The sequence below is a fragment of the Pan troglodytes genome, chromosome 21, assembly GCF_028858775.2.
Source record: "Pan troglodytes isolate AG18354 chromosome 21, NHGRI_mPanTro3-v2.0_pri, whole genome shotgun sequence".
Lineage (NCBI taxonomy): Eukaryota > Metazoa > Chordata > Mammalia > Primates > Hominidae > Pan > Pan troglodytes.
Genome location: NC_072419.2, coordinates 24,600,528 through 24,744,706, shown reverse-complemented (window position 1 = coordinate 24,744,706; position 144,179 = coordinate 24,600,528). Strand labels below are relative to the sequence as shown.

Sequence of the window (144,179 nt, the reverse complement as noted above, 5' to 3'; positions counted from 1 at the left end):
CGTGAAGCAGCTACTGCCCCAGAAAGACTAAGGCTTCCAAAAGCCGGGAGAGAGGCCTGGAGCAGTTCCTTCCCTAGCACCCTCAGAGGGAGCACGGCTGTGCCAACACCTTGGGTTTTGGACTCCTGGCCTCCAGAACTGTGAGAAAACAAATTTCCATTGTTTTAGGCCACCCAGTTTGTTGTTTGATATTTTGTTATGGCAGCTCTAGAAAATGAATACAGCAGCAATGGACATAGGTTCACTGTAGTTTGTTGTAAAATTATTTTGAGAAGACAATTTTCAGGGTCTCTGAGGATTTCATAAAGGTTTTCTATTTCCCAAGCAAGTTCTCAGGAAACAGCCAGGGAGCCAGACACACATGCTTACAAATCTCAGCTTCACCATTTATTATCTACTTGACGTTGGGCAAGATCCTAAGTCTCTCTAGAGCATTCTTCATCCTTCAAAGAAGGCTATGAAACTCTCTTCCTAAGGCCATCTAAAGAGTGAATGAGGTCGTGTTTTTTAAATTGTTTATTGTGTGGCCTCACACATGGTGGCCCGTCAAGATGTTAGATTTCTTTCCTAACAAACATGAAAGAAGACCCTGCCCTGTAGCAGGCAAGCTGGGTGTTAGCTGAGAGTCTCCAACCTAATGTCTATTCAGCATAATAAATATTAATAAGTGCAGTAGACACTGCCAGGGCTCTGGCCAGACCCTTGCAGATCCCTTTAACTGTTTTGTCTGTACTCCCTTGAGTGTGCACCCCATGACTCACACCAGAGACTCTTCTTGGAAGTCTTTTCTCGGGCTACTGGAGCCACTTTTTCCACACTCAGGTTGCTAGAAGTGCCTGTGAGTTTATATCCTCTATCTGGGGCAGTCCATGGCCAAAGTCTGAAGGATGCAGGCGTGTGACAGCTCAGTTCCTTTGCCTGGAGTCAGGGAAACTCTGAGGCATAACTCACACTCCTGAGTTCCCCTGTGGGATCACGCTGGAGCCACAGGACTTTGCCTGAAAGCATACATTTGCTTTGCCCATCCCTACTTCCACATCAGCCTTCCTGTGAGCATGTCCTTAATGAGTAGCTTACATTCAACTCCGCAATTAAGAGTCTGCTTCTGGGGCACCTGACCCAAGGCAATAAGCTACTGAACATCTCCTGCTGAGATGCCACATGATATTGAAGTTCTGATGGTTAAAGCTAAAAAACCAACCTGACCAGACTGCATTCCAATCATTCACTATTTTAACAGCCATAATAATTATACTAGTAACCTCTCGTTCATGTGTCCAATACATGCATTACGTTCAATTCTAATCCTCATAATCAATGTATACATAGGTAGTTTTACCCTTGTAACAGTTTTTTTCAATGGCCACAAATTTTTTGATTCTCCTCCCATCAAGAGGTAAAGTGTAGGTCCCCTTCCCTTGAATCCCTTTACTTTTACAGAAATCTGCTCAATTTTGATAATGTGTCCCTCAGTTCCCAAGATGTGGCCATTCTAGGATATTCTTTCCCAAGTAAGGACATTCAGCCATGTGGGTTGGTTAACCTTAAATTGCATCTCTAATAGACAGTATATAGTTAGCTCTTACTTTTATAACTAGTTTGATAATCTCTGCCTTTTGACTAAAGTATTTAGTCCATTTATATTTGATGTGATTATTAATATAGTTTGAGTTGCTGCTATTTTGCTATTTGCTTTTTTTTGTTTCATTTGATTTTTGCTCCTCAGTATCCCCTTTTTCTTGCGTTCTTATGGTTTCATAAAATATTTGATTAAATTTAAAATTTAGAACCTCAGATTTTCTAGGCAATTGCTCAGGTCAGTGAGCTTCAAACCCGGGATTGTGAAAACAGTTTAATTTCTCTGATAGCATGTTTTCTCTACTATCCATGATGATGTTTATGAAGTCAATATCAGGCTGAATTATATTCAATTGTCAGGTAAATAAAATCTTTAGAAGTTATTAATTTGGAGTTTACTGAAACAGGAATTTATGATTCTTCACTATATAGAGATGTTTCCATATAATCTATGTAAAGGAGAAGTTACACAGCATAAAATAAAAAACTGGCTAAACCTTAGAGAAGCCAGCCTGCAGGCAAGAAGAAATTCAGTAAGAATGGGAATTATCACTCACCTCATTGGTACAATATTTTTGGGGCTTATAAGTGCTCCCTACAATCAGATGGCACATCTGTGAAACATCTGACTTGGGGAAAAACTGACAAAAATGTTTGCTGATATTTCTTTAACCTATTTGTTTTATATAAAGTAAACTAAACTTTATAGTCATGTCTCCCTGATCTGCTTGGATTTGTCTGCTCTGAAATTACTATATTTCTCTTTGTAATTAATAAACATTTTGGGGAACACACTTGAGTCTGAAAATATCCTGTTTTTCCTCAAACTTTTGCTGAATACTTTTAGAATTCATTGGTGAGTCCAACAATTATTACTGTGCTTTTCTCAGTGATTTTCTATTTTCCTCATTCCTTCTACACATATTAATTATAATTCTTCCATAAGCAAAAGCTGCCCTTTCTTCCTTATTTATTTATTTATTTATTTATTTACTGATTGGTATCTATTATATGGTGGCTGGGGCATTGCAAGCCTGTAAGTGTCTAACAAATATTAATTGATTTATATTTACAACCTTTGTTTCATTGCACAAAGTGTCACAGGCAAAAATTTAATTAATGTAGCTTGGCAATTGAAGACATGGGAAAGAAGACATGAAAAATAAGAGTAATTAACATTTGTTGGTTCCTGGCTATGTTCCCAGCAAGGTCCAATGAATGTCTATGAGATGGGGATAGACACATGGGCCCTCACAGGGAGGTTGTGAATATCAAATGGGAAAGTGCATATGAAAACTTTTTGAAAACTCTGAGTGGGGTAAATGCTCTGTCTTCAGTGGGGCCACCCAGAGCAGAGCCTCTCAAATAAATCAGATGCACAGGATAGACTGAGGGGATGCACTGAATGCACTCAGGAGAAACAGAGGGAGGGATGTTCTGTGTCTTCATTTCCTAACTTGCATTTTGAGGGAAAGTATCAAAAGTTATTATGCATTCAACAAACATTTTTTTTATTTTGTTTTGGCTTTTGGGTTTTTTTTTTAGACACAGAGTCTCTGTCTTTCAGGCTGGAATGCAGTGGTGCATTCATAGCTCATTGCAGCTTTGAATTCCTGGGCTCAAGCCATCCTCCCACCTTAGCCTCCTGAGTACGTGGGAGTACAGATGCACGCCACCACCACACCTGGCTAATTTTATTTATTTTTTTAACCACAAATAGATTTATTCCTCTAAAAACAGTATACCATCTTTCCAGTTTCAAAATGTTATTATCAATTGTCTGCAGATTACTTACTCTCGTTAAGCTGATTTTTTTAAAACCCAGAGCAGAGCAATTTACCAGTACCATCAGTATCATCATCAAGCAAGCTGCAAATCCATCCTTTGCCAGAACAAGGAAACACTGAAGACCAACTCAAGAGAATAATAGCTTCAAGTGTTTACCGAAGGGGTACTCGCATGTCACATGCATTTGTCACACATTCCAGGGCCTCATCGTCCTCTTTTTTTGTTTTTGTTTCTGTTTTTTTGTTTTTTGTTTTTGAGACAGAGTCTCACTCTGTCGCACAGGCTGGAGTGCAGTGGTACGATCTCGGCTCACTGCAACCTCTGCCTCAAGCGATTTTCCTGCCTCAGACTCCTGAGTAGCTGGGTTTACAGGCATGTGCCACCACACCTGGCTAATTTTTGTATTTTTCGTGGAGATGGAGTTTCACCATGTTGGCCAGGCTGGTCTCGAACTGCTAACCTCAAGTGATCCGCCCACCTCGGCCTCCCAAAGTGCTAGGTAATCACCCTCTTTTATAACATTGCTTAACTCCTAAACCAGTTTATTTTTATAGTCTGAAAACAAGAATCACCCACGTGCGATATTTCTTCAGAGCACGGTTGAAGATGGATCAAACATGGAGATCCTCCAGATCCCTGTTTTCAAATGGTATTTTACATTAGTACATGGAATATCCTTGGATATATTCTCTTATGTTCTAATGAGTTCGTGATTCCTTTTTGATGATGTCTTCAATTTCTTCTGAGACCTTTCCTGTACGGTCATTTGGTCCCACAGCTTTTAACTTCTTTTTGTACTCCAGTGGCAAACCATTTTCTTTTGCACCTATGCAAATAACCTTTTTATACTGTGGGGATGGGAAACACTCTTGTAATTTGTCATCAGATAATGTCGATAGGTTATTTCTCTTCTTGAGTTGAAACATTAACTTCCATGACAACATAAATTCCATCACTTCTTGCCTGCAGGTGGGCCATGTAGAAGAACACCACCGAGGGGTTTTGGAGGTGGATCTCTCAGTCAGCAGGTTGCTGTCGTAGGGGAAGCACAGAAAACTCTCCTCATCTGGGCCCGGATGTCCTTGCAGCCTGAGTTTGCCGTGTCCCACTAGATGCCTGCACGGGAGTCTGGAGCAGGGCTGTGAGGAGCCACCACAGAGCGCAGCACTGTGCCCGTGATCCTGGCCAGTGATGGCCACGCCACCACCTTGGGTTTTGGGCAATTTTAACATTTTTGTAGAGATGGGGCTCCACTATGTTGCCCATGCTGGTCTCAAACTCCTGGCCTCAAGTGATCCTCCCACCTTGACCTCTCAAAGTGGGGGGATTACAGGCGTGAGCCACTGTGTTCGGCCTCAACAATAATCTTTTTTTTTGAGACAGGTCTCACTCTGTGGCCCAGGCTGGAGTGCGATGGGTCCATCTGGGTTCACTGGAACCTCTGCCACCAATTCCATCTTGTCTTATGACTCCTTGTGGGCCCTGTCCAGGGCTGGGGTCAAGCTGGCCCCTTAGAGAGTCAGAGGAGCACACAGAGAGGGTGATGGAGAGTGACAGTCTGACACACGTGGCTATAGCACTCTGTGGGCCCCCTAAACTTTTTGTTTGCTCTAGAAATCAGCTACCTGATGTAATGATTTTTTTTTTTTGAGATAGAGTCTTGCTCTGTTGCCCAGGCTGGAGTGCAGTGGTGTGATCATAGCTCACTGCAGGCTTGATCTCCTGGGCTCAAGAGATCCTCCTGCCTTGGCCTCCTGAGTAGCTGGGACTACAGGTGCATGCCATCACATCTGGCCAATTATTTTTTACTTTTAGTAGAGATGATGTCTCGCTATGTTGTGCAGGCTGGTCTCCAATGACTGAGTTCAAGTAATCCCCCACTTCAGCCCCCCAAAGTGTTGGGATTATGGTGTGAGCCACCTCACCAGGCCATGATGTATCAATTTTTTAAAGCTCCATTAGGAATTGCAACTGAGCTACTGAAACAAAACATGTAGTGTATACATTACATGATAATTATCTGAAACCCAGTCTTTCTTAGGATCAAAAAGAACAGTTTATGGCATCATTTGGCTGATAAGTGCTTCTGTGATTCGATGGCTTGATAGCTAAATCCCTGGACAAATTACCACTTGTCAAGTTTCAAAAAGATAGTGGTAGTTGGCTCCTCAAGTACAGGAAGAACTTGGATGAGCTTTTTCTTCTGAACAAAAAGTTGGGTTTAGAGGTTCACTTGCTCTTCAGCATAATCAAGCTGACATGTGGACCCATAAGTTGATATTGAGTGCATTATATGAATTATAAGAAGTGTGCAAAATAAGTTGTAGAACTGAGTGCTTTGCCTACAAATATTCATAACACTACTGTGGGGTTTGAGCTTTCAGATATTTCTGGATTTTTCTAAGGTTTCTCATTGCATTCCTGTCATTAATAATGTAAAACAATGTCAGTATGGTGACTTTCCCCAGGTCAGGGCTTTGGAGACCAGCAAGATTTACATTCGATGTGAACGTTTGTGCTGCAAACTGTTGGCGACCACACACATGTACACATACACACTCCCATGCACACATGCGCACGCATATACACACTCACATTCGCCTGCCCCCGTGGCTCGGAATTTACCCAGAGAGGACGCATTTGCTTTATGTGAATATTTTAAGGTGGGGGGAATGACCACATTCTGTAGCCCTGCAGCCTGAAAACAGACTCCTGCTGAGGGAAGTTGGACTGCCAGGGGCAGGGAGAGTCTCTGTGATTGAGCAGCTGCTGGATGAAGTAAGTGTAACCAAAAGAGCAAGTTTCTCTGAGGAGCTCAGCCTGGTGCTTTGCCTCTGTCTCTTTCTGGTGAAAGTTTTGTTCAGTGCTGTGAAAATTACACTGCCCTTGAATGAAAAACTGTTTGGGAATGGAGTGAATGGCTAGTCAAAGGCTCCCTATTACCTGAGTGGGTCGGGGTGGTCATGAGGAGTGACTGCGAATCTGCTAGTGGGTTCATGGAGGGAAGAAAACATTCTGAAATTGAATGACAGTGATGGTTGCATGACTCCATAAATACACTTGAAACCATTGACTTCTACACTTAAAATGGGTAAACTTTATGGCTCATAAATTGTATCTCAGTAAAGCTATTGGAAAAAAAAGCTTTATGTTCATTGCCACAAGTTGCTAGTTTTCATAGCAAGAACAATAGGCACATGAGCCAAGTAACATGACTTAACCACTTGGGCCCATTTCAATTTTAAAAAGAGGCTTCTAATTTGTGAATCTGGATTAAAAAAAAACAAAAACAAAAAAATACGGTTGCTGTGCCTAGTTTAGAGCTTTTATAAATGATGATATTTTGTTAACTCAGGGCTTTACACTGTAGTGGGGCTCCCAAATCCATAGGCCTTGGGATGATAAGAAATGTTTTAATCGTGATCTGAACGGTTAAGGTCAGTACTAAGGAAGAGGAGCCCCAGGGTAATCCTTGTAGAAATATAACCATGAAATATACTGTCCCAGTCTTGGTCCCCTCCTGCCCCATGAACTTCTCTCCCACCCTTATGATTCCACTGTTCTCTTGGATTTTACTCTGAAAATCTAGGGTGGAATGTTCTGGAGTATGAGTTGTTCATGTTAACTGCTGTATTAGTCCTTTTTCACACTGCTGATAAAGACATACTCGAGCCTGGGTAATTTATAAAGGAAAGAAGTTTAACTGGGTCACAGTTCCACATGGGTGGGGAGGCTTCACAGTCATGGCAGAAGATGAAGGAGGAGCAAAGTCACGTCTTACATGGAGGCAGGCAAAGAGAGCGCTTGTGTAAGGGAACTCCTTTTTATAAAACCATCAGATCGCATGAGACTTATTCACTATCACAAGAACAGCATGGGAATGACCTGCCCTTGTGATTCAATTACCTCCCACCAGGTCCGTTCCATGACACATGGGAATTGTTAGAGCTACAATTCAAAATGAGATTTGGGTGGGGATATGGCCACAGAACCTCAACAGCTTATATCCTACTCACCACGTTGTTGAAATTGAAGTTTCTAGTGATATCTACCACAGGTACCTAGCTCTACTGCTTCCTGAATTCTTACCAAGACAGACACATTTGAGGTCTCCACTACAAGATAGACATAGAGAGGTAATGTTTGCTTGTGGAAAAGAGCTGCCCTTCCTTACTTCACTGGCAGTTTCAAATGTCAGATGAAGAAAATGCAACCCTCAGTCTACTTCTTGGAGGCTCAGCTGTGGATCTTTTTTTTTTTTTTGACGGAGTCTCACTCTGTCACCAGGCTGGGGTACAGTGGCGTGATCTCAGCTCACTGCAACCTGTGCCTCCTGGATTCAAGCAATTCTCCTGTCTCAGCCTCCCCAGTAGCTGGGACTACAGGCACTCGCCCCCACTCCCTCTAATTTTTGTATTTTTAGTAGAGACGGGGTTTCAGTGTGTTGGCCAGGGTGGTCTTGATCTCCTGACCTCGTGATCCACCCACCTTGGCCTCCCAAAGTGCTGGGATTATAGGTGTGAGCCACCACGCCTGGCTGCTCTGGATTATTTTATTAGGTAACTCAAGGTGTACTAGGAGAGAATGTACCTTAACCTACCATGATGCTTAGCTCTGAACAGGCAGTCTGGGCCGTTTCTACATCTACCAGGAATCTTCCAAATTCAAGTATCATGCAAGACCAGGGTGTGGCCACTGTACAAAGCCTGCTGTGGAAAGCCCAATGACAAGGCTGCTCAAATAAACAACTTCAGGTGTGACAATTCTGGTCTGGAGGCACAAGCGTTCTTTTGGGAAACTGTTTCACCTCGTGCCACGTCATAGTTGGGTGAGGTCATTTAAGGAGCCCAGTATGCCCTTGGATGTTTAGGGAAACCTGATGTCACAAATAAAAGTCCTTACAGAAATCAAGTCATTGAGGAAATCAGTTGAGACTGTTAAGTTTAAAGAGTGGAGGCTCTGCTTGAGGAGTAGGGAGGGACGGGGAAGGGACAGTCTTTGGCCTCAGGCTATCTTCTCATCAGGAGAAGGGGCAGTCTCTGGTCTCAGGCTGTCTCTTCACAGGGAGAAGGGACAGTGTGTTAATTCCTTAGGACAATTTGCTGTGGGAGAGATGAACAGAAGTGATCGGAAGTTATCAGGAGAAAGGTGACTTCTGAAGATGATCATTTGAATTTTTGCCAAAAGAAGGGGGAAGAGACTCTTATGTGGCAACAGAGAACAATTTGGAGGCAGGAGAAAGAAAAATTTGGCGGAAATAATCATGCCTTTATTTTCATATTGATTAAAGAGTGTGGGGTATTCTTTTAATACACCTAGGCAAGGAAGATGGGCTGGATCAGTGTTTCTCAGAGTTTAGTGTGCACACGAATCACTGCATCTTATTAAAGTACAGATTCCGATTCAGAAGGACTGGAGTAGGGCTGATACCCTGCATATCTAAAAAGCCCTCAGGTGATGACCACACTTTGAATAGTGAAGATCTGGAGATTGGCCTTACTACATATTGAGCTTTAAAAGAAAACTCAACATGGCCCTTGGTAAGGAACAGCCTCCTAATGCTATTGGACAAGGAGGATTTTTCCCGGTACTTGGCAAGTCAGTTATTAAAATAACAGTAAGGGCTTATTAAAATAACCGTAAGGGCTTATGCCTGTAATCCCAGCACTTTGGGAGGCCAAGGCAGGAGGTTCACGAGGTCAGAAGTTTGAGAGCAGCCTTGGCCAATATGGTGAAACCCCGACTCTACTAAAAATACAAAAATTACCTGGGTGTGGTGGTACGCGCCTGCAGTCCCAGGTACTCAGGAGACTGAGGCAGGAGAATCGCTTGAATCCAGGAGGCAGAGGTCGCAGTGAACTGAGACTGTGCCACTGCACTCCAGCCTGGGCAACAGAGCGAAACTCCGTCTCAACAAAAACAAACAAATAAAATAACAGTAAGGCTGATTGCCTAGAGATTAGTTGCTGGAGGAGAACCTCCTGCTACATATATATATATGTCAGGCCTCTGAGCCCAAGCTAAGCCATCATATCCCCAGTGACCTGCACGTATACATCCAGATGGCCTGAAGCAACTGAAGATCCACAGAAGTGAAAATAGCCTTAACTGACGACATTCCACCATTGTGATTTGTTTCCACCCCACCCTAACTGATCAATGTTCTTTATAATCTCCCCCACCCTTAAGAATGTACTTTGTGAGAGCCACCCCCTCCCCCAAAACATTGCTCTTAACTCCATCGCCTATCCTAAAACCTATAAGAACCAATGATAATCTCACCACCCTTTGCTGACTCTCTTTTCGGACTCAGCCCGCCTGCACCCAGGTGAAATAAATAGCCGCGTTGCTCACACAAAGCCTGTTTGGTGGTGTCTTCACATGGACACACGTGAGACTATATATATATATATGCTTCCTACTGCTACTGTGATAAATTGCCACAAACCTAAAGGCTTGACATTAACACAAATTCATTATCTCACAGTCCTGGAGGCCTGAAGTCCGAAATGGGGCTCAGTGAGCTCAAATCAAGGTGTGGTCAGGAAGGCTGCGCTCCTTCTGGAGACTGCAGGAAGGACTTTCCCTTTCCAGCCTCTGGAGGCTGCCTGCATTCCTCAGCTCCTGGCTGTCTTCCTCCATCTTCAAAGCCAGCAATGGCGGATGTAATCTTTCTGGGGCTGCCTCCCTCTTTCACTCTATAATGGGCCTTCTGATAACCCCAGCTAACCTCTGCATCTCAAGTCAGCTAACAAACTTAATACCTACTTGCCATCCATGTAATGTAACAGCCACAGGTGCTGGGGATCAGTACGTGAACATCTTTAGGGGGCATTATTTGCATATATAATAAAATATATAATATAATATAATACCCCTGCCCTCTTTTAACATAAATGGTAGTAAACCACATGCTGTTCTGAATCTTGTTCTTTTGGCTTAATACATAGTATAGGTGGTTCCAATTAAGTACATAAATACTGAGCTTTTTCCCCTTTACATTGAACTCATCAATACTCTTTTTTTTTTTTTTTTTTTTTTTTTGAGACGGAGTCTCTCTCTGTCGCCCAGGCTGGAGTGCAGTGGCGCGATCTCCTCTCACTGCAAGCTCCGCCTCCCGGGTTCACTCCATTCTCCTGCCTCAGCCTCCCGAGTAGCTGGGACTACAGGCACCCGCCACCACGCCCGGCTAATTTTTATATTTTTCGTAGCGACAGGGTTTCACCGTGTTAGCCAGGATGGTCTTCATCTCCTGACCTCGTGATCCGCCCACCTCGGCCTCCCAAAGTGCTGGGATTACAGGCGTGAGCCATCGCGCCCGGCCAAACTCATCAATACTTCTATTTGTTATGGTCTATTTCCCAGTAAACCTCAGCCTGCTAAGACCAGCTCTAGATTTAAATAATAATTGGATCTCATCATCGTGTCTCTGGCGCCTTCCTGAGTAATCTTCAACAGCAAGCTTGGTGAAAGTTGCTGGATGAAATGGCAGGCTTACCAGGGCCTGGCCCTGAGGCCAATACTTAATAACCCACTTCAAACAGGACTGTTTTGTGACTGTGCCCGGCTGCGTGGCAGGGAGGGATCAGGCATCAGGCAGCTTCTCTCTGTGTGGGCCTTGAATTCCCAGAGGGCCTGTCTGCTCTCGTCTTACCTGTCCCTACTCTTAAAGATCAGAAGCTCAAACCCATGCCGCCTCCTCCAAGCAAAGGACTACCAAAGACTGGGCCCACAGGGATCACCATGAAGGCCAAGGAAATCTGTGGGAGTCAACGGTGTTTTCACACAGAGAGGAGACTAGTCCAGGCATTTAAACACACAACATCCACAGAAACCATTTTTCCCCAGGTCAGGGCAGTTTGCATTAAAGGTACAGCACAGCCATGTGGATAGAGGCTTCAGAGAACTCAGGGCAGGGCAGGGGGCAGCACATGTATTCTAGAAAGGGCCAGACAGGGAATATTTTAGGCTTTGCGGGCCACGTGGTCATTATTGCTACTATTCAACTCTGCCACTGTAGCATGAAAGGAATCATAGATGATACATACACCAGTGGGTGTGGCTGTGTCCCAATAAAACTTTATTTACAAAAACAGGAGGCAGCAAAGTAAATTACAAAAATGGCCACAAACTTTTTCTCTTCTTTTTTTTGAGACAGAGTCTTGCCCTGTCACCCAGACTGGAGTGCACTGGCACCATCTTGGCTCACTGCAACCTCTGCCTCCCAGGTTCAAGAGGTTCTCGTACCTCAGCCTCCCAAGTAGCTGGGATTACAGGCACCCACCACCATGCCTGGCTAAATTTTGTATTTTTAGTAGAGACGGGGTTTCACCATCTTGGCCAGGCTGGTCCCAAACTTGCAACCTCAGGCGATCTGCCCTCCTCGGCCTCCCAAAGCCCAAAGTGCCGGGATTACACGTGTGAGCCAGAGCACCCGGCCACTTTGCTTTGTATTCGTGCCCTTCGCAGTGTGACTTTTCAGCTCCTCTCAAGATGTGGGGTCTTTTTTCCTACTCCTTAAATCTGGGCTGACCTTCTGACTTGTTCTGGCCAAAAGAATGTGGCAAAGTCATGTTGTGCCAGTTTTGAGGCAGACCTCCACAAGCCTTGGCCTTTCTATTGCCTTTCTCTCTGTTCCACCTGTCTCCCACTCTCAACACCACCTCCACCCCCCTACATGTAAATAAGCCCAGGCTAGCCTGTTGGAGGCTGAGAGACCACATAGATCAAAAATTCCCATCTCTCCAGCCAACAGCCAGCCAACTCCCAGAAGCCAAGGTGCCTCGCTGACCTGTAGCTGGCCACAGACACAAGAGGAAGAAGCCCAGCAGAAACCAGAAGGACTGCCCAGTTGAGCCTAGCCTCAGTTACTCACAGAACCACAAGCAAATAATAGGTGGTGATTTTGAACCACAAGGTTTTGGGGTGTTTTTATACAGAATTATTGTTGTAATAGAAAAGTGAAACAATGGGGTAATACAACTCTTAGACTTCACAGAGTTGTGGAGGAAATTAAATGAGATGGTCTTTGTAAAAGTGCTTAATTGGGTTCCTGAATGAGGCAGCTTTCCATAAGTGTTCATTATTATTCTTGGCCTGAGGCAGTGTGTCCCATGTGAAAAGCAAAACCATGATCTCAGCCAAATTAATTGTGCTGGAAATGGACTCCACTTGAGCATCCAATCAGCCACTTGTGGACCATATGTGGCCCCCCACTACAGAAGCCTGGGCCCTGCCTAAAACTTCTAACAAAACATTTTTTTTTTTTGAGACAGAGTCTCACTCTGTTGCCCAGGCTGGAGTGCAGTGGCATGATCTGGGCTCACTGTAACCTCCGCCTCCCAGGTTCAAGTGATTCTCCTGCCTCAGCCTCCTGAGTAGCTGGGACTACAGGCACCCGCCACCATGCCCAGCTAATTTTTGTATTTTTAGTAGAGATGGGGTTTCACCATGTTGGCCAGGCTGGTTTCGAACTCCTGACCTCAGGTAATCTGCCCGCCTCGGTCTCCCAAAATGCTGGGATTACACGCATGAGCCACCACTCCCAGCCCTAACAAAACCTTTTTAAAGATATATAATTACCAGACACTCATGAGTGAGATGAGAAGGGCTCTGTGAAGTTTGGTGAACATATAGTAATACTGGACTCACCTGCCAAATATGAGGGACCTACCAAAAGATAGCAGACAGGTTTCAATAGTCTCTTCACGTTCAAGGAGAAACTCGGTGTGCCCAGCTTCTTAGAAGATCTGCTGGCCCTCCAGAAAAATGCCAGGCTTGCGTGCACTGGACATAAGGTGTGAACAGCTGGAGACCAGCCTTAACAGCCACTGTGGAAGAGTGCTGAGCAGAATGGATCTTGGAGGATCTGTGGTGCTACTTGACTCTGATTAAAATTATACTTTCAGAAGTGATTCATGGATTTGGCACCAATACAACAGGTTATATGTGCAAGCATACTGTTTGCTGCTTTGTTTGTAGGCAAAAAACTGGAAACTGCCAGAGTATCAACCAATAAGGGATGGTTGAAGAAACTGTGAAACTTACACACATATAGAATACTATGCAGCTCTATTTAAAAGTAAATTAAATCTATGTCTTTTGGCCTGAAGGGATGTCTATGATGTATTGTGAAGAGAAAAATCGGCCAGATGCGGTAGCTCATGCCTGTAATCCCAGCACTTTGGGAGGCCAAGGTGGGCAGATTGCTTGAGGCCAGGAGTTCAAGACCAGCCTGGCCAAAATGGCGAAATCCCGTGTGTACTAAAAATACAAAAATTAGACAGGCATTGTGGTACAACCCTGTGATCCTAGCTACTCAGGAGGCTGAGGCAGGAGAATCACTTGAACCTAGGAGGTGGAGGTTGCAGTGAGCTGAGATCACGCCACTGCACTCCAGCCTGGATGACGGAGGAAGATTTAAAAAAAAAAAAAAGGAGAAAAATCAAGCTGCACAATAATTAATGCATAGAGAATGACTGCATTTTAATAAAACAACAAAATCCCATTTTAAGTGTGTAAGAATTCGTCTAGGTTTGTGTGGGTGTGGAGAAGGTGTGGAAGGAATTCATCTAGGTTCGTGTGGGTGTGGAGAAGGTGTGGAAGGAATTCGTCTAGGTTTGTGTGGGTGTGAAGATGTGGAAGGAATTGTCTAGGTTTGTGTGGGTGTGGAGAAGGTGTGGAAGGAATCGTCTAGGTCTGTGTGGGTGTGGAGAAGGTGTGGAAGGAATTCATCTAGGTTCGTGTGGGTGTGAGAAGGTGTGGAAGGAATTCGTCTAGGTTTGTGTGGGTGTGAGAAGGTGTGGAAGGAATTGTCTAGGTTTGTGTGGGTGTGGAGAAGCTGTGGAAGGAATTCATCTAGGTTTGTGTGGGTGTGAGAAGGTGTGGAAGGAATTCGTCTAGGTTTGTGTGGGTGTGAAGATGTGGAAGGAATTGTCTAGGTTTGTGTGGGTGTGGAGAAGGTGTGGAAGGAATTGTCTAGATTCGTGTGGGTGTGGAGAAGGTGTGGAAGGAATCGTCTAGGTTAGTGTGGGTGTGGGGAAGGTGTGGAAGGAATTCGTCTAGGTTTGTGTGGGTGTGAGAAGGTGTGGAAGGAATTGTCTAGGTTTGTGTGGGTGTGGAGAAGCTGTGGAAGGAATTCATCTAGGTTTGTGTGGGTGTGGAGAAGGTGTGGAAGGAATTCGTCTAGGTTTGTGTGGGTGTGAAGATGTGGAAGGAATTGTCTAGGTTTGTGTGGGTGTGGAGAAGGTGTGGAAGGAATTGTCTAGGTTCGTGTGGGTGTGGAGAAGGTGTGGAAGGAATCGTCTAGGTTAGTGTGGGTGTGGGGAAGGTGTGGAAGGAATTCGTCTAGGTTTGTGTGGGTGTGAAGGTGTGGAAGGAATCGTCTAGGTCTGTGTGGGTGTGGAGAAGGTGTGGAAGGAATCGTCTAGGTCTGTGTGGGTGTGGAGAAGGTGTGGAAGGAATCGTCTAGGTCTGTGTGGGTGTGGAGAAGGTGTGGAAGGAATTCGTCTAGGTTTGTGTGGGTGTGGAGAAGATGTGGAAGGAATCGTCTAGGTTTGTATGGGTGTGGAGAAGGTGTGGAAGGAATTTGTCTAGGTTTGTGTGGGTGTGGAGAAGGTGTGGAAGGAATTTGTCTAGGTTTGTGTGGGTGTGGAGAAGGTGTGGAAGGAATTGTCTAGGTTCGTGTGGGTGTGGAGAAGGTGTGGAAGGAATTCGTCTAGGTTTGTGTGGGTGTGGAGAAGGTGTGGAAGGAATTCGTCTAGGTTTGTGTGGGTGTGGAGAAGGTGTGGAAGGAATTGTCTAGGTTTGTATGGGTGTGGAGAAGGTGTGGAAGGAATCGTCTAGGTCTGTGTGGGTGTGGAGAAGGTGTGGAAGGAATTGTCTAGGTTCGTGTGGGTGTGGAGAAGGTGTGGAAGGAATTCGTCTAGGTTTGTGTGGGTGTGGAGAAGGTGTGGAAGGAATTGTCTAGGTTCGTGTGGGTGTGGAGAAGGTGTGGAAGGAATTCGTCTAGGTTTGTGTGGGTGTGGAGAAGGTGTGGAAGGAATTGTCTAGGTTCGTATGGGTGTGGAGAAGGTGTGGAAGGAATCGTCTAGGTCTGTGTGGGTGTGGAGAAGGTGTGGAAGGAATTGTCTAGGTTCGTGTGGGTGTGGAGAAGGTGTGGAAGGAATCGTCTAGGTCTGTGTGGGGGTGGAGAAGGTGTGGAAGGAATTGTCTAGGTTCGTGTGGGTGTGGAGAAGGTGTGGAAGGAATTCATCTAGGTTTGTGTGGGTGTGAAGGTGTGGAAGGAATTCATCTAGGTTTGTGTGGGTGTGAAGGTGTGGAAGGAATTCATCTAGGTTCGTGTGGGTGTGGAGAAGGTGTGGAAGGAATCGTATAGGTTCGTGTGGGTGTGAGAAGGTGTGGAAGGAATTGTTTAGGTTCGTGTGGGTGTGCAGAAGGTGTGGAAGGAATTGTCTAGGTTCGTGTGGGTGTGGAGAAGGTGTGGAAGGAATCGTGTAGGTTCGTGTGGGTGTGGAGAAGGTGTGGAAGGAATTCGTCTAGGTTCGTGTGGGTGTGGAGAAGGTGTGGAAGGAATTCGTCTAGGTTCGTGTGGGTGTGGAGAAGCTGTGGAAGGATACATGCCTGGAGGACTGGAATGGGGGGGGGTGATTAGCTTTTCCTTTCTGCTTATTTTTTATTTGGAAATAACTGCAAACACAGAAAAGTGGCAAAAATAAAAACAGTACAAAGAATACCTATATACCCTTTACTCAGATTGAGGTGCATTCCTTCCCTACCTACTCCTCTCCTCCTTCCCCCATTCCTTCCTCCATCCCTGTCTCTTTCACTCATAATTTCTGCCCTGCGTGTGTGCATACACACACACAAACACACACACGCGCGCGTGTGGGACAATGTCCCAGTTCCTGACCAAGGCCTTGTGTTTTTCCACTGTCTTGTGCCTCTACTATTGCTGTGGGAAAGCATTCTTCTGGTGCTGTTGTAGTGCTGCCATGAGACCAGAAGGAACATGTGTGAGGCAAACCTGAGCCCATCAGCACAAGAGCTAAACCCAGCAGCACACAGATTATGAGTCTTTTTTTTTTTTTCTGTTTTCTGTTTTTAAGACAGGTTCTCTCTCTGCCACTCAGGCTGGAGTGCAGTGGCATAATCACGGCTCACTGCAGCCTTGACCTCCTGGGCTCATGTGATCCTCCCACCTTAGCCTCTGAAGTAGCTGGGACTACAGGCACACACCACCATGCCAGGCTTTTTTTTTTTTTTTTTTTTTTGTAGCGATGGGGTTTCACCATGTTACCCAGGCTGGTCTCGAACTCCTGGGCTCAAGCAATCCACCCACCTCAGCCTCCCCAAGTGCTGGGATTACAGGCATAAGCCACCATGCCCAGCCACACACAGATTGAATTAGAGTGGCCCAACCAAATCCTGCCAACCTGTAGACACATGAGAAGGAAATACCAATTGTTGTAGACTGAGATGTTTGCATTTGTTTGTTATGGAGCAATGACTGACCAATACAGTTGCTAACACTTATAAAACACTTACTTTATAGAGTGCTGTAAGAATTTTGCTTATATTATCTAATTTGATATGCAACGATCCTTCTCACAGATGAGGAAATTGAGGCTAAGTCACTTGCACAAGGCCACACAGCTCATAAGCTAACAAGCTATGTGACTATGGGACACACTGCCTCTGGACATACGCTAGGTGAGACAATAATTGATGGTGGTTAAACCAGTTTGAGTTGGCATTTCTATTACTTGCAGCCTAAAGCATCCTACCTAATTCAGCTGTACAGCCTTCTTCCTACCTCACCCCTCCCTTCCTTATCTCTAGCCCTGGGGATTTTGATTACCCTGGGGAGAAGCCTTGCTTTGCCCAAACATTAATTTACACCTGGGCTCCTCCATGTAAACTCCAGTGGTTTAGATTTTTAGTGCACGAAAGCCAGTGAGTCTGGTCTTCTGTCTGTAGAAATTCAGGGAGGAAAAGGATAAGCACCAATATGATACCAAAGAAAAAGTGATTGTGAGAAAAAATGTAATCCAACACGGAGTCAGCTTCTACCTAAAAAAGACAAAGTGAGTCCTGCTTCATTCTGAGTAGGTCAGTTACCAAATGTTCAGACAGGCCTTCGGGCTTGGAGAAAGAAATACACTTCAGAAAGTGAAATGAGGGCCTGTCCAGCATTGGAGGCACAGTGTGCCTGGGGGTCAAGACCAGGGCTAAGCAAAGGCATAGGATCTAGGGGGTGAGGCGGATTAGATAAAGTGCACAAAGAGATTTCCATCCTTGATTAGTCCCGCACACCTATGGTTCTCAGTCTTGGCCATCTGTCAGGATCATCTGGTCTGGGAAGCTTTTAAAAACCCCTATGCCAGGGCTACACCCCAGACCAACTACATGAGATTCTCTGAGGAAGGAACCCAGGAACCTGGTGCTTTGTGCAGTGAAGGTGAAGAATTACACAGTTCCAGCCCCACACTGTTTGGGGTACTCTCTACTCCTGAGGATAACCACCATTGTTGTGTGCCCGCCAGTTACGAGGCGCCATGTATGTACTTCACATACCCCTCACAACAAAAGAAATATTTTTAACAAGTAGGGAAACTGAACCACAGGTAGCAAATACAGGATTCAAGCCCAAACAATCCAAAGGCCAAGTTTTTTACAGCCACACTCGTGGCTGTAATGCAAATAACCTGAGAATTAGAAGAGAAAATATAAATTTATATGAGATTCAAAAGGGAGCAGGGCTAAGTGGGAAGAAAGAGCAATCTGGTGTTGCTGACTGGAGGGAGCCCAGCGAAGGAAGCCAGGTTCCTGGGATGGTGACACCAGGCCTTCGTTGACTAATGGGAGCAGATGGAAGAGCGAATCAGGCTGTGCAACTGGAACAAAGGGCCTCCAGAGAAAGAGAACAGGTGACCAGTTTTTCCTTACAGTCCCTCCTCCTAGTGCTCAGAGATGAGCACTGGGGGTTGGTTGAGGTCCAGCCAAGGGACTAGAAGATACGACAAGACCTGCCTTTGGGTTGTTTTTTCTTGGTCTTGGTCTCTTCCTTCTCTTTCCCTCCCTCCCTCAACCTCCCCCCTCACTCTAATAATTCATGAAATAAGCTTCCGAGGCTTCCCCACAAATTCTCCAGATGCAGTCAGTCCCCTCAGACTCATGTGAGGATTACCACCAAAACTGTAGCAAGAACTTATTTAAGTAAATGAGAAACACCGAGATTCCCCTAAAATGTTCTAAAAGGTATGCAGTTGTATCTCATTGTTTCAATTTGCAGTTCTTTAAAGATGTGGTGTTGAGCATCTTTTCATATGCTTATTTGCCATATATATCTTCTTTGTTAAGTTTTAAGATTATTTGTATATTTTAAATAAGTCTATTACAATTAAATCTTTTAGTCTGTGGCTTGCCTTCTCATTTGTAATGAGAAGGCAAAATTTTTAATCTTAATGAAGTCCAATTATTTCTTTCATTAATCATACTTTTGGTGTTATATCTAAAAAGTCATCATCATACTCAAGGTCATCTAGATTTTCTCCTATGTAATCTTCTAGGACTTTCATAGCTTTGCATTTTACATTTAGATCTCTGATCCATTTTGAGTTAATTTTTATGAAAAGTATAGGACCTCAAGTTCTTTTAGCATCCTTTGTTGGAAAGACTATCTTTGCTCCATTGTATTGCCTTTGCTCCTTTGTCAAAGATCAGCTGACTATATTTATGTGGGTCTATTTCTGGGCTCACTATTCTGTTTCGTTAATCTATTTCTTTACTCTTTTGTCAATACCACTGCTTTGATTATTGTAACTTTATAGTAAGTTTTAAAGTTGGGTAGTGTCAGTCCTCTGACTTTGTTCTTCAAAACTAGCTATTCTGGGTTTTTTGCATCTCCATGTAAATTTTAGAACCAATTTGTCAATATAATACAAAAGAGCTTGCTGGCATCTTTACTGAAACTGCATTGATTCTGTACATCAAGTTGAGGAGAGGTGACATCTTGACAGTATCCATGAACATGGAATAGCTCCCATTTAGTAATTTGATTTCTTTCATTAGACTTTTATAGTTTTCCTCACATAGATCTTGTACATGTTTTGTTAGATTTGTACCTAAGTATTTCTTTTTCGGTACTAGTGTTAATGGTATTGTGTTTTTAATTTCAAATTCCACTTGTTCATTGCTGGTATATAAGAAAGTGACTGGCTTTTTTTTGTATTAACCTTGTATCCTACAACCTTGTTATAATCACTTTATTAGTTTCAGGAGTTTTGTTTTTTTCCTTTTTCTTTATTACTCACATTTTCAACATAAACAATCATAACATCTGCAAACAAAGACAGCATTATATCTTCCTTCACAGTCTGTATACCTTTCATTTTGTTAGATTTGTACCTAAGTATTTCATTTTAGGGGTTGCTAATATAAATAACATTGTGTTTTTTAAATTTCAAATTCCACTTGTTCATTACTAATATATAGGAAAGTGAATGACTTTTGCATACTAACTTTATATCCTGCAACCTTGCTATAATCACTTATTAATTCCAGGAGTTTTTTGTTTATTCTTTTGGATTTTCTATATAGGTAATCACGTCATCTGTAAACAAAGTTTTATTTTCTTATCTTATTGCATGAGCTAGGACTTCCAGTACAATATTGAAAAGAGTGGTGAAAGGAAGAGGACATCCTTGCCTTGTTCCTGATCTTAGTGTACAAACTTCTAGCTTTTCACCATTAGATATGATTTTAGCTGTAGAGTTTTTGTAGATGTTCTGTATCAAGTTAAGGAAATTCCCATCTATTCCTACTTTGCTGAGAGTTTTTATCATGCATGGGTATTGAAGTTTGTCAAATGCTTTTTATGCATGTATTGATATAATCATGTGATTTTCCTTCTTTGTTCTGTTGATATGATGAATTGCATTAACTGATTTTTGAATGCTGAACCAGCCTTACATTCCTGGATATATCACACTTGGTTGTCTTTTATAATTCTTTTTATACATTGTTGGATTCAATTTGCTAATATTTTGTTGAGAATTCCTGTACCTATGTTCATGAGAGATACTAATCTGTAGTTTTCTTGCAGTGTATTTGGTTTTGGTATTAGGGTAATGCTGACCTCAGGAATGAGTTAGGAAGTAGGCCCTCTGCTTCTATTTTCTGAGAGATAGATTGTAAAATAATTGCTATAATTTATTTCCTAAATGCTTGCTAGAATTCACCCGTAAACCCATCTGGGTGGGTGTTTATATTGTTGAGTTGTAAGAGTTCTCTATGTACTCTGGATATAAATACCTTATCAGATACGTGAATTTGAAAGGTTTTCTTCCAGTCTGCGGCTTGTCTTTTTACTTTGTTGATTATGTCTTTTGAAGTTGAATGCTTTTAATTTTTATTAAATATAATTTATCAATGTTTTATCATTTGTGCTTTTAGCATTATATCTAAGAAACCACTGACTAACCAAGATCATGAAAATTTACTCCTATGCTTTCTTCTGAGAGTTTTATAATATTAGTTCTTACATTTAGGCTTATGATGCATTTGGTGTTAATTTTTGTATGATGTGAAGTAGGCTGGTCGGGGGGGTGGAGTCCACATTTATTCATTTGGCATGTGGATATCTGGTTGTCCCAGAACCATTTTCTAAAAAGACTATTCCTTTCTCATTAATCAGCTGATTATAAGGGTTTATTTTTAGGCTCTTAATTCTATTCCATTGTTCTGTATGATCTGTCCTTATGCCATCACCACACTGCTTTGATCACTGTAGCGTTGTAGTTAAGTTTTGAAAATGAGAAGTGTGGCTAGGTGCAGTGGTGCATGCCTGTAATCACAGCACTTTGGGAGGCCAAGGAGGGCAGACGACCTGAGGTGAGGAGTTTGAGACCAGCCTGACCAACATGGTGAAACCCTGTCTCTACTAAAAATACAAAAAATCAGCCAGGCATGGTGGCGGGTGCCTGTAATCCCAGCTACCCAGGAGGCTGAGGTAGGAGAATAGCTTGAACTCAGGAGGTGGGGGTTGCAGTGAGCTGAGACCACACCACTGCAGTCCAGCCTGGACAATGGAATAAGACTCCATCTAAAAAAAAAAAAAGAGAGAAAATGAGAAGTGAAAGTTCTCCAACTTTGCTCTGAAAATTCATTTTGTACCTCGTAAGTCATCTATTCAATACTTTAAAACGTAGGAAATTGTAAATATAATAAATTGGGTTGAATTATAAATTTTTAAAAACTGTGTGTGCTAAAAAGTAAAGGTTCTGATTTCTAGGGTCCTGCTGACATCTCCTCAGAGTGCAGAAGTGTTGTGACACCAACTGGATTCAGCCATGTGGCCATGTTCCTGGGTACCTGAGCCCACACAGTGCACTATATCCTGGGAACAAACAGTCCAGCACATCAAGGAGGCTGCTCCCAGGACAGAGAGAGCAGAGGCATGCACTCCCCAGAGACTGAGAGCTGCCTGCCCAGGGCCATTGCCACTGGCAGAGACCCAGCTTGTCCAGCAATGGAGCTGCTGTATACCCATGTGCATGCACCATCTGAAAGCCAATGACAGACCTCCCCAGAGTCCACTGCTGCCATTGCTGGTACCCATGCCACTGTCATGGCTGGTACCCATGCCACTGTCATGGCTGGTACCCATGGCCCACCTGGCCCACTGCTGCCACTTCCCTGCTCATGTGCCTGAGGACTGGATCACCAGGGGCCCATGCTGCCATTGCCAGTGCTCACATGTTCCACCTAGGGACTAGCTTGACAGAGGACCCACTGCTGCCCCCACTAATGGCTGCCCCCTGGGGGTCCAAGGACAAGCCTACCAGGCCTGCTGCCACTGCCATCCATGTTCCCCACCACCTTGGGGCCTGAGGACTGACCCACCAGGGGCTCTACTGACCATGTGCCTTGCCCAAGGGCCTGAGGACCAGCCAGCCTAGCTACTGGTCACCCCAGTCCCCAGCAAAGTCTCACCACAACCTCACAAATTGTAGCCAAAGCCACTGAGGCATTCACAGATACCACTGGCATTGATATGGTCAAATAAATAATATGAAGACTACACTATGGTACCCACCCAGAACTAAAGGCAAAATACCTACCCACTGACACTACAGATACATCTACAGGAAAAAGTAATTCCCTATGAAAGCTACTCCATAAAATTGGAAGAAGCATCTGTTACATCAGATGTGCAGCTATCAACATAAAAACACAAGAAACATGAAAAAGCAAGGAAACACACCACCTCCAAACAGACACACACACACACACACACACAGAGACACACACACACAGACACACACACACACACAAATAATTATCTAGTAACAGAACACAAAGAAAAGAAAATTTATTAAATGCTTGAAAAGGATTTCAAAATAAAGATCTCAAGGAACACATGGAGATGCAAGAAAACACGGGCGACAAAACAAAGATATCAGAAAAGCAATTCACAATCTGAATGGGAAATTAAACAGACAGATATATACATATAAAAAGAAGCAAACATATATCCTGGAAATGAATAATTCAATAAATGAAATTAAAAAATATAAGATCTTCAAAAATGGACTAGATCAAGCTGAAGAAAGAATTTCTAAACTTGAAGACAAGTCTTTTGAAATAACCCAGTCAGTCAAAAAGAAAGAAAAGTAAAGGAAAAAAAAGAAATGTTAATGAAGAAAGCTTACATGACATATGAGAAAACATCAAGCAGACAAATACTTGAATTTTGGGAGTTCCAGAAGGAGAAGAAATGAGGAAAGGCAAAGAGAACCAATTTAATGAAATAGTCAAAAACTTCACAAGTCTTGGAAGAGACATAGACATTCAGACACAGGAAACTCAAAGATCCTCAAATAGATTCAACCCAAAAATATCCTCTCTCAGGCACATTACAGTGAAATTATCAAATGTCAAAGACAGAGAAAATGCTAAAAAAACAGCAACAAAAAAGCATCAAGTCACATATTAGCCCCTTCAGACTAACAGCAGATTTCTTAGCAGAAACATTACAGTCCAGGAGAGAATGGGATGATATATTCCATGTGCTAAAAGAAAAAACCTGCCAGCCATGGGTAATATACCCAGCAAAGCTATCCTTCAGAAATAAAGGAGTAGTAGTCTCCCACACAAGAAAAATGGAGGATATTCATCACCACTAGACCAATTCTACAAGGAATGCTTAAGGGAATCCTATATCTGGAAGTGAAAAGACAATACCTATCATCATAAAAACACATGGAAGTCCAAAATTTGCTGGTACAGCAGATACACAAGTGAAAGGAAATAAAAAAAGAATCAAACATGATTACTACAGAAAACCACCAAATCACAAAGATAAGCAACAAGAGAAGGAGAAAGGAACAAAGGATATACAAACCAATCAAAAAACAATTAACAAAATGACAGGAGTAAGTTCTCGCCTACTATCAACAATAACCTTGAAGACAAATGGCTTAAATTTCCCAATTAAAAAATATAGACTGCCTGGGCATGGTGGCTCATGCCTGTAATCTCAGCACTTTGGCAGGCAGAGGCAGGCGGATCACTTGAGGTCAGGAGTTTGAGACCAGCCTGACCAACATGGTGAAACCCCATCTCTACTAAAAATACAAAATTAGCTGGGCGAGGTGGCGCATGCCTGTAATCCCAGCTACTTGGGAGGCTGAGGCAGGAGAATCGCTTGAATGCAGGAGGCAGAGTTTACAGTGAGCTGAGATCGTGCCATTGCACTCCAGCCTGGGCAACAAGAGTGAAACTCCATCTCAAAAAAATAATAAATAAATAAATAAAATATATAGACTGGCTAAATGGATTTAAAAAAAAAAAGTCAAGACTCGGCTATATGCTGCCTACAAGAAACTCGCTTCACCTGAAAAGACACAAAGACTGAATGTGAAGGAATGGAAAGACATTCCACACAAATGGAAACCAAAAGCATGCAAGAGTAGCTATTCTTATATCAGACAAAACAAACTTTAAGTCAAAAACCATAAAAGGAGACAAAGAAGGCCATTATATAAATGATAAAGGGATCAATTCAGCAAGAGGATATAACAGTTATAAATATATATGCATCCAACACCAGAGAACCTAGAGATATAAAATAAATATTATTAGAGCTTAAGAGATAAGTTCCATTGGTCTGAAAATGCATTTTTGAGAAAATAAAAAGGAGAGATAGGCTCCAATACAATAATAGTTGGGGACTTCACCACCCTTCACTCAGTGGAGAGGTCATCTACAAAGAAAATCAACAAAGAAACTTCGGACTTACACTGCACTCTAAACCAAATGGACCTAACAGATATTTACAGAACATTTCATCTAACTGCTGTAGAACACACATTCTTCACTTCAGCATATGAAACTTTCTCCAGGATAGATCATATGTTAGGTCACAAAAACAAATTTCAACAAGCATGAGGAAACAGCGAACATACCCAAATTCAGGGACATTCTACAAATTAGCCAAGTACTCTTCAAAATGTCAATGTCAAAAAAGACTCAGGAACAGTTCCTGATTATAGATTAAAGCAGCATGGCCACTGAATGCAACACTGGATCTTGGATATTCTTTTGCCATAAAGGGCAGTAGTAGGACAATTAGTGAAATCTGAATTTGATCTATAGATTGGATAACAGCATATTAACACTGATTTCCCTGATTTTGATCATTGTACTGTGGTTAGGTAAGAACATTCCTTGCTTTTAGAAATACACACCAAAATATTAAGGGTAAAATGAGCATGATATCTGCAACTTACTTTTAACTTGTCCAGAAAAAAAAAGTGTCTGTGTGTATGAGTGAGTGTGCGTGTGTGAGAAAGAGAGGAGGGAGAGGCAAATGTATAAAATATTAACATTTACAGAACTGGGGTAAAGAGTATCTGGAAATTCTTTGTTCTCTTTTGCAACTTTTCCTTAAGCCTGATATTATGTCAAAATTTAAAATAAACATTTTAAAGTTGTTTGGTGAGTTGTTCCCTTTGTACCTTTATCCCAACTACCCAGCTGGCCCTAGAAAGTTTCTTCCTTGAGTCTGCATCTGTTTTTTGTTTTGTTTTGTTTTTTGGAGACACAGTCTCATTCTGTTGCCCAGGCTGGAGTACAGTGGCACAGTCTTGGCTCACTGCAACCTCCGCCTCCCTGGTTCAAATGATTCTCCTGCCTCAGCCTCCCAAGGAGGAGCTGGGATTACAGGCAACCACCACGCCTGGCAAATTTTTGTATTTTTAGTAGACATGGGGTTTCACCATGTTGGCCAAGCTGGTCTTGAACTCCTGACCTCTGGTGATCTGCCCATCTTGGCCTCCCAAAGTGCTGGGATTACAGGTGTGAGCCACCACGCCCGGCCTCGAGTCTGCATCTAAACAGGGCTAATTACTACTATTTGTCTCACATACCCCTTTGAAGATCTGATAAAGCTTCAGGCCCTCTCCCCAGAAATACATTCATACTCTCATGCTCATATACACTTGCCTTTGCATACAACCACCTCAGATTAAGAACCTTGACTTGGGAGACCAGCAATCAAATATCTAAACAAGAGGTTAGAGGTCCCACCAGCAAAGTGAATGGGAAGTATATGGCTGGGCTCTGAATCATGTGTCCCTATCCAGGGTTCAAGGGCCTCTTTGGCCTTGGATGATTTCCTCCTACATCTTACTCACTTCTGCAGACAAGGAGGGGGCTGGCTGAGAGGCCCATTCTAGCCTGGACTTAGATGCTATCTTCTGCTTACTGTCTGTGCATCCTTAGGGAGTTACTTAACCTCTGAAGCCTCAGTTTTCTCTTCATAAAATAGAGGCAATTACAGGACCACCTCATAGAGCTGCTGGAGAAAGAAGAGTTCAGAAATGACAGCTTCCGTTATTTTTGTATTTTTAGCACCTAATATTGTCTGCTTAATGCTTTGTGACCTTTGCTGTTTTTACCAAGCCCAGCCTAGCACTGGCTCTGCAAGAGCTGAGTAGTGTCTGCTCCTCAGTGGTAAGCAACTACTGTACTCAGAGGCATGAGGCCATAGCCTAAGGCTTAATCTCAAGGGCCCATGTTGCCAACAATCCTTGCTTCCTCAAGACCTTCTAAGATCAGGCTTTTTCTTTTTATCCCACTTGGAGTCTAATGTCCTTCACTGGACATATCTTTTCATTTAATTGAACCTTTAGCAATATTCAGTTTAACTGGAATACTAGACATTTTGGGCAAATGTGAACATATTAGTAGCACGTTTGCAACTGTCATTTATCTTCAACTCAAAATTCTCTTTCTCAAAATGAAACGAATTATAAAGTGTCAAAGTGAAAACAAGTGTGTCTTGAACTCCTTGATTATTCATTAAGAGGAAAAGAATGAAATTTCAGATTGATAGTGCACATTTGTGTGTGTGCTTGTGCGCACACTCTCTCTCTCTCTCTCTGGAGGCTCATAGAGTGTCCCAAACCATAAGCTAAAACTGCCCATCTTCTTAGGGTTTCAATTCTACCCAAAGCTTTGGAGTGAAAAAATCCATTTTAATATTAAAACAATCAGATATACTTAAAGAGCAGAATATAACATACCTGTAATTTTTTTTGTTTTTTTGAGACGGAGTCTCACTCTGCTGCCCAGGCTGGAGTGCAGTGGCACAATCTCGGCTCACTGCAACCTCCACCTGCCAGGTTCAAGCAATTCTCTTATCTCAGCCTCCCGAGTAGCTGCAATTACAGGCGTGCACCACCACGCCCAGCTAATTTTTGCATTTTTAGTCGGGACAGGGTTTCACCACGTTGGTCAGACTGGTCTGACTCTTGACATCAGGTGATCCTCCCTCCTCGGCATCCCAAAGTGCTGGGATTACAGGTGTGAGTCACAGCGCCCGGCCCATAGCTGCAATTTTTAACAATGAAACCTCAAAGGACGTGAGTTCTTGCCAGGTCATAGCTGGTGCCTCCTTCTGTGTTAGGGTTTTTGCAGGGCAAGGCTGGGAAGCACTGGTTTAACTCTCTGGGAAGGGGAGGAAAGTGGTAAGCTGTCCAGAGGACTTGTTCTCCAGAGGCAAGCCGTCACTGCTTTGGGGATCTTGGCAACTGAGCGTCTCTATGTGCCCAGGCCTCAGCCAAGTGCTGGGGAGGACAAAAGCTGCCTCAGCTCCCAGGGAGCCCAAAACCTGGTTAATGCAGACAACAGCACCTACTCCTGCACAGAAGAGCCATTGCAGACACTGACACAAGCTAGCATTTTAGCAAATAAAGGCATTATTATTTGCCGAGCAAAATATAATGTGGGGAGGCATCAGCACGTGGCCTCTCACGTAGTTCTCTAAATTTAATTTTTTATCTAACATTAAACTTCAATGGTTTCAAAAATTTTGTAACAGAATTTTGATCAAGTTGCTTCCATTTTTAAAGCTAGATCTGTCTTTAAAAACAAATAGCTGCCGGGCGTGATGGCTCACGCCTGTAATCCCAGCACTTTGGGAGGCTGAGGACAGAGGATCACGAGGTCAGGAGATCGAGACCATCCTGGCTAATACAGTGAAACCTGTCTCTACTAAAAATACAAAAAAATTAGCTGGGCGTGGTGGCGGGCACCTGTAGTCCCAGCTACTCGGGAGGCTGAGGCAGGAGAATGGAGTGAACCCAGGAGGCGGAGCTTGCAGTGAGCCGAGATTGCGCCACTGCACTCCAGCCTGGGCGACAGAGTGAGACTCCGTCTCAAAAAAAAAAAAAAAACCACACAGTAGGCTGGGCACGGTGGCTTATGCCTGTAATCCCAGCACTTTGGGAGGCCGAGGTGGGCTGATCACCTGAGGTCAGAAGTTTGAGACCAGCCATGGCCAACATGGCAAAACCCCATCTTTACTAAAAATACAAAAAATTAGGCCAGGTGCGGTGGCTGTCGCCTATAATCCCAGAACTTTGGGAGGCCAAGGCGGGTGGATAACGAGGTCAGGAGTTCGAGACCAGCCTGACCAGCATAGTGAAACCCCATCTCTACTAAAAATACAAAAAAAATTAGCCAAGCATGGTGGCAGGTGCCTGTAATCCCAGCTACTTGGGAGGCTGAGGCAGGAGAATTGCTTGAACCCAGGAGGTGGAGGTTGCAGTGAGCCGAGATCGTGCCACTGCACTCTAGCCCGGACAACAGTGCGAGACTCAGTCTCAAAAATAAAATAAAATAAAATAAAAAATTAGCCGGGTGTAGTGGCAGGCGCTTGTAATCCTAGCTACTTGGGAGGCTGAGGCAGAATTGCTTGAACCTCGGAGGCAGGGGTTACAGTGAGCTGAGATGGCGCCATTGCACTCCAGCCTGGGTGACAGATCGAGACACTCCCTCTCAAAAAAAAAAAAAAGAACACAGAATATTCCCTTATATTCCATTGCACTCCCTTCCATCTGTGGCCTAGCCGTGGCATTACTCTCTAACCATTAGCCCTACTTCACTATCTGTGCATCCTTGGGGAGTTTCTTTACCTCTCAAGCCTCCCTTTTCTCCTCATGAAATAGAGGCAATTACAGGACCACCTCATGGAGTTGCTGAGACAGTGGCTCTGAGAACGTCCTTTGGCTGTGACTGGATGGCAGAGGTGGCCAGTCAGCATTCTCCCTGAGTCATGGAGCACAAATAAAAGAGTATCTGTGCCACATACTGGACACTCCAGAGGGATGAACGCATCCACTTGGAGCTTAGTGAAGAAAATCATTTTCACATTCTTAGGAGAGATAAAGTAAAAAAATGTACTAAATATTGAATTTATATATCATTTTCAAATAAAATCTCTTCACATATTTTAATGAGAAACTTGATCTGGTTTTCATGGACATTTTAAAAATATCAGATATTACCCTTGAAATGGTTGCATACAATTCCTAATCACAAGTTTTTAACAATTCTCTCTTCTAGTTCCTGACTGTAACCAATGAGAAACATTGACAAACGTAGGTGATAAAATATTTAATCTTCCTGGCTGGGTGCGGAGGCTCACGCCTGTAATCTAGCATTTTGGGAGGCCGAGGTGGGTGGATTACCTGAGGTCGGGAGTTCGAGACCAGCCTGGCCAACATGGTGAACCCTGTCTCTACTAAAAATACAAAAAGATTAGCCGGGTGTGGTGGCATGCGCCTGTAATCCCAGCTACTCAGGAGGCTGAGGTACGAAAATCACTCGCACCTGGAGAAGGAGGCTGCAGTAAGATGGCACCACTGAACTCCAGACTGGGCGACAGAGTGAGATGCTGTCTCAAAAATAAATAAATAAATAAGTAAATTTAAAAAATTTTTTAGTTTTAACCTTCCTTTCTTTAAAATCTGAAAATTTCTAAGAGTTGAAATTAGAAGAGTCTTAGCAGTCCATCTTTTTTCTTTTTTTTTTATTGATCATTCTTGGGTGTTTCTCGCAGAGGGGGATTTGGCAGGGTCATAGGACAATAGTGGAGGGAAGGTCAGCAGATAAACAAGTGAACAAAGGTCTCTGGTTTTCCTAGGCAGAGGACCCTGCGGCCTTCCGCAGTGTTTGTGTCCCTGGGTACTTGAGATTAGGGAGTGGTGATGACTCTTAATGAGCATGCTGCCTTCAAGCATCTGTTTAACAAAGCACATCTTGCACCACCCTTAATCCATTTAACCCTGAGTGGACACAGCACATGTTTCAGAGAGCACAGGGTTGGGGGTAAGGTCATAGATCAACAGGATCCCAAGGCAGAAGAATTTTTCTTAGTACAGAACAAAATGAAAAGTCTCCCATGTCTACTTCTTTCTACACAGACACAGCAACCATCCGATTTCTCAATCTTTTCCCCACCTTTCCCCCTTTTCTATTCCACAAAACCGCCATTGTCATCATGGCCCGTTCTCAATGAGCTGTTGGGTACACCTCCCAGACGGGGTGGTGGCCGGGCAGAGGGGCTCCTCACTTCCCAGAAGGGGTGGCCGGGCAGAGGCGCCCCCCACCTCCCGGACGGGGCGGCTGGCTGGGCAGAGGAGCCCCCTACCTCCCTCCCGGACGGGGCGGCTGGCCGGGCGGGGACTGACCCCTCACCTCCCTCCCGGACGGGGCGGCTGCCGGGCAGAGACGCTCCTCACTTCCCAGACGGGGTCGCGGCCGGGCAGAGGCGCTCCTCACATCCCAGATGGGGCGGCGGGGCAGAGGCGCTCCCCACATCTCAGATGATGGGCGGCCGGGCAGAGATGCTCCTCACTTCCTAGATGGGATGGCGGCCGGGAAGAGGCGCTCCTCACTTCCTAGATGGGATGGCGGCCGGGAAGAGATGCTCCTCACTTCCCAGACTGGGCAGCCAGGCAGAGGGGCTCCTCACATCCCAGACGATGGGCAGCCAGGCAGAGACACTCCTCACTTCCCAGACGGGGTGGCAGCCGGGCAGAGGCTGCAATCTCGGCACTTTGGGAGGCCAAGGCAGGCGGCTGGGAGGTGGGGGTTGTAGTGAGCGGAGATCATGCCACTGCACTCCAGCCTGGGCACCGTTGAGCACTGAGTGAACGAGACTCCGTCTGCAATCCCGGCACCTCGGGAGGCCGAGGCTGGCAGATCACTCGCCGTTAGGAGCTGGAGACCAGCCTGGCCAACACAGCAAAACCCCGTCTCCACCAAAAAAATATGAAAACCAGTCAGGTGTGGCAGCGCGGGCCTGCAATCGCAGGCACTCGGCAGGCTGAGGCAGGAGAATCAGGCAGGGAGGTTGCAGTGAGCCGAGATGGCAGCAGTACAGTCCAGCTTCGGCTGGGCATCAGAGGGAGACTGTGGAAAGGAGGGAGAGGGAGACCGTGGGGAGAGGGAGGGGGGAGGGGGAGGGAGCAGCAGTCCATCTTTTTTCTAATGGACAAATGTAACGTTGATAATTGTGAAAATGTGAATGAAACATGAATTCAAAAGACATTTTTTCAAGTCATGTGTTTTTAAGTGGCAGGAAAGCTCTAAACTAGGGGTCTGAAACCCCCAGACCATGAACCAGTACTGGTCTGTGGCCTGTTAGGAACGGGGCTGCACAGCAGGAGGTGAGCAGAGGGCAAGTGAGCAAAGCTTCATCTGTATTTATAGCCGCTCCCCATCACTCGCATTATCACCTGAGCTCCACCTCCAGTCAGATCAGCAGTGGCATTAGATTCTCACAGGAATGTGAACCCTATTGTGGACTGCATATTTAAGGGATCCAGGTTGTGCACTCCTTATGAGAATTTAATGCCCTATGATCTGTCACTGTCTCCCATCACCCCAAGATGGGACCACCTAGCTGCAAAACAACAAGCTTAGGGCTCCCACTGATTCTACATTATGGTGACTTTTATAATTATTTCATTAGATATTTCAATGTAATAATAATAGAAATAAAGTGCACAATAAATGTAATGTGCTTGAATCATCCTGAAACCATTCCCCCCTCAACCCCAGTCCATGGAAAAATTGTCTTCCACAAAACTGGTCTCTGGTGCCAAAAAGGTTGGGGACCACTACTTTAAGCCACAGAATGTGTTCAGTAGAGTAGTCTCCCTGCAGCCAGCTTGGAAGCTACAAAAGCCACAGACAATCCAATGTGTGTGAGGCTGCAACCTGGGCCTCCCAGGGCCTCCAGAAAGCCTCCCTGACCTTCCTAGTCCGCCCCCACCAGCTACTCCTGGCAGCACAGGAACTCCTCGGGAGGCAGCTCCGTCCTTGCCCAGGCTCACACTGTGGGCCGCACGTGGTGAGCTCCAGGAGTTGCTCACGTCTGCTGCTTGTGGGACCACCAGGCAAGCTATCAGACCCCATTGTGCCCAGCCCTGAGGTGGCTGCATGCAGGAGCTGCTGGTTAGATTTCCAAAGTCATTATTAAAAGTTAAATTATATACATTAATTAAATCAATCATATTTAAAATCAATATTCAAAACGTACTAAATGTCAGCCAGGTGTAGTGGCTCATGCCTGTAATCCTAGCACTTTGTAAGGCTGAGGTGGGAGTATTGCTTGAGGCCAGGAGTTCAAGACCACCCTGGCCAACATAGCAAGACCCTATCTCTATAAGATACAAACAAACAAAACAACTTACTACATGACAATTAGATAATTGTCATGACTGCTTGTTACTATTACCTGTGCTTCTGAGGTAACTTCCATCTATTGTTTCTGTGTGACAGAAATACAATATAATGGTGGCTACTGTACACATCTTTCTACCTCTGGGTTTAGTGACATCACATTGGTAGCTTGAAAATTGGCCATAGAGCTGGGTGTGGTAGCTCACGCCTGTAATCCCAGCACTTGGGAAGGCCAAGGTGGGTGGATCACCTGAGTTCGGGAGATCCAGACCAGTCTGGCCAACGTGGTGAAATCCCATCTCTACTAAAAATACAAAAATTAGGCCGGGCGCGGTGGCTCACATCTGTAATCCCAGCACTTTGGGAGGCCGAGGTGGGTGGATCATGAGGTCAGGAGATCAAGGCCATCCTGACTAACACGGTGAAACCCCATCTCTACTAAAAATACAAAAAATTAGCCGGGAATGGGGCGGGCACCTGTAGTCCCAGCTACTCAGGAGGTTGAGGCAGGAGAATTGCATGAACCTGGGAAGTGGAGCTTGCAGTGAACCAAGACTGCACCACTGCACTCCAGCCTGGGCGGCAGTGCGAGACTCTGTCTCAAAAAAAAAAAAAACAAAAAAAAACCCAAAAATTAGCTGGGCGTGGTGGTCGTGGTGGGATTACACGCCTGTAATCCCAGCTACTTGGGAGGCTGAGGCAGGAGAATCACTTGAACCCAGGAGGCAGAGGTTGCAGTGAGCCGAGATTGTGCCATTGCACTCCACCCTGGGTGACGAGGGAAACTCTGTCTCAAAAAAAAGAAAAAGAAAAAGAAAATTGGCCATAGTAACAGTATTTCACCATGAAAATCAGCAAACACTACACATCAGGGGCTTGGTTTACTGCTCCCCCTCTCCCCACCTCACCCCCAGTCTGTGGTCATTTATCAGCACATTACTGACTGCATCCAATGGGGACAAACTCCTAGGAGCTCTGGCTCTCCCAAGGGCTGAGGGGATTCACATGTGATGCACCTGGAACCTGCTCTGCTGGACAGAATGTTGGGTCTTCTGAGTTTCCAGGTGGACTTCGTTACCATGCTTGGGCCAGTGGCCTTCCAGACCTATGCTCTGAGGTCACTTGCAATAAAATTCCACCTTATATGAGCAGCAAGGCTACAGAGGAAGGTTGAGCTGCCCTTCACACACGTGGGCTTGCCTGGAGCCATTCCATCTGTGACAGCACAAACTGTCCACCTTCCAGCCTCTTAACCTGAGCAGCCACCAGTCTTTTCCTTTAGCTCATAAAACTGAAATTTTACTACAGTCTTTGGTTACTTTTGTAGAGATTCTTCTGGCATGGGGTAACCTGTATATAATGTTGTAAGGTTCTAAGAGGCTAAGAGTTGCCTTTACCTATCCAGGCAAAGAGAAGGGGCTGGGTGCAATGAGAAACACTTATGATTTCTGATGAACAGAAAGATTCCATGCCTATATTTAAAAAGTGAAAAAAACAAGAGGCATTACTGAGGTCTCTCATCACATTGAACTCCTGGTACACACAGCTCATTTTCTCCCTCCTTCATCCAATGTGTGGAGTACTGGCTCTGTGCTGGGCACCACTCCAGGCACTGGGGGCAGTACCGAGCCAGACACACACAGACCCCCTAAACTACCCCCCACACCTCCCAGCCCCCTCCCCAAGGCTTAGCCAGAGCGGTGAAGGCTGAAGGCTGTGGTACCAGACTGCCTGGCTTTGAATTCAGGGTCCTCCATTTGTGATTTTCTTGACCTTGTTGTACCTATCACTACAAATGTGTGAGGTGGGTCTCATCAACCCTGTTTTACAGATGAGGAAGCTGAAGCATGACATTCACTAAGACTGTGAACTTGTTTCTCATAAATAACTGTAATACATTTCTCAGAGTCAAGTATGTACTAACAAACTCACAAGTATGTGAGTTAGGTATGTACTAATGAAGAGTCTCATGACCCCATGGCCATTCCCAGTTCTGAGGTACATTATGTTTTTACTGCAACTTCCCGCTGTTAGATACCTGGAGGATATCCTTAACCACACTGTGAAATGCAACCCCACATTGTGGGGTCAACCTGGATGCTTCTCCCCAGGGCTGTAGTGAATACACCAAGCCACTTGCAGGAGACAGTTCCAGGAAAGGTCCCAAGGCAATGTGGCTTTTAGGTGATGAAAACTTTATGTAAAATACGTTAACTGCCTTTAGAAAATTTAAAATTATGTTTCTGGTTCTTAACCATCCTGCTGTAAATAGAGCTCAACCTCCCTAGAACAAGACTGAGTAAATATGGACAATAATTAATCAGAATTACTGCACCCCCCTAGGGATCCCAAAGGCCCACCTGGCTACCCCAGGCCACCTCCCAAGGGGACAATCCAGACTCTCTCACGAACACACAACTGAAGGCAGAGTTCTTCAGCTTGTCAGAACTCATTCAGAACTCATTCTCACTTTTGTGGCATGAAAAAACAAGCCTTCCTCCTTACTCGATATTCTGAAACTTCACAGTAAATTTTGACTTTAATCCACGAAAACATGGCTCTTCCGCAACCCAGCCCCAAGCCTGGCACTGTGGAGATTCACTTCTAGAGGACTAGCTAAGGGTTTACTACAGGGCTAGCTCAGAAGGGCCAGAGAGAAAGGCAGATCAAAACCGACAGCTGCCCCACACACAGGGGCCATCAAGCCCACCCCTGGGAAATGGCCCTGCCCCAACACCCAAGCAGGGAATGGAGTGGGGCAGGGAGTCAGCTGTCCCCACCCTCCGCTAAAGAGACAAGCACAGGTCCACTCCTCACCTTGTCCAGTCAGTCCTGCCCCATGAAGGACACAACAAGGACGCAACAGACAACCCACATGTGAGACATGCCATGGGACAACTGATGTTGTCAGTGGCAGTGCAGTAATAGGGCGGAGGCACTCTGGATGAACAGGCGGTGGAGACAGGACAGTAAGTCACTTATGTGGACCCTGCTTGGCCGCTGATCCAACAAACCAACTGTAAAAGGAATTTCTGAAACAATTCAAAAGGTGTGACTACAGGTTGACTACTAGATAATTCCAAACGTGTTCATCTTGTTAGAGGACTGATAATGAACACTGAGATTATATAAGAAAATATCCTTATTTTTTAGAAATACCTATTTGAGTAAGTAGTGGTAAAATTATATGATATCTAGAATTTACCTTCAGATAGTTTAGCAAAAAAAAAAAAAAGGATAAATGAAGCAAATGAGATAGAATTTCAACAATTGTTGAATATGGGTGATGGGGTTTGTGGCATCATTCTCTTTGTGTGTGATTAAAATTTCTCAAAGGCCGGGTGTGGTGGCTCATGCCTATAATCCCAGCAATTTGGGAGGCCAAGATCACTTGAGCTCAGGAGTTCGAGACCAGCCTGGAAAACACGGTGAAACCCCATCTCTATCAAAAACACAAAAAAGTAGCGAGGTGTGGTCGCGTGTTCCTGTGGTCCCAGCTATTCAGGAGGCTGAGGCAGGAGAATCACTTGAACCTGGGAGGTGGAAGTTGCAGTGAGCTGAGATCGCGCCAGTGCCACTTCACTGCAGCCTGGGCGACAAAGTGAGACCCTGTCTCAAAATTTAAAAAAGAAAAAAGAAATGAAAAGGGTTTTTAAAATTTCTCAAAATTAAAAAAAAAAGTGAAACAGAGTCAGTAAAAGCAATCACAGCTTTCCTCAGCTCCTTGAAGTTACAGAGACAATTATTTGAGCCCCCACTTTGCAACAACAAATGCCTGACATTCACATACAACAATCACAAGCTGGTTTACAGATGTGGAAATGTTGTCTCCTCAATTTTACTTCGTGGTGTTACAATCCATTCTGTCAACAAAAACCTTCCAAAGAGGCAGAAAACTCTTGGGAGGCAGGGTGGGAGGTAAAGAAAAGGAAAGAAACAGATAAGACAGTGCTGCTACAGTTCCTCTCACAAATGAAATGGAGCCTCAACTGTTTCCCCAGATGACTGAACAGCTTCCAGATTGGCTTAATGTGGGAGCTCAACACATTCTCTCTCACACAAAGGAATTCGAGCTGGCTGCAAGTACAGCTTCTAGAACAGATGTTCTTAACTTGTGGTCGACAGATCCCTGATGCAAAATTGTAAATGTGCATGACAGTTTTCTAGAGAGTATTCAGCTTTCTTTGTATTCTCAAAGTGATCCATGTCCCAAAAAGTTAAGAACCACTGATCTTAATTAAAGAGGGTTTGAAAGCAAACTGACTAGATTGACGCTCTGGCCATGGGTTGTGCAAAGAAAGCTTTTTATTTGAGAACACCTAGATACTTTTGGAAATGTTCTTGTTGGATCACAAACAACCTGATTGACAGTCTATCGCCAACATCCACAAACACAGCAAACAGTCCAGTCCTGCAGACCACACAGGGTACATCTAGAGGGTTCTACTTGCATCACCCACACTTCCACTCCTGTGAAACAACTGTCTTGGGCATGAGAAGGGCCAGGATAGGCCAGGTGAATGGCAGGCTGCCCAACAACCCCAATCCCAAACCAACCTCCCAGGCCATGGGCCCAAGTCCCTGCAGGAAGATGCTAATAGGTACAACAGGTAGAACATGTAGAACATGTAGACACAAACATCTAGTTTATTTTTTCTGACTGTAACCAAAGTCAGCAAAAGAAACAACAAAACTTCAGTGCCCTAGAAATCCTCCTGGATTCAATGACAACACATCAATGGCCAGGCACAGGGTTGGATTCCTTTTATGAAATCACCTCATAATCTCTCATCATCCCAGGACAGTGCCTTTTGGGACTGCATGAATCTTTAATAGCTACACCACATTTTCTCATCCTTTAAGTTATGACAGACAGGTTATCTCTCTCCAAGAGCATCAGGTTAGATGCTCTTTCACTCTTACAAACTGTCAGGTGGAGGGAGAATCACGACATCGTTCATTTAACTGTGGAGTCTGGGATGCTGGCTGAAGGCATCTCCAGGAAGGACTGGAGGGCGATTTTGCTAAAGGGCTGCTCACTGCTCATTTCACTGCATGCCGCTTTTCTCACTTTGGTTGGGAGTTTGAAGGACCATGTAATCACAGAGAAGATTAGAGCTCCCTGTGAAATCAATCACTGCCTTTAGATCTCCACAAAGACCTGTTCTCCAATAGCACATGCGTTTCTCTGTGAGCTGTATTCGCATCAGCGCCGGAGCCTCAGAAAGAATGCGTGTTTACACTCTGTACTCTCCAATGGGTAATATTTATCATAGAAATCTAACACATATTCTTCAGTCTTGAATCCAAACTTCTGGTACAGTAGCATAGCGGGGTTGCTTGCTGAGACGTGAAGGGTTACGTCCTTGCCCATGCAGGTCTGCCAAAAGAGTGGAAAAATACAAGATAAAAATGGAAAGGCCTGAGGGAAAATGAGTAGGTAAAGAAACGCTTTTAAGTGTAGGCAGTTAGTTATGGAAACCGGAGAAATCAGAGACTGAGGCTGAGACATTGCAACACCTAGCAACAGCTGGAAACAGAATGACATTTTGCTGCTGATCAAAACATTCACAAGACCAAGGAAACTGATAGTATTCTGGGTGTTTTTTATTTTTCTTTGAAGCAAAGGGTCAATGGGGATATTGTTATTGTCAGCTTTATTATTTACAACTCAATTACCTTTAAATATGTCAAACATTTCAATACCTAACACTATGATAACCTTGAATAAATACAGAACAAAATAAGTTTTGCTTTTTAAAACTAGATGTTATCTTGTACCTCCCCAAAACCTGTAAAAATTCCTTTACTAGGCCTGCTAAATTACATGCACAAACATGAAATATTAAGAATGTAATTATAAAACCTGAGGCCCTTGTATAGACCTTCTGAATCCCAAAGTCCACCTTCTGTCTCTCTAAAACTGACAGAATTAGCTTCTTAGAACTGAGATTTCTACATTCAGCTTTGACCTAATCTTAGGGGAAAAGAGTAACAATCATTCTATCAACACAAGGCAAGTCCTTAGATTCTTTAATCAGCTACACAGAGTAAGGTGTCCCAAAAGTCCTATCATTTAAGAACTTACTTTTTAATAAAGAAGGCACTGAAATACTGAAGTTGATAGAGTCCTTGAGATTTATAACCCATGGTTCTCTCAGGCCTCTAAGAACTCCTCTGTTGACAGTCATCTGATAGCTACCTGCTTTCTCTGCTTATCTTCCATGTGTATCCATAGGCATTTTTAGGACAAGAGAGCACTTACCAGTATGCCAGGGACAAGAGCACTTTGTGAGTTTTTAAAGCAAATTTTGTGGGGTCATATTAGTGTTTGCTAGATTGCAAATAAATATACGTGATCTCACCGTGGCCATCATTGAGTGCCAGCGACTGTGCGCCACCTATGTTTGGGCCCTCAGGTGTATGGTCTGGCTGGAGGGGAAGGTGCCCACCTGCAAAGATGAACCACTCCTCCAGTGGCCTCGCAAACACTCAGCAGGGACTGACTCTGTACCAGCCCTCATGTTGGGCACCAAGGATACACACACACAAGGACAGAGTACTATTCCTGCCCTGTCTTCAGGCCCTTACCAGTGACAGATACGGCAGCAAATCCTCTAAGTGCTCTCCTAGGTTAAAAAGACACATACTGAGAGATCAACTCTTGGTTGGGATGGGGCAGAGAAAGGGAGTGTTGTAGAAATAACTGAGAAGCTCTCAAGAGAAAACCACCACCCAAAGTAGCACATATTAATTACTCAGTGAGTGATTTACATAGTCACTGCCTAAGGAGAGAAGGAAAGCAATTTCTAGGAAAATGGTTCCAAGGTTCCTGCCAACATTTGGGAATTATTAAGCAAGTTTCATTAAAAGTTGGAGAAACAACTTTTATCATCTTCATCTCCTCTTTAAAAGGAATCTTGCCTGCATAAACATATAATCCTCCATACCAAATGGTTTCTAAGTAAAAGTTGACTAAAAAAAATTCTAGGGGAAAAAAATCCTTGCATGTTTTTTGATGGTGATATATGGTGTATTTTCTTCAAAGGTGATACAAATATATTAAAGGATGAATTATAATTCAATACTAGAATCAAATCTTAGAAGGTTCATATCAGCCTTATACAGTGATAGTAAAATTAAAAACTATCAGCAAAAATAAAATATGTAGCTAGGCACAGTGGCTCATGCCCATAATCCCAGCACTCGGGAGGCTGAGGTGGAAGGATTGCTTGAACCAAGGAGTTCAAGCACAGACCAGGCAACACAGTGAGACCCTGTCCCTACAAAAAATCAGCCGGGCATGGCAGTGTGCACCTGTGGTCCTGGCTACCCAGAAGGCTGAGGCGGGAAAATCACTCGAGCCCAGGAGGTTGAGGCTGCAGTGAGCTATGATTGTGCAACTCCAGTCTGGGTGACAGAATGAGACCCTGTCTCAAAAAATATATACATATTCTTATTGATACAGTTGTGCTAAAATGTTTACAAATATTTAAAAAAATAAAAATAATAGTCCTACCCTCACTTCTCTGAGTTGCAAAGGTGATGATCCTAAGAGCAGTAGCTACTACTAATATGAATAGTCCACCCTAAAGCTCTTGCTTTTGGTATTTTCTCATTTTATTTATACACATGTTCACAAACTGGTTTCTATGAAACCTGAGTCTGAATAATAATCTTATTTTAGAGGGTCGGAGATTTTTGACTGTGTGCTTTGATAACCTCATGAATGCTGATGACTGGCTTTCTTCACTTGGTTTACAAGGAAACCATTCCATTGGGCCATGCCGGGAAGGGCTAGCTCAGCTTCATTCCTCCTCCAGGTTGTTCAGGGGAGCCCAGACACAGGTGATAAATCATAAACATAGACAACTTACCTGAATCAGATGATAGATCATGAAAGTTGCAATCCCTGCTCTTCTCCATTCAGGGTGGACGAACAGAAATGAAATGTAAGCTTCATTGTATTTCACGTCAGGAACCATGAAGCCAAAGGCAATGATGACTTTTTTATAAAGAACAACAACACTGAAGTCTGGGTACTGCAGACACTCAGACAGGTCAATGCCTAAAGAAAAGAAACCATCGGAGACTCAAACCACATGCCTTTGAGAATTAAGGAACACCAAGCTGTTCAGCATGTACATATAGCTACACCTGCGTGCTAAAAAAAAAAAAAAAACAAACACCAAAACTGGAGGTAACATAGAGACCACACATCCAGATCATAAAAATAAGAGTGAATTTTAGAAAATATTGAAATTACATAGTATTTCCTAAAAGAAGAGTGGCAGAATAGGGTAGGTAGCAGTGCACGGGTTCAGAATTGGACACAGCTGGCTTTGAACTCAGCCTCCTCTACCATGTGTGGCTTGGCACATTTCAAAATGTCTCAGAGACTCCGTTTCTGCAATATGTAAGATGAAGAGCATACCTAGACCTGACAGGGTTAAGTAAAGATCCCCCGAGCGTGTTCTATCACATCCTTTACCCCCCACACATATAATTTATAAGTTCTTCTGTACAAATTCTACCTTTCACAATAAATAAGTAAAATATGCTTCTGTGCATAATGTATGGAAGGCACCTAACATAAGGGCAGGAAGCAGGAGATGCTCCCAGAATGTTACTTTTGGCTCAGTATGACTCCCAAAAGAATGAGTGCAGCTCTGCCACCACATTCACAGTTATGTGATTATGTGACAATAAAGACGACACAGCTCTATCTTGATGAAATCGTATCTAACATCTGAAAGACATGTATTATTTCCTTTAGGTTTCAAGGCAGCATGGGAAAGCAGATCCACAAAGAATAGTTTATATTTAGCAATGCAAATGTGTTCCTTTTATTAATGACTTTGGTCTTCAGAGGCAATTTTGTTAAGGCTGATAAAATGACAAATTATATTGGGTTTACCCTTATTCTCACAGTCTGTGATCAGGGCATTTGGCTTTTAAAAAACACCTTCTGGCTGTACTAATACTCTCTAAGGAACAGCTAAATAAACAAAACATAAAGAATTATTAAGCCAAAAACAAAAGTGTCCAAACACGCCCAAGCTACCAGTCTGTGTATCTTTGATAGACATTACCTGGTATCTAAACATATGCAGAAGCAAAACAGGATGAATCTTTTACTCTGGAAACAGAGACAAACAGGGAAGAGAAACAAACAAAAACACTGTTTATTGCTGGCTTCTTCTAGATTTTAGGAAAGCAAGAGGTATTTGTATTTTAATATTTCCATGTTAGCAGAGACAAACTAAACGAAATCATAAATAAAAATCTTAAGGATATCACATAAACTAATTTTAAAAATTGCTAGAATGGACCGTACAGAAAAATGACCTGCCTGGTTTGGGAGGGGGAACATACCAGGCCAAAAAAACTCCTGACACATGGAGTTGATCGTTGGGATGTGATTTGGCCGCACGTAACAGTAATCGAGAGGTGCGTCGGGCTCCGGCGTCCAGTGAGGGTCGCTCCTGTGCAGGTGGGAACGAATCTGTGACAGGAGCTGCAGTTTGGGTGGCTTTGTTTCATAATCACGCCTCCGGTACCACAGAAGATAAACAAATTCAAGTCAAGAAAAATACCTGGTATTATTCCTAGCTTTTTGACTCATATAAACTCTTTGATCTGCTTGAAACTTTAAAGTAACCTGCACTGTTTTACACGAAGCTGGCTTGATTACAGCTATACTTTTATGTATGAAATCTAAAATCCACTCTGAACATTCATCAGGCCAAAGCCCTCTGTACCCACCAGGGACTGTGCTAGGTGCCTTCATGAACAGTGAGGAAACAGATACAGCATCAGATTCACCCCAAGGAGTCAGACATGAGGATGCATCTCCAGTGCCTTGGAGGCCAGAAGAGGGAACACTCAACTTTGTGGGGCATTTGGGGAACACCAGAGACACAGTGAGCTTGGAGCAGGCTCACAAACTGCTTCTCACTGTGCCTGCCCAGGAATGTGGTGCTGGCATGGAGGATCAGGGTGATCATGGAGCTGCAGGGCAATTGTAGTGCAATGAGTGCAATAATGTGCTCTCATTTACAGTGCCAGACACTGCTGGGTCCTCTCTAGCAAGCTCAGCTTCCATTTCATTGCCTGGACAATGACATTCATTATTGGAAACTGCTTCATATACATCCAGTCCAGATGGAGGCTCAACTGAGATGGCTTTCACATTTTTTCATTTCAGACTACTAAAAATATACAACTTTAGTATTTAAAATAACATAATGAGGGCCGGCCCCAGTGGCTCATGCCTGTAATCCCAGCACTTTGGGAGGCCAAGCTGGGCAGATCACTTGAGGTCAGGAGTTCAAGACCAGCTTGGCCAACACGGTGAAACCCTGTCTCTGCTAAAAATACAAAAATTAGCTGGGCTTGGTGGTGCATGCCTATAATCCCAGCTACTTGGGAGGCTGAGGCAAGAGAATTCCCTGAACCCCGGAGGCAGAGGTTACAGTGAGCCAAGATTGCACCACTGCACCCCAGCCTGGGTGACAGGGCAAGAGTCTGTCTCAAAAAAAAAATAATAATAATAAATAAAATAATGATTATGATCATCACAAAGCAATCTTTCAGTTAATTTATTTTTGCTTTTTAAGTTTCTTTCAAAGGACCATGTTCTCTGCAAAAAAGTAGAGTTGAAACAAGCAAAGGACAAAACTGGAGGTGAAGCACAGAACTCAGTCCTTGCCAATGTTGCTCACAGTTTGTGATCTTTATTCTCTCCAACAGGAGAACAGGGCACAGAAACCACAATCATTATCCCTCATGACACACCTGACATCACACCTCTAGTTCTCCATATACCTGATATAAGGTTTCAAGATCCGAGAGGTATAAGGGCTGACAATACTCTGGTCCACAGCCATATCTTCTGATCCCACCAAGCGATACAAAAACTTGGTGGTCTGGTGTCGAAATCCCTTCCTGGACGGCAAGGAAGTCTATGAGAAAGAAACACTGGTTATATAGAAATAATTACTCAGGCTGGGCACAGAGGCTCATGCCGGTAATCCCAACACTTTGGGAAGCTGAGGCAGGCGGATCACAAGGTCACAAGATCGAGATCATCCTGGCTAACACGGTAAAACCCTGTCTCTACTAAAAATACAAAAATTAGCCGGCCGTGGTGGCAGGTGCGCCTGTAGTCCCAGCTACTTGGGAGGCTGAGGCAGGAGAATGGCGTGAACCCAGGAGGCGGAGCTTGCAGTGAGCCGAGACTGCACCACTGCGCTCCAGCCTGGGCGATAGAGCGAGACTCCGTCTCAAAAAAAAAAAAAAAAAAAAAAAAGAAACAAAATTACTCTGAGGATTGGTTAATTTCCATATATAATTAGTATCATATTTTTATGTGTCAAAAAGTAGGTCTTTTTGTATTACTTATTTGGAAAGCTCAAACTTCAATACAAAGTTTATAGACACCTTTGCATAAAACTAGACACAAAAAACCCCAGCTGTTTAAAAGAAAAATAATAATTTTAAAATTTTGAAGTCATTTAAAAATTTTTTTTAACTCATTAGAGGGAGTGAGATGCAGGATTGAACACTGGATTTGCAGCTTCTCTAGGCTTCACTTTGTCTATATTATGCCTTCAACCCATTCACTAAATACTAACTAGTATCAAGTAGGTAACACACACGAGTCATATTATATGATCGCTCTGTTATCCAAAGAGCCACTGGGGCCAACTACTACTGTATATAGAATTTTTGAAATACATCTCTGATATGGTTTGGCTCTGTGTTCCCAGACAAACTTCATCTTGAATTGTACTCCCTTAATTCCTTTGTGTTGTGGGAGGGACCTGGTGGGAGATAATTTGAATCATGGGGGCGGTTTCCACCATACTGTTCTCATAGTAGTGAATAAGTCTCACAAGATCCGATGTTTTGTTTTTTTTAATCAGGGGTTTCTGCTTTTGCATCTTCCTCATTTGTTTCTTGCCACTGCCCACTAAGAAGTGCCTTTCACCTCCTGCCATGATTCTGAGGCCTACCCAGCCATGTGGAACTGTAAGTCCAATTAAACCTCCTTTTCTTCCCAGTCTTGGGTATGTCTTTATCAGTAGCATGAAGACAGACTAATATAATAAATTGGTACCAGGAGTGGGGTGTTGCTGAAAAGATATCTGAAAATGTGGAAATGACTTTGGAACTGGGTATTAGGCAGAGGCTGAAACAGTTTGGAGGGCTCATAAGAAGACAGGAAAATGTGGGGAAGTTTGGAACTTCCTAGAGATTTGTTGAATGGCTTTGACAAAAATGCTGATAGTGATATGAACAATAAGGTCCAGGCTGAGGTGGTCTCAGATGGAGATGAGGAATTTGTTGGGAATTGGAGCAAAGGTGACTCTTACTATGTTTTAGCAAAGAGACTGGTGGCATTTTGCCCTGCCCTAGAGATCTGTGGAACTCTGAATTTGAGATGATTTAGGGTATCTGGTGGAAGAAATTTCTAAGCAGCAGAGCATTCAAGAGGTGACTTGAAGGCCAGGCATGGTGGCTCATGCCTGTAATCCTAGCACTATGGGAGACGGAGGTGGGCAGATCACCTGAGGTTAGGAGTTCAAGACCAGCCTGGCCAACATGGTGAAACCCTGTCTCTACTAAAAATGCAAAAATTAGCCAGGCATAGTGGCACACACCTGTAATCCCAGCTACTTGGGAGGCTGAGGCAGGAGAATCACTTGAACCTAGGAGGTAGAGGTTGTAGTGAGCCAAGATCGCACCACTGCACTACAGCCTGGACAACAGAGCAAGACTCTATCTCAAAAAAAAACACAAAAAACAAAAAACAAAAGTGACTTGGGTGCTATTAAAAGCATTCCATTTTAAAAGGGAAACAGGACATAAAAGTTCAGAAAAGTTGCAGCCTGACAATGCAGTAGAAAAGAAAAACCTATTTTTTGAGGAGAAAGTCAAGCTGGCTGCAGAAATTTACATAAGTAACAAGGAGCCGAATGTTAATCCCCAAGACAATCTCCACGGCATGCCATAGGTATTCATGGCAGCCCCTCCCATCACAGACCTGGAAGCCTAGAAGGCAGCCTGGGGACTTGCCACCCTGTGCCCCAGCCGCTCCAGTCATTGCTAAAAGGGGCCAAGGTACAGCTCGGCCCATGGTTTCACAGGGTGCAAGCCCCAAACCTTGGCAGCTTCCACTTTGTGTTGAGCCTGAGGGTGCACAGAAGTCCAGAATTGAGGTTTGGGAACCTCCACCTAGATTTCAGAAGATGTATGGAAACACCTGGATGCCCAGGCAAAAGTTTGCTGTCAGGGCAGGGCCCTCATGGATAATCTCTGCTAGGGCAGTGCAGAGGGGAAATGTGGGGTCAGAGCCCCCACACAGAGTCCCTACTGGGGCAGTGCCTAGCTGTGAGAAGAGGGCCACCGTCCTCCAGACCCCAGAATGGCAGATCCACTGATAGCTTGCACTGTGCAACTGGAAAAGTTGGACACTCAATGCCAGCCCATGAAAGCAGCCAGGAGGGGGGCTATACCCTGCAAAGCCACAGGGGTGGAGCTGCCTAAGACTTTGGGAACCTACCTTTTGCATCAGTGTGACCTGGATGTAAGATAAGGAGTCAAAGGAGATCATTTTAGATCATTTAGAATTTGCCCTGCTGGAATTCAAGCTTGCATGGGCCCTGTAACCCCTTTGTTTTGGCCTATTTCTCCCATGTAGAACTGCTGTATTTACCCAATACCTGTACCCTCATTGTATCTAGGAAGTAACTAGCTTGCTTTTGATTTTACAGGCTCACAGATGGAAGGGACTTGCCTTGTCTCAGATGAGACTTGCGACTATGGACTTTTGGGTTAATGCTGAAATGAGTTAAGACTTTGGGGGACTGTTGGGAAGGCATGATTGGTTTTTTAGTGTGAGGGCATGAGATTTGGAGAGGCCAGGGGTGGAATGATATGGTTTGGCTCTGTGTCTCCACTCAAATCTCATCTTGAATTGTATTCCCATAATTCCCACATGGTGTGGGAGAGACCCAGTGGGAGATAATTTGAATCATGGGGGCGGTTTCCACCATACTGTTCTCATGGTAGTGAATAAGTCTCACGAGATCCGATGGTTTTATCAGGGGTTTCCACTTTTGCATCTTTCTCATTTTTCTCTTGCCACCACCATGTAAGAGTGGCTTTTGCCTCCCACCATGATTCTGAGGTCTCCCTAGCCAGGTGGGACTCTAAGTCCAATTAAACCTCTTTTTCTTCCCAATCTCAGGTATGTCTTTATCAGCAGCATGAAAACAAACTAATACAATCTCTTTTCCAGTGAACAAATTTGACAAAAATGGGAGTGATGTAGAATACCACTCCCGTGGATTCCCGTGGAATGCCGTGGAGATTGTCTTGGGGATTAACATTCGGCTCCTTGTTACTTATGTAAATTTCTGCAGCCAGCTTGACTTTCTCCTTAAAAAATAGGTTTTTCTTTTCTACTGCATTGTCAGGCTGCAACTTTTCTGAACTTTTATGTTCTGTTTCCCTTTTAAAATGGAATGCTTTCGAGGTGGGGGGGTCAGCCCCCCACCCGGCCAGCCGCCCCGTCCGGGAGGGAGGTGGGGGGATCAGCCCCCCGCCCGGCCAGCCGCCCTGTCCGGGAGGTGAGGGGCGCCTCTGCCCGGCCGCCCCTACCGGGAAGTGAGGAGCCCCTCAGCCCGGCCAGCCGCCCCCTCCGGGAGGGAGGTGGGGGGGTCAGCCCCCCGCCAGGCCAGCCGCCCCGTCGGGGAAGTGAGGGGCGCCTCTGCCCAGCCGCCCCTACTGGGAAGTGAGGAGCCCCTCTGCCTGGCCAGCCGCCCTGTCCGGGAGGGAGGTGGGGGGGTCAGCCCCCCGCCCGGCCAGCCGCCCCGTCTGGGAGGGAGGTGGGGGGGGTCAGCCCCCCGCCCGGCCAGCCGCCCCGTCCGGGAGGTGAGGGGCGCTTCTGCCCGGCCGCCCCTACTGGGAAGTGAGGAGCTCCTCTGCCCGGCCACCACCCCATCTGGGAGGTGTACTCAACAGCTCATTGAGAACGGGCCATGAAGACAATGGCGGTTTTGTGGAATAGAAAGGGGGGAAAGGTGGGGAAAAGATTGAGAAATCGGATGGTTGCTGTGTCTGTGTAGAAAGAGGTAGACACGGGAGACTTTTCATTTTGTTCTGTACTAAGAAAAATTCTTCTGCCTTGGGATCCTGTTGATCTGTGACCTTACCCCCAACCCTGTGCTCTCTGAAACATGTGCTGTATCCACTCAGGGTTGAATGGATTAAGGGCGGTGCAAGATGTGCTTTGTTAAACAGATGCTTGAAGGCAGCATGTTCGTTAAGAGTCATCACCACTCCTTAATCTCAAGTACCCAGGGACACAAACACTGCGGAAGGCCGCAGGGTCCTCTGCCTAGGAAAACCAGAGAACTTTGTTCACTTGTTTATCTGCTGACCTTCCCTCCACTATTGTCCTGTGACCCTGCCAAATCCCCCTCTGCGAGAAACACCCAAGAATGATCACTAAAAAAGAAAAAAAAAAAAAAAAAATGGAATGCTTTCAATAGCACCCAAGTCACTTTTTTGTTTTTTTTTTTTTGAGATAGAGTCTTGCTCTGTTGTCCAGGCTGGAGTGCAGTGGTGCGATCTTGGCTCACTACAACCTCTGCCTCCCAGGTTCAAGTGATTCTCCTGCCTCAGCCTCCCTAAAATAAATCTCAGTAGCAGAGAGGTCTTATCAGGGGTTCAATGAGGAAGAGGCCTCTGTTCCCTAGGAAGGTATCCTAACAGACTTGGTAGATTTTATGTGTTTCATTTCAAACCCCAAGAGCTGGACTGGAAATATGTTGTTCTTCAATGACTGCCGCTCCAGGGCTCTCAGTCATGTACTAACAGAACATGTACAATTAGGGCTTTATAGCAAAGAAATCAGATGGAAGATTAAAAGGCACATTTATAAAGTTGTTTGCGAAGGGTTGGATGATGTTTAAAAACTTGTTTTTGTAGAATCAGTTTGCTCTTAACCTAGAAAATAACTTTGTTAAAAGGAAAGAGCAAGATTCCTTCCATTATAATTTGCTTTCATACCTTCCCAAACTGGACACCAAAATTTTCAAAGGCCAACTTTGAATTCTTCCAAGGCTTAAAGTCAGTTTCAAGGTAAAACTGAAAAGTGTGGTATGTAATTTCTAAACACAGCCACTAACAATTCCTCCATCCCTACTAAGCGGCTCTTTGTATCAAAAGGCAGGATAAATTTCCCCACCCCCTGAAGCTGGGTGGACCTTGTGAATAGCTCTGACCAATCAGAAAGTAGCAGAAATAACTTTCTGGGACTTTTGAGTCTAGGTCTTAAGACAGCTGGTGGCTTGCTTCCACTTTCTTCCTCTTGGAGTCCAGCTAGACCAGTTAATAACTAGAGGCCACAGGGAGATGCACTCTGGAGGAAGAGAGGCTCTCCTGGTCATTCCAATTCCAAACTAGCTCTCAGGTTAATGCAGCACATGAGTGACCCCAGCCTTCAGCCCACTAAGTAAAGAACCACCCAACAGTGCCCAGTCAATCCACAGAATCAGAAAAAAGATACAGGGATCAAAAGCCACTAAGTTTTGGAGTGGTTTATAATGCAGCAACAGATAACTGTAACACCAGGCACTGAACTACTTACTGCACAGAATACTCTCATTATCTGGTTCATGTCTCAAGGTAAGTTCTGGGAAGCTCCATCAAAATTATACAGCTCCCTAACTTCTTCCCACTCTAGTGTAAACCACTCCCAATGCTGCCTGGATCCACTGCCTCCCATTGGTCTCTCTGCTCCCACTCTTACACCCATACTATCCACTCTCGACACAGAAGCCAGAGTCTTCTAAAAACATAAATTCACTTCCCTTGATCAAAACTCTGACATGGCTTCCTACCATATGTTCAGAATGCAGTTCAAACTCCTTACTTATGACCTGTAGGATCCTGCAGGATCTGGCCCCTGTCACCCCAGTAGCCTCATTAGCCACCAACCCGTTCCCTCTGCCATCACTAGGTTCCAGCCACATACACCAACCCAACTCCTGCCTCAAGGCCTGCGCCTGGGCCTTCCACCCTGACCCTTCATCACCCTGGCTCCTCCTTGTGGACTTAGTTCAAGTGCTGCCTCCTCAGAGAGGCCGTCCTGAACCCCCATAGAGCAGTGCTCCTGCCCGCTACTCCTCCCCAAGTTCACTCTGCATGATGTAACATCACTGTCCCCACGTTCACTCTGCATGATGTAATCTTATTTGCCTGGTGAGCTAGTTAATGTCCCTGCTCAAGGATGCCCCCTGCCTAAGGACAGGGACCTACTCTGTCTTAGTTCACAGCAGATTCCCTGCTAGAATAGCGCTTGGCACTTTTTTTTTTTTTTTTTTTTGAGACGAAGTCTCACTCTGTTGCCCAAGCTGGAATGCAGAGGTGTCATCTCAGCTCACTGCAACCTCCACCTCCCAGATTCAAGCGATTCTCCTGCCTCAGCCTCCTGAGTAGTGGGACTAAAGGCACGCGCCACCATGCCTGGCTAATTTTTGTATTTTTATTAGAGACGGGGTTTCATTATGTTGGCCAGGCTGGTCTTGAACTCCTGACATCATGATCTGCCCACCTCAGCCTCCCAAAGTGTGGGGATTACAGGGGTGAGCCACCATACCTGGCTTTTTTTTTTTTTTTTTTGAGACAGTCTCACTCAGTTGCCCACGCTGGAGTGCAGTGGCATGATCATGGCTCACTACAGCCTTGACCTCCTAGCTCAAGTGATCCTCTCACCTCAGCCTCCTGAGTAGCACATGTCACCACACCTGGCTAATTTTTGTATTTTTTTTGGTAGAGACGAGGTTTCCTCATGTTGCCCAGGCTGGTCTCAAACTCCTGAGCTCAAGTGATCTGCCTGCCTTGGCCTCCCAAAGTGCTGGGATTACAGGTTTGAGCCATGTTTCGGCTCTCGGTGTATGTTATGTACTTGACTTGCATTTGCTGAATGGTAAAGTGTGGGAAAAAAAGCATCCCAAGGTCAAATAAGTGAGAAAAAATGTTAAATGAGTTTCTTTATACTTCTAATTCTAAACAAAATGGAGAGCTAGGGGGGCTGCTTGGTCCCTTTCCAAGCCCAACTGAGAGATGCTACAGACATGAGAGGGAAGGCAAAACACAAGGCTGGGAGAAAGCCCGGGGAGGCGACAGGTGGCTGGGTACGAGTGAGGCAGCAGAGTAGAGAGGGCAGAAAAAGGCTCTGCCCCGCAGATGGGTCAGGGGCTGCTTGGTTAAGCCATCTCCTCCCCCGAGCACTTCTCTGGGAGAGGTAGATCGCTGCCAATCAACTTTGCCAGCCACGTATTGGCTGGAAGGGAACGCCAGAGCGGCACTAGAGCCTTCCTGGGTGAGGGTGGACACCACTCTGGGCAGCCCCTGAGCATCCCACAGTCCTAGGAAGCAACACCAGAGGGAGATCAAAAGCAGCACCTGGGCGAGAGGTCCTGGGAGGTTCCCTGAGAGAAGAGGGTGGCTGATTGTGGGAAAAAGAGAGGATGAGAAATGGTTTTGCCCAGAACCTCCCATTTTGCTAAACTTGCTGACAGGGTCAAAAGCTAGGAACCAGGCTTTTGCTCTCTTCCCTAGGTGTAAACTGCCAGCAAAGGTAGCTGAAAACACTAAGGGGGTATGAGCTCACGGGGAAAAAAAAAATCAAGACCCGTAAATAAAAAGTGCAAGAAAATTGCCGGGCGCGGTGGCTCATGCCTGTAATCCCAACACTCTGGGAGGCCGAGGTGGGTGGATCACCTGAGGTCAGGAGTTCGAGACCAGCCTGGCCAACATGATGAAACCCACATCTCTAATAAAAATACAAAAATTAGCTGGGTGTGGTGGCGGGCACCTGTAATCCCAGCTACTTCGGTGGCTGAGGCAGGAGAACTGCTTGAACCCAGGAGGCAGAGGTTGCAGTGAGCCGAGATCGCATCACTATACTCCAGCCTGGGCGATAACAGTAAAAATCCACCTCAAAAAAAAAAAAAAAAAAAAAAAGCAAGAAAACAAAAGGATAACAAACTAAACAAGCTATTACAGGAAAAGGCACACTTAATTTACCAAACAGACAAGAATTTTAAAGTATAATAGTCATCAAAGAAATGCAAATCAAAACTGCAATGAGATACTACACTTCATACTCAGTAGGATGGCTATAATAAAAAAGACAGACAACAACAATATGGCAAGGATGTGTGGAGAAATCAGAATCTTCATACCCTGCTTGGTGGGAATGTAAAACGGCACAGCCACTTTGGAAGACAGACTAGCAATTCTTCAAAAAGTTAAACATACAGTTACATTTGACCCAGCAATTCCACTCCTAGATCTACACTCAGAGAAACAAAAACGTGTGTCCACACAAAAACTTGTATACATATGTTCAAAGCAGTATTTATGTTCATAGTCAAAAGGTAGAAACAACCCAAAAGTCCATCAACTGATGAATGGATAAACCAAATGTGTTCTATCCATACAATGGAATATTAAGCCATATTTAGGAATACTAATATATGTTACAATATGGATGAATCTTGAAAACATTATGCTAAGTGAAAGAAAGTGTTCACCAAAGGCCACATATTATATGACTCCATTTATATGAAATGTCCAGAGTACATAAATCTACAGAGGCAGAAAGTCAATTCATGGGCAGTAGGAATAGGGAGTTTTGGGTAGTAACAGCTAAACGGTTCAAGGATTCTTTCTGGGTTAACAAAATGTTCTAAAATTGATTATGGTTCAACTTTGTGAATATATTAGGAACCCGTCAACTGTACACTTTAAATAGGTGAATTGTAAGGTATATGAACTGTATGTTAATAAAGCTGTTAAGGAAGAAAAAGCATAAGAAATAGCCTCCAACGTAATGGAGGAGCCTGGAAGCAGGAATGAGTAGTTATGAAGCATCTCTTATTCATTATCAGATATTAAACACATGATCACTGAAATAAAGCACTCAACAAATGATGTCAGGGACTGGTTAAGGATTTTGTTTAAAAAGCAAAAGAAAAGACAAAAAAAAAAAAGAAGTAATGGTGTTAACATCCATATTCAGAGTGCAGAAGAGGAAAAGATAAAGGAGGAACATATTTAAAGAAGCAATAATGGGGAATTTCCTAGATCACAGCAGCATATCCAAGGACTTCTGGTTTCCAATCTGGCAGGCAAGAAGCTTAGAAGTCATTCCTCCAGTCTAACAAGCAAACCACTGAACAAAGTGAAAAATCAAGAACTCTTGTAGATCCGTAAAAGACATGAGATAACAAGGCAAACCACTGCCCTCAAATTTGGAGAGAAAGAGAATCACAGCACACGGGAGCAGAGCCTCTGTGGGAACCAGCATCAAGGCAGGAAAGCCCTGAAGAACTGAAAATTGCTGAAGGCTCAATGCGGACAAGTCTAAGGATAAAAACTCCACTCCACAAGGTTCACCTCCAGAAGTTGGACCAGGTTCTCACAGTGAATATCAAAGAAAACTCCCCTCTTGATTCCAGATGGAGGAGGGGAAAAGGAACCATCTTAAAATAAAACACAGCATTGTGTTCTTAGTAACACCTGCCCTCAGGAGAAGTTATTTTTATCAGAGCCTAACCAATTGGGATTTAATCAGAGCCTAACTCACCTGGGGGAAGAGAAATACCTAACTTCACACCCTCTAGCCATCCTGTCCCAGCTGACCGGAGAGAAAACTGAGAAGCACTTTTAGTACACAGCCCGGAGCACAGGCTCAAAAAAGACTGAGAACTACTCACAGAGCTATAGAGGGCTTTCCCTGCCCACACCTCCCCCATTTCCAACAGCCTACTTATCACGGCTCCTCTTACCCAGAACATCATCTTTGGCTTTCAACAAAAAATTACAAGGTATAAAGGCAAAAAAACACAGCTTGAAGACACAGAACAAACATCAGAACCAGACTGAGATATGGCAAAGATGTTACAACTACTGGACTGGGAATTTAAAATATAGGCACACCTCAGAGACATTGCAGGATCAGTGCCAGACCACTGCAATAAAGTGAATGTCATAATAAAGCAAGCTGCACAAGTTTTTGGTGTCCCAGTGCATATAAAAATTATGTTTAAGGCTGGGTGTGGTGGCTCATGCCTGTAATACCAGCACATTGGGAGGCTGAAGTGGGAGGACTGCATGAGCCCAGGAAGTCAACTGACAGCTACAGTGAGCCATGATTGTGCCACTACACTCCAGCCTGGGTGACAGCGAGACACTGTCTCAAAAAAAAAAAAAAAAAAAAAAGTGGTCAGGCGTAGTGGCTCACACCTGTAATTCCAGCACTTTGGGAGGCCGAGGCGGGTGGATCACAAGGTCAGGAGTTCAAGACCAGCCTGGCCAATATGGTGAAATCCCATCTCTACTAAAAATACAAAAATTAGCTGGGCGTGGTGGCGCGCACCTTTAGTCCCAGCTACTCGGGAGGCTGAGGCAGAAGAATCGCTTGAACCCAGGAGGCGGAGGCTGCAGTGAGCCAAGATCGCACCACTGCACTCCAGCCTGGGTGACAGAGTGAGACTCTGTCTCAAATTAAAAAAAAAAAAAAGTTGACACTATATTGTTGTTGTGTGCAATAACAGCATTATGTCTAAGAAAAAAATGTGTGACTTAATTTTAAACACTTTATTGTTAAAAAATGCCAATGATCATCTGAGCCTTCAGTGAGTCAATCATTTTATTGGTAGAGGCTCTTGCCTCAATACTGATGGTTGCCAACTGATCAGGGTGGTGGTGGCTGCTGAAGGTTGGGATGGCTGGGGTAATTTCTTAAAATAAGACAACAGTGAAGCATGCCACATTGACCTGCTCTTCCTTTCACAAAAGATATTGGTTTTTTTGAGACAGAGTCTTGCCCTGTTGCCTAGGCTAGAGTGCAGGGGTATGATCTCAGCTAACCGAAACCTCCACCTCCGAGGTTCAAGCGATTCTCCTGCCTCAGCCTCCCAAGTAGCTGGGACTACAGGTGTACACCACCACGCCTGGCAATTTTTGTATTTTCAGTAAAGGCGGTGTTTCACTATGTTGGCCAGGCTGGTCTCAAACTCCTGACCTCACGTGATCCGCCCGCCTCGGCCTCCCAAAGTGCTGGGATTACAGGTGTGAGCCACTGTGCCTGGCCATGTGATGCTGTTTGACAGCATTTCACCCACAACATAACTTCTTTCAAAATCTGAGTCAAACTGTGCCACTAACTTATCAACTAAGTTTATGCAATATTCTAAATCTTTTGTTGTGAGATTTCAACAATGTTCATAGCATCTTTAGCAGGAGTAGATAGCATCTCAAAAAACCACTTTCTTTGCTCATCCATAAGAAACAACACTTATCCATTCAAGTTTTATCATGACATTTATCGGTCACATCTTCAGGCTCCACCTCTAATTCTAGTTCTCTTGCTCTTTCCACATCCACAGTGACTTCTTCCACTGAAGTCTTGAACCCCTCAAAAGTCATCCATGAGGCTTGGAATCAACTTCTTCCAAACTCCTGTAAATGTTGAAATTTTGATTCCTCCCATGAATCACAAATGTTCTTAATGGCATCTAGAATGGTGACTCCTTTCCAGAAGGTTTTCAATGTCTTTGCCCAGATCCATCAGAGGAATCACTATCTATGATAGCAATAGCCTTAAAAAGAGTCTTAAATGGTAAGACTTGAAAGTCAAAATTACTCCTTGATCCATGGGTTACAGAACAGATGTTGTTTTAGCAGGCATGAAAATAATACTAATCTTAAACCTCTCAATCAGAACTCTTGGGTGACCAGGCACATTGTCAATGAGCAGTAATTGTTTGAAAATAATCTTTTTCAGGCCGGGCGCGGTGGCTCACGCCTGTAATCCCAGCACTTTGGGAGGCCGAGGCGGGCGGACCACGAGGTCAGGAGATCGAGGCCCTCCTGGCTAACACGGTGAAATCCCGTCTCTACTAAAAAAAATACAAAAAATAAGCTGGGCATGGTGGCGGATGCCTGTAGTCCCAGCTACTCAGGAGGCTGAGGCAGGAGAATGGCATGAACCCAGGAGGTGGAGCTTGCAGTGAGCCGAGATTGCACCACTGCACTCCAGCCTGGGTGACAGAGCGAGACTCCGTCTCAAAAAAGAAAATAATCTTTTTCTCTGAGTAGTAGCTTTCAATAGTGGGCTTAGAATATTCAGTAAACCATGCTGTAAACAGATACGCTGTCATCCAAGCTTTGCTGCTATATTTATAGAGCACAGCCAGGGTAGATTCAGGATAATTTATAACGGCCCTAAGATTTTTGGAAGAGTAAATGATCACTGGCTCCAACTGAAAGTCACCAGTTGCATTAATCCCTAACAAGACAGTTGGCTTGTCCTTTGAAGCTCTGAAGCTAGGCACTGACTTCTCTCTAACTATGAAAGTCCTAGGTGGCATCTTCTTCAAATAGAAGGCTGTTTCATCTACAGTGAACATCTTGCTTAGCGTAGCCACTTCCATCAATGATCTTAGCTAGGTCTTCTAGATAACGTGTTGCTGCTTCTACATTAGCAAATGCTGCTTTAACTTGCACTCTTTTGTGTTATAGAGCTGCCTTCTTTCCTAAACCTCATGAACCACCCTCTGATAGCTTCCAACTTTTCTTCTGTAGCTTCCTCCCTTCTCCAAGCCTTTACAGAATTCAAGAGTTAAGGCCTTACTCTGGATTAGGCTTTGGCTTAAGGGAATACTGTGGCTGGTTTGATCTTCTATCCAGACCACTCAAACTTTCTCCATATCAGCAATAAGGCTACTTCGATTTTTTATCAGTTGTGCACTCACTGGAGTAGCACCTTTAATGACCTTCAAGAACTTTTCCTTTGCATTCACACCTTGGCTAATTGTTTGGCACAAGAGGCCTTGCTTTCAGCCTGTCTCTGCTTTTGAAATGCTTTCCTCACTAAACTTAATCATTTCTAGTTTTTTATTTAAAGTGAGAGAAGTATAACTCTTCCTTTTACTTGAACACTTAAAAGCCATTGTAGGGTTAACTGACCTAATTCCAATATTGTTGTCTCAGGGAACAGGGAGCCCCAAGGAGAGGGAGAAACATGAGGAACAGCTGGTTAGTGCAACAGTCAGAAAACACACATTTACCAATTAAGTTCATTGTCTCATATGGGTGTGGTTCATGGTGCTCCAAAACAATTGCGATACTAACATCAAAGATCACTGATCACAGACCACCATAAAAGATACAATAATAATGAAAAAGTTGGAAGTAATGCAAAAACTAGCAAAACGTGAGACACAGAGACAGAAAGTAAGCACACACTACTAGAAAAATGGTGCCAACAGACTTGCTCGACATAAGATTGTCACAAACCTTCCATTTGTACAAAATGCAGTATCTGTGAAGTGCAATACAACAATGTGAATAAAACAAGATATGCCTATAATATGTTTAATATGTTAAGGGCTTAATGGACAAAATACACAATATGCAAGAACAGATGGGCAATTAAAGAGATGAAAACTCTGAAAATGAATCAAAAAGAAATGCTGGAGATAAAAAACACTGTAACCAATATAAAGGTTGCCTTTGATGATGGGCTTATTTGTAGACTGGACATGGCTGAGTAAAGAATCTCTGAACTTGAGGATCTGTCAGTAAAAACTTCCAAAACTGAAAAGCAAAGACAAAAAAGATGAAAAAAAAGAACAAAACAGACTATCCGAGAACTGCGGAAAACTACAAAAGGTGTAATAAACACACAATGGGAATACCAGAAGACAGAAAGGAATAGAAGAAAAATTTGAAGCAATAATGACTGAGAATATCCCCAATTTAATGTCAGACACCAAACCACACATTCAGGAAGGTCAGCGAACACCAAGCAGAATAAATGCCAAGAAGCATATAAAATACCTCTGACCAAAAGAACAGAGTTGTCAAGTAAGACAAATGAGAACAAACACAATTTCTGTGTTTTGGATGTGCTGGAAAATAAAATAATAGAAAAAAGAAAACAAAGCTTTAAAAAGAGAAAATAAAAGACACTTAACATGCACTAATTAAAGATAAAAAACAGAGAAAATTCTGAAAGTTTTAGGAGATGGGAGAATAAAACAAGGAGGCCACTTAATTGATAAGAAACAAAAAAAAAATTTTTTTTTTTGAGAGTCTCACCCAATCACCCACGCTGGAGTGCAGTGGCATGATCTCAGCTCACTGTAACCTCTGCCTCCCTGGTTCAAGTGATTCTCGAGCCTCAGCCTCCCAAGCAGCTGGGATTATAGGCATGCGCCACCAGGCCTGGCTAATTTTTTTATTTTTAGTAGAGACGGGGTTTCACCATATTGTCCAGGCTGGTCTCAAATTTCTGGCCTCAAGTGATCTGCCTGCCTCGACCTCCCAAAGTGCTGGGATTACAGGCATGAGCCACTGAGCCCAGTCAAAAATTTCTATTTCTTATCAATACCGGGGTTCTCAGGAGTGACACTGTATGTAAGATGATAATGAAGTCATAATTTCAAAATATCAATGGAAAAAACTAAAATAACAATTTTATATGACTGCTATCATTTAAATGAAAAAGTGAAATGAAGATATTCTTAGTCGTGTAAGTTTTCAAAATTAACCTCAAAAAGCCCATATTTTTAAAGAACTGTTAGAGAAAGCAGTCCAGCAAGAAATTAATCTAGAAAGAAACAACAGGACGAGTGAATAATTTAGTAAAGATTTATGTCATTTAAATAAGCAATACAAAAGAAAAAAGAGATGAGTGCATGAAAATGTACTTTTTTGTTTGGGGGGACAACCACATGATATTAAAAAAAGAATAAGGAAAAATAAATGTATCTTAAGTTAGGACCTATATAAAGAATAAAAATAGAATGTATAACTTTCTTTATGGTACAGAATGAACATCACATAAACTATTTTCTCTGATCATAATACAACATTAGAAATCACATCAATTACCAAAACATAGCTTAAAATTCTCATATATCTGAAAACCAAAAAACAGAACTAAATAACCCTTGGGTTAAAGAGGAAATAATGAGAAAAATAACAAAATGCCAAGTACTGATTGGAAATAAAATCACAACATTTCAAAAGTCAAGAATCACAGCTAAAGCAGCACTTATTGAGAAATTTATAGCTACAAATACATTCAAAGAATAAATATAAAACAAGAGTATGGATTGAATAAACGCATTTACAGCCACTCCCTGTGTAAATACATTAAAATTTATTCCAAGTTAAGACTGGGTTAAAACACAAGCATATAAAGCTTTACTACTTCCCGAAATCCCACTAAAACTACAGAAGCTGACTTAATTAGAACAGTAACTGGTAAACAGATGGACAAATAGTAACTGATTTAACACCAAAATCCCAAAGTGGCTTTGGGTAAGCTAAATGAGAACTAACCCAATCTATACTACAGAACCCGCTAAAATCCAGGCAGCAGCCAGCAGATTCCTCTGGAACTGGGACCAAATGGGACAATAAAATAAGGAGCAGGCAAACACCATGTGGAAAGCAGTATGATCCCCAGATCCTTCCACTCCCTCTTGCTGGGTGGCTGCCCTCCCCCAGAAGCCAGGAGGTCTGATCTCTAGAGAACTAACAGGGGATCCAGCTGGAGGGCTGAGGTGTGAGTACCTGACAAGCTGAATGCTAAGGTCCCTCTTCCCCAACTTGGCAACCAGCATCCTGAGCCCAGAAGATTATTCCCCAGGGACTCTGACTAGATTCAAAGAAAAAACCTAAAGGAAGTGCAGTGGTCCTCAACAGAGGTCTCACCTAGACAATGTGGCTGTGTATGGAATTCCAGGTTCAACCTCACTTAATGAGAGTCTTTTCAGTATGTTGGTCTCAAATTTTACTTCCCATGCAGCTTTTCTCAGGAAGCCATTAAGAACAAGGGAATAAACCTATAACAAGGTAAAGATGGGCCACAGGAAACAGGAGATCAAATACAGAGGAGGGCAAAAGAATCTCCAGAGAGGGGAGATCCCAATACCACTGCTGAGTTTCACAACAAAGGGTGAACAAGTGTGACCCAAGGGGCAGACATAGTGTAGAAAGTAAAAAGTTTCCTCTTCAAAGTTTTCCTTCTTGTTAAAGAATAAATCATAAGTGTTAGAAATAATAGTTTCTTTTAAAGACTAACTTTCTTCAAGCCTCCTTGCCTTGTGCTAATAACTCTTTGTTAAGCCCTATCCTATGTAACCGTTGGACATGCTCACAGGCACGTTCCAGCCCACAGTCTATGCCCCTTCCTTATTTGGAAATGTTATTGCTTCCTTAAACCTTTTGTAAGCAACTTCTTTGTTCTTCCCTGCACTTACCTATTTAGGAAAGTTTTAGGCTATTAGCAAATTGGGTATCAGTTTAAGATTGTGAGGTCCCACTCCAGCCAGTGGATGCAGGACACAGCAGTAAGGACGACCCAAGTGCGTAAGGGATAAATATGTCTGCTTTTCCTGTGTTCAAGTGTGCTCTCACCTTTGTTCCATCTGCAACTGAGCACCCTTTCTACAGAAAGTAAAGATGGCCTTGCTGAGATACCTTTTGTCTCTGTGCTGACTTTTCTTCGCAGCACCGATTATCTATTTCTAACAATTTTGGTATTTCTAACACATATTGAGGCTATCATCCTTAAGTCCTTGCTGCCACTGACCATCTTTTAAACCTACGGCGTCGTGGCCCAGAATCTTATCTATGCTCAGCTTGTCTTCACCATGTATGGGTGAGCCTCCTGTACACCACCCATGCCCACCCCAAAGACCAGCTGATGATGCTCACTCCACAAATAACTGCTTTGACCTTCTGCAAGCTGGAAGCTGTCAGCTCAGGCAGGAAATACAGAGGATCCCACTTCCTCTGCCCAGATTTCTGCCGCATCTCTGGCATACATCACAGCCCTGGCTGATGCAATCACTATGGTGAGCCTCATGTTTCCCAGGACTCCCTAGTGACCTTGGCCAGTGACTACCTCAGAAGGGGTTCATGGAAGCCGAAGTCAGAACATCGCTCTAAGTATTAGTTTCCCAGGGCTGTAGGAACAAAGCACCACAAACTGGGTGGCTTAAAACAACAGGAATTTATTGTCTCACAGTTCTAGAGGCCAAATGTCAGAAGTCACAGTGTGGGCAGGGCTATGCTCTCTGGGGTACGCACTAGGGGAGAATTTGTTCTGTGCCCTTCTCTTAGCTCCTGGTGCTGCCGGCAATCCTTGGTGGTCTTGGCTAATTATATTTGCAAAGGGCCTATTTCCAGATAAGGCTGCATTCATAGGTACCAGGGTTGGGACTTCAACATATGCTTTAGGGGGACACAATTCAGTCCACAACAATGACCCAGAATGACTATTTAGCTTATCTTCTCCAGGAAACTTCATCTAATAGTGGCAATTTCCTTACACAGCTAGATTTATGCTTGCTACTCAGTATTTTTTTAAACGAAAAGTATATCGTTTAGAGACATACACATTTAAAAAGCAAAAGAATAATTAACACTGTAAGTCAAAGTGGCTTCCTCTGAGGGGAATAGAAAGTACACAGGAGACTTCTAAGGTGTTTACAACACTCTTTATCCAGGAGATGAATACATGGGCATTTATTTTACTAATATCTAAACTATACCATATTTCTATGCTGCCTTCTATCTGTATGACACATCTTACAATTTAAAAAATTAAGTATAGGGAGTAAACAGACAGGCCCACAAGAATAAGAACAAAGAACAGGTGAATATTGGCCAGGCGCAATGGCTCATGCCTGTAATCCCAGCACTTTGGGAGGCTGAGGCGATCACTCGAGCCCAAGAGTTCGAGACCAGTCTGGGCAAGATAGTAGGACCCTGTCTCTACTAAAAATAAAAATTAAAAAAAAAATTAGCTGAGTGTGGTAGTGTGTGCCTATAGTACCAGCTACTTGGGAAGCTGAGGTGGGAGAATTGCTTGAGCCTGAGAGTTCGGGGCTGCAATGAGCTGTGGTTGTGCCACTACATTCCAACCTGCGTGACAGAGAGAGACCACGTCTCAAAAAAAAAAAAAAAAAAGAACAAGTGAATAGATGACTAACAAAAGCATATGAACAAGCAGCAAATGACTTAACAGACCAAAGAAAGCCAATACCTAAGCCAGTGGTGAAGCTAAGCAGGGTGATTTACAAAACACAGCCTCAGGGAAGTGTAGTCACCTAAGGCATCAGGCTTAGAGCCTGGGGGGTATGACTATGGATTGAGAGGCTCTTTAAGAGGTTAAAGACTCCAATTATACCCCTATAGTAATTATACTGCCCACATCTAGGAAATGATCTTTCCCTCCACAGGCAGAAGACTGGAGAGGCTCAAGAGGCAGATTCTGGACACAGGAAGCCAAGGGTGGGAGTACTGTACTGAAGACAGGGACAGTCAGTTTACCTCCTAAACGATGGGCTCCTGGGCCCTCCCGACTTGGCTCCTGGTAGGCAGGCCAGTTAATACTGTGCTTCCCAGGAAAGATGGGAATTAGGAGAAAAAAGAAAAGAGGATCTATCTGGAGTAGGGATCTTGGTAAACTATAGCCCCCAGGCTAAATCCAGCCCACTGCCCATTTTAGTAGATAAAGTTTTACTGGAACACAGCCACACTCATTCACTATGGCTCTCCAATCACAACAGCAGAATTGAGAGGTTCCGAATGAGATTTTGTGGCCAGCAAAGCCTAAAATAATTACTATCTGGCAGAAATACTTATTTCTTTACAGATAAAGTTTGCCAACTTTTTATCTACAGGGTCCAATATCCAAATAATGGGGAGTTCTAAAATGAGAGAACAGAAAAAATAGAAGATAGGAAATCAAGACTTTTCCATACTCAGGAAAGAAAGTTCCAAATTGAAAGGGCCCACACACCACATGTCCAGCACAAGGAAAGACATAAGCCCTACATACGGCACATCACTGAATAATACCAGAACACCAGCAATGAAGAGCAGATCCCACTAGCTTCCAGAGAAGAGAGAAAAACATGCAGACTCCAAACAGGCAATTCACAAAGAAACAACCAGGAAATTTAACCTCACCTGTAACCAAAGAAATATAAATAAAAAACAAGATTTCACTTTACAGCCAGCCAATTAGCAAAACTTAAAGGCTGGTTAGTGTCAAGTGCTAGCAAAGATAAAGGGAATAAGGCCTCTTGTTCCTCCCAGTGGGAGAGTATATGCAGGTAGTTCTAAGTGGAATTAATTGTTCCCAGAAGCATCCACAAAATTTGGGTTCCACCGACCATCCTTTGAGCAACACTGATACCACACTGATCCCTTGGCTGCTATTTCTTCATGTTGTCCTACGCAGATGTCTACACACCTTTAGATCCTCTGCAACACAGTGTCAGAGACACCGTCATGGCCTCAACAAATCTGTCAAAGCTACGACACAAACCATGTATATCTACCCTCAGAGAGAGAGAGACAGAGAGACAGATGAAGAAAACTTATAGGTTATGTTTGAATGCCTAAAGGAAAAGAAAAACTCAGATGTATTCAGGTGTACTTATAATGAACAATTCTGAAAAATAAAGCCCAGCGATTTTTGTATTTTTTTCCCTTGCACTTTACTTTTCTCTTCCCAAATTACTCAGGATTTAAAAGGTCACAGCATAACCGTGTCCAATGCCTAGTGCTGCCTGCCCCACCTCCACTCCTGCCCCCACGGGCTTTACAGCAAGTGCTTGCATTCACCTGGTATCGGTCAAGGATTCTGAAGTCCTGACAGGTAGTTCTGTACGTGGCTTGTCCAGCTGGAAGTCTGGAAACTCCTCCTTCTTTGGCTCCATAAATCCCGTCAACTAACAAAAGAGCAGCATTAACAACTTGATCCAAGTCAAAAAGTGGTAATCCCCTATCCCTTTTCGCTTGTCTGACAATCAGTTTGCGTTTCAGTCTCCGAGCTTCCGGAGTCATGGCAACAGCACCGGGACAAGCTTCCAGCCTCTTGAGCAGCAGCTTTTCCTCGTAGATGCTCACGGGAGTATACTTGGGCTCTTTCGGCTTTGTGTCCTTCTCCAGCTGAGGCTTCCTCTTTTCTCTAGCCCTTGTTTGCAAAGATGTGTTTGAATCTGTGTCTTCACTGTCAATATCCATCCTGTCGGGTTTTTCCTCCTCACTCTCTACCTCCTGCTTTATCTGTTCAGGGCCTCTGACCTTCTTTCTGCCCCCAACCACTGGCCCAGAAGCTACTGACCCAGCAGGGGGTGGGACGTACTCCATCCCTGGGTCTATGACTCCATCGCCTTCCATCTCATCGTCATCTGTGCAGAGTACAAAACAGTGTCATCAAGACATAGGAAGGAAGAAATGCAGAGCACATAGCTCACGGGGTGAAAACTTGTACATTTATACCATGGCCCATACCCAAAATAAAAGAGCAATGCAAACAAACTCTTACCATGAAACAAGGCTTGTGGGGGCATCACATCTGGAATCAGATCTGCTTCTGAAAGCAAGCTAGGTGTGGCAGAATGAGAGGCAGGTGTACCAGGGGCAGAGAAATCCAGAGAAGGAGAAGGAGATGGGCTTGTCAGCGGGGTGCGGTCAGAGGAGCTTAAGGAGGAAAAGTCAATCACTTCGCCTTTTTCCAGAATCACATCTGGCCTGCGGCCTCGGCTTATGAATTTTACAGGGGTAGAAGATGTGCTCCTGTCAAGAAAGCCAGCGGCCTCCTTCTGGGCTCTTCTAATGTCTTTTGCTTCCTGAGTTCGAGACCTTTTCTCTTTTAATTCCATGGCAGATTCCACAGGATTCCGACTTGCTCGTTTTCTAAGTCCCTCAACAGTAATGATGGGATCTAAAGTTGGTTTTGAGGCTGCTAAGAAAGAATAAATACAGGCTGAGTATCCCTCATCTGAAATGCTTGGGCACAAGCATGTTTTGGATTTCAGATGTTTTCGGCTTTTGGAATATTTGCATTTTACTTATTGGCTGAGTATCCCAAACCCGGAAATACAAAATCTGAAATGCTGCAAATGAGCATTTCCTTTGAGCGTTATGTCAGTGCTGAAAAAGTTTCAGATTTTGGATTTTCAGATTTGGATTGCTCAACCCATATCTAAATTTTAAAATAACTACTCAACTTTAGTTTCTTTTGCTAATTTATTATTATGAGTAATATCATGTTCAATAAAGAGAAATGTTCAATGAATGCCCTAAACTAAAAAAGACTTAGATATCTCTTGAGAAAAAAGAAGTTATACTGCAAATTTAAACAAATAAATACTATCTTTCACCTACTGGAACTGGCAAACATTAAAAGTTTAGCCAGGCGTGGTGGTGCACGCCTCTTAATCCCAGAACTTTGGGAGGCTGAGGTGGGTGGATTTTGAGCCTGGGAGATAGTGGCTGCAGTGAGCCAAAAAAAAAGTTTGATAAAGCTCAGTAAATGTATGGGGAAATGGGCATTTTCATGGGCATTTCAATGAGTACTTTTTTTTTTTTTGAGACAGGGTCTTGCTCTGTCACCCAGGCTGGAATGTAGTGGTGTGATCTCGGCTCACTGCAACCTCCGCCTCCCGGGTTCGAGCAATTCTCCTGCCTCAGCCTCCCGAGAAGCTGGGATTACAGGCATGCGCCATCACGCCCGGCTGATTTTTGTATTTTTGTACAGATGGGGTTTCATCATGTTGGCCAGGCTGGTCTCGAACTCCTGACCTCAGATGATCCACCTGTCTCGGCCTCCCAAAGTACTGGGATTACAGGCATAAGCCACCATGCCCGGCCTTATTACAGTTTCTTGGAGGATAATTTGGCAATCCTGATTAAAATTTTGAATGAATATGCCCTTTGATGTAGAAATTCCAGGAATTTATCACATTTTCACATGTACACAAATTTGTAGAATTGTAGCACTGTTTAAAGTAACAAAAGGTCAGGCATGATGGCTCATGCCTGTAATCCCAGCACTTTTGGAAGGAGAGGCTGGAGGATCACTTGAGCCCAACAGTTCAAGACCAGCCCAGGAAACATAGCAAGACCCTATCTCTATTACTTTTAAAAAATGTTTTAATTAAAAAATAAATACATAAAATAACAACAAAAAGGTAGAAACAACCAAAATGTCCATCAACAGGAGAATGGTTTAACAAATTATCACATAATTATATAATGGATGTAATGAAATAAAATAGGGTAAATCTACATGTACTGTCATGGAAAGATGTCCAAGACATACTGGTAAGTGTGGCAAAAATGGAAAACTCATAATAGTACGAGTCCATGTTACTTTTTTAAAAAAGTAAGAAAATGCTTAAATCTGCAGAGATCTTTCTGAAAGTATTCACAAAAGACAACAGTGGTTACTCTGGGAAGTGAAATTGCAGGCAATAGGCAGGTGGGGGAACTTTCATACTTTACACCCTTAAGTACTATTTGATTTTCTTCCCAATCATATTTAAAAAATTTTAAAAGCTCATCAGCCTGATCCGGTGGCTCACCCTGTAATCCCAGCACTTTGTGAGGCCAAGGCAGGTGGATCGCCTGAGGTCAGGAGTTCGAGACCAGCCTGGCCAACATGGCAAAACCCTGTCTCTAATAAAAATACAAAAATATTAGCTGGGCATGGTGGCATGTTATTTGGGAGGCTGAGGCACGAGAATCATTTGAACCTAGGAGGCAGAGGTTGCAGTGAGCAAAGATTGCACCACTGCACTCCAGCCTGGGCAACAAAGCGAGACTGTACCTCAAATAAATAAACAAGCAAACAAATAAATATAAAAATTTAAAAGCTCATTAAAAGCTTTTTAGATTATAAAACCAGATCAATATGTGATAGTAAGAAGTCACTGTTAACATCTTTTTAAATATGAAAATGGCATTATGGTCAGGCTGCAAAAAGGAAAGAATCCTGATCTCTTAGAGATACATACTAAGATATTTAGGAATGAAATGTTGATTCCTGGGATTTGTTTCTAAATAATCCAATTGTAAGAATGGGGAAGGTTGGGGAAAAGTACTGAGGATTTAGATAAAATGAGACTGTCAGGAGTTAATGTCAAAGTGAGGTGGAAGGTACATGGGAATCATGTTATTTATTATGGGAATTTTAAAACATCTCTTCACTTTTGTGAGAAGTTTAAAAACAAAAATCAGATGGAAAACATTGAACCTTTCAGATACCCTGGGAAATTTATAAAACTGATAGCTTGATTAGGAAGTGATAAAATGTTTTTATGTGGCATTTATTTCTAGCACACACACAAGTGTCATCACAGAAGTGTTAAACAGAGTAGCTCCAGAGAGGCCTGCGAGCCATGCCCAGTGGAAGCAGGAGCGTCTCCTGGGCTCACACCTGCTTGGCTCTGGTCTGACTAGCATCTTTTGTACTGTTCTCACAACAGTACCTTTTATTTTCAAAGTAGAGGCAGACAACTTCTCTCCTTCAGGTTTCATCGTTGGGGGCTTGTTATGAACAAGTTTCCACCATCCTGGCTCTCCAAATTCCTGAGCACCTGAACGGAAGTACATGGGACTTCCCACGCTGAGGCAACCTGCGACAGTGCTCCACCAGGTAGACGTCTTTTTCCTAAAGAGTCCAAGAATTTAAAAATGATTGGCACTTCAATTTGCTCATTATACAGAAAAGACAGTCTGTGTATACTGTGACTCCTGGCCTGCAACATGCAATGGCACCTCCAGCTACTGAAGGAGCAGAGCACGAGAGGCAGGAGAGAGGCTCTGGAGTCCGCCTGCTTCAAACCCTGGCGCTACCAACTTCTAGCAGCCTCAGTTTGTTCATCTGTAAAATCAGGATAATAGAACTTACCTCACAGGGTTGCTGTGAGGATTAAATGCAATAATTCAAACAAAGCACGTGAAATACTTCTCATCACAATCATCACGATTATGGAATTCTACAGGCTAATTTTAATTAAGTTGCTTTGTTATGTGAATTAAGCACAGCTCCCAAGAATAAAGCATACAAAAAGCGTGACTCCAAGGCTGGGCATTTTGTGATAGAAGTTAATAACTGGCTCCAGTAAATACCTCATTTTACTTGAGGAGTCGCACACATCTCTCAATCTGATCCTATCTGCCTTGATGCACTAGAGTGGTAACAAAACTATGTGGTATACTCCACAAACACAGAGAGCACCTACTGCACAACAAAATAACAAAACATGCAAAATGTCAACTATCCGGGTTCCCTATTGGAAATTCTTTTAAGGCAACTGTTCTATTTCCACCTTGAAAAGATAAATCAATCCCCGGAAATCCTAAAAGACAGTCTTTCACAAGAAGACCAGTCTAACACTTGGAAGGTATTGCTGGGAAGGCAAAGGAAAACCATTCTGAGGAACAGAGACGTAATATTAATAGAAAACTCAGAAAATAAACAAAACAAATAAGCTAAGCTATAGTAGGCATAAGCACTATCTGAGGCTGGGTGCGGTGGCTCACGCCTGTAATTCCAGCACTTTGGGAGGCCGAGGCGGGTGGATCACCTGAGATCAGGAGTTCGAGACCAGTTTGGCTGACAGGGTGAAACCCCGTCTCTACTAAAAACACAAAATTAGCTGGGTGTGGTGGCACATGCCTGTAATCCCAGCTACTCGGGAGGGTGAGGCAGGAGAATCTCTGAACCCGAGAGGCGGAGGCTGCAGTGAGCCAAGACTGCACCATTGCACTCCAGCCCGGGCAACAAGAATAAAACTGGGTCTCAAAAAAAGCACTATCTGAGATGGAGAGAATGAAACCCCCAAGCTTTTGGTTCCAAAGTACCTCTCCTACATTCTTATCTTTTTCTAATCTTTCCAAATCCTCTCTAATAAATACAAAATGTAGCATAAACACATACAATAGAATATTATTCAGTCTTAAAAATAAAGGAAATCCTATCATATACTGCAATGTGGATAACCCTTGAGGACATTATGCTAAGTGAAATAAGCCAGTCCCAAAAAGACAAATACTGTATGGTTCTACATATATGAAGTATTTAGAGTAGTCAAATTCATAGACACAGAAAGTAGAATGGTGACTGCCTAGAGCTGTGGGGAGGGGAGAATGGAGAGTTATTTAATAGGGATAGAGTTTCAGATCTGCAAGCTGAGAAGAGTTCTGGCCATCTGTGAATCTATATTCAAATATGTGAACATACTTAACACCACTGAACTGTACACTTGGAACTGGTTAAGATGGTAAATTTTCACTGTTTTTACTGCAATAAACAAACAGAAGTCTGGGCAACATAGTGAGACCTCATTTTTACAAAAAAATAAAAATAAAAAAATTAGCTGGGTGTGATGGCACGTGCCTGTGGTCCCAGCTACTTGGGAGGCTGAGGTGGGAGGATCACTTGTGCCTGGGAGGTAGTGGCTGCAGTGAGCCATTACTGTGCCATTGCACTCCAGCCTGGGTGACAGGGTGAAACCCTATCTCAAACAAACAAAAACAATAAAAAAGACTGACAAAGACTCAAAAGATTTTAAAAACCAATGTGTTATTTAGTGTGTGGAAAACGGGTGCGTACTTGTACATTGACAGTGGGACTATAAATGTGCATATACTTTCTGGAGGTTACTTTCATAATGTACAGCAAAATTGTGTGTATCCTCTGACCTCACAAATCTACTTCTAATCACAAAAACACAAAGGATATATATACAAGAATATGCCCCACAAGGCTAACTTAAACACAGAAAAACTGGAAATAACATAAATGTTTATAAAATTATCGGCCAGTGTTACAGATTTCATCATATCCTCCCAAAAGATGTTGGAAGTCCCAGTACTTGTGAATGTGACTTTATGTGCAAACAGTGATCATGAGGTCATTAAGTTGAACACTAATCCAATATGACTGGTGTCCTTACACAAAGGGGAAACTTGGACACAGAGACAGACGTGTAGAGAGGGAAGATGCATGAAGACACAGGGAGAACGTCATCTACAAGCCAAGGAAGGCCTGTGGCTAACAGAAGCTAGGGGAGAGGCATAAAATACTCTCTCCCTCACAGCCTTCAAAAGGAACCAATCCTATCAACACCTGGATTTCAGATTTCCAGCCTCTAGAACTAGAATACATTTCTGTTGTTTAAGCCATCCAGTTTGTGTTACAGCATCATTAGCAAACTAATATAGCCAGCTAAATCACAGCACAACACATAATGAGATATTTGTATGGAATGGAATAAATTTGTTGCCAGGACATATACAAACACAGTATTTATGAATGGCCTCAATAGTTTTCCCCCAAAATTATTATTGTGGTAAAATATACATAACATTTACTATCTGAACAATTTTTAACAGTATAGTTCAGTGGTATTAAGTACATTTATATGGTACAATCACCACCACCATCCACCTTCAGAACACTTTTCACAGGGCAAAACCGAAACTCTATATCCGTTAAACAACTCCCAATTCCACCCTCCCCGCCAAGTGCTGACAACCACCATTCTACGTTCTGTATCTGTGATTTTCACTACCCTAAGTATCTCAGATAAGTGGAATCACACAGTGTTTGTTTTCTTGTGATTGGTTTGTTTCACACAGCATAATGTCCTCAAGGTTCATCTACACTGCAGCATGTGCCAGAATGTCCTTCCTTTTTAAGACTGAATGATATCCACTGTATGTATATGGCACATTTTGCTTATCCATTCATCTACTGATGGACACTTTGGTTGCTTCCACATCTCAGTTATTGTGAATAATGCTGCTAAAAACATGGATATACAAGTATCTCTGAGACCCTGCTTTCAGTCCTTTTGAGTATATACCCAGAAGTGAAATTGCCAGATCATATGATCATTATATTTTTAACTATTTGAGGAAACACACCATTTTCCACAATGATTGTACAATTTTACATTCCCACCAACACTGCAAAAGGGTTCCCATTTCTCCACATTCTCGCCCACAGTTCTTATTTTGTTTCTTTGATAATTGTCATCCTAAGAGGCATGAGGTGGTATCGTGTTATAGATTTGATTTGCATTTCCCTAATGATTAGTGATGTTGAGCATCTTTTGATGTGCTTATTGGCCATTTTAATATCTTTGAAGAAGTGTCTATTAAATTCCTTTACCCATTTTTGCAATGAGGGGAGCTATAACAACAATGGCTGCCATCTCTTTTCACCTCTATGATTAGAAGCAGCAATCAGTGATCAGAGCACAAATACCCAGTATTTGGAAAACAGGCTTATTTTTGCCCACCCTGGATGCTACAAGCTGTGTGTAAGCCACTCCAGGAACACACACACAGCTTTCTTCCTAGTGGCTGGAGAAGGGGGATGGGTAGCACTAAAAAAAAAAAAACCACCTTTTTACAGTTAAACTTTAATAACATTAAAGGCATAAAAGAAAAACCTGTAAACATCTGAAAGAAAATTCAGAACTTCATTACACTGTATAGCATTCTCTTAGATCTTGTGACAAATGAGAAATGGTTACAATTTTTAAGAATTTAAAGTATGTCCTGGCCAGGTGCAGTGGTTCACGCCTATAATCTCAGCATTTTGGGAGGCCAGGCGGGTGGATCACCTGAGGTCAGGAGTTCAAGACCAGCCTGACCAATAAGGTGAAACCCTGTCCCTACTAAAAATACAAAAATTAGTCGTGCATGGTGGGGTGTGCTAACCTAAATAATTTTATGTACCATTGTAGAAACAAGTTAAAAAGTATATGAAAACTTAGTTATTACTGAATAATTGCCTAGTATTTGTTCATTTAATCTGCTTTTACAGTCCTGGCCTTGAATTCTTCCAGAAGGTATAGTTTTGATTAGTGAAGAATAGCTTGAATATTTTCTTCTATTACCATATTTTACTGATTTTAAGATACGTAATTTTGCAAATTTTGACATCTCTGACAGCTAGATACATCTTATAGTTACTGATATGTCATAATTTAATTGGTAGTTAGCTCTTATTTGTACATAAAATGGTGTATCTTAAAGTTAATGGATCTTAGAATTGATAAAATATGATAGTACACATTCATAGTATCTACACTTCAATCAACTTTACGAGGAGGATTCTGGGAAGGTGGCAGATAGGAAGCATTTGCCTTCCTGCCTGGACAGCAGTTGCACTGGCAGAATCTGACTGATGGAACTATTTTGGAACTCTGGAGTCTAATAAAGGCTTGTGGTTTCCAAGGGAAGGCACAGATAGTAGATTGCAGTTAATACTGGTCAATTTTAGTTCTTAATGCAGTAGCAGCTACTCTGGAGGCTGAGACCGGAGAATTGCTTGAACCTGGGAGGCGGAGGTTGCAGTGAGCCGAGATCACGCCGCTGCACTCCAGCCTGGACGACAGAGCAGGACTCCGTCTCAAAAAAATAAGTAAGTAAGTAAATAAATAAAGTACGTCCTATGGATAGCAGAATGAAAATCTTTAGTAGCTATGAAAAAAGTGTACCTTAAATATAAATGCTCTTTACAGACAGCTTCTCTGGGGTATGGTAATCTTGTTAACATTCATACACAGAAATGTCTGAGCAAGTGGTAACTACCCAGGGGTAGTGGTTTCAGGGGCTTCTCCAATCACTGATATTTCAAGTGGACTTCCCAAAGTGAAGAGCAGCACTGTAGCATGAAACCGGATGGCAAGAATCATAAAGTGATTTCTAATTCTCTTTTGCTTCTTCTGGTTAGATCAAAAGAAAGTTTACTGCTTTAAATTCTCATTAACACTTGTAGCAGCCTCCCTTTTTGACTGGAAAAGAAAGCCATGGCTTGCCATTATATGCCATGGGATCCAGCTACAATTTAACAGCATTGTTTTATTTTTATTGTTACATTCTATTATGACAATTTATATAGGTTTCCCACTTACCATGGTGATGTTAAGTTTCTTTTTAAAATTAATGTATTTTTCAAGTGACTTGATTTAAATAGGAAGATCAAATAAATAATAATTCCGGTGATATACCAATATGGCCAACACACTAAATAAACTACACAGAAACTGGAGAGTAATTAATGCCTTTCATTGGCATGTTAAAAAGAAATAAGGCTCAGCTGATTCCTCTCAGAACATGCTCTAGAAATGAACAAATGAAGCATTTAAACAACTTCTGTTAAAATCCAGCAATATTCTTAAAAACAGGCAATCTAAATCTAATTTCTTCCAGGAGATATCCCACTAAATAGAACAGCACTCGAAGATCATGAAAACATTCCAAGATCCAATTTTATCAGTTTTTTCCCTTTCTTATCCCTTATAAATGGGGTACATTAAGGTCCATAAATAGTGCTAAATCATTAAACTAAACAACAGATTTCTTTTCCTTATGAGAAAGAACCAGTTATAGTGTCGATTCTTTTCTTAGCACCAATAAATAGCTCAAGAACTAAAATAACCCCTTTTGCAAAAATGTAGGGAGTCTATTCTATTTTCTCACAGCAGCCTGCAGGTCACCCTCCTTCTGACTACCCTCCCGCACTCTCAGTAACATGAGCAAAGCTGTGATTCCTCAGCGTCTGAAGAAACAGAGGCTGCAGTGAACCCCAAGTGAGGAAAGGCATGAACTCCCTGCCCTGACCCGAAGTGATCAAAGACTATGTCATGTCTAAACTAACCTCATTATGTAAGATTCATGAATCTCACACAGGACTTCAGACAGCAACTAACAATCAGAATCTCAAACAAAAATTCACCAGTGTGGTAGCAAACTCACAAGTACCCAAGAGCAATAAAAGTCTTGATAGATCCACATGGATGTTTAGTGAAAATATATGGTCGCAAGGTCTGTGCATCGGCATCCCCGAGTCTAATGCACCAAAGCAGCCACTGGGGAGAGCACACAGCAGCAAACTCAAAGCGCAATGATAAACACAGTGACCAATGAACAAGCCATATGCAGATGTGCCCAGACTTTGCTAAGCACTATGAAAAATAGTTAAAAATAAAGAAGAGTGTCTACTTTACAGAGTTAAAAACAAATACTAGTAATACAAAACTCTATTAACTAAGGGCAATCTAAATAGATGCAGTCAGTAACTGCCATTATTTTTCCTGTCTTGTCGTCCTAGAAGGCACTGCTCTGTTTTGGTTCTTTTTTTGGTTGTTTGTTTGTTTGAGACGGAGTCTCGCTGAGTCACCCAGGCTGGAGTGAAGTGGCACCATCTCAGCTCACTGCAACCTCCGCCTCCCAGGTTCAAGCGATTCTCCTGCTTCAGCCTCCCGAGTAGCTGGGATTACGGGCACCCGCCACCAAGCCCAGCTAATTTCTGTATTTTTAGTAGAGATGGGGTTTCACCATGTTGGCCAGGCTGGTCTCGAACTCCAGACCTCAGGTGATCCGCCCGCCTCGGCCTCCCAAAATGCTGGGATTACAGGCCTGAGCTACCGGGCCCGGCCTGGTTGGTGTTTTCTAAGAGATGGGGGTCTCACTATACTGTCCAGGCTGGCTTCAAACTCCTGGGCTCGAGTGATCCTCCAACCTTGGTCTCCTGAGTAGCTGGGACAACAGGCATGCCCCACCACACGCAGCTTAAAAGAATATAATAACCCTATCTCCTCAAGTGAAATATTGACTTATCCAACTCTTGAACAGTCTCATGTAATACAACTCTTATTTTTTAACATTCTAAGAATTTCTTCAAAAAACATCATGTTCAATTGAAATAAACATCTTTTTTTTTTTTTTTTTTTGAGATGGAGTCTCACTCTGTTGCCCAGGCTGGAGTGCAATGGTGCAATCTTGGCTCACTGCAACCTCCACCTCCTGGGTTCAAGCAATTCTCCTGCCTCAGCCTCCTCAGTAGCTGGGATTATAGTTGCCTGCCACCATGCCCAGCTAATTTTTGTATTTTAGTAGAGATGGGGTTTTACCATGTTGGCGAGGCTGGTCTTGAACTCCTGACCTCAGGTGATCCACCCGCGTCGGCCTCCCAAAGTGCTGGGATTACAGGCGTGAGCCACTGTGCCTAGCCAAGTTTTTTTTTTTTTTTTTTTTTTTTTTAAATCTTAAAAAAGTAAAAACATTCTCTGGAATTCAAAAATTTTCGTAATTGCCACAAGTAAACACTCTAAATCTCTAACAAGGTAAGGAACGGTGGCTCACACCCACCATAATCCCAGCACTTTGGAAGGCTGAGGCAGGAGAGCTGTTTGAGCCCAGGAGTTCGAAACCAGCCTGAGACAACACGAGACCCCTGTCTCTACAAAAATATAAGGCCAGGCGCAGTGGCTCACGCCTGTAATCCAAGCACTTTGGGAAGCCGAGGCAGACAGATCACTTGTGGTCAGGAGTTCAAGACCAGCCTGGCCAACATGGTGAAACCCCGTCTCTACTAAAAATACAAAAATTAGCTGGGCATAGTGGCACGTGCCTGTAATCCCAGCTACTCAGGAGGCTAAGGCAGGAGAATCACTTGAACCCGGGAGGTGGAGGTTGCAGTGTGCCGAGATCACGCCACTACACTCTAGCCTGGGGGATAGAGCAAGACTCTGCCTCCAAAAAATAAATAAATAAATAAATAAGCCAGGCATGTTGGTGCACACCTGTAATCCCAGCTACTCAGGAGGCTGATGCAGGAGGACTACTTGAGCCCAGGAGGTTGAGGATGCAGTGAGCTATGGTCATGCCACTGCACTCCAGCCTGGGAGACTCTATCTCAAAAAAATTAAAATAAATCTCTAACAAGTCTACATTAGGCTGTCTCAAATCTTGTATACTTCATTCTTTACATATTCCTTGAAGTATAAGATTTTTTAAAAACACATTACCTATTCCCTAGTAAAAAAGTCCAGTGTTTCTCAATAAAAGCACAGATATCTTCTTTCCACCTGAAATAACCTTGACGTCCACTTCCTTCCAGAGACAAGTTGTACATTGCCAACATGACGACCTGAAACACAATTGAAACAAGAGGTGGGAGAACAGCACGGTTAGGGATGTTAATCTTGAGGGGGGAAAAGCTTCTTCTGTTTTATATTCTGAGTAGGAATGGTGGGGAACAGAGGGAACAAAGGAAGGACGGTATCTTGGAATATTCCCAGGGTAGAATTTACTTCCTTTTTTACTTTCGTTAGATATCACTAATCCACTTAATTATGTGCAGAACTAAGCATCTAATCCTTAGGTGCCACATATGCAGGGCTAATGTGTGGCTGAACTGATGGCTACAACAGAGCTGCCCCTGAATCAGTTGATAAACAGGCATTGTCCCAAGGATCCCGCACCCTACACAGTGTAGTACCTTCTGGCCAGCAGGAGGCCTCCAGGTGCCTACTCCAGCCAGCATTTTCTGACCAACGGCACTACCCTTTATCAAATATCTTGAAAATTACCCTTGTATATATTTCTCTAAGCTCTTAGATGGCAAAAACAAGACTCAGAATTTCAGAACTAAAAATAATGCTACATGCCATCTATCTACTCGGTGACTTAGCCATTTTTACCTGTCAAACCCCTCCTTCAAATGAAATCAGCATTAGAGAAGAAACAGGGAACTGAAAGGCCTAGCCACTCAGCCCATTTTCAGAGGGCTCCAAGACAACCCCAGAGCTCAGGATGCAAACTCCTAATCTAATCTACTCTTATTTTACAGATGAGGAATTCATAGCCCCAAATGGGAAGGAAGTAAAAATCACTTGAAATCCACCATCAAGAAATAATCCCATCCTTTCAGACATTTTTCTTTGAATCTATACTCAGATACTCATATAGATGTTTTTTTATATTTGTTTGTTTGGTTTTTTTGAGACAAGAGTCCCACTGTGATGCCCAAGCTGGAATGTGATGGTGCGATCTCAGCTCACTGCAACCTCTGATTCCTGGGTTCAAGCAATTTTCCTGCCTCAGCCTCCCAAGTAGCTGGGATCTCAGATGCGCACCACCACTCCCGGCTAATTTTTGTATTTTCAGTACAGACAGGGTTTCAAACTCCTGACCTCAAGTGACCTGCCCGCCTCAGCCTCCAAAAGTGCTGGGATTACAGATGTGAGCCACTGCGCCCAGCCTAATCCTTATTTCTATAAAGAGCATCCTGTAGCTGTAAGGAGTGTAGTAAATTGCAGTTAATGCCCCCAACATCTGTATTCACAGCATTAAATCCCCAGCAGTCTTACGGAAAGAGCAATATCTACACCGCTCAAAGGGGCCCAGTAATTCTGACCCTTCACTAACCAAGTTTCAATTTCCCCCATTCTTAAACTTGCAATACTTGCAGACAGTCTAAAAACAATTAACCCCATGAACAGATTTTTAAAAATGTCTTCCAGTTATATCTGCATCTGGTCTACATCAGCCAACAAACATCTTCCTTTAAACAATCAATATTCATGGGAAGTTAGTGTTTAATGGGCACGGAGTTTCATTTTGTAAAGATAAAAAAATTCTGGAGGTGGATGGTGGTGGTGATTACACAGCAATGTGAATGTACTTAATTCCACTGCACTGTACACTAAAAAATGGTAAACTATATGTTATGCATATTTCATCACAATTTTAAAAAATAATTATTGCTCAATAAATAATTTAAGAAAATCATAGAACGAGCTTTGCCCACTCTCAGAAGAGTATCTCAGAAATATGTATTTGCTGATAATCTCAGTGATAAAGTATTTCTATGACTTTTTTGTATAATTGAGACATTTTATGACCCTAAAAAGTTAAAGCTTACATATTTACTTGAAAATAACTTTCTCTATTATCACTTAATCTTTACTAGGCAAACTATAAACTAATATATAAAGGACCTGTTTTTCCTTCTCTCCTGGAATTTATGATCTAAAAGAATGAATCCCAGGCCGGGCATGGTGGCTCACGCCTGTAATCCCAGCACTTTGGGAGGCTGAGGTGGGTGAATCACCTGAGGTCAGGAGTTCAAGACCAGCCTGGCCAACATGGTGAAACCCCGTCTCTACTAAAAATACAAAAATTAGCCAGGCATGGTGGCGCACGCCTGTAGTTCCAGCTACTCGGGAGGCTGAAGCAGGAGAATCATTTGAATGCAGGAGGCAGAGGTTGCAGTGAGCCGAGATCGCGCCATTGCACTCCAGCCTGGGCAACAAGAGTGAAACTCCATCTCAAAAAAAAAAAAACCCCAAAAAAAATGAACCCCAGTTTAGTTTTCTGCTCTCATGTTACCAGACAAAGCTCATCAGTAATGAGGCTGATCTTGTGGACCAATGTATCCACAGGGCCTAGCTCAGAGCTGGCAGGTACTCAGTATATGCTGAAGAACACTAGAAAAATAACGAGCAAAGATCGATCATAGTATCTTTACTTGTGCCATAAGAATGAGTCTCCAGGAAAAGAATGCAAAAACTTCCCTATCCTTCCCAAATGTTTGATAAAGTTTCTCCTACGTATGGAACTGCTATTCACAGGAGTCACCAAGGAAGAGGAAAGGACACAGAAAGGGAGTGTGGCAAGAAGGGGCTTTTTAATCAGGAGATCAGACCTCTTTACTGTAAGTATTTTATAATACAAACAAAATGCTATTTGTGTTACAAGCATTTCTACATATTTCTTTGGTAAATCTTTCAAAGTTTAAGATTTAAAGACAGAAAACTCACATTTCAATATACTAAGAATGTGGCTACATCAGTGGAGTCCATTCAAGACCAACTGATTCTCTTTCAGGTCTTCAGTGAGAGATGGGCTTTTTTAGATGCAACTAGAAATACTGGTCAGTTGTTTGCTAAGAAACAGACATGTGCAACCTAAGTTATCACTTCACCCTACCAGGTTAGTATCCACCATCAATACGTATTTTGGAAGTGAAAAAATAATCTGCAAGTTATGTTAGTCTAATTAAATATGCAAAGTGGCCGGGCACAGTGGCTCACGCCTGTAATCCCAGCACTTTGGGATGCCGAGGTGGGTGGATCACCTGAGGTCAGGAGTTCGAGACCAGCCTGGCCAACATGGCAAAACCCAATCTCTACTAAAAATACAAAAAATTAGCCAGGCATGGTGGCACATGCCTGTAATCCCAGCTACTAGAGGGGTTGAGGCAGGAGGATTGCTTGAACCTGGGAAGTGGAGGTTGCAGTGAGCCGAGATTGTGCCACTGCACTCCAGCCTGAGCAACAGAGTGAGACTGTGCCTCAAAAAGATTTAAAAATTTTTTTAAAAAAAGAATAAATAAATATGCAAAGTGAGCCAATATTACATATTCTGAGCAAAATAAGCAAAAGCCAGCTTTTCTTTTAAAAAGAACCACTACAGAAAACTCACATTTTTGAAAATTTACATATATTTGCTCTTCTTCCATTTTACAGCTTTTATGAGAAACAACTTGCAGGACAAATACAAATCTACCTGTGTGCACATATCACAATAATCTATTAATAAGATCTTGCCTACACCCAGTATCCCATGTACACTTGAGAAAAATGTCCCAGTTATAATATTCATAAGGCTCTATCCTCAATACAAACTTCTCTTCATTTTCTACTTACATTTTTTTCAGGCAAGTCAAAGAAAAGGCTTCCTAATTCAACACTGACAGATTTCATCAGCTGTCCTAATAAAGCACTGATAATTAAGATAATAGACGAAGGCTGCTAAGGCAACTACAATTTACAAGGAACACCATAAGTGGCTAAAATGGTGTAATTTAAAATCTTTCTCATTACTCTATTTCCTTCAAAGTAAAAAGTGCTGTGGGTAATTATCTTGTTGATCTGTTTATTATCAAAATTAAGTATAGAATGTCAGCTGTCTTGGGGCAGAGGCCTTAGCTGTCTCATTCACCACAGTAGTCTCAGGCCTAGAACAGCACCTGGTTCATAAAAGGTACTCAGTATCTGTTGAATGAATGAATGAACATAAAAACTAGGTAATATATAATTTTTTTTTTTTTTGAGATGGGGTCTCACTCTGTCACCACCCAGGCTGGAGTACAGTGGCTCGATCACAGCTCATTGCAGCCTCGACCTCCCAGGCTCAAGCAACCCTCCCACATCAGTCTCCTGAGAAGCTGGGACCACAGGAGTGCACCACCACCACACTCAGCTAATTTTTGTATTATTTTGTTTTTTTGGTTTTTTTTTAGATGGACTTTCACTCTTGTTGCCCAGGCTGTAGTGCAGTGGCGCGATCTCGGCTCACTGCAACCTCCGCCTCCTGGGTTCAAGCAATTCTCCTGCCTCAGCCTCCCAAGTAGCTGGGATTACAGGCATGCGCCACCGCACCCAGCTAATTTTGTATTTTTAGTAGAGACGGTGTTTCTCCATGTTGGTCAGGCTGGTCTTGAACTCCCGACCTCAGGTGATCTGCCCCCCCTAGCACCCCCAGCCTCCCAAAGTGCTGAGATTACAGGCATGAGCCACCGTGCCTGGCCTGTTTTTTATAGAGTCGGGGTTTCACCACATCGCCCAGGCTTGTCTCCTGAGCTCAGGCGATCTGGCCGCCTCCACCTCCCAAAGTGCTGGGATTACAGATGTGAGCCACCATGTCTGGTTTCATCTGGTTTTTGAACTAAAAAGTATACATTGATGCCTTATTATTATTCATATTATACATTAACATATTGATATAGAAACAAAACTAAAACAATTTAATACAACCTGGAGGTCAGCAAAAAGCTATTGTTTAGGATACAGCTGACTTAGATTAGGGTGCTGATATTAGAGACGGTTAAAAATGAACAAGTATTTCAGCAAACAAAAATTCAAACATCTCCGAGTTCAAATGCAGAAAAGCTGGGTTATGTTGGTTTTTGCAATCAGTCACCTTCCTTCTTCCAAATCTATTTTCAACATAGCCATCTTTCCACTTTAAAAAAATAGTTTTATTGTTCTTAAAATGGCTGCCAGGAAAATGAGAATTTCATTTTCAATTATAATCAGAGCTTGGTATCACATATAAAAGAAATCATGAGATTCTCAAGCCTCTCAAGCCCAATTCACCAAGTCAGCAGTGACTATTTTTCTTTTTTTTTTTTTTGAAAAGGAGTCACACTTTGTCGCCCAAGCTGGAGTACAGTGGCACGGTGTGGGCTCACTGCAGCCTCCGCCTCCCAGGTTCAAGCGATTCTCCTGCCTCAGTCTCCCAGGTAGCTGGGATTACAGGGGCCCACCACCATAGCCAGCTAATTTTTGTATTTTCAATGGAAATGGGGTTTCACCATGTTGGCCAGGCTGGTCTCGAAGTCCTGACCTCAGGTGATCTGCCCGCCTTGGCCTCCCAGAGTGCTGGGATCACAGCGAGTATTTTTCACTCCCTTCTCCACATATTCGGTATCTAATTTCATTGCAAAATAAAAAGTGCCCCTCCAAACAACTCAAAAGCTCATCCCTAAGTTTCTAGATATTCGTTCCAACAAACTCCTGGGGGAACCACCCTCATGGACTTGGGGAAGGGCTTTTTACTCACTTGCTGCCATGTCAGCTTCAGCCTTTCATACTGCTCCTTGCCATCTGCTGAGCAATCCGAACAAGTAAACCTAAAAAAATTATCACCCTTAAGGTAACTGAGCTGTTCCCTCAGCTGACCTAGGAGAAAAACAAAAAGTCACATCATGGGTTTATCTAGAGCAGCGGTAACCTAAAGGTTTAATCCGTTTATCACCCAGATTTTCCTTTCCCATGCTGTCTTCTTTTCTTCAGCCAACCCACAATTGCAAAATGGGGAAAAGGAAGGGAATTAGAAAGATTTCTATTCTTCCAACACCAAGTATACGCCCACTGAGATCTGTAGGATCCAGTAACTTTTAGGAGAAAGGTACTGGAAAAGCAGGTATTGTTGCTGGATTTCCCAATTGTCACATTCCTGACTCCCAGAGGCAGGTCTCTTCACACATTCTTTCAAAAAATATGAGCTCCCTCTGCATACCAGGCACTGGGCTAGGAACCGGGAATACAAAGTCCAAGACAGATAATGGTGCCTGATCTCACAGGTTTGCACTTCCCTGAGGGCGGCATAGAAAATAGGTGATCACAACAGCACAGTGGTTCTCCATGCTCACAGTGCATTGGAATCACCCAGGTTGTTCTTGGTTTTCTAAATATGCTTGATTCTAGCCCAGATAAAATGCATCAATTTCTGAAGCAGAGCCTAGGAGTTACATTTCTTAGTCCCTCAGGTGATGCTGATGCTCTGTGACATAAGGAATGGAATGTGCTGTGTACCACAGGGCAGTGTGAGGGTAAATAAAAGGGGGGCCCAACCTATGTTAGGGGGAGGCTTAGGATTAGAAATTGGCCAGGTGAAAAGGGGTGTCTTTGTGTATAGGGAGAATGGAGGCTGTGGAGATGCATATTCCAGAAGAAAAAAACTGTGCAAAGCCCTAAGGATAAGAATTGTTTGTGAAGAATAAGTTCACCCTAACTGCAAAGTTGTGTGGGTATCAAAGAAACTACAGTTAGCAGGGTCCTGACCACAAAGGGCAGCTTAAAATTTGTCCTCAACAGGACAAAGGGAAAGCCACTGAGAATTCAGGCAGAACCTGAAATTAATAAGCAGAGACCGCTCAGAAGCAAAAACCAGCTAACTAGTAAATTCTGCATTTCCTGTGAAAATGTTACTATTAATTTGTTAACAGTGACTAAATTTGAAGTTGAATCCATTTTAAGAAAAACATTTCCACATGCCAGAAAATGACCCTTTTCACAATTATATATGTATTTCTCTGACTTGGTTACAAATTATATTACACAAAGGCATTCCTCAAGTACCTATATCTTTACTAGTCTCTTGCCTAATGGGAAAATCCTGTTTCGGTATAAACCATATGATGGCTGGCAAGCCACGCTCCTCAGGTGCCAGGAAGCTGGCCATTGAAAATCTCAAGATCAGGGCCGAGCACAGTAGCACATGCCTGTAATCCCAGCACTTTGGGAGGCTGAGGCGGGCGGATCACCTGAGGTCGGGAGTTTGAGACCAGCCTGATCAACATGGAGAAACCTCATCTCTACTAAAAATACAAAATTGGCCGGGCATGGTGGCGCATGCCTGTAATCCCAGCTACTCGGGAGGCCGAGGCAGGAGAATCACTTGAACCTGGGAGACGGAGGTTGCAGTGAGCCAAGATCATGCCATTGCACTCCAGCCTGGGCAATAAGAGGAAAACTCCGTCTCAAAAAAAAAAAAAAAAAAAAAAAAAAATTAGCCAGGTGTGCTGGCAAACACTATAATCCCAGCTACTTGGGAGGCTGAGGCAGGAGAATCGCTTGAATCCAGGAGCCGAGATCATGCCATTGCACTCTAGCCTGGGCAACAAGAGTAAAACTCCATCTCAAAAAAAAAAGAAAGAAAAGAAAATCTCAAGATTGAGGCAATCAGGGAGTGTGTATGAGGTATCTCTTGCCAGCAGAAAAAAAGGAAAATGGAAAAAAAGACTGGTCCTAGAAAAAGGGCAAAAAACACCTTCAATCTGCTAATTCTAACCTCTTTTCAGTATACAATAGCAGGAGTTCTCCACGTAAGTTAAATATTAACAAAGTAATTTTTATAAACTTGAACATGAATTCAACACTGGGACTGGAATTTGGCCCTAAATCTCTGTGACCTTGTTAGAAAAATATGGCTAATTCTTTAAGTAACACAGGATTTCCAATTTTCTCAATTTTATTGAGTTACCACCAAAAGTGTTAATTTAACAATGTGATAGAGGTTGACAGTACGTTTCATTAGTACAAACATGCCTGTGTTTTATATAAATTTATAGCTGATCAACTAGAGAATAAATATAATTATCCTTTTATTTAGGTCTCTTTTACATTCACGTTTCTTTCACAGGTTGGAAAAACAAACCTTCACACAGGAATTGACAAATCAAAGGAATTGAGAAGCTCCTTACTGGCTGGTATCCATTTTTGGCACTTGTCACAGAAGTAGGACAGCTGCTCCTCCATCCAAGACACGTCTCCTTCATCGCTGTTGAGGGAATCCCCACTCTGGTCGTGCGATAAGTCCACTGATGCCTGATCCTCGGATTCGACAATCAGGAGCGTCTCTCCCTCCACTTCACCTTCCTCCAGTCCTTCTGAGGTCGATGTTCTCGTGGCTTCGTCATCATGCCGACTGATCAGACTACTCAGGTGGATGCTACTATCCATCCCTTCCTTCTCTCCCTTCCTTCTCACAAGCTCGGCAGTGCTTCTCAGTAACAACCCTAAGCTCTGGACAGTGACCCTAATGGGGCTTCTACCAGGATCACCCAGACAGACTCTTCCAAAAAGTGTCTGCCCACACTCCTTTATTCAGATATAAGGGACCCTGAAAGCAGTAACTTATATGACCCACTGTCCTTTATTTGATCAAGTTTAAAAGGACAGTGACCAAAAAAAAGATGAAGATACTACTAAGCTACTCTCCATCAACACACACACACAAACCCGTGTTGTCTGTCCAACAGATATTTCACATTCAAGTCATGATTTTTGAGATCCTTTTGCCAATAACATCTTCTCTCTTTCTGCTTCAAGTTGCTCAGTCAAAATAATCTGTTCTCCTAAAAGACGAATGTTTTCTTTTTTCCGAATTTGCCTCTCAATGTCTCTGATAACTCCGTCACGAAGCCTCTAAAAACGTAAGAAACAGATTTCAGTAACATCCCGAACAGGTGGTCCCCATCCTTGTGCCATTCAAATCCAAATAACAGTGTTACCAAAATACACTTAAAACTTTCAGATTCCAAATACCCAGTTACTATTTTAATTTTCTGTACAAATGTAAAATGTAATAAACGATCAAATAAATTTGGTAGTGTGCTAAATGTTATTACTGAAATGATTTCTTATCATATTTTAAGAAATTCCTGAACATTTAGTACAGAAAATTTAATGGGAAATAACAGAAAAAAAAAAACTGGCACTATGTTAAATTTTTTTTAATTTATTTTTTGAGACAAGAGTCTCGCTCTGTCATCCAGGCTGGAGTGCAGTGGTGTGACCTCAGCTCACCGCAACCTCCGCCTCCTGGGTTCAAGTGATTCTCCGGCCTCAGCCTCCCGAGTAGCTGAGACTACAGGCGTGCATCACCATGCCCAGCTAATTTTTGTATTTTTAGTAGAGACGGGGTTTCACCACGTCAGCCAAGCTGGTCTTGAACTCCTGATCTCAAGTAATCCACCTGCCTCAGCCTCCCAAAGTGCTGGATTACAGGCGTGAGCCACTGCACCTGGCCAATGTTAAATTTTTAAAGTTTAATTGATATGTAATGCTTTAAAAACTTGGCGAGTTACTACAGTAACACTCTAAACTACTCTTCTGTTAGCAGTTATCCTAGCTGAACAATAAACACCAAGAGAAAAAATGCAGATTACTAAAATCTGAACTTGGCTTCTAGCATGTAAAGTTAAAAATGTAAAAATCATGCAGAATTATTAATTAATTATGTAACAGAGAAAGAAGAAAAAGAAGGATGCTACTACCAGCAGAAAAAATAAATGCTCATCAGTGGTAGTTACCTTAGTAAGCACTAAAAAACCACAGCATTTCAGAACGTGGACCTGGCACCCAAGATGAGACTTTTAAAAACATCAGTCATTACTAATAACTAACATTTTATAGTTTATTGCTCACAAAATACTCTAAAGGTTTTAGGCCAGGCGTGGTGGCTCACTCCTGTAATCCCAGCACTCCCGTAATCTTAGGCCAAGGCAGGCAGACTGCTTGAGCTCAGAAGTTCTAGACCAGCCTGGGCAACAGGGCAAAATCCCATCTCTAGCAAAAATACAAAAAAAAAAAAAAAAAAAAAAAAAATTGCAGGGAGTGGTGGTGTGTGCCTGTGGTCCCAGCTACTCCGGAGGCTGAGGTGATAGAATCACCTCAGCCTGGGAGGCACAGGCTGCAGTGAGCTAAGATTGTGCCACTTCACTCCCACCCGGGTGACAGAACAAGCCCCATCTCAAAATAAATAAATAGGTTGTTTTGTTTTGTTTTATTGTTTGTTTTTTTTTTTTGAGAAGGAGTCTCGTTCTGTCACCCAGGCTGGAGATCTTGGCTCCATGGCACGATCTTAGCTCACTGCAATCTCCACCTTCTGAGTTCAAGCGATTCTTGTGCCTCAGCCTCCCCAGTAGCTGAGATTACAGGCGTGCGCCACCAGGCCTGGCTAATTTTTTTGTATTTTTAGTAGAGACGGGGTTTCACCACATTGGCCAGGCTGGTCTCGAACTCCTGACCTCAAATGATCTGCCTGCCTCAGCCTCCCAAAGTGCTGGGATTACAGGCATGAGCTACCGTGCCTGGCCAATAAATGGTTTTTAATAGTGGCTATATAGAGTAGAATTAATGGGAGTGGGGCCCAGGGCCTGCGTATGTTTGTGGGGTTTTTTCCAAATTATTTTACCTATTTTTAAAAACTCACCTAATATAATACCTACTTGCTGGACCTCCTCCAGGCCTACAGCTTCATTATGAGGGATTTGAAGGAGTCCCGGGACTGATATAACTCAACTGAAACACAACTGTCTTGAACCATGCACCCTTGGCAAGATCCCCACTGAGACAAAAACGGAGGTGCTTATTCCACTCCCCCAACTGCAGGTCTTCCTGTCCTGTGCTTCTTACACCATGACACACCGATACCCACCCTCCCAAGCCCACACCATTCACCAGAATCATTCCTTCCACACCTGCCTCCCAGATCCTACCCTTCCTTCTCAGAGATGTCATGTGTGCTTATGATCTGGCTCTCCATCCCATCATTTGCTATCTTCCTCTAGGTTTCAAGGTCTATGCTGATTGCCTCACACATCCTTCCTGTGACCCTCACTGAACTACCTTTCTAACCACTTTCCTTACTAACCACTAAAGACCTCTTTATTCTTCCAACCCTAACACCTAGAACTCTGGCTCCTCATGTAGCACTGCTTAATTTTTGCTAGGTTACTGTGAGGATTACAGATGATATACATAAAGTGCTTAATACACTGCCTGGTATGTGGTAGACGGTCAGGAAACAATATTCATTATCTAATTTCTTGCTTCCTTGAACCTTCCGACACATCCACTGTGCTAATCATTTGTCCTAGTCTTTCCCACTGCTATTAATACAATGTAAGCCCCTAATGAAGAACCGGACATAAAAGGAAAAAAAAGAAACACACACACACACACACACACACACACACACACGTTATTTTGGTCAACTTTTTCTTCATCTCTAACTTCCAAATAACCACTTTTCCACTCTGTAACACAATGGTGCTTAGCCCTGTGTTAAAATTCTCTGGGTTACTTTTAAAACATTGCTGAACCAGGTCCCCATCCCCAGGAGATTCTGGTTTAAATGGTCTGGGGTGGGGACCAAACCTTAGTCACATTGTAAAAACTTTCCGGGAACATTTGATGATCAGTTAGGGTCCAAAGCCAAGCTCTAATCCATCCCTACCCAAACCCTTCAAACATCACTTCACTGACGTCAGAACATCTGTCATACTAAATTTTACTCCATCTCAAGTTTTCCCAGGATCAACATCTTTTACTTTTCCTTCTAAGAGGCGGAAGTCTTCTGCCTCTATTCCAAAAGCCAGCCCCTTAGGAGCACATTTTAATCCCAAATCTCTGATCTCTCCTGTGCCCTTTCATTGTTAAGTCATCTCATCCCCTCGTCAAAATTCTTGTACCATCACATGCTTCCTCTCTTCTAATTTCCACAGTCTGTGAACACCAAGAACAAAGACCTCATCCACTTCATCTCTGTATATCAAGCACATAGCACAGTCCAAAGCTCTGGGTAGGCAAATCAAGAAAAGACTGTTTACTCTTGATTCATCCAGTCCATTATTTTCACCCTTGGTGAACTAGGTTCAACCCCAATCACTGCCAAGTTGTTTTCTGAAAATTCACCAATGACCCTGTTCTCAGCAAGGTCGTGAATCACTGATAGCCTCTGGAAGAGTGGAGTTTCCTTATCTTTGTATTCCCAAGGTGCTTAGTGAGGTAGCTTCCACACAGTAATCAGCCATTAAAGTTCTGTCAACTTGAATAAGAAAGAAAATATGAACTGAGAGGACAGAATAGTCACTACTGATCAGTAGGTCACGGATATTTCCTGAAATAAAAGTACCAAAAAGAAAATCTGGAGACTGTTATCTCTATCGTTCCCAGATTCTAGTCTCCATAGCAAACTGTTCATTTAAACGAGAAGTGCAAACATCTCACCAAATTATCTTGGTCAAAGGCATGGAGAGTGAGTACGGGGAGGGGGGCTCCCTTACCATGGGATAAAATCAATAGCACGTAAAACACATTAGGCTTTAACCCCAACCTTGGGCCAGGAGGGAGGCTGGTAGCTTGCAGAATGCACCCCAAGAAACTCCTTCCCCACCTTCTATTTTCTAGCGGCCCAAGTGAGATGTGGAAAGGTCCGCACCCTGCGGGCCGGCTGACTTGAAAACAGAGCCACTGGGCACCCCAAAAGCTTGCGTGCCGTGCCTGTGCGGAGCAAGGCCCCTTCAGCGCGGAGCTCCAAAGGCGCTAAGCCTGGCAGCCGGGTCGTCCTGAATCTGCGGGCTGCACACGCCCGCCGGGAGCTGCAGCGCCCGGAGCCCAGCAGGGCGGCCGCCGGCCGCAGCCGCAAACGCGTGGGGTGCAGGGCCGCGCCACCGCGGGGGAAAGACACGAGGAGGAGCTGAGGAACCGAGCGGGCAGAGACCACGAGAGGCCCCCGGTCGCCGCCGCGCGCGGGCCAGGAAGAGACGGTCACGTGACACCGACCTGCTGGTCCCACTGCTGCTTCACATGTACGCCGGCCACTGTGGCCGCCGTCAGCAGCACCGAGAGGCCCAGCACCACCTTCGAGCTCCTCGACATCCCCACGCAGGCGGCCGCGGCCTCTCTCTCCCGCCCGCCCGAGGCGCAGAGGCCGCCGCAGAGTGCGCACCGCCGCCTGTACGGCCCAGGCTCGACCCCTCGAGCGCAGAGCCCCAGCCGTCGCGTGCGCCGCCCGCCGCTGCCAGGCTCGAGCAATCGAGAGCCGAGCATAGAGCGGCGCCCAGGCTCTACGAACTCTTGGCTTCCCTAGGGGCCTCCTGCACACCCCGCAGGCGACAGCGTTAGACCACCCCCGATTCAAATTCTAGGAGTCCCGGCCCAAACTGGCCCCGGCACCTTACCAGGGTGGAGGGTGGGGGTTCCATGCCCCTCAGTCAGTTCAGTACCAACCTCACCCCGGGCGGGGTCTGGATACCGTGCTGACCCCTCTCCCACAGACGTCCCTTCTGAGCCCCTGACTGATCCAGAAGCTTCGCCCAATACCGGCTTCGCCTAAACGCAGCCCCTCATTGCTCCTTTGGCGGGGCAGGCGCCACCAGGAGACCGCCTCGTTGGGCAGCTTCAGAGGCGCGGGGTTCCCATCCGTGGAGTTTTTGCCTGAGGACCCATTATTAAACGCTGTAGTCGCGGTCACCTGGTTTCACCTTGACGCTGTGGGGCGACTGGTCAGGCTCGGATTATTATTATTATTATTATTATTATTTTGATACAGAGTCTCTGTCTATCGCCCAGGCTGGAGTGCAGTGGCGCGATCTCGGCTCACTGCAGCCTTACCGGATTCAAGCGATTCTCCTGCCTCGGCCTCCCGAGAGGATTACGAGGATTACGGGCGTGAGCCACCGCGCCTGGCCCCATGTAATCTTTGTGATCACTTTTACACCCAAGTTTCCGCGCCAGTAATACAAATTCCTTATGCCCACATTACTAGGGAAATAAATGATATAAAGAAGTCTTGCGTTGGGAATAGTTAAGCAATTGTGCAAGACGCATTTTCACTTCTTCCTCGGGTAAAAAAGGCAAGGCCTCCCAGAAACTTTTAAGTATCTGATAGAGCAGCCAGTGAAAACGTGTTCATCATTCAATCATTCTTTCCCACTAGAATTCACAGAGAACGAGCTTCTTCCGGTGGACACGGCTATAGGCAGTATTGATTAAGCCTCACCAGGGAGTTTTACAACATTCATCACTGTTCATAGTGCTTTGCTATTCCAGTCTCTTATGTGAGCGTAAATGGCATAAGGGGACTATTGCTCTTAAAGGTATCTTTAAAGATACCTTTTTCAAATGTCATTTTGTCCACTGCATTTTTTGCAGCCTAGAGAGAATGTACCACTGAATTGGAAAATGGAGTTCTTGCTGTAATGAACTTTGAGAAGAAATTCAGTTCAGGGTGTATTTGCATATTTCTCTTTAAAAATTATATTAGACTTCTTTTTATTCTTGGTATATCCTAGATATTTTCCCCTGTAAATCAGTGAGCCTTCAACAGAGCTGTATGTCCTTAGAGTGTACATCAGGGAATTAGATCAATCGCCTTTCATTTTATTGTGACTAATTTTTCAACTTGTTTTCTTGAAATGTACTCTTTTCTTTATTTTCAGGATACCAGAAGCAAAAAAAAAAGTATTCTACTTTTAAGAAATCATTTATTATTAACTGTGTCAAATAAAAAAGTGGGTTGGGGGACTGAGGGAGGTCTTGCAAAAAAAAAAAGTATGTTTATCTGTTTAAATATTTATAAGCCTAAGCAGTATATTTTCCGTGATTATTGTCGCATAAATTACTGATTTGTGAGAGTGACTGCATATCATCAAACTGAGAAGCAACTATTTTTTTCTTTTTCTTTTCTTTTCTTCTTTTTAATTGAGACAGGGTCTCACTCTGTCGCCCAGGCTGGAGTGCTGTGGCGTGATTTCACTGCAACCTTTGCCTCCCAGATTCAAGCGATTCTTGTATCTCAGCCTCTGGAGTAGTTGGGGTTACAGGCGTGAGCCACCAGGCTGCGCTAATTTTTGTATTTTTAGTAAAGATGGGGTTTCACCATGTTGGCTAGGCTGATCTAGAACTCCTGGCCTCAAGTGATCCACCTGCCTCAGCCTCCCAAAGAGCTGACATTACAGGTGTGAGCCACCTTGCCGGCCATGAATACATTTTGAAAAAGAAAAGTTCAGATTTGCTGATCACCTCTCTTCTGGTGTTGATTACATTCATTCTTTCAACAAATCTTGAATGTGTCAGAACAATGTATTCAGGGTACCCCTCCTGCCGTCCCTCAAGCATGTCAGTGCCCGGAAGGAAAAGAGACTGGTATACAAAATTATCACAGCAAAAAAGGGGAGATAGTTGACAAGAAGTAAATGTTACATTTGTGTCCCCTCACATTCCTATGTTGAAACCCTAACCCCCAAGGGAATCTATTAGGAGGTGGGGTGTTTGGGAAGTAATTAGGGTTAGATGAGGTCATGAAGGTGGAGGCCCCATGATGGGATTAGTGCCCCTATAAGAAGAGAAAGAGGCTCGTGCTCACTCTCCACCATGTGAGGACACAGCTGGAAGATGGTTGTCTGCAAACCAGGAAGAGGGCCCTCACCAGAACCCAATCATGCCAGTACTGTGAGCTTGAACTTTCCAGCCTCCAAAACTGTGAGAAATAAATTGTTGTTTAAACCATGTAGTCTATGGTATTTTTGTTACAGCAGCCCAAACTGACTAAAACAGCAATTAACTGTTTCCCAAAGTTAAGTGTGGGTGTGGGCCTACCCCAACCAAGGAGAAGATTCCAGACTCAGTTCTCTGTCAGAAACTTCCAGCAACTCTCCTTCAGAAACTGAGTCCTAGTTGTCTTGAACTCCTCCCTCACTTCCTCTCTGTGCTGAATCATCACTAATGCCCAGTAAATGAAAAAGTCTTGCTTTGCCATTGATGATCCTGGTGACAGGGACACCTGAAAAAATCCCAGAGGTAAGTGCAGGTAAGACTTCCAGTCCAAGGTAGAAGACAAAATTGAGGCCCTCTCCCACACAGGGAGGGTAAAAACACCACTTCATGTTAGCAAACAGCACACTGAGGTGCAGGGCACATTTTAAACTGTTTATTATACCAAATTATTTCATCTTTGAGATGACCCTATGACGTAGGTGCTGTTATTATCTCCATTTTACAGGTGTGGAAATGGAAGCACATTTTGTAATGTGTCCACAGCTAGAAAGTTACAGAGCTGGGCAACCTAACTGGCTTTTAGGTTTGTTTTCAAAAGATTAAATTCGCTTGGTTTAATAAAAGTTTAACACACGTGACATGTCTTTAGTTAATAAATACAAGGGGAATGCGTATATATCTAGAATGTTCCAATTCCATATTTTAGCTACTTAGAAAAATGGGAGGAGATAGGGCAAGAAGGAAGACACGTGACTAGACACACAGAGAGGGCAGAGGGATAAATAAAACAGAAACCCACAGAGGCAGCTGCCAGGTACATTATGAGGTAGTAGTGTTCACCCTTGTGAACGCTTGAACTTGAAAAAGGATTTCAAAGAGACAAGCTATTTGAAATTCTGTTTTCAAGTCTTCCATTCCTCCCTTTGAGCAGAGGAGCCGCTGTCACCCTCCAGCGAGATGTTACTAGAAGCTGGCCTCTGTGAGCAAAGTTCTGCAGCAGAAAGTGGTGGGAAGTAAGGCTCTGCCTTCATGTAGCAGCTCATTTGCTGCTTGACTTGGGGACAGTCTCTTACTTTGCTGGGCCTCAGTTTCCTCCTCTGTACTATTGAGATAATAACATGTCTTCTACCTCATTCGTGTACTAGTTGAGAGGATTAGTTAATAGTATGGCTTTGCCAAAGTCAGCCGTGTGGCGATCATGCGTGCTGGAGCATTCCAGCCAGTGACCTCCAGTGGTCCCCTGTGAGTCCTAAGACTCAGACACTCTCAGTGGCCCTGAGGGGTGGGAAGGGAAGAAGACGGGGGAGGCGCAGAATCCTTGTCTTTAAATATTTGGAAAATGTCTGTTTGCAGCTGAGTGGGCCTTCTGGTGACATCCCAGCTGACAGCAGCACTTCTAACAGTGCTTGCCCAAGCTGTGAATTAGAGTTTCATTGTTTCACAATACTTGATGTGACTAAGTTATTTAGATTCAGGATTCACTTACATTATCAGGAGGAAAAAAATGTGTATTGCCATTATGAATACAAGAAAAGAGCCATCAGATCTTTTGAATATTATTTCAGCTGCTACAAATGTATGAATCACTGTGGTTTTTTTTTGTTTTGTTTTTTTTTTAATGGCTTTAACTGACAATACCATGTGTTGGCAAAGATGTGGAACAGCTCTGCACTCCTGGTAGGAGTGTCAGCTGGAATCATCTGTACTCCACGACCTGACAACTTCACCCCCATATGCATATCCAGCAGAACCGTATGCATATGCGCACAAAGAAACATGCGGAAGAGTGTTCACAGCCACACAACCACAACAGAAAAACTAGAAACTACCCACAGGTCCATCAGCAGGAGTGTGGACAGTAAATTCTGATATTTTCGTACAATAAAATCCTATGCAGTCTTGAGAATGAGCGAACTGTTTTCACACTAAGTGATGTGTGGATGAATCTCACAAACATAACATTGAAAGAAAGAAGCCAGGCACGAAACAAATTATTCATATAAATTCCACTTACAGAAGTCAGCATGCTGGTTACCTTATTGGAAGAGAAGGAGTATTTGCTGGGAGAGGCATGAATGGAGCTTCTGGGGTGCTGGTACCATTCTGTTTCTTGATCTGGGTGCTGGTACTGGGTGTTTGTGAAAATTGGTCCAGTGGCACACCAAGGCTGTGTGGTCACACATACATGCATGATACACTTCTATACAAAATCTTACATAACTATACGAACAGAAAAAAAAATGGCTCTTTTTTGTTTCTTTTATTGTCTTTATTTCCTTTTGATTTTTTATTGTGTGTTTTTTTCTTTTTTTTCGCATTGGTTCATAGCCGATGGCTTTACATTTTATCATCACTTCTTGTATCAAATAGCTTTTTGGCTGGGAACGGTGGTTCATGCCTGTATTCCAGGCACTTTGGGAGGCCAAGGCAGGTGGATCACTTGAGGTCAGGAGTTCGAGACCAGCCTGGCCAATATGGTGAAACCCCATCTCTACTGAAAATACAAAAATTCGCCAAATGTGGTAGCACATGCTTGTAATTCCAGCTACTTGGGAGGTTGAGGCAGGAGAATTGCTTGAACCCGAGAGGCGGAGGTTGCAGTGAGCCACTGCACTCCAGCCTCGGTGACAGAGTGAGACTTCAACTCAAAAAAAAAAAAAAAAGTTTTTCTCCATGGTAACTATCAAAAATTAAAGAGATGATCATTTAAAAACATTTTGATCAGCCGGGCGTGGTGGCTCACACCTTTAATCCTAGCACTTTGGGAGGCCAAGGAGGGTGGATCACTTGAGGTCAGGGATTCGAGACCAGCCTGGCCAACATGATGAAACCCCGTCTCTACTAAAAATACAAAAATTAGCCAAGTGTGGTGGTGGGTGCCTGTAATCCCAGCTACTTGGGAGACTGAGGCAAGAGAATCACTTGAGCCCGGGAGGTGGAGGTTGCAGTGAGCCGAGATCACATCACTGCACTCCAGCCTGGGTGACAGAGTGAGACTCCCATCTCAAAAAAAAAAAAAAAAAAAAAAAAAAAAATCTTGATCAAGAACTATGTGCAGGAGCAATGATCAGGAACTATTTTTAACACAAAACTTGATATTTAAAAGAGACTCCAAGAAGAATGTTATCAGGAAATTTTACCCAAAGTTGATATTTAAATCTACCCCAAGATTTGCTTTTATTTTTCTTCTCGTAATTATATGTCATTTATTTTTTTGTTTTTCTTTTTCTTTTTTATAAGAGTACCATATAAAGGAAATGTAAATAATTATTATCCATGAAGCTCCTTTTAGAATTATCCAAGCTCACTCAAGTTGATCCCAGTGAGTTGTACAGATATCCTTATTTTTTATGTTTACCAAGGTGGGACGAAGCTTAGGAAGCATGGCTGATTTAATACAATTTGCTTGTAAGGCCAGAACATCTGAACCTTGTGTGTCTGGCTATATTCTAGTGTCTCGGCATCCTAAGATCACATCAGTTCCTGCCCCTCTCAGCTTTGGATTGACTTAGGTGTGCCCAGAATGGCCACTGCTTTCCTGGAGAGGACAGTGGGTGCCTTGCCCTGCCATTGGCTGGCCTTCAGAGTGAACTTACCTCCAAAGACAAAAATATGAAGCTGACCACCTTAAAAACCTCTCAGTGGCTCCCCATGCCTACAGGATAAAGTCCCACACTCTTTAGAACAGCATACTACCCTGTCCTTCCCTTCAGAATCCTCTAAGCAAGAGGCAGCATCAAAAAAGAAGTACAGTTGGAAGTCAGGGCTTGGAGAAGAATCAACAAATGAAAACTAGGGGGAGGGAATGCAGTCATTTTCCTGTGTTTGAACAACATGGTCACACAATCTTTGTTCCACCTTCACTCACACAAGGGTGGGGACTTGAAAAAAATGCCTTCCTCACTGAGTGTGTAATTTGACTTATGTTATTTGGGCTTGAATCATGGCCAGGTCCTGGCAGCTATCCTGGGAGAGCTGGGTTTCGGGTCACTTCTGTCTTAAAGAATAGTAAATCACTAGTACCCTAGCAGGAGGTATCAGTAGGAGGCGCGGGTTTAAACTGGGCTTGATGGTGGGCATGAATGCAATAGGTCAAGGCAGAGGCTTCAGGCAATGATCAGAAGCTTGTCATCATTGGGGCTGAGAGAGAAGGAGGAGGTGGGAAGGAGGAGGTTTATTTGGGAAGAAGGTGGAGGGTGTCAGCTGAACTGGCACCAGTGACTGATAAATTTATCAGTCTCAGCACTAAATGATTACAGAAACATCACACCACATGGCACCGCATAAAGCACCATTATGACTATTTTAAATGCAAGCAAGAAGGCTTGCCTTGTGTATGGCCCTGTAGTGGGCTCTATAGGCAGACAAGGCCACGAAATCCCACCTTCTTCAGGCTGAGGCTCTGAAGTCAGCACATAAGGAAAAAATCAAAAACAGTTAAAACTACCCTTGAAAACATTTTAGGAAGGTGACATGTTGAAGAAAATAGATATTTTCTCAGGAACTCCAAAACAGCCAGTTTTTCTTCTGGTACTGGAATTAATCACCATGAATTCAATGCAGTATCTATATAAGTAATCTGAAATTCTGCACAGGTTTGTCTCTTCTTTCCCATTTAGTAACTGATTCAATCATTTGTTTCTATCAGTGTGGACTGGTGGGTATTTATTCTGTACTTTGGGTTATAATCCAATATTACTTTATTTTGTTGCTCGGATGGCTCCAGCTTTGGCCGTTGGGAGATCTTTCAGCTCCTCTGCTTCTCTGACGGACCCTCATCAATGTGTGTTTTTCTTGTTTAGCACTTGTCTATTTTCTGACACTGCACAATATTCTGAGCTAATCTTGTATATTTCCTGCCCAAGTCTCAGAATCCGCCATTTCTCCAAGAATCCAAGGTTCTTTTTATTGTAGAATAATATTGGAATCCAAGATATAGGTCCTGGCATGCTTATTGCTACTGGGGCTTTGTTTCTTTTGGGCCCTCTCAGCTGACAAAGCACATAAATATATGTGTGTATACTTATCTGTGTATGTTACATATCTGCAAATATTTCTACATGTAATCACCTGAATCTATATTGACTAAAATGTGAGATATTGCTGATGTCTCCAACTCTAGTCCATTACCAGATGGATTATTCTAACCTCCTTTGTTTATTGGTAAATTCCTACTCCATGAGTGAGAATTCAGGCTCCCATTTTCCACCATCCACTTGCGCAATTGTTTGATTCCAGTATACATGTATGGCAGTTTCAGAATTGTTTACCTCATAATTATATGTCATTTTTTTTGTGTGGGAAACAACTTTACTTACTAGAGTACCATGCTTTTTTGCAGTTCCTATTGCTTTTGGCTTTATAGACCTCATTTACTCCAAAGTTACCAAATCAGCACCTTTGCCCTCCACCCCTTCAGTGATATCGTTTCATATGTTTGCAATACAGTTAGATGCTCTTGTCATGGTTTGCACTTTTTCCTAGGATCTTCCTGAGAGTATTTTTTTAACTCCTTTCTTTCTTTCCTTTCCTTCCTTCTTTTCTTTTCTTTTCTTTTCTTTCTTTTTGAGACAGGATCTCACTCATCCAGGCTGGAGTGCAGTGGCACGATCTTGGCTCACTGCAACTTCTGCCTCCTGGGTTCAAGTGATTATCCCACCTCAACCCCCCAAGTAGCTGGAAGTGCAGGTGCATGCCACCAAGCCCGGCTAATTTTTGTATTTTTAGCAGAGAGAGGGTTTCACCATGTTGGCCAGGCTGGTCTTGAACTCCTGACCTCAAGTGATCCACCTGCCTCAGCCTCCCAAAGTGCATGGATTACATGTGCAAACCACCGTGCCCGGCCTTTTTCACTCCTTTCCATAAACATGATGGAATCAGCATATATCCTCTCTTCATACCACCCAACTTAGGGATTATATTGTTTTTAAGCTTTACCTTTATGCCTTTAAATATATTTAGACCTCTGTGCTTGATTTACCATCTTTAAATAATATATTCTGGCCACCAGCTCTAAACATTCAGGAAACCAGCTGTATTAGTTTGTTCTGACATTGCTATAAAGAACTACCTGAGCCTGGGTAGTTTATAAAGAAAAGAGGTTTAACTGACTTACATTTCCACAGGCTGTACAGGAAGCATGCTTGGGGAGGCCTCAGGAAACTTACAATCATGGCAGGAGGTGAAGGAGAAGCAAGTACATCTTCACATGGCTGGCAGCAGAGAGAGAGAGAGAGAGAAAGGGGAGGTGTTACACACTTTCAAACAACTAGATCTTGTGAGAACTCTACTATGAGGCAGTACTTGGGGGGTGGTGCTAAACCATTAGAAACCACCCCCATGATCAAATTACCCCTCATGAGGCTCCACCTCCAACAATGGGGACTACAATTCAACATGATATTTGGGTGAGGACACAGAGCCAAACTATATCACCAGCATACTTGACCTATTTCCTATCTTCTGCTCTTTCTCATTCAACTTTTGTTGGTTATATCACTCCTTCACTGTCAGAGTTTATAACATATATATTTTGCTCTTTTTTTTTTTTTTTGAGACATGGTCTAACTCTGTCACCCAGGCTGGAGTGCAGTGGCTCAATCTCGACTTACTGCAACCTCCATCTCCCAGGTTCAAGTGATTCTCCTGCCTCAGCCTCCCAAGTAGCTGGGATTACAGGCGTGTCACCATGCCCAGCTAATTTTTGTATTTTTAGTAGAGATGGGCTTTCTCCATTTTGGCCAGGCTGGTCTCGAACTCCTGACCTCATGTGATCCACCTGCCTCAGCCTCCCAAAGTGCTGGGATTACAGGCGTGAGCCACCACGCCTGGCCTACATTTTGTTCTTTAACCATAATTGCCATGTTTGTTTTCATCTTAGTTGCATCTTTAAATGGATTTGATGGTCATCACCAGTCCCTTCTGTGTCTTTTCTCCATCTACCCTCTATTAGAATCTTTTAAAAAGTGTTGTAGAAACTATATTTCCTGAATTCTTGCACATTAAAAAAACATGTTTGTGTTGCCTTTGTCCCTGAAGTACAGTTCAGCTGAGTAAAAATTTCTTGGGTCACACTTTCTTTGCATGAAGACTATATAGACTTTACCCATCTGTCCTCAAATATCAAATATAGCTGTGGCAACTTGGAGGCCGGTCTAATTTTCTCCTTTTAGTTAATTACTTTGCATAGTTGCTTAAAGCATACTTTCTTTATCTTTGAAGTCCAATAACTTTACAAGAATATATTTTGAGTCTATTTTCCTTGGACACGAGGTACCCATTCAATTTTTAGATTCATACTTTTAACTCTGGAAAATTTTTTACATTACATCTGTAAATACATTTTCTGTTCTATTCAAATTTCTCCTTCAGGGACATGAATTATGTGCCTATTGGATCTCCTGTGCCTGTCTGTCACATTTATTACTTTCTGTCTAATCCTTTTTAAACTCTGGTCATTTTAATTTCATTTGCCTTCCTATCTCTATTCTAATCGATGGGTCTCTCTTACTTCAATGGTATCTAGTCTACTCTGGAAAAGTACACTTGGAAATAATTTTTTAAATGCTTTTTTGAAATTCTACTTATTTACCCAATGCTTTTAACTCATAGTTCATCTTTTTAAAGTTGTGTAAAATACACATAGCATAAAATTTACTAGGTAAACCATGTTTAAGTGTACAACTCAGGGGCATTAAGTACACTCGCACTGTTGTGCAACCAGCACCACTATTCATCTCCATAACTTTTTCATCTATCCAAACAGAAACTGTGTCCGTTAAAACCTAACTCCCTATTTCCCCTCCCTCTAGCCCCTGGTAAGCACTATTCTACTTTCTGCCTCTGTGAATTTGCCTATGTTAGATGCCTCATATAAGTGGAATTATGCAATATTTGTCCTTTTGTGTGTGACTTATTTCACTTAGCAATAATGCCTTTGAGGTTCATTTATGTTGTAGCACATGTCAGAACTTCCTTCCTCTTTAAGGCTTAAAAATATTCCATTGTATGTATATACAACATTTTGTTCATCCATTCATCTGCTGATGGACATTTGAGATGTTTCTACCTTTTGGCAATTGTGAATAATGCTGCTGTGAATGTTGGTGTGCCAGATTCTGATCCTTGCTTTCAATTTTTTCAGATATACAGACAGTTCCAGAGTTATGACGGCTTGACTTATGATTTTTCCACTTTACAATGGTGCGGAAGTGATAGACATTCAGTATGCTTCTCAACTTATGATGGGGTTGTGTCCAGATAAATCCATCATAAGTTGAAAATATCAAAAGTCAAAAACTCTGGCCAGGCACGGTGGCTCATGCCTATAATTCTAACACTTTGGGAGGCTGAGGCAGGCAGATCACCTGAGGTCAGGAGTTCGAGACCAGCCTGGCCAACATGGTGAAACCCCGTCTCTATTAAAAATACAAAAAGTAGCCAGGCATGATGGAGCGCGCCTGTAATCCCAGCTACCCGGGAGGCTGAGGTAGGAGAATCCCTGGAACCTGGGAGGTGGAGGTTGCAGTGAGCTGAGATCGCACCACTGCACTTCAGCCTGGGTGACTCCATCTCAGAAAGACAAAACAAATTCCGGGCGCAGTGGCTCATGCCTGCAATCCCAGAACTTTGGGAGCCAGAGGCGGGCAGATCACTTGAGGTCAGGGGTTTGAGACCAGCCTGGCCAACATGGTGAAGCCCTGTCTCTATTAAAAATACAAAAATTAGCCGGGCATGGTGGCACACAGTTGTAATTCCAGCTACTTAGGAGCCTGAGGCAGGAGAATCGCTGGAACCCGGGAGGTGGAGGTTACAGTGAGCCCAGATAACACCACTGCACTCCAGCCTGGGCGACAGAGTGAGACTCTGTCTCAAAAGAAAAAAAAAAGTCAAAAACTCATTTTCAATTTATGATATTGTCAACTTTTTTTCCCCTATGGGTTCATTGGGATGTAAACCCAGGAGTGGAATTGCTAGATCATAAGGAAATTCCATATCTAACTTTTTAAGGAACTGCCCTCCTGTTTTCCACAGAGGGTGTATCATTTTACATTCCCACCAGCAAGGCACAAGGGTTCTAATTTCTAGATATCCTTGCTGATATGGTTTAGGTCTGTGTCCCTGCCCAAATCTCATGTCTAATTGTAATCCCCAGTGTTGGAGGTGGGGCTTGGTGGGAGGTGACTGGATTATTGGGGTGGAGTTCTCATCAATGGCTCAGCACCATCCCCACTTGGTACTGTATAGTGAGTAAGTTCTCATGAGATCTTGTTGTTTAAAAGTGTGTAGCACCACCCCACTTCCTCTCTTCCTCCTGCTCCAGCCATGAAAGACATGCTTGCTTCCCCTTCACCTTCTGTCATGATTGTGAGTTTCCTGAGGCCTCCCCAGAAGCAGATGCTGCTATGCTTCCTGTACAGCCCGCAGAACCATGAGCCAATTAAACCTCTTTTCTTCATAAATTACCCAGTCTCAGGTATTTATTTATAGCAGTGCAAGAACAGACTAATACACTTGCCAACGCTATTTTCTTTTTCTTTCATCTTCTTGTTTGTCTAATAGGAGTTATCCCAACAAGTGTGAAATGGTATCACATTGAGGTTTTTATTTGCATTTCCCTAATGGTTAGTGGATATTGAACATCTTTTCATTTGCTTATTGGCTATTCATATATCTTATTTACAGAAAGTTTGAGTCTTTTGCTTTTTGTTTTGAGGCGGAGTTTTGTTGTTGTTGCCCAGGCTGGAGTGCAATGGCACAATCTTGGCTCACTGCAACCTCCGTCTCCTGGGGTTCAAGCGATTCTCCTGCTTCAGCCTCCCAAGTAGCTGGGATTACAGGCATGTGCCACCACACCCAGCTAATTTTGTGTTTTTAGTAGAGACGGGGTTTCTCCATGTTGGTCAGGCTGGTCTCAAACTCCCGACCTCAGGTGATCTGCCCACCTCGGCCTCCCAAAGTCCTGGGATTACAGGTGTGAGCCACCACACCCGGCCTTTTGTTTTTTAAATTGAATTGCTTGATTTTTTGTTGTTAAGTTGTAGGCATTCTTTATATATTCTGGATATTAACCTCTTATCAGATATATGACTTGCAAATATTTTTTCCCATACCATAGGTTGCATTTTCACTCTACTGATAGAATCCTTATGTATACAAAAGGTTTTAATTTTGATAAAGTCCAATTTATTTGTTTTATCCTTTTATTGTCTGTGCTTTTGGTGTCATACTGAAGAAATTATTGTTTTTTTTTTCTTTTTTTAAATTTTACTTTAAGTTCTAGGGTACATGTGCACAACAGGCAGGTTTGTTACAAATGTACACATGTGCCATGTTGGTGTGCTGCACCCCTTAACTCGTCATTTACATTAGGTATATCTCCTAATGCCATCCCTCCCCAGTACCCCCACCCCACGACAGGCCCCACTGTGTGATGTTCCCCACCCTGTCCAAGTGTTCTCATTGCTCAATTCCCACCTACAAGAGAACATGTGGTGTTTGGTTTTCCATCCTTGTGATAGTTTGCTCAGAATGATGGTTTCTAGCTTCATCCATGTCTCTACAAAGGACATGAACTCATCCTTTTTTATGGCTGCATAGTATTCCATGGTGTATATGTGCCACATTTTCTTAATCCAGTGTATCATTGATGGACATTTGGGTTGGTTCCAAGTCTTTGCTATTGTGAATAGCGCTGCTATAAACATACATGTGCATATGTCTTTATAGCAGCATAGCAGCATGATTTATAATCCTTTGGGTATATGCCCAGTAATGGGATGGCTGGGTCAAATGGTATTTCTAGTTCTAGATCCCTGAGGAATCGCCACACTGTCTTCCACAATGGTTGAACTAGTTTACAGTCCCACCAACAGTGTAAAAGTGTTCCTATTTCTCCACATACTCTCCAACACCTGTTATTTCCTGACTTTTTAATGATTGCCATTCTAACTGGTGTGAGATGATATCTCATTGTGGTTTTGATTTGCATTTCTCTGATGGCCAGTGATGATGAGCATTTTTTCATGTGTCTGTTGGCTGCATAAATGTCTTCTTTAGAGAAGTGTCTGTTCATATCCTTTGCCCACTTTTTGATGGGGTTGTTTGATTTTTTCTTGTAAATTTGTTTAAGTTCTTTGTAGATTCTGGATATTAACCCTTTGTCAGATGGGTAGATTGTAAAAATTTTCTCCCATTCTGTAGGTTGCCTGTTCACTCTGATGGTAGTTTCTTTTGCTGTGCAGAAGCTCTTTAGTTTAATTAGATCCCATTTGTCAATTTTGGCTTTTGTTGCCATTGCTTTTGGTGTTTTAGTCATGAAGTCCTTGCCCATGCCTATGGCCTGAATGGTATTGCCTAGGTTTTCTTCTAGAGTTTTTATGGTTTTAAGTCTAACATTTAAGTCTTTAAACCATCTTGAATTAATTTTTGCATAAGGTGTAAGGAAGGGATCCAGTTTCAGCTTTCTACATATGGCTAGCCAGTTTTCCCAGCACCATTTATTAAATACGAAATCCTTTCCCCATTTCTTGTTTTTGTCAGGTTTGTCAAAGATCAGATGGTTGTAGATGTGTGGTATTATTTCCGAGGGCTCTATTCTGTTCCATTGGTCTATATCTCTGTTTTGGTACCAGAACCATGCTGTTTTGGTTACCGCAGCCTTGTAGTATAGTTTGAAGTCAGGTAGTGTGATGCTTCCAGCTTTGCTCTTTTGGCTTAGGATTGATGTGGCAATGTGGGTTCTTTTTTGGTTCCATATGAACTTTAAAGTAGTTTTTTCCAATTCTGTGAAGAAAGTCATTGGTAGCTTGATGGAGATGGCATTGAACCTATAAATTACCTTGGGCAGTATGGCCATTCTCACAATATTGAGTCTTCCTATCCATGAGCATGGAATGTTCTTCCATTTGTTTGTGAACTCTTTTATTTCACTGAGCAGTAATTTGTAGTTCTCCTTGAAGAGGTCCTTCACATCCATTGTAAGCTGGATTCCTAGGTATTTTATTCTCTTTGAAGCAATTGTGAATGGGAGTTCACTCATGATTTGGCTCTCTGTTTGTCTGTTATTGGTGTTAGGAATGCTTGTGATTTTTGCACATTGATTTTGTATCCTGAGACTTTGCTGAAGTTGCTTATCAGCTTAAGGAGATTTTCGGCTGAGACGATGGGGTTTTCTAAATGTACAATCATGTCATCTGCAAACAGGGACAATTTGACTTCCTCTATTCCTAGTTGAATACCTTTTATTTCTTTCTCCTGCCTGATTGCCCTGGCCAGAACTTCCAACACTATGTTGAATAGCAGTGGTGAGAGAGGGCATCCCTGTCTTGTGTCAGTTTTCAAAGGGAATGCTTCCAGTTTTTGCCCATTCAGTATGATATTGGCTGTGGGTTTGTCATAAATAGCTCTTATTATTTTGAGATACGTCCCATCAATACCTAGTTTATTGAGAGTTTTAAGCATGAAGGGCTGTTGAATTTTGTTAAAGGCCTGTTCTGCATCTATTGAGATAATCATGTGGTTTTTGTCTTTGGTTCTGTTTATATGCTGGATTACATTTATTGATCTGCATATGTTGAACCAGTCTTGCATCCCAGGGATGAAGCCAACTTGATCGTGGTGGATAAGCTTTTTGATGTGCTGCTGGATTTGGTTTGCCAGTATTTTATTGAGGATTTTCGCATAGATGTTCATTAGGGATATTGGTCTAAAATTCTCTTTTTTTGTTGTGTCTCTGCCAGGCTTTGGTATCAGGATGATGTTGGCCTCATAAAATGAATTAGGGAGGATTCCCTCTTTTTCTATTGATTGGAATAGTTTCAGAAGGAATGGAACCAGCTCCTCTTTGTACCTCTGGTAGAATTCGGCTGTGAAATAAAGATGTTCTTTGAAACCAATGAGAACAAAGACACAACATACCAGAATCTCTGGGACACATTTAAAGCAGTGTGTAGAGGGAAATTTATAGCACTAAATGCCCAGAAGAGAAAGCAGGAGAGATCTAAAATTGACACCCTAACATCACAATTAAAAGAACTAGAGAAGCAAGAGCAAACACATTCAAAAGCAAGCAGAAGGCAAAACATAACTAAGATCAGAGCAGAACTGAAGGAAATAGAGACACAAAAAACCCTTCAAAAAATTAATGAATCCAGGAGCTGGTTTTTTGAAAAGATCAACAAAATTGATAGACCACTAGCAAGACTAATAAAGAGGAAAAGAGAGAAGAATCAAATAGATGCATTAAAAAATGATAAAGGGGATACCACCACCAATCCCACAGAAATACAAACTACCATCAGAGAATACTATAAACACCTCTATGGAAATAAACTAGAAAATCTAGAAGAAATGGATAAATTCTTTGACACATACACCCTCTCAAGACTAAACCAGGAAGAAGTTGAATCCCTGAATAAACCAATCACAGGTTCTGAAATCGAGGCAATAATTAATAGCTTACCAACAAAAAAAGGCCAGGACCAGACGGATTCACAGCCAAATTCCACCAGAAATTATTGTTAAATTGAATGCCATGAGGCTTTTTCCCTGTGTTTTCTTCTAACAGTTTTGTAGCTTTAACTCTTTGTTTAGGTCTTTGATCCACTTTGAGTTAATTTGTGTGTATTGTATAAGGTAAGGTCCAACTTCATTCCTTTGCATTTAGATATACAATTTTCTCCCTGAAAATTTGAAAAGACTGTCCTTTCCCAATTGAATGATCTTAGCACTCTTGTTGAAAATCAATTAATCATGTATAGGTTTATTTCTATACTTTATTGTCTTGTAGTGGCCTATATGTCTGTCCTTATTGCCAGTCAGAACCACACTGTTTTGATTACGACAGCTTTGTAGTAAGTTTTGCAACAAAAAAGCATGAATCCTCCAACTTTGTTCTTTTTAAGATTGTTTTGGAGGCTGGGCCTGATGGCTGACTCCTGTAATCCCAGCACTTTGGGAGGCTGAGGCAGGTGGACCACTTGAGGTCAGGAGTTTGAGACCAGCCTGATCAACATGGTCTGTCTCTACTAAAACTACAAAAATTAGCTGGGCATGGTGGTGCATGCCTGTAGTCCCAGTTACCCGGGAGGCTGAGGCATGAGAATCACTTGAACCCAGGAGGCGGAGCTTGCAGTGAGCCAAGATTGCGCCACTGCACTCCAGCCTGGGTGACAGAGCGAGACTCCATCTCAAACAAACAAAAAAAGAGATTGTTTTGGCAATTAAGGGTCACTTGATATTCCCTATCGATTTTATAATGGGTTTTCTTTTTATGAAAAACAATCATGTTGGATTCTGATGGAGATGGAGATTATGCAGAATGTAGATAGCTTTGGATGATATTGTCGTGTTGTGAATATTAAGTCTTTAATTAGAGATGACTTTACATTTAATAATGTCTTTTCAAATTTCTTTCAGAAACGTTGTAGAGTTTTCTATGTAAAGTCTTTTGCTTCATGTGTTAATTTCTAAATATTCTATTATTTTTGATGTTGTTGTAAGTAGAATTTTTTTTGAGATGGAGTCTCACTCAGTCACCCAAGCTGGAGTGCAGTGGTGAAATCTCAGCTCACTGCAACCTCTGCCTCCTGGGTTCAAGTGATTCTCCTGTCTCAGCATCCCAAGTAGCTGGGATTACAGGTGCCTGCCACCATATCTGGCTAATTTTTGTGTTTTTAGTAGAGATGGGTTTTTGCCATGTTGGCCAGGCTGGTCTTGAACTCCTGACCTCAGGTGATCCGCCGACGTTGGCCTCCCAAAGTGCTAGGATTACAAGCATGAGCCACTGTGCCCGGCCTTTTTTTTTTTTTTTTTTTTTTTTTTAGATGGAGTATCACTCTGTCACCCAGGCTGGACTACAGTGGCATGATCTCGGCTCACTGCAACCTCTGCCTCTCGGGTTCAAGGGATTCTCCTGCATCAGCCTCCCAAGTAGCTGGGATTACAGGTGTGCACCACCATGCCTGGCTAATTTTTGTATTTTTAGTAGAGACAGGGTTTCACCATGTTGCCCATGCTGGTCTCCACCTCCTGACCTCAAGTGATTCTCCCGCCTTGGCCTCCCAGAGTGTTGGGATTACAGGTGTGAGCCACCGTGCCCGGCCCTGAATGGGTTGTTTAGCTCTAAAAGTTTCTTTTAATGAAACCAATCTTTAGAGTTTTCTACATATAAGATCAAATAATATTCAAACAGAAATGATTTCATTTCTTCCTTTCCAATTGGATGCCTAATTTTTTTTTTAAAATGGGGTCTTGCCCTGTCGCCCAGGCTGGCGTGCAATGGCGTGATCTCGGCTCACTGCAACCTCCGCCTCCTGAGTTCAAACGATTCTCCTGCCTCAGCTTCCAGAGTAGCTTGGATTACAGGTGCCCATCACCATGCCCAACTAATTTTTGTTGTTTTTAGTAGAGACGGGGTTTCTCCGTTTTGGCCAGGCTGGTCTCAAACTCCTGACCTCGTGATCCACCTGCCTCAGCCTCCCAAAGTGCTGGGATAACAGGCATGAGCCACCGAGCCCGGCCGGATGCCTCATTTATTTTCCTTGCCTAATTGCTCTGGCTAGAACTTTCAATACGATGTTAAATAGACGTGGCAAAAGTGTGGCCGGGCACGGTGGCTTACGCCTCTAATCCCAGCACTTTGGGAGTCCAAGGCAGGTCGATCACCTGAGGTCAGGAGTTCGAGACCAGCCTGGCCAACATGGTGAAACCCCATCTCTACTGAAAATACAAAAATTAGCTGGGTGTGGTGATGCAGCCTATGATCCCGGCTACTTGGGAGGCTGAGGCAGGAGAATCACTTGAACACGGGAGGTGGAGGTTGCAGTTCCAAGATTGCACCACTGCACTCCAGCCTGGGCAACAGCAGAGTTTGACTCTCTTAAGTCTCAAAAAAAAAAAAAAAAAGTTGCCAAAAGTGGGTATCCTTGTTTTATTGCTGATCTTAGGGGAAAAGTTTTCAATCATTCTCCAGTGATGTTAGTCGTAGATTTTTCATATATGGCTGTCTTAGTCCATTTGTGCTGCTATAACAAAATACTTTAGACTGGGCACTTTATAAAGAATAGACATTTATTTTTTACAGTTCTGGAGCTAGGAAGTCCAAGATCAAAGCACCACCACTGGTGTCTGGTGAGGGCTGCTCTCTCCAAGATAGCATCCTGTTGCTGTATCCTCACATCCTGGAAGGTGGAAAGGCAAAAGAGTGCTCCCTTCATACTTCAGCCCTTTTATAAGGATGCCAATCTCACTTATGTGGACAGAGCCCTAGTGATTTAGTCACCTTCAAAAAGCTACACCTCTTATAATTGCACTGGGGATTAAGTTTCAACATGAATTTGGGAAGGGACATCATCGTTAAAATCATAGCAATGGTTTTTATCATGTTGAGGTAGTTTCCTTCTATTCTTACTTTGTTAAATGTTTTTATCACAAAAGAGGATTGGATTTTGCCAAATGCTTTTTCTGCATCAATTGAGATGACCATTTTTTTTGGTCTATTAATGTGTATTCATTTCATCTTCATATATTGAATCATTCTTGTATTTTAGGGATACATTTTACTTGTTAAAGGTATATAATCTTTTTAAAAATGCCACTGATTCCAGTTTGCTATTATTTTATTGAAGATTTGACATCAATATTCATAAGGAATACTTGTCTGTTCCTTTTTTGTAGTGTGTTTTCTGGTTTTGGTATTAGGTTGATGCTGGCCTCATAGAGTGAGTTAGGAAGTACTCCATTCTCTTCAAATTTTTAGAACTGTTTGAGAAAGATCGGTGTTAATTCTCTTTAAAATATTTGGTAGAATCAGTCAGTAAAGAAATGTGGTCCAGGCATTTCTTTGTTAGGAGATTTTGGATTACCAAATCAATCTCCTTATTAGTTACAGGTTTACTCAGATTTTCTATTTCTTCACGATTCAGTCTTTGTAGATTGTGTGTTTCTAGAAATGTGAGGATTTTGTCTAGTTATTTAATTTCTTGACATACAAATGTTCATAGTATTCTCTTTTATTTCTTTAAATTGGTAGTAATGTATATACTTTTATTTCTGATTTTAGTAATTTGAGTCTTCTCTCTTTTTTTACCTCATCAATTTAGCTAATCATTTGTCAATTATATTGATCTTTTTGAAGAGCTTTCAGTTTTGCTAATTTTCTCTTATTTTTCTAGTTTTGATTTTATTTATCTTTGTTCTGGTCTTTATTATTTCCTTTCTTCTGCTAGATTTGTGTTTTATTTGCTTTTCCTTAAAGTGTAAAATTAAGTTATTGATTTGAGATCTTTCTTCATTTTCAATGTATGTAGGTTTTAGTTATAAATTTCTCTCTTGGCACTGCTTTCACCATATTCCGTAAGTTTTGGTATGTTGTGCTTTTATTTTCATTTGCTTCTTGGTATTTTATAAGTTCCCTTGTGATTTATTCCTTGACCTACTGGTTGTTTAAAATTGTATTGTTTAATTTTCATATATTTCTACATTTCCAGCTTTCCTTCTGTTATTGATTTCTAGCTTTATTCTACTGTGATCTGAAAATACATTTTGTATGACTTTAATCTTTTAAAACTCATTAAGAATTGCTTTGTGGTCTACACATTGTGTATCCTGGAGAAAGTTCCATGTACACTTGATAAAAAATTCTACTCTGCTGTTGTTGGGTGGGGTGTTTCGAATATGACTTATTTGTTCTACTTGGTTTATTACTTGTTCAAGTCCTCTGTTTTCTTATTAATATTCTCTCTGGTTGTTCTATCCATTATTGAAAGTGGTGTTGAAACCTCCAACTATTATTTTAGAACTATTTCTCCCTTCACTTCTATCAGTGTTTCCTTCAAATATTTTGCAGCTCTAATATTTGATGCACATGTTTATCATTGTTTTATGCCTTGGCGAATTCACCCTATATCTTTATATAATGTCCCTTTTGATCTTCTGTAGCAGTCGTTTACTTCATTCTATTTGGTTATATTAGTATAGCCATTTCATCTCTCTTTTGGTTACTATTTGCATGGAATATCTTTTTCCATTACAGGCATACCACAGAGATATTGTGGATATGGTTCCAGACCACTGCAATAAAATGAATATCACAATTTAAAAAGTCACTTTTTTTTTTTTTGAGATGGAGTCTCACTATGTCCACATTTTTTTTAGTTTCCCAGTGCATATAAAAGCTATGCTTTGGGCCAGGCGCAGTGGCTCACGTCTGTAATCCCAGCACTTTGGGAAGCCAAGGCGGGTGGATTACCTGAGGTCAGGAGTTCAAAATCAGCCTGGCCAACATGGCAAAACCCCGTCTCTACTAAAAATACAAAAATTAGCTGGGCATGGTGGCGGGCGCTTGTAATCCCAGCTACTCAGAAGGCTGAGACAGGAGAATCACTTGAACCTGGGAGGCAGAGGTTGCAGTGAGCCAAGATCACGCCATTGCACTCCAGCCTGGGCAACAAGAGTGAAACTCTGTCTCAAAAAAAAAAAAAAAAAAAAGTTGTGCTTATACTATGCTGTAGTCTTTTAAGTGTACAAAAGCATTATGTCTTTAAAAATGTACATATCTTAATTTAAAAGCAAGTTGTAATTTTTTACCGGTGGAGAGTCCTGCCACAGTGTTGATGGCTGCTTACTGATTAGGGTGGCAGTTCCTGAATGTTAGAGTGGCTGTGGCAATTTCTTGAAATAAAACAATAGTGAAGTTTGCTATATCAATTCTTTTTTTTTTTTTTTTGAGATGGAGTCTCACTCTGTCACCCAGGCTGGAGTGCTGTTGTGCAATCTCGGCTCACTGCAACATTTGCCTCCCGTGTTCAAGCAATTCTCCTGCCTCAGCCTCCCGAGTAGCTGGAATTACAGGCACGTGCCCCCATGCTCAGCTAATTTTTGTATTTTTAGTAGAGACGAGGTTTCCCCATGTTGGTCAGGATGGTCTCGAACTCCTAACCTCAAGTGATCTGCCTGCCTCAGCCTCCCAAAGTGCTGGGATTACAGACGTGGGCCACTGTGCCCAGTCTGATTATTTCATGTATAAGAAATTAGATTTATTCATTTTGTAGGTTGGGGATGTTCTTTTAAATATCCCAGAGTAGGTAAAAGCTGAGCAAACTGAATCATCAACAACTCTTCTTAGATCTGTTAAAAAAAAAAAAAAAAAAGGGAGGTCACAAGGTAAAATGTTGCCCCCCACAACTGGAGAGACAAATAGGTAGGTGAATACAGAGAATCACAATATACTGGGGCAAAAACCTGCACTGGAACCAGTGCCAGGGAAGGAAATCCTGAACTGTAATTGATTATTTGCCAGAGGCTGATTGTGGAAAAGTCTGAGAGTTAAAAACTCCAGAGTCATGGGGAGGGGAGGGGGGTCCCCACACTTTTCTGAGTGTTACCTCTAGGAGCAGAACCAGGTTCTCATGGTAAATATATACCAGAGAATATTAGTAAGGAAAACCCCTTCATGCTTCCTGCAGGGGTGGGGAGAAAGAACAAATTTGAAATTCCTCAGAGCACTCTGCTCTTCTTAACAAGATTTGCTCTCAGGAGAAGCTAGTTAACCAGAACAAAGACTGGAAAAAAGCAGAACAGCATATACAAGAACTGTGGAACAGTTATAAAAGATGTCACATACACATACTGTGAACACTAGAAAGAAAAAAAGAAACAGAAGAAATATTTGAAACAATAATGACTGAGAATTTCCCCAAATCAATGTCAGACACCAAATCACAGATCTAGGAAACTTAGAGAACACCAAGCAGGATAAATCCCAAACAAAAAACTAAAAGACAGAAAAATCCACCAAAAGCCTATACCAGGCATATCATTTTTCAAGCTACAAAAAATAAAAGATAAGGAAAAAATTCTGAAAGAAGCCAGAGGGAAAAAACAACTATCTATAAGGGATCAAAGATAAGAATAACATCCAACTTCTACTCTGAACCCACATAAGCAAGAAGAGAGTAGAGTGAAATATTTAAAGTGAGAGGAAAATACCAACACCTAGAATTCTGCAAAATTGTCCTTTAAAAGTGAAGGAAAAAGACTTTCTCAGACAAAGAAAAATTGGGGTAATTTGTTGTCAGTAGGTCTGCCTCGCAAGAAATAGTCTTTCCCTGCCTCCCTCCCTCCCTCCCTCTCTCTCTCTCTGTCTCTCTTTCTCTCCTTCTTTCTTTCTTTTGAGACAGAGTCTCTCACTCTGTCACCCAGGCTGGAGTGCACTGGCGTGATTTTGGCTCACTGCAACTTCTGCTTCCCAGTTGCAAGTGATTCTTGTGTCTCAGCCTCCCAAGTAGCTGGGATTACAGGTGTGCACCACCACATTTGGCTAATTTTTGTATTTTTATTACAGAAGGGGTTTCACCATGTTGGCCAGGCTGGTCTCGAACTCCTGGCCTCAAGCAATCTGGTCTGCCTCAGCCTCCTAAAGTACTGGGATTACAGGTGTTAGCCACCATACTAAAAAAGGTGTTTAGAGACAAAGAAAAAAATATAGGTCAGAAAGTCAGCTCTACATAAAGAAAGGAAGTACACTGAACAAGGAATAAATAAAAGTAAAATGAAAACTTCTATTTTTCCTTTTTTTTTTTTTTGAGATGGAGTCTCACTCTGTTGCCCAGGCTGGAGTGCAGTGGTATGATCTCGGCTCACTGCAACCTCTGCCTCCCGGGTTCAAGGAACTTGCCTGCCTCAGCCTCCTGAAGAGCTGGGACTATTGGCACCTGCCACCATGCCTGGCTAATTTTTGTGTATATTTATTAGAGACGGGGTTTCACCATGTTGCCCAGGTTGGTCTCGAACTCCTGACCTCAGGTGATCCGCCCACCTCAGCTTCCCAAAGTGCTGGGATTACAGGCGTGAGCCACCGCGCCTGGCCGAAAACTTCTATTTTTCTTATTCTTGATTTTTCTATCAGATAACAGTTCATTCAAAATAATAGCAACAATTGTATTTGACCATGTAGATTTCTGTGTATACCTCGTGTGTGTGTATGTTTATATGTATTTATATAGAAGTATAAGGAATGACAGCAATGATAGAAAGGACAGGAAGGAAGAATTAGGATCCTTTTTTTTTTTTTTTTGAGACGGAGTCTCACTTTGCTGCCCAGGCTGGAGTGCTGTGGCATGGGCTCGGCTAGCTGCAACCTCCACCTCTCAGGTTTAAGTGATTCTCTTCCCTCAGCCTCCCCAGTAGCTGGAATGACAGGTGCATGCCACCACACCTGGCTGATTTTTGTATTTTTAATAGAGATGGGGTTCGCCATGTTGGCCAGGCTTGTCTCGAACTCCTGACCTCCTGAGGTGATCCACCCACCTCAGCCTCTCAAAGTGCTGGGATTACAGGCATGAGCCAGAATTAGGATTATTTTATTACAAGGTACTCACACCACTGGTGAAGTGGTATAGTATTATTTAAAAGTAGGTTTTAATTAGCTGTAAATGTATATTGCAAACTCTAAGGCAATCACTAAAAAAAGTAAAAAGAAAAAAGAAGTATAACTAATATGCTAAGAAAGGAGAAAAAAATGAAATCATATAAATGCTCAATTAAGACCAGAAAAGGGGGAAAAAAAAAAAGAGTGGAAGACAAAAACAGGGAAAAAGAGCAAGGGCAACATATAGAAAGCAGAAGCAAATTTTGCAGACAGTAATCCAATTATATCATTAATTACATTGAATGTCAATGGTTCAGATACATCAATTAAAAGATAGAGCTTTGGATGTTGGCCGGGTGCAGTGGCTCACACCTTTAATCCCAACACTTTGGGATGCTGAGGTGGGCGGATCATCTGAGGTCAGGAGTTCGAGACCAGCCTGGCCAATATGATGAAACCTCATCTCTACTAAAAATACAAAAATTAGCGTGGTGGTGGGCGCCTTTAATTCCAGCTACTCGGGAGGCTGAGGCAGGAGAATCACTTGAACCCAGGAGGTGGAGTTTGCAGTGAGCTGAGATTGCACCACTGCACTCTAGCCTGGGCGACAAGAGCGAAACTCCATCTCAAAAAAAAAAAAAAAAAAAAAGATAGAAATGATCACATGGATCAAAAAACAGGACCCAACTACATGTTGTCTACAAGAAACCCATTTCACATATAAAGACACATACCAATTAAAAAGTAAATAAATGGAGAAAGATATACCATGTTTACATGAATCAAAATAAAGGAGGAGTAGCTATGTTAATATCAGACAGAGCAGACTTCAAAGCGAGGAAAGTTATAAAGGATAAAGAGGGGCATTACATAATGATAAATGGATCAGTTATCCAAGAAGACATAACAATCCTTAATGTGTACACACATAACAACAGAGCATCAAACTACACGAGGCAAAATCAGATAGAACTGCAAGAAGAATCAGATAAATCCACTATTACAGTTGGAGATTTCAACACCCCTCTATCAGAAATGGACAGACCTAGCAGGTGGAAAGTCAGTGAAGACATAGTTGGTGATACACACCACCACCAATCAACTGGACATAATTGACATCTATAGACTACTTCACCCAACGACAGCAGAATACACATTCTGTCCACCACATAGAAATTCACTAAGATAGGGACCACATTTGGGGCCATAAAACACACTTTAACAAATTTTAAAAAGTAAACTATGAACGATAAGAAAACATTGAGAAAAGTCTCCAGGACATCAATCTGGGCAAAAATTTCTGGAGTAATGCCCCATAAGCACAGGCAACCAAAGAAAAAATGGACAAATGGGATCATATCAGGTTAAAAGCTTCTGCACAGCAAAGGAAACAATCAACAAAATAGAGAGACAACCCAGAGAATGGGAGAAAATATTTGCAAACTATCCATCTGACAAGGGATCAATGAGAATATATAAGGAGCTCAAACAACTCTATAGGGAAGAAAAATCTAATAATCTCATCAAAAAATGGCCAAAATATTTGAATAGACATTTCTCAAAAGAAGACATACAAGTGGCGAACAGGTACATGAAAATGTGCTCTACATCATTGATTATCAGAGAAATGTAAATTAAAACTACAACGAGGTATCATCTCACCCCAGTTAAAATGGCTTTTATTCAAAAGACAGACAATGACAAGTGTTGGCAAGGATGTGGAGAAAGGGGAGCCCTTGTACAGTGTTGGTGGGAATGTAAATTAGTACAACCATTATGGAGAAGAGTTTGGAGATTCCTTAACAAACTAAAAATGGAGCTACCGTATGATCCAGGAATCCCACTGCTGGGTATATTTCCAATAGAAAGAAAATCAATATATTGAAGAGATTTCTGCACTCCCTTGTTTGTTGCAGCTCCGTTCACAACAGCCAAGATTTGGAAGCAACCTAAGTGTCCAACAACAGATGACTAGATAAAGAAAATGTGCTACTTATACCCAGTGGAGTACTATTCAGCCATAAAGAAAGAACAAGATTCAGTCATTTATAACAACATGGATGAAACTGGAGGTCATTATGTTAAATGAATTAAACCAGGCATGGAAAGATAAACACTGCATGTTCTCACTTATTTGTGGGGTCTAAAAATAAAAACAATTGAACCCATGGAGGTAGACAGTAGAAGGATGGAAGGGTAATGGGGGTTATGAGGGGAAGGTAGAGATGATTCATGGGCACGCAAAAAAAGAATGAATGACTAGGGGCTAGTATTTGGTAGCACAACGGGTGACTACAGTCAATAATAATTTAACTGTACTTTTAAAGATAACTAAAGAAGAATAATTGGATTGTAACACAAAGGATAAATGCTTGAGGGGATGGATACTCCATCTTCCATGATGTGACTATTATGCATCACATCCCTGTATCAAAACATCTCATTACCCCATAAATATATATGCCTACCATGTACTCACAAAAATTAAAAATTAAAAAAACAAATAAAAAAGTAGAAATTATACAATGTCTGTTCTCAGACCACAGTGGAATTTAACTAGAAATCAATAACAGAAAAATAACCAGAAAGTCTTCAAATATGTGGAGATTAACTGCTTCTACATAACACATGGCTCAAAGAAGAAATCTCAAAAGAAATTTAAAAATATTTTAAACTAAATAAAAGTGAAAACATAGCATTAATATTTATGAGATGCGGTGAAAGTAGTACTTACAAGGAAATTTACAGCATTGAATGCATTTATTTGAAAAGAAAAAAGATAAAAAATCAATCATCTAGGCTGGTCTGAAGGTAGTGAGTTATCTCCATTGATTGTTCACAGACAGTTACAGATCAAACTCCTTGTTCTACTCTTTCTCCCCTTCTCACCACTGCACTTGACTAGTCTTATAGAAAAAAAAAAAACAGAATAGAAAAATCAATCATCTAAACTTCCACCTTAGGAAATTAGAAAAAGAAGAGCAAATTAAATCAAAGTAAACAGAGAGAAATAAACAATAAAAATTATAGCTGAGGCTGGGCACGGCAGCTCATGCCTGTAATCTCACCACTTTGGGAGGCTGAGGTGAGTGGATCACCTGAGGTCAGGAGTTCGAAACCAGCCTGACCAACATAGTGAAACCCCCATCTCTACAAAAAATACAAAATTAGCCAGCCGTGGTGGTGCATGCCTGTCATCTCAGCTACTTGGGAGGCTGAGGCAGGAGAATTGCTTGAACCTGGGAGGTAGAGGTTGCAGTGAGCCGAGATTGCACCATTGCACTCCAGCCTGGGCAACAAGAGCAAAACTCCGTCTCAAAAAAAAAAAAAAAAAAAAAATTACATCCAAAGTCAAAGAAATTGAAAATAGGAAGTCAGCCAGGTGCAGTGGCTCATACCTGTAATCCCAACACTTTGGGAGGCCAAGGCAGGTACATCACCTGAGGTCAGGAGTTCAAGACCAGCTTGGCCAACATGGTGAAACCCTGCCTCTACTAAAAAATTACAAAAATTAGCCAGGTGTGGTTGTGGGTGCCTGTAATCCCTTAAGCTACTTGGGAGGCTGAGGCAGGAGAATCGCTTGAACCCAGGAGGGAGAGGTCGCAGTGAGCCAAGATTGTGTCACTGCACTCCAACCTAGGCAACAGAGTGAGGCTCCATCTCAAAAAATTTTTTTAAAATGAGAAAATAAGAAGTCAACAGAAAGAAAATCAATGAAACCAAAAGCTGGTTTTTGAAAAGATAAATAAAATGGGTACGACTCTAACCAGGCTGACCACAGGGAAAAAAAAGAGAAAGAGGATACAAATTACTAATATCATAATGAAAAAAGGATCATCACTACAGATCCCATAGATAGCAAAAGGATATAAAGGAATATTATGAAAAACTATATGCCCACAAATTTGATAACTAGATGAAATGGACCAATCCAATAAAATACACTTCCGCCAAAATTCCCACAAAAAGAAATAGGCAATCTGAACATATATATATATGTTCAGATGGTATATTCATTCATATATATTCATATATAAATATATACATTCATATATATTCATATATAAAAATATACAGTCATATATATTCATATATAAATATATACATTCACATATATTCATATATAAATATATACATTCATATATATTCGTATATAAATATATACATTCATATATATTCGTATATAAATATATACATTCATATATATTCATATATGAATATATACATTCATATATATTCATATATAAATATATACATTCATATATATTCATATATATAAATATATACATTCATATATATATTCATTATATATAATATTAAACTGGATCAGTAATTAACAACTGTCCAAAATCGAAAACACCAGACCCAGATGAGTTCATTAACAGGCTCTACCAAACATTTAAGGAATAAATTTTTATTTTTTGAGATGGAGTCTCACTCTGTTGCCCAGGCTGGAGTGCAGTGGCTTGATCTCAGCTCACTGCAACCTCCGCCTCCTGAGTTCGACTGATTCTCCTGTCTCAGCCTCCTGAGTAGCTGGGATTACAGGCATGCGCCACCACACCTGGCTAATTTTTGTATTTTTAGTAGAGATGAGGTTTCACCATGTTGGCCAGTCTGGTCTTGAACTCCTGACCTCAGGTGATCTGCCCACCTTGGCTTCCCAAAGTCCTGAGATTACAGGAGTAAGCTGCTGTGAGGCCTTAAGGAAGAAATTATATCAATCCTTTATAATCTCTTTCAGAAGCTAGAAGCTGAGGGAATACGTTCTAACTCACCCTATGAGGCCAACATTACTGTAATAACAAAACCAGACAAAGACATTATAAGGAAAAGAAACTGGTTGGGTGCTGAGGCTCACACCTGTAATCCCAGCACTTTGGGAGGCCGAGGTGGGCAGATCACTTGAGGTGAGGAGTTCGAGACCAGCCTGGCCAACATGGAGAAACCCCATCTCTACCAAAAATATAAAAATTAGCTGGGTGTGGTGACACACGCTTGTAATCCCAGCTACTTAGGAGGCCGAGGCATGAGAATCACTTGAACCCAGGAGGAGGAGGTTGCAGGGAGCCGAGATCGCGCCACTGCATTCGAGCCTGGGTGACAGAATGAGACTCTGTCTGAAAAAAACAAACAACAACAAGAAAAAAATAGGAAAGGAAATTATAGGCCAATATCTGTTATGATTGTAGACACAAAATACTCAACAAAATATTAGCAAATCAATCAAATTCAATAATGTATAAAAAAATTATACATCACAATCAAGTGGGATTTATTCTAGGTATTTAAAGCTAGTCCAACATTTGAAAGCCAGTTCACGTAATCAACTACATCAACATGCTACGGAAGAAAAATCACATATCAATAGATGCAGAAAAAGCACTTGACAAAATTCAATATACCTATTCATAATAATTACTCTCAGTAAACTAAGAATAGAGAGAACTTCTTCAACTTGATAAAGAATATCAAGCTAACATTATACTTAATGGTGGGAAACTAGAAGCTTTCTCATTAGGAGCAGGAGCAAGGCAAAGGTGGCCCATTTTACCACTCTTTTTCAACATTATACTGAAAGTCCTAGATAACACTACAAGGCAAGAGAAGAAAATAAAAAGTATACAGATTGTGGAGGAAAAAATAAATCTGTCTTTGTTCACAGATGGCATGATTGTTTATACAGAAAATCTGAAAGAATAGACAAAACCAAAACAAACAAACAAAAACAAAAACAACCCTCCTGGAACTAAGAAGCAATTTTAACAAGGTTGCAGGATATAAGGTTAATACACAAAAGTCAATGGCATTCCTGTATACCAGCAATGAACAAGTGAAATTTGAAATGAAAAACTCAATACCTTTTATATTAGCAGCCCCCAAAATGAATTAGGTACAAATCTAACAAATTGTGTATAAGATCTATATAAGGAATATGGCATAACTCTAATGAAATAAATCAAAGAACTAAATAAATAAAGAGAAATTCCATGTTCATTACTAGAAAGACTCAATATCACCAGGATGCCACTTCTTCCCTGTTTGGCTTATAGATTCAATGCCATCCCAGTCAAGCTCCCAGCAAGTTCTATTTTATAGATATTGATGGCTGGGCACAGTGGTGGCTCACACCTGTAATCCCAGCACTTTGGGAGGCCAAGGTGGGAGGATTGCTTAAGCCCAGGAGTTCAAGACCAACTAGCCTAGGCAACATAGTGAGACTTGTCTCTACAAAAAATAAATAAATAATTAGGTCGGGAGTGGTGGCTTATGCCTGTAATCCCATCATTTTGGGAGGTCAAGGTAGGTGGATTGCTTGAGGTCAGGAGTTTGAGACCAGCCTGGGCAACATGGCAAAACCCCATCTCTACAAAAAAGTACGAAAATTGGCCAGGCATAGTGGCATGCACCTGTAGTCCCAGCTACTCAGGAGGCTGAGGTGAGACGATGGTTTCAGTCCCAGAGGCAGAGATTGCAGTGAGTGACTTAAGATTGTGCCATTGCACTCCAGCCTGAGCAACACAGCCAGACCCTGTTGAAAAAAAAAAAATTAGCTGGGTGTGGTGGCATGCACCTGTAGTCCCAGCTACTTGAGAGGCTGAAGTGGGAGGGTCACTTGAGCCTGGGAAGTCAAGGCTGCAGTAAGCCAAGATCGCACCACTGCACTCTAGCCTGGGAAACAGAGCAAGATCCTGTCTCAAAAAAAATTTTTTTTTTTTTTTTACAAAAAGATATTGACAAACTGATTCTAAAGTTTACATGGAGAGGCAAAAGACCCAGGAGAGCCAGCTTAATATTGAAGGAGAAAACAAAGTTGGAAGACTGACATGCCTAACTTCAAGACTTACTAAAAGGCTATAGAGTAATCAAGACAGTGTGATATTGGTGAAAGAATAAACAAATAGATCAATTGGACAGAATAGTAAGCCCAGAAATAGACCCACATAAACACAGTCAACTGAGCTTTGACAAAGGAGCAAAAATAGTCTCTACAGCAAATGGTGCTGGAACAATTGGACATCCACATGAAAAATAAAAAGAAGAATCTGGACAGACATTACTCCCTTTACAAAAACTAACTAAAAATGCATCATAGACCTGCCAGGTAGGATGGCACCCACCTATTGTCCTAGCTGCTTAGGAGGCTGAGGTGGGAGGATCCCTTGAACCCAGGAGTTCAAGGTCAGCCTGGATAACATAGCAAGACCCTATCTCTTAAGAAAAGAAAAATCACAGACCTAAATGTAAAATGCAAAACTATAAAATTGCTAGACAATAATATGGAAAAAAAATCTAGATGACCTTGGGTTTGGCAATGACTTTTTAGATACAACACTGAAGGTAAAATCCATAAAAAAAGAATTGATAAGCTGGACTTCATTAAAATTAAAAACTTCTGCTCTGCAAAAGACACTACAAGAGAATAAAAAGCCAAGTCACAGACTGGGAGAAAATATGTGCTAGAACATGCCTGGTAGAAGACTGGTATCCAAAATAGACAAAGAATTCTTAAAACTCAACAGTAAGAAAACAAACAATCCAATTTAAAAATGAGCAAAAGACCTTAACAGACACCTCACCAAAGAAGATATACAGATGGCAAATAAGCATATGAAAAGATGCTCCACATATGTCATAAGGGAAATGCAAATTGAAACAACAATTTACCACTACACATATATTAGAATGGCCAGAATCCAAAACACTGACAATGCCAAATGCTAATAAGGATGTGGAGAAACAGGAACTCTCATTCATTGCTAGTGAGAATACAAAATGGTACAGCAACTTTGGAAAACAGTTTTACAGTTTCTTACACAACTAAATATACTCTTACCATTCAATAGAGCAATCATATTCCTTGGTATTTACCCAAAAGAGTTGAATACTTACATCCACACAAAAATCTGTTTAGTAGGTTTATTCATAATTGTCAAAACTTGGGGGCAACCAAGATATCCTTCAGCAGGTGAACAGATGACTAAACTGTGAGCGAAAAAGAAATGAGCTATCAAGCCATAAAAGATATGAAGGAAACATAAATGCATATTGCTAAGTAATAAGCCAATCAGAAAAGGCTACTTACTGTATGATTCCAACTATATGACATTCTGGAAATGGCAAAACTGTGGTGACCGTAAAAAGATCAGTTGTTGCCTGGACTTAAGGGGAGGGAAGTATGCATATGCAGAGCATAGAGGATTTTTGAAGCAGTGAAAATACTCTGCATAATTCTATAGTGGTGGATATATGTCATTGTGCATTTGTCCACATCCACAGAATGTTCAACACCAAGAGTGAATAGAGGCTGGGTGCAGTGGCTCACGCCTGTAATCCCAGCACTTTGGGAGGCCAAGGCGGGTGGATCACCTGAGGTCAGGAGTTTGACACCAGCCTGACCGGTATGGTGAAACCCCATCTCTACTAAAAGTACAAAAATTAGCTGGACTTGGTGGCATGAGTCTGTAATCCCAGCTACTCGGTAAGCTGAAGGCAGGAGAATTGCTTGAACCCAGGAGGCGGAGGTTGCAGTGAGCCGAGATCGCACCACTGTACTCCAGCCTGGGCAACAGAGTGAGACTTCGTCTCAAAAACAAAACAAAACAAAACAAAAAAAAAGGGTGAATAAACTATGGACTTTGGGTGATGATGAGATGTCAGTCTAGATCCATCAACTGCAACAAACGTACCACTTTGGTAGGGGCTGTTGATAAAGGGGAAGGCTATGTGTGTATGTGGACAGGAGATATATAGGATAACTCTGTATCTTCTTCTCAAATTTTGCTGTGAACCTAACACTGCTCTAAAGAAAAACAGTCTTTTTTATTTTAAGTAACAAACAAACAAAAACTGGTGTTGGAGCTGTGTGTGTGCTGTTTCATGTGTGGTGGTGGCTGACTGGTGGGATTCCCTTTAGTGGATTGGGCAAGGATTGACTGTTTCTTTGGGGAACGCTGCATGTGTATATGCGTAAGTCTTTTCTTTTCTTTTTTTACATTTTCTAGAAGCCACATTAAGAAAGAAATAAACAGTCTGGGCGTGGTAGCTCACACCTGTAATCCCAGCACTCTGGGAGGCCGAGGTCAGGAGTTTGAGAACAGCCTGACCAACATGGTGAAATCCTGTCTCTACTAAAAATACAAAAATTAACCGGGTGTGGTGGCACACACCTGTAGTCTCAGCTACTCGGGAGGCTGAGGCAGGAGAATTGCTTGAACCCAGGAGGCGGAGGTTGCAGTGAGCTGAGATCACGCCACTGCACTCCAGCCTGAACGACAGAGGGAGACTCCATCTCAAAAAAAAAAAAAAAAAATTTTTAACTTAAAAAAAAGGCGAGATAATTTCCATATATTTATATGACCCAATATATCCAAAATATCCTTTCAGCATGTAATCAATATAAAAATGTATTAATGAGATATTTTACAACTTTTTTGTACTGTCTTTAGAATCTGGTGTGTAATTTACACTTACAGTACATTTCAATTCAGACTAGCCACACACAGTTCAAGTGCTCAGTAGCCACATGTGGTTAATGGCTGCCATATCGGACATTCAGATAGGGAAAATAATTATTATTGCCCTTGAAGGAACTAAGCTCCAGAAATTTTTTGCCTGTGTCTCTTCTGTTCCAAGTATCAGATTTTCAGGAGGGAGCATCTCATTGGGTAGGCCCAGTTTTGCCTTGGGCCTGTCCTGGACCAAGGCCAGAGGCCGTCATATCATATTGAAGGGAGCCATCTTGGGTGTCTGAGAAGTTGGAGCTGTAAATCAGGCAGCCATCCCACGAAGGAGCACATAAATGCTCCTGCCAATATTTAATCATTTCACATGCAATATTATATCAATTGTGGTTTTCATTTTCTGTATTTCTTGATGCTTTAACATCCTGAGGGCCTTGCTCACTTGGAGATACTGCCCCTCCTAGGGCTAGCCAATTTCTAAAGGTAGTAAGGGACTCGTCTGCGAGTGCACCTTTCCAATACAAACTAACCAATCTGAAGCCCATACCCCAACCACCTCCTTTATCAGACTCTCATACCTGGCCCAGACTCTCATATTCCCCTGCCCTATTCACTCCAAGGCCAGGGACTGGGAAAGCAGGGACAGCTCCTGTAGCCTAGAGCCCACTGAAATTACTCAAAGTAGCCAATCTCAAGCCCGCTTACCCTGTCTCACCCATTCCCTCCCATGGAATCCACAATAAAGACTTCTGCCCACACTCACTCCCTCTGCCTCCTGACCAACTCTGGTGCTGCCCTGCATGGCCCTGCATGGCGCGCTGTGCCTCCAGTTTCTGGTATCTGTGAACATAACAAACTTCTTCCTTCATGATAGTCATTCCCATGTCTGCTGGTCTTTCCATACCTGAATACAACAATGCTGGGTACCGTTTAAAACAAATATTAGACATTTCACAGGGTTTCCAAGGACACGATGGAACTTAGCAAAAACTCTCCTGTCCCTTTGCACAGTTCTTCTCCCATGCCCCATGGATAACCTCTGTCTTGGTTTTTCATGGATCTTTCCAGAGTTTCTTTAAGTGTATTTAGGCAAATACAAACCTTTTTACCAAAAAGGCTGTACAATATACCCATTGCAAATGCTTTTAATCATCTCATGGCCACCAGTATCACTTCTCTTATTCTTGGTGTCCTTGTAGTAATTTTTTAAAATTCTTTTTTGTTTTTTTTTGTTTCTGTTTTTGTTTTGAAAAGGAGTCTCGCTCTTGTTGCCCAGGCTGGAGTGCAACGGCACCATCTCAGCTTACTGCAACCTCCGCCTCCTGGGTTCAAGCCATTCTCCTGCCTCAGTATGCCAAGTAGCTGGGATTACAGGTGCCCGCCACCATGCCCAACTAATTTTTGTATTTTCAGTAGACACGGGGTTTCACCATGTTGACCAGTCTGGTCTGGAACTCCTGACCTCAGGTGATCCACCTGCCTCAGCCTCCCAAAGTGCTGGGATTACAGACGTAAGCCACCTTGCCTGGCTATTTTTACAAAATTCTTATATGGTCATATGTGGTTTATATATTCTTGTATTGTTATTTGACAAAAGCTGTGTCTTATCTTTTACAGAGCTTCATCTATTACAGTGCTTCCCATGTTGTCAGTAAAAGTGAGCTAAATTGTAAAAGATAGTGAGCAGATCTTTGTGGAATAAATGAGTTAATATTGGGAAAGCATAAGCAGCACCCATTCTTTTCCAATAGTAATTGATTTTATAACTACTGTGCTTCTTAAATCATATTTTTAAAAAGTATAGTTGTCTCAGAGTATGTTTGGAATTCATTTTGCATTTTAAGGAAAAGCAGACAGTATCGAGGAAGCTTGGAAAAAGGTTAAGTGTAAAAATCATATCAGAACTTTATTCAAACCTAACAGTAAATAACCTCCTCAAATAAATGAGTCAAGGTTCAGTCTTTGTCTTACAAGGAATGGACTTAGGTTTTTAATTTGGCAACTCTGTCATGAGTTAAGCATAGGACAAAAGAAGCATAAATCAGACAAAAATGGAGACAAAAGAAGTACACTATGTTCCCAGAAAGCTCTATTAGAAGTTAAATGGCATATAGAAAAATCCCTGCTCCTGGGATCATTCTGGTATGGATTCTGATCCATGCTTTCTTACAGTTCAAAAGCAAGTATTTCCTTTATAAGGGGCCTGTAGTAAAATCTAAATTCTCTCCCAATCCCAAAGTGGTAGTTTAGGCACTTATTATTATTATTTTTTTTGAGACAGGGTCTGATTCCGTTGCCCAGGATGGAGTGCAGTGGTGCCATCTCAGCTCTCTGCAACCTCTGCCTCCCAGGCTCAAACTATCCTCCTACCTCAGCCTCCCGAGTAGCTGGGACCACAGGTGCCTAGCACCACTCCTGGCTAATTTGCATATTTTTGGTAGAGACAGCGCTTTGCCATGTTACCCAGGCTGGTTTCGAACTCCTAGGCTCAAGCAATCCTCCTGCCTCAGCCTCCCAAAGTGCTGGAATTACAGGCATGAGCCACTGCACCCAGCCTAGTTTAGGCACTTTTTTTTTTTTTAAAACAGAGTCTCTCTGTTGCCCAGGTTGGAGTGCAGTGGCACAATCTCGGCTCACTGCAACCTCTGCCTCCAAGGTTCAAATGATTCTCCTGCCTCAGCCTCCCAAGTAACTGGGATTACAGATGCCCACCACCACCCCTGGCTAATTTTTGTATCTTTAGTAGAGGTAGGGTATACCACATTGGCCAGGCTGGTCTCGAACTCCTGACCTCACGTGATCCACCCGCCTCGCCCTCCCAAAGTGCTGGGATTACAGGCATGAGCCACAGCACCCAGCCTAGTTTAAGCACTTTTAAAAAGCGTTCTCCTTTTGAGGAAAATGGTTATTTGTCCTCATATAGCTTCATTTTCACCCAGCAGGAGTAAACATAATCCTGAATTTGATGGATTCCAAATATCATCATCCCCTTTGTTATCGAAAGCAAATATTTATCAAGGGTAGGGACTGCTTCTTTGTTCTCCGGTGACCCTGGAGCCAGCACAGTGCCCTGTGTTTGCTGAGTTGAGATAAGGAGTCAGCTGTCAAAGAACTAACAATCAACAATAAATTTTAGCCCCTCGCATAACACCTATAACACCCAGACAGGTATAAATCAGTTGAAAATAATTTACATTTTTAAACACTGAGGTACTATTTTTAAAAGCAAAAGTACAAATCTTTTTTTTTTTTTTTTTTAAGTACAAATCTTAAGTGTATATGGCTGGGTGCAATGGATCACACCTGTAATCCCAGCACTTTGGGAGGCCGAGGCGAGTGGATCACTTGAGGCCAGGAGTTTGAGATTAGCCTGGCCAACAGGCAAAACCCCATCTCTACTAAAAATTTAAAAATTAGCTGAGCATGATGGTGCACGCCTGTAATCCCAGCTACTCAGGAGGCTGAGGCATGAGAATTGCTTGAGCCTGAGAGGTGGAGATTGCAGTGAGCCAAGATCTCGCCACTGCATTCCAGCCTGGGGGACAGAACGAGGCTCTGTCTCAAATAATTAATAATAATAATAATAATAATAATAAAATAAGTGTAGAGCATGATGAAGTTTAACAAATGAATACTTTCATGAAGCTGCCACCCAGATCACAATATATTTCTAGCACCCCCAGAAGACTCCTTTATGTCCCCTTCCAGTCCTGTCCTGACTGTATCATCTCAATTTGGCCCATTTTGAACATTATGCAGATGGAATCATACAGTGTGCTCTCTTTTGTGTCTGTCCTCTTTCACTTAATATTACATCTGAGACTCATCCGCGCTATTGCATGTTCCAGTAGTTTGTTCTTTTCCAGTGCTGGGTAGCGTTTCCCAGTGTGAACCAACATACCACAATTTGCATGCCCGCTCTGCTCATAATGGACTTTTGGGAGGCTACCTGTTTAGGCTGTTATAAATACACCTTCTATGAACATTCTTATACATATTTTAAAAATTATTTTTGTTCATTTGATTGACTTTTTGGTGTGCAATTCTATGGATTTCAACATGTGTATAGATCTATATAACTACCACAATATCAAGATATAGTTGGTTCTATCACCCCAAAAACTCTCTCCTGCTGTCCCCTTAGAATCACAATCCCCTCCCCTTTCCCCAGTCCCTTACAGCTACTGATCTGTCTTCCATTACTATGGCTTTGGTCTTCTTGAGAATGCCATATAGATGGAATCATATAGCATGTAACCGTTGGAGACTGGATTCCTTCACCAAGATAATTCCTGTGGTATTCACCAACACAACAGGCATGCACCACCATAAGTTCGTCTCTATCAACAACAGATCACATATATGACGGTGGTCCCATAAGATTATAAAACCTTATTTTTCCTGTACCTTTTCTGGTTTAGGTATGTTTAGATATACACAAATACTTATTTATCAGAACCTATCCCTGTCACTACACAGCGCATGGCTGTACATTCCTTTTTATTGCTGACATTACTACAAGTCTTTGATGGACAGACTTCTACTGGTATAGTCAAGGGAGTGGAATTGCTTGATTGTAGGGTCTTCATATGTTTCACTTTAGCAGGTACAGCCAAATCGTCTTCCAAAGTGGTTGAGCCTGCAACGTAAAAGAGTTCCGATTGCTCTCTGCCTTCTTCACCATTTAGGAAGTATTCTGGTCAGTGTGTAGGTAACATTTTAGCTATTTTTGTGTGTGTGCATACAAATTACCTTTTAAGATTTGCCATAAATCATACAAAGAATTAGCCATCCTCTGCAGCAGATGCTGTTGGTGCCTGCGTGGACCCCTGGGATCCCTTTTACTGCCCCCAGCTGCTGCAGATGCAATTGCTAAGGCTCACACCTTCAGCTTTATCCAGTGCTGCTCAGCAGTTGGGGCTGCCACACAATTTTCATCCTACCCCCCATCTCCCAAACACACACACACGAGGCAGACAGATTCACAATGTTGCAACTTATACTTCAGAGCTCCTGTGGGGTCAGGCCGAGACAGGACTTCACCTGAATCCACATGCCTGTCTGGCTTTTCCTCCGGGCCCAGCCTACTTCCCTCACTCCCTTACAACACTTCCCTGTGAGCACTGTCCCAGTAAAGCCTTTGCACAAGCATCCCCGTTTTCAGCTCTGTTGCTAGGGAACCCGGCCCAGGACACCTTTGCGGCATCCATTTCTCCATCCTCCTTCTCCAAAGGCCCCACTTTCCACCTACAGGCTGTCTAGTTAGAAAAACATTTGACTGCAACTAACAGAAAACCTGATAAGCAATAGCTTAAACAAACAACTGTTTGTTTTTTTCCCGCAAACAGCTATAGCCTCACCATGACAAGTGCCAATTCAGTTACGGGTTTCCAGGCAGAAGCATGAGATAAATGAAATCACTCTCGCTCCTCCCCTTGCCCTTCCAGCCCCTGCCGCCCCTGTCAGTCCCTCCTAGTTTCTCCCTCTTCCCAGGCCCCCAGCTCTGAGGCCCAGTGACCTCTGAAATGCTCACGCCAGCCATTTCCAAAGAGTGTCCCCTAAGAATGTTCAGGTTCTTGGGGTGCTTCAATGACTCAGCATGCATAAATTAATATTTTATGCCAAATAGTAGAAAATTTTAAATCCTAACTAGTAATTTTTATCACTAGTCAAGTTAATAACTGGGCAGTTAATTTCATTAAATTTTTCTTTTTCTTTCTTTTTTTCTTTGAGACAGAGTTTCACTCTTGTTGCCCAGGCTGAAGTGCAATGGCATGGCTTCGGCTCACTGCAACCTCCGCCTCCCGGGTTCAAGCGATTCTCCTGCCTCAGCCTCCCAAGTAGCTGGGATTACAGGCATGCGCCACGACACCCAGCTAATTTTGTATTTTTAGTAGAGACAAGGTTTTCCCATGTTGGTCAGGCTGGTCTCAAACTCCCAACCTCAGGTGATCGCCCACCTCAGCCTCCAAAGTGCTGGGATTACAGGCGTGAGTCACAGCGCCCGGCCTATTTTCATTACATTTTTCAAGACATCTTTCTAGTTTTGTCTCCTCATAAGAAATGCTCAGGCCGGCACAATGGCTCATACCTGTAATCCCAGCACTTTGGGATGCCGAGGTGGGCAGATCACCTGAGGTTGGGAGTTTGAGACCAGCCCAGCCAACATGGTGAAACTGTTTCTACTAAAAATACAAAAATTAGCTGGGCGTGGTGGTGCACGCCTGTAATCCCAGCTACTGAGGAGGCTGAGGCAGGAGAATCACTTGAATCCGGGGGGCAGAGGTTGCAGTGAGCCAAGATTGAGCCATTGCACTCCAGCCTGGGCAACAGAGTGAGGCTCCGTGTAAAAAAAAAAATAAGAAAAGAAAAAAAAAAGAAATGCCCAGATAAACTCATTCATTCTCAGGTATTAATAACATTTACTAATTCTTTGGTTCAATTTGTGTTTATAGAGGGCATGACCTAGGATCTGAATCAGCGGTGGGGTTTACAAATATGGATAATATATTGGCCTCTTTTAAAAGGCCCTGTGTGCACATGTATACATGCATTTTCCACTCTTTATTGTAGCTGTCAATTTATTTTGTCCAGTAGATTGTAAACTTCTTGAGGTCAAGAACTATGTTTTATCTCTGTGCTACTAACTAGCATAGTACTTGGAACATACCATACATGTTTCTGGAAAACAGCATAGCCAGGTGAGGTGGCTCATGCCTGTAATTCCAGCACTTTGGGAGGCCAAGGTGGGTGGATCACCTGAGGTCAGGAGTTCAAGACCAGCCTGACCAACATAGTGAAACCCCATCTCTACCAAAAATACAAAATTAGCCGGGCGTGGTAGCACATGTCTGTAATCCCAGCTACTTGTTAGGCTGAGGCAGGAGAATCATTTGATCCCAGAGTGGGCGGAGGTTGCAATCAGCAGGGATCAGGCCATTGTACCCCAGCCTGGGCAAAAAGAATGAAACTGCGTCTCAAACAAACAAACAAAAAAACCAGCATGGCAGGGAGGATAAAAGGAAAGAGAGGCAGGAAGTGGAGAAGCTGCGGTAGATTAAAGATGGCCACCAAGGCTGGGAGTGGGGGCTCATGCTTGTAATCCCAGCACTTTGGGAGGCTGAGGTGGGGAGATCACCTGAGATCTGGAGTTCGAGACCAGACTCACCAACATGGGGAAACCCTGTCACTACAAAAAATACAAAATTAGCCGCAGGTGGTGGTGCACACCTATAATCCCAGCTACTTGGGAGGCTGAGGCAGGAGAATCGCTTGAACCCAGGAGGCGGAAGTTACAGTGAGCCGAGATCACGCCATTGCACTCCAGCCTGGGAAACAGGAGTGAAACTCCATCTCAAAGAAAAAAAAAAAAAAAAAAGATGGCCACCAATTCCTTGTAGTTTTCTCCATTGAGAAGTGGAGGCTATCTTTGCTCACCTTGAATCTGGGCTTACCTTGTGACTTGCTTTGATAATGAAATACGGTGTACATGATGATGTGCCAGCTTCAGACCTATGCCTGAAAAAGGTGTGGCAGCCTCAGGGAACTACCCTGAGACTACCATGCTGTAAGGAAGCCCCAGATAATAACCTCGTGGAGAAGCCACGTAGAGAGAACTGAGGAACCCAGACAACAGCAAGGGTGAGGCCTAGACATACCCTAGTTGAATTGTTCCAGCCAGACCTTGGCTATCTGAGCCATTCTAGCTGAGACCCCAGACATCATGGAACAGAGATGAGCTAAACTGTGCTCTGGTCTAGTTACTGACCCACAAAATCATGTTCCAATAAAATGTTGTTTTAAGCCACTGAGTTTTGGGATGGTGTGTTCCACAGGAAAAAAGAAAATCTGAAATTGGAGATATTCACCATCAAAAGAACAATGTACTGTTTCATCATTTCCAGTACTCTTTATTCTACTTGAGATATGCCTGCAGGAAGAGAGCAATTCTTTTCTTTTCTTTCCTTTCTTTTTTTTGAGATGAAGTTTCACTCTTGTCACCCAGGCTGGAGTGCAGTGGCGTGGCTCGGCTCACTGCAACCTCCCCCCTCCTGGGTTCAAGCGATTCTCCTGCCTCAGCCTCCAGAGTAGCTGGGACTACAGGCATGTGCCACCACACCCGGCTAATTTTTGTATTTTTAGTAGAGATGAGGTTTCACCATGTTGGTCAGGATGTTCTCAATCTCCTGACCTCGTGATCTGACTGCCTCAGCCTCCCAAAGTGCTGGAATTACAGGCGTGAGCCACTGCACCCGGCCAAGAGCCATTCTTAATACAAAGAAAAAGTTGTACTAGTGGAGATATCTGGGGGCAGAGAAAATATTTCCAACACATTCCTCATATCCTACCAAGGGTTGAATATGAGAATATCTCCACTACCAACCCTTGGTAGGATATAAGAAATGTATTGGAAATATTTGCTTGGTTATGTTGGGCGTCTTGATCTGGGTTGAAGGAAGGCTGGAGTCCACCGCAGGAAACTCAATTATCTACTACAGTCTGGGAGCGAAGGTCAATGAGTGAAGTGGATCGGGAAATGGTGACAGTGGATGGACTGGCAGATACCAACACTCAACTCTGGCCATTTATGATCATGAGGGAACTTGGGCCCGCTATTGCTGGATCCTTCATTTTTTTTTTCAGAAGCAAAATAGCCAGATTTTTATATAAAATCTCCAAATTTTATATCTGGACTGTTGGGTTGCTCATTTGAGCTCCCCGGTCCAATGACAGAGCACTGGGTGAGGTGTCGTACTCGTCACACATTGCATGTGTGTCTCTCCAGGCAGCCTGTGGCTTTGCAAAATGAAAGTTGTCTATGTGCTTTCCGGCAGAGTCCAGCTGGATCAGATTCGGTGCGTGAAGTTCTAAGTGCTGGCAGGGATGTGCAGCAACTGGAACTCTCAGACATTGCTAATAAGCCTGTGAATTGGTACATTTTAGAGAACAGTTTGGCAGTAACTACTAAGGCTGAGCATATACCTCCCCTAGCACTATGACCCAGTAGTGCCACCACAAGGCTTGGTGAACACATATCTGCAAAAGAAATGCAAATACATGTTCACCAAAAGACATCTATTAAAAGGTTCATAGAAACACTATTAGTACTAGTCAAATACTAGAAATAAATACTGTCCATCATCTGTAGAATGGATAAACAAAGCATCTGTTTATGGAATATTACACAGCAATGCAAAAAAAAAAACCACAATAGAAATTTGTTGCATGTTTGCTGCATGCAACAACACAGATAAAACTCACAAACAAACTGTTGAGTGAAAGAATCAGTTACAGGAGAGTCCGTACAGCACAATATACGGTGGGTGAAAGTTCTGAGTGCATCACATCTTTGTATACCAACGCTTAGTATATAAAGTTCAAAACAGGAAAACTCATCTGTGGCATGATGATGGTTACCTTTTTTTAAAATTTTTAAATTATTTTTTAATATTTTGAGACAGGGTCTCACTGTGTCACTCAGACTGGAGTGCAGTGGCAAGAGCATAGCTCTGTAACCTCAAACCCCTGGCCTCAAGTGATCCTCCAGCCTTGGTCTCCCAAAGTGCTGAGATTACCGGTGTGAGCCACTGCACCTGGCCAACAGTAGTACTATAGGAAAGAGGTAGTGATCCAGACCCAGGAGAGGATTCTCAGATCTCATGCAAGAAAGAATTCAGGGAGAGTCTGCAATGCAAAGTGAAAGCAAGTTTGTTAAGAAAGTAAAGGAATAAAAGAATGGTTATTCCATAGACAGGGCAGCCCTGAGGGCTGCTGGTTGCCCATTTTTGTGGTTAGTTCTTCATGATCTGCTAAACAAGGGGTGGATTATTCATGCCTCCCCTTTTTAGATCATATAGGGTAACTTCCTGACATTGCCATGGCATTTGTAAACTGTCATGGTGCTGGTGGGAGTGTAGCAGTGAGGATGGCCAGAGGTCACTCTTGTCGCCATTTTGGTTTTGGTGGGTTATGGCTGGCTCCTTTACTGCAATCTGTTTTATCAGCAAGGTCTTTATGACCTGTATTTTGTGCTGACCTCCTGTCTCATCCTGTGACTTAGGATGCCTTAACCGTCTGGGAATGCAGCCCAGGAGGTTTCAGCCTCATTTTACCCAGCTCCTATTTAAGATGGAGTTTTCTGGTTTACACACCTCTGACAGTAGCAACCCTTGAAAGTGAGATGGTGACTAGATGGGGGTGAGGGGACTTTTGGCGCACTGGTCATGTTCTGTTTCTTGTCTGTGCATTGGTTACATGGGTGTGTTCACTTTGTGAAAGCCACTGAGCTATACACTTTTGATTTCTGCACTTTTCTGTATACATGTTGTATTTCAATACAAAGGTTTTTTTTGTTTTTGTTTTTTGTTTTTTCCTTTAGATGGACTCTCACTCTGTTGCCGAGGCTGTAGTGCAGTGGCATGTAGTGCAGTGGTGTGATCTCGGCTCACTGCAACTTCTGCCTCCTGGATTCAAGTGATCTCCTGCCTCAGCCTCCCAAGTAGCTGGGATTACAGGCGTGCACCACCACATCCAGCTAATTTTTGTATTTTTAGTAGAGACAGGGTTTTATCATGTTGGCCAGGCTGGTCTCGAACTCCTGACCTCATGTGATCTGCCTGCCTCGGCCTCCCAAAGTGCTGGGATAACAGGTGTGAGCCACCCCGCCCAGCCAATACAAAATTTTTTAAAGCAACATTTGAAAAATGTAGCACTTGCTCCTTCAACCTGGGTTGTAAAGTGAGGACAAAAGCAACCTGGAACAAGCCTCTAGCCTCTAGCTTACCTAAGCTGAACATGTAGTAGGAGAGAGAACTAAGCCTTTGTGTGTGTGTGTGTGTGTGTGTGTGTGTGTGTGTGTGTGTGTGTGTGTGTTTTAAGTCCCTAGAAAATAATGCAGCACTCTAGTCCTCCCAGTTGTCCTCTCAAATCTATTTTCCATCTTCCTGGATACATGGCTGCCTAACCAGTGGCTACATTTCCCAGCCTCTAATATTGGGCTAATGAGAAGTAGGCAGGAGTGAATGACCTGAGCCACTTCCAGCTATTTTGCTTTTGCCCTTTCTCAGGTGCATCAATGTGGAGACGGCAAGGACAGCAGCAGCAACAGCACATGGGAGCTCATTAGAAAGGGAAATTAAGGTTACAGCTCTTTTAGAATTTGTCTAACAGGTTTTCCTGTCTTCACCGGAACTCCCCAACTCCCAACAAAAAAGAAATGGACATTCAGTTGACTCTTGAACAACAAGGGAGGGGCTAGGGCGCCACCACCTGCACAGTCCAAAATCTGAATTAACTTTTTTTTTTTTTTTTTTTTTTGAGATAGGGACTCGCTCTGTTGCCCAGGCTGGGGTGCAGTTGTGCGATCTCAGCTCACTGCAACCTTCACCTCCTGGGTTCAAGTGATCCTCCCATCTCAGCCTCCCAAGTAGCTAGGATTACAAGCATGCACCACCACACCTGGCTAATCCTTGTATTTTTAGTACAGACAGGGTTTCACCATGTTGGCCAGGCTGGTCTCAAACTCCTGACCTCAAGTGATATACCTGCCTTGGCCTCCCAAAGTGCTCAAATTACAGGCATGGGCCACCGTGCCGGGCCTGCATTAACTTTTGATTCCCCAAATACTTAACTACTAATACCCTACTGTTGACTGGAAGCCTTACAGATAACACAGTTGATTAACACATATTTTGCATGTTATATAAATTATTACTATATTCTTACAATAAAGTTAACTAGAGAAAACAAAATGTTATTAAGAAAATCATAAGGAAGAGAAAATACATTTACTATTCATTAAGTGGAAGTGGATCACCACAAAGGTCTTCATCCTCACCATGTTCACGTTGAGTAGGCCAAGGAGGAGGAGGAAGAGAAGGGCTTGGTCTTGCTGTATCAAGGGTGATAGAGGCAAAAGAAATCTATATGTATGTGGATCCGCACAGTTCAAACCCGTGTTGTTCAAGGATCAACTGTTCTTGGTTCCCACCTGAGACCTAATGAATCAGAGACCCTGCGATGGAGCTCAACAATTTGTGTGTAAACAAGCCCTTGGGGGAATTCTACCACACTCAAGTTTGAGGACCACTGATTTAGAGGAGTCAACAAACGTTTTCTGTAATGGGACACAGAGCAAATATTTTAGAGATTGCAGGCCGTACAGTCTCCGAGGCAACTACTTAGCTCTGCCATTGTAGTGCAAAAGTAGCCAGAAGACAAACTGTAAATGAATGGGTTAGCCAGATTTGGCCTAAGGTGGGACTCAGAGAATCAGGTATATGCTTAGAGTACAAGTAAATGCCAGGTAAAACAGTTTTCTTATCTTTGAGCAGAAGAATGTCCTCTGAGTCTCCCTCATGCCTCTTATCAGTCTTAACGTCTACTCTGAGCATACGGGAGTGACCAGTGCTGAATCCTTTATCCTCTGTAGCTGAGCCCTCCCTCCGGGTTCCTTACTTCTTGCACCCTGCAAAATCTGCTCTGTGAAATTCTATAATAACCCTTGTGTAAGTATTAAAGTCTACTAACAGCCAATAATGCCACTTTGGGCGGAGGCATTGGCATTTTAATTTGGGGCAATCCTCGTTGGGCAGGGAGAGGATTGTGTCCCAATACTGTCATGGGCCAACTGGTGGATCTGTGGAGTAGGAAGGGCTTCCAATTTCCCCAAAGTCGCTTTCAGGAGAGAGATTGCTTTCCTGTAATTCCCGATTTGTCTGTTTCGAGTTCAGATTTTTGCCGATTTTTTTTTTTTTTATACACTGAGTCTCACTCTATTGCCCAGGCTGGAGTGCAGTGGTGCCATCTCGGCTCACTACAACCTCAGCCTCTAGGGCTCAAGCGATTCTCGTACCTCACCCTCCCAAGTAGCTGGAATTACAGGCATGCGCTTGTATTTTTAGTAGAGACGGGGTTTCACCGTGTTGGCCAGGCTGGTCTCAAACTCCTGACCTCATGTGATCTGCCCGCCTCGGCTTCCCAAAGTGCTGGGATTACAGGCATGAGCCACTGCGCCCGGCCAGATCTGCCGATTTTTAATCCCACCTGGGTTTAGAGTGAGTGCAGTGTTCGTATGGCGCGGTTTGCAGTTTGTTCCGTTCTGGCTTCAGCGTTCCTGCAGGGAGCCCCAGCTGAACATACCTCCAGTCCCTCCTTCCCCTGGGCTGGGAGTGCCTGGCACCCCCCAGGGACGGGAGCAGCCCAGGTGGGTTTCCCTTCCTATGCAAGCAGAGATCACTTCCCACCACGTCTGTCTGAACTGCACCTGCTCGGCCACAGAGCCAAGGCAGCAACCACCTCTCTCTCTGTTTCTCATAAGGGAGACCCAGGAGAAGGCCCTTTCTCTGTCTTGTATCCATTAGGCATCTTAGTCACAACTCAAAATGGGTTTCATAGAGAAGTTCCTGACTCATTTCACTGAAAACTCTCGGGATAATTCTAGCTTGAAGCACAGCTTGATTCAGGGGCTCAAACACTACCACAAGGCCTGGTTTCTCACTCCATCCAGCAGCCCTCCTTGTTGGCTCCATTTTCAGACAGGCTGGCAGGTGATGGTGGCGGATCCAGGCTTCATTCTTCCAGGTGCACAGGGAGCAGGGCGGGCCTCTCTATCCGCTAAAGACTCCTCACACCTCATTGGCTCCGAACCGGTCACAAGCTGCCCCTAAGCCATTCCCTGTGGCTGCTAAAAGATCAATGCTGATTGGCTAGGTGTGATCCATGTGCCCTGCCCTGGGGTTGGGATGGAGCCACTGGAAGCGCACAGAGGGAAAGTGAACGAGGGGTGTGTCAAGGAAAGCAGAACCCAGGGGCCCTTACTGAGAGAGTGGGACTGGATGAATCTTAATGTGAGGTCTCCCAGACTCTGCAGTATTTAATTGCAAGTAGTTTGAGAGATGATTTCAGGGAGTAGGGAAGCAAGATAAGAAAAGGAAGAGAGCCAGTAAAGAAAGCCGCGTTATCCCCCGGGCGCTGTGGCTCACGCCTGTAATCCCAGCACTTTGGGAGGCTGTGGCTGGAGGATCACGAGGTCAGGAGATCGAGACCATCCTGGCTACCATGGATGAAACCCCCGTCTCTACTAAAGATACAAAAAATTAGCCGGGCGTGGTGGCGGGCGCCTGTAGTCCCAGCTACTCCGGAGGCTGAGGCAGGAGAATGGCGGGAGCCCCGGAGGCAGAGCTTGGAGTGAGCTGAGATCCCGCCACTGCCCTCCAGCCTGGGCGACAGAGCGAGACTCTGTCTCAAAAAAAAAGAAAAAAGAAAGCTGCGTTATCAAGCAAGTTACCTCTGCGGGCACCCGGAGCCCACTCCCCCTGAAGAGCTTGGGAGACGGTGTAGAAGATGTTTCAGAGTTCTCCCAACAGAGGGGCGAGAAAGCTGCAGTGCGAACCCGACAGCTCCTTATCTGTCATTGATACAGAACTTTCAGCTTGCCCTATTTGCCAGCCTAGCTTGCTCTTAAGGAGGGGGGTGGGGACACGGAGGAGGAAGGGGTAGAGAGAGGGAGAGAGAGAACCTTCCGGCAGAGGAGGACTTGGAAGTGTTTGCAGTAGGCAGCCGTCATTGTGTAGGGGTGCATGCCACGGGGTTGTGCATGGCATATGGACAGTGTCTGCCACAGGGTGCTGACAACAAATGTCCTGTTCCTTTCCCGCATCCCATCCACCAGGAGTCTTTTCCCATAGCAAGGACTAGGGCCTTCTCTGGCCCATCTAGGCAAGACGCCATTCCTTCTTCTGATAAATGAAGGAGAATATCAAGCCCATAAACACAGAAATAAAACAGTACCCAGAGCTCCCCTTAACATTAAACATACCCTATTTCACAGGGACAGCTCCTGCAAAAGTAAGAAAGGTTTTGCAGGTACAGAGTCCTGGGCCAGAGGCTAAAGCTCTTAAACGGCGTGGTTGACTCATTGGGCAGGAACAGATAAGCTGAATTTGAGACAACTCCACCCAGACCATGTGGAACAGGGTTGGGAAAGGGTAGATATCCAAACAGAACTCCGAGCTGTCACTGGGAGTGGAGTGGCTGGACGCTGCACCAAAATTCCCCACAGATTTTGGCTGCAATGGCAACTCTTTTATTTGTTGATGTACAAATATGCAACATCCGTGAGTTCCCCAACACGAGTATGACCATTTAACCTCTTTACATGCCCTACTTATCTACTCTATTTCTCCCATTATTTTATTCTTAAATTCTATTAGTTACCTTTGTAACTTTAAAAAGAAGACCTTTATTTCTTTTTCTTGATGCATTAACCATATTTTTAAAAATATATTTTATTTTAAAAAGTATTTTATGGTCTATTTGCTTGGCTCTTGATGTCTGGCTCTTCTGATTTTGTTTTCTTTTTCTCTTTCTTTCCTTCTCTCCTTCCTTCCTTTCTTTCCTTCCTTCTTTCTTTCTTTCTTTCAGACAGAATCGCACTCTGTTACCTGGGCTGGAGTGCAGTAGTGCAATTTTGGCTCACTGCAACCTCCGCCTCCCGGGTTCAAGTGATTCTCTTGCCTCAGCCTCCTGAGTAGCTGCAACTACAGGTGCATGCCACCACACCCAGCTAATTTTTATATTTTTAGTAGAGACAGGGTTTTGCCATGTTGGCCAGGCTGGTCTGGAACTCCTGACCTCAAGTGATCCGCCCGCCTCGGCCTCCCAAAGTGCTGGGATTACAGGCATGAGCCACCGTTCCTGGCCTCTGATTTTGTTTTCTTTCAGAAAATATTTTGGCTGGGTGTGGTGGCTCATGCCTATAATACCAGCACTTTGGGGAGGCTAAGGTGAGTAGATTGCTTGAGCCCAGGAGTTTGAGACCAGCCTGTACAACATAGTGAGACCCTGTCTCTACAAAAAATACAAAAATTAGCCAGGCATGGTGGTGCTCACCTGTAGTCCCAGCTACTCGGGAGACTTAGGCTTGAGCCCAGGAGATCGAGGCTGCAGTGAGCCATGATCACGCCTCTGCACTCCAGCTTGGGCAAAAGAGTGAGACCCCGCCTTTCTGTCTGGCAGTAGCCATCAGGTAAGCCACGGTGGGTGCATACAAGTACATCCAGGAGCTATGGAGGGAGAAGCAGTCTGATCTCATGCGCTTTCTTCTCAGGGTCCGCTGCTGGCAGTACTGCCAGCTCTCTGCTCTCCACAGGGCTCCCCAATCCACTTGGCCCCATAAAGTGCGCCGACTGAACTACAAGGCTACATTATATATAGGATTCATGTGTGCGGTGATGGCCAAAAACACCCAGTTCCTAAGGGTGCAACTTACGGCAAGCCTGAACATCATGGTGTTAACCAGCTAAACTTTGCTTGAACCCTCAGTCCATTGCAGAGGAGCAAGCTGGACACCACTGTGGGGCTCTAAGAGTCCTGAATTCTTACTGAGTTGAAGATTTCACATACAAATTTTTTGAGGTTATCCTCATTGATGCATTCCATTAAGCTGTCAGAAGAAATCCTGACACCCAGTGGATCACCAATCAGTCTACAAGCCCAGGGAGACACATGGGCTGACATCTGCAGGCCGAAAGAGCCATGGCTTTGGAAAGGGCCTTAAGTTCCACCACACTATTGGTGGGTCTCGTCATGCAGCTTGGAGAAAATGTGATAATCTCCAGCTCCACTGTTGCCTCTGATATAAGTAAAGTTTAAGTTTGTAAAATTCATACCTAATAAACAATTTAGGACAGTCAAAAAATAAAAATAAAAAATAATGAGACACTGTCTCAAACAAAACAAAAATGCTTTGAAAAGTTTTTTATTCTTATTTTATACAGTAGAGACATACACTACATAATAATTAGCTGATCCTTAATAACTTGGACACTTGAAGGATTTCACTGGTAAACTGGACCTAAATCCTTTTTTTCTGTCTTTTTAAAATTGATATATCATAGTTACACATATTTTGAGAGTACATGTGATATTTTGATACATGCATACAATGTGTAATGATTAAGTTAGGGTAACGAGGATATCCATTACCTGAAACGTTTATCTTTTCTTTGTGTTGGGAATGTTACAATTATCTTCTAGCTATTTTGAGATATACACTAAATTATTGTTGACTATGATTTCCCTACTGTACTATTGGACTGGAACTTATTCCTTCTATCAAATTATATTTTTGTGCATATTATCCAACTTCTCTTCACCCCTACTTCCCCCTCCTAAGTCATTCTTAAAAGGTAATTTTTCAAACTTCGTTTTCACTTTATTTTAGATGTGTCTTTGTGTAAGGAGTTTATCATCGAGTTTTTTGTTTGTTTGTTTGTTTGAGACCGAGTCTCACTCTGTTGCCCAGGCTGGAATGCAGTGGTGTGATCTCAGCTGACTGCAACCTCCACCTCCCAGGTTCAAGCAATTCTCGGGCCTCCGCCTCCGGAGTAGCTAGGACTACAGATGTGAGCCACTATGCCTGGCCAATTTTTGTATTTTTAGTAGAAATGGGGTTTTTCCATGTTGGCCAGGCTAGTCTCAAACTCCCAACCTCAGGTGATCTGCCCGTCTCGTCTTCCCAAAGTGTTGGGATTACAGGCATGAGCCATCGTGCCTGCACTGTTTGTTTTTAGATGAAGTTTCGCTCTTGTTGCCCAGGCTGGAGCGCAATGGCATGATCTCAGCTCACTGCAACCTCCTCCTCCTGTTCAATCGATTCTCCTGCCTCAACCTCCCAAGTAGTTGGGATTACATGCATGTGCCACCATGCCCGGCTAATTTTTGTATTTTTAGTAGAGACAGGGTGTCACCATGTTGGGCAGGCTGGTCTCAAACTCCTGTCCTCAAGTGATCCACCCGCCTCGGCCTCCCAAAGTGCTGAGATTACAGGTGTGAGCCACATCACCCAGCTAATCAACTGATTTTTAAAATAGGGAGATTATCCTGGAATATCCAGGCAGACCGAATGTGTTCATAAGGATCCTTAAAAGTGGAAGACAGCCTGGGCAACATGGCGAGACCCCATCTCTACAAAAAAATACAAAAATCAGCCAGGGGTGGTGGCACCCGCCTGTAGTCCCAGCTACTTGGGTGGCTGGGGCAGGAGAATCACCTGAACCAGGAGACAGAGGTTGCAGTGAGCCAAGATTGCATCACTACACCCCAGCCTGGGCAACAGAGCAAGACCAAAGAAAGAAAGAAAGAAAGAAAGAAAGGGAGGGGGGAGGGGGGGGAGGGGGGGAGAGAGAGAGAGAAAGAAAGAAAAAAGGAGAGAGAAAGAAAAAAGAAGGAAAGGAAGGAAGGAAGGAGAGAAGGAGGGAGGAAGGAAGGAAGGGAGGGAGGGAGGGAAGGAAGAAAAAAAAAAGACCAGGGCTCAGTGGCTCATGCCTGTAATCCTAGCACTTTGGGAGACCTAGGTGGGCAGATCACCTGAGGTCAGGAGTTCAAGACCAGCCTAGACAACATGGTGAAACCCCCTCCCTACTAAAAATACAAAAATTAGCCGGGCGTGGTGGTGGGCACCTGTAATCCCAGCTACTCGGGAGGCTGAGGCAGGGAGAATTGCTTGAATCCGGGAGGCGGAGGTTGCAGTGAGCCAAGATTGTGCCACTGAACTCCAACCTGGGTGACAGAGTGAGATTCCATCTCAAAAAAAAAAAAAAAAAAAAAAAAAATGGTGGGAGAGAGAGGCAGAAGAGGAGGTTGGAGTGATGGACACGAGAATTCAGCTTGCCATTGCTGACTTTGAAGATGGAAGGGACCGTGGGCTGAGGAAAGTGGTCAGCCTCTAAAATCTGGAAAAGAGAAGGGTATAGATCCTCCCTTAGAGCCTGCAGAGAGGAATACAGCCTGCTGACCCTTTGATTTTATCCCACTGAGGCGCGTGTCAGACCTCTGACTCCAGAACTGTAAGGTAAGAAGTTTGTATTGTGTTCAGCCATGACATTTGTGGTAATTTGTTACAGTAGCAATACAAATCTAATAGAAGCAGAGTATCTACATAATATTTTGGATTTCTTCTGCATAGGAAAGTTAGTTGTCTTTTCTCACTCATGTCTTCTGATCTTTAGGAAAGTTGTATTTTTGTTCTGGTGAATATATGTAAATGTATGCAATATACTTAGACTCAATTCTCGATTCCTTTAGACATTAGATTAGATGTTCGCTTCCTGCTATGAACAATGGTAAAATTAGTATGCTTTTCTTCCTTTCCTCTATCATCTAATGCTAGCAATAAAATTATCTTTGCAAATTTTAATTTTATACTATAAAATATGCTGTATTGCATTCAACTTACATACCTTCCCGACTTGATTCAGATGTGTATTCCCAGGTCCCCTCCGAGCCACAGCCAGTGATTCTAGAAGTATTCTGGCCTTCCTTGGGCTTCTGCCATGTAGTGGACCGCCGGGTCAGCACCTGCCTCCTGGAAACTGGGTCAATGGTGGCCCCCCACCTTCACCATCAGCCTAGCTTTCCATCCGAGTTGAGCAAGCCCTACTTCTTTGGCCCCTCCCATTGTTAATGGGCTCAGCTAAAGCACAGCCTTGCGGGGCACAGGCTCTGACTTCTCCAGAAGATGCTAGGGGGAACCACAGAGCGCAGTTAACACAACAAAAGTTTACTACAAGTTCCTTGCAAGGGCTTTTTTAATAAGCTGTCTTGAAGTCATGAAACTCCAAAGTCAAAACTGTATATGGACTCTCAAATGATTTATCTAAATTGAAAAAGAAAATTAGTGTGAGTAAAGAGGTGTGTTATTAGACCAAAGGTAAGTATGAGATTGTATTAAGCCATCATGGTTCATAGTTATGGGCTAGTGGGAAAGATACTCAATTATAGCTAGGCAGTTTTGGTTCTTTAAAATTGTCTCCATTATGTAATTAGCACCTTTTAGTTAGCTCTCATGGACAATAATAGAAATTGCTATATTCCTAAATCCTTCCATATGTTATCGTTGGAAATCACTCAATAGATTTTTTTCTAAGTGTTTTATTTTCCTCTGCTTTATTTGTTTGTTGATAGAGACAGAATACAAAAATAGCAAAACATACCTAAATAACTCATGAGCCAAGGAAAGATTCACAATGGAAATGAAAACTGAATGACAAGGAAGATATGACATAGCATAATGTGTGGAATATAGCTAACACAGTACTTACAGGGAAATTTAAAGCTTAATAAATATATTAGAAAAGAAGAAATGGTTCTATCTCCAGAAGCTATAGGCCAGGCATGGTGGCTCATGCCTGTAATCCCAGCATTTGAGGAGGCTGAGGCAGCAGGATCATTTGAGGTCAAGTTCGAGACCAGCCTTGGCAACATAGTGAGATCCCATCACTACAAAAATTTTTTCAAAAACATTAACAGGCCAGGCATGGTGGCTCACACCTGTAATCCCAGCACTTTGGGAGGCCGAGGCAGGCAGATCACCTGAGGTCAGGAGTTCGAGACCCGCCTAGCCAACATGGTGAAATCCCGTCTCTACTAAGAATACAAAAATTAGCTGGGCCTCGTGGTGGGCGCCTGTAATCCCAGCTACTCGGGAGGCTAAGGCAGGAAAGTCTCTTGAACCCAGGAGGCGGAGATTGCAGTAAGCCGAGATCGCATCACTGCACTCCAGCCTGGGTGACAGAACGAGACCCTATCTCAAAAAAAAAAAAAAAAAAAAAAAAATACCCAGGCGAAGTGGTGCATGCCTATAGTCCTAGCTACTCAGGAGGCCGAGGTGCTCGAGCCCAGGAGTTACAGGCTGCAGTGACCTATGACGGTGTCACCGTACTCTAGCCTGAGCAACAGAGCAAGACCCTGCCTCTTAAAAAAAAAAAAAAAAAAAAAAAAAGGAAAAGAAAAGAAACTGTAAAAAGAATACCAGATAAAACCCAAAGAAAGTTGAAGAAAGGACATAATGAAGACAAGAGGCATGGCAGCTGCTGGGTTGAAACCAGCAGCTTGGGGTCCACATATCAAGAGAATCTGAAGAGGCTCTACTAGATGTAGCCAATACACCTTTGTCTTAGTCATTCGCGCTGCTGTAACAAAATGCCAAAGACTAGGTAATTTTAAAAGAACAGAAATTTATTTCTTTTGGTTCTGGAGGCTTGGGAGTGCAAGGTCTGGGTCAGCACTGGTGTCCAGTAGGGGCTGCTCTTTACTTCCAAGATGGTGCCTTGTTGCTTCATCCTCACCGGGTGGAATAGAGGGGTAAACTCTCTCCGAACCCTTGTTTATAAAGGGATTAATCCATTAATGACAGTGGAGCTCTCATGACTTAATGACTTAATTATCTCCCAAAATGCCCACCTCTTAATCCCATCACAATGGGCATTATGTCTCAACATGAAATTTGGAGGGGACACCAGGACACCACATTTAAACCATGGCAACCTTGTTTCTTTTCTTTTCTTTTCTATTATTTTTATTATTTTTATTTTTTGAGATAGAGTCTCACTCTGTCACCCAGACTGGAGTGAAGTGGTGCGATCTCGGCTCACTGCAAACTCCACCTCCCAGGTTCAAGCGATTCTCCTGCCTCAGCCTCCTAAGTAGTTGGGACTACAGGCGTGTGCCACCACACCCAGCTAATTTTTGTATTTTTAGCAGAGACGGTGTTTCACCATGTTGGGCAGGCTGGTCTTGAACTCCTGACCTCAGGAGATCCACCCGCATCGGCCTCCAAAAGTGCTGGGATTACAGGTGTGAGCCACTGCGCCCGGCCCTTGTTTCATCTTTTACCCTGTTTCAGAATTATCTTTCTATTGTAGATGTGATCATCTACCCTCCTGCTCAAAGCTTTTCATGGCTTTTTATTGCTCATAGAATGAAGTCCGAATAATTTTGTACGTTCAGGGCTTTCAAAACCTTGCCTACCCTATCTTCCCAGCCATATTTCCTGTCCCTTTATTATCCCCGCAGGTGTCGGAGATGACTGGTGCTCCTCCAAAAATTTGTGCTGCTCATTCCATAGCACGGAGCTGTCTCTTAAAGATGGATTCCCATGCAGGGACTCCATTTCCCGCCCTCCTTGTATCTATGTGTGGCCAGATGGCTAATGCTTTGCAATAGAATGAGAATAGAAGTGACATGTATCACTTCTAGGCTGGAATTTTTAAAGTGGATGGAGAATCCTCATTTTTGTTCTTCTGCTGCTTGCTAGAGCCAAAGAGAACCAAGGTCCTAAAGATGGCAGAGCCACACAAGGGAAGTAGTCTGGGTCCCCAAGTCATTCCACAAAGAAAAGCTGCCTTGCTCGCCTCTGAGTTGGCTTCCTTTTTACCGTTTTTTTTTTTTCCATGCAGAGACAAAAATAATCTGCTGCAGATTCCAGCTCACATTCTGCTAGTTTATTAACTGCAGCTCAAAGAGAACTCAGGCCAGGCGCCGTGGCTCATGCCTGTAATTTCAGCACTTTGGGAGGCCGAGGTGGGCAGATCACTTGAGGCTAGGAGTTCGAGACCAGCCTGGCCAACATGATGAAACCCTATCTCTACTAAAAATACAAAAAAATAGCCAGGCATGGTGGCACACACCTGTAATTCCAACTACTCAGGAGATTGAGGCAGGAGAATCACTTGAACCCAGGAGGCGGAGGTTGCAGTGAGCCAAGATCATGCCACTGCACTCCAGCCTGGGCAACAAAGTGAGACTCCATCTCAAAGA

General features: G+C 43.0%; 2 protein-coding genes, 1 non-coding gene and 2 pseudogenes across 5 annotated transcripts; 2 read left to right on the top strand and 3 right to left on the bottom strand.

Moving 5' to 3' along the window:
- Positions 1-4,064: 4,064 nt before the first annotated feature.
- LOC100609439 (gamma-glutamylcyclotransferase-like) lies at positions 4,065-8,041 on the bottom strand (annotated as a pseudogene).
- A 28,991-nt stretch (positions 8,042-37,032) lies between these two features.
- KAT14 (lysine acetyltransferase 14) lies at positions 37,033-83,423 on the bottom strand. 3 transcript variants are annotated; one of them, XM_009436859.2, is made up of 10 exons: positions 83,165-83,423; positions 80,740-80,858; positions 75,138-75,259; positions 66,795-66,976; positions 63,848-64,267; positions 63,142-63,710; positions 43,231-43,367; positions 41,779-41,954; positions 40,281-40,471; positions 37,033-37,783 (listed from the first exon to the last, which is right to left on the bottom strand). In XM_009436859.2, exons 1-10 carry the CDS (start codon positions 83,421-83,423, stop codon positions 37,610-37,612), a joined length of 2,349 nt encoding a protein of 782 aa, XP_009435134.1. In that variant the 3' UTR covers positions 37,033-37,609. The 3 variants fall into 3 exon arrangements, with proteins under 3 accessions (XP_009435134.1, XP_054530802.1, XP_054530803.1); XM_054674827.1 differs by having other exon boundaries at positions 63,848-64,264; XM_054674828.2 differs by lacking the exons at positions 37,033-37,783; positions 40,281-40,471 and adding an exon at positions 41,522-41,542.
- PET117 (PET117 cytochrome c oxidase chaperone) lies at positions 82,915-88,280 on the bottom strand. The gene is made up of 2 exons (XM_009436862.5): positions 88,032-88,280; positions 82,915-83,888 (listed from the first exon to the last, which is right to left on the bottom strand). The coding sequence occupies exons 1-2, from the start codon at positions 88,125-88,127 to the stop codon at positions 83,739-83,741; spliced, it is 246 nt and encodes an 81-aa protein (XP_009435137.1). The 5' UTR covers positions 88,128-88,280; the 3' UTR covers positions 82,915-83,738.
- A 42,105-nt stretch (positions 88,281-130,385) lies between these two features.
- LOC737396 (large ribosomal subunit protein eL15-like) lies at positions 130,386-138,217 on the top strand (annotated as a pseudogene).
- On the top strand, positions 132,716-132,777 carry LOC112206570 (U7 small nuclear RNA). The gene has a single exon (XR_002940989.1). It is a non-coding gene; the product is annotated as a U7 small nuclear RNA (small nuclear RNA).
- Positions 138,218-144,179: the final 5,962 nt, after the last annotated feature.

Coding starts and splice junctions, on each gene's coding strand:
- PET117 (XM_009436862.5), bottom strand. CDS start 88,127: ATGTCGAGGAGCTCGAAGGTGGTGCTGGGCCTCTCGGTGCTGCTGACG. Junction 83,889..88,031: donor AGCAGCAGTGGGACCAGCAG/GTCGGTGTCACG, acceptor TTACGTTTTTAG/AGGCTTCGTGACGGAGTTAT.
- KAT14 (XM_009436859.2), bottom strand. CDS start 83,423: ATGGATAGTAGCATCCACCTGAGTAGTCTGATCAGTCGGCATGATGAC. Junction 63,711..63,847: donor CCCACAAGCCTTGTTTCATG/GTAAGAGTTTGT, acceptor TACTCTGCACAG/ATGACGATGAGATGGAAGGC. Junction 40,472..41,778: donor TCAGGAGTTTTTTTGGCCTG/GTATGTTCCCCC, acceptor TCTTTTCTTTAG/GCATTGACCTGTCTGAGTGT.